Source organism: Parasteatoda tepidariorum, chromosome 6 (assembly GCF_982258835.1).
Source record: "Parasteatoda tepidariorum strain Cologne lab strain chromosome 6, Ptep-v5.0, whole genome shotgun sequence".
NCBI lineage: Eukaryota > Metazoa > Arthropoda > Arachnida > Araneae > Theridiidae > Parasteatoda > Parasteatoda tepidariorum.
Window position 1 is genome coordinate 18,724,214 of NC_141760.1, and position 140,684 is coordinate 18,864,897.

The following is a 140,684-nucleotide window of genomic DNA, read 5'->3' on the forward strand; positions in this document are numbered from 1 at the left end:
TATCAGCTCGAGTGTTACCTAAGCTCTTGAAAAGGAATGGTTAGCGATTTGCTTATTTTAGCAAGTAATATGATAATTTCTTCTACGTATGACCAAAAATTCCCTTTATCGAAAAAGGAAATTAAAACTTGAATTTGATTTGGAATTTATTCGATTGTACTAGTTCGAATGTTACCTAAGCTCCTGAGGAGAAATGATATGAGGTTACTAATTTCAGCAAGTAATTTGCTTATCTTTTTCAGGTATAAAAAAAAATTCTCTTTATCGGAAAAAGAAATTAAAACTGGGGGAGGGGATTACATATTAAATGGAAAAAAATACGTTAGGAAACGGTTAGTAGCGTGTTAATTTTTACTCAAAAAAGTGGACCCAAAATTAATTAAAATATGTTTAAATATCTGTAAAGCATATTTTTTCAAAACAAATTTATGCTAAAAATTGTTCCTTCTTCTTGGAGATGTCAGTTACGAAAATTTAGAAAGTTTAAACTATTGTTTGCAAGTTCGATAGCCGTACAAAATAATAAGAACTCGTAAAGTTAATGTTATGCCATAAACAACAACGGTCCATCATACTTACCACTCACACGAAATTAGCTGGATAATTGCTTCCCACCTATTTTACGTCAACAAATTTTTAAAAAACATAAGTTTTGAGTAACAAATTTTAGAAGGTACATATTTCGATTGTGTAGGAATTAAGAAATTACATTTTAGTGCCGAAGATATTAAAAACGAAATAATTATGTAACCTTTCAATGTAAGCAGTCTTTTATAAATAAATCGTAGAACACTTTTCTGATCGGATATCATGGTTACACAACAACAAACTTCTCAGAAGACATTATGTTGATTACATACCATTGCATCGTTCTTTTAGTATCGCCATCACCCCCAATTAATACCAAAACAACGTTTTCTTCGCCTAAGTATATCTCTCAAATGTTATGTTGAAATAGTGTTTTAATTGTTTTGGAAATGGTTGGAAAGCTGATGCTAAGTTTCGTTTTGTCTGAAACCGTTTTATTTATGCCATGAATAGAGTAATTAAGTTCTTAGAATCTTAAGAATCTTAGACTCAGTTCCAAGAACATAAAAGTTATGACAAAATTATAAAAGGCATTAAGCTGACATTGAAACTTAAGACAAGCTCACGGAACCACGAATAATTTAAGAACGTAGGAATAGAGTTAGGAGGGGGGGGGGGGGCACGCGCCCAGTCAATAATTTTTTAAACTTCTTAGTTTTTTTAAAAAGGCACTAAAACTATTCTTAATTTAATTAAACTATTTTTAAGTAAAAGTTAATTATTTAGATAATTTATCAAGAATTTAACAAAGTAATTCTATCGTAATCACTTTTATGTAAATGGTATCTTAAAAATCATTTAATTATTTTTTTAAAAATATTTCGATTATTACTCAATAATGTCAGCATTAGTTTATGATAGTGGTTTCTAGTTATTTAGTTTAATTTATGATCTGTATAATTTTTTAAACATATTCTATTAACATTACATATTCTATTCTATTAAACAAATTCTATAAACATATTCTATTAACAAAGTCTAATAATTTTTAAACATACTATTTACTTTTTGTAACTGTAGAAAGTTTTTGGTATCATTTTAACTTATTTAAATTTTTAGAAAATAAAACGTCGAAATTTAGGTATGCGAATATATTACAGAATACAGCATGAAAGTTTTTAAGTAATGCCAAAAATCTCTTTCACTCTACGTTTATGCTTTCAAACCCTTAATCGTTTTGCTATAACTTTTGTCTCTTGGTTTTCTACCACCGCCGGACCTAGGATGGGCTACGGTGAAGAAATATTTAGTTCTGTATATAATTGTAACAGTTTATAATAACAAGAAGTGTATTGTATTATTGTTTACTTATAGTAATGGCATAAGTTCTTGTATTTCGTTCTTTTTCTAAAATAAATTAATATTTGTTCTGTAAATTTAATTGTTTTTTTTAAAAAACTTTTAATAAAAAATTTTCAAATTTCTAGTCAATCTGTTTTATAACAATTTTAAAGTTAAAAAGTTTAATAATATTTGATCTAAGCATAATTTTAAATCATTGAAATTACGTTTTGATATACGAGAGAAAACGGCTAAACAATTTTTTTTTTTTTTTTTTTTTTTTCATATTTTAAGCGGAAAGTGAAGTTCACCATTTTGCTTCCAGATGGCAATCGAAGTAACACAACATTATTTTTCCGACTAGTTCTTGCTTCTGCCCCTAGATGGCAGAGCGTACGCATCGAATTGAATGAGAAAGCGGGAAACGGTTGATTGAGATGAAATCTACGCAGATCATTTTATCCCTCTCCCAAGGTAAGAAGGGAATGAGAGCGGAAGATGTCGTCCATCCACTTCCCATATGCTCTCCTTGTGATCTTATTTGCTTCCTGCTCTTCCGCCAGGTGTCAAGGTAAGTGGTTTTTCTATTTCACATTACGAGGTGACAATTTAAATTATTTAAACTTAGGAATTTTTTGTTGCTTCTTGTGATCATTTGGTTGGTTTTATTTTCTTCAAAATCTTTTTTAAAAGAATCACATTCTTATTTTTCTTTAGTTTGATAAATCCATCTTATTTTTTAATCAAAGAAAACAAAAATCAATCTCATAATGTCGAAACGTAAGATAATATGCGTCGTATTTTATTCAAAAATAATTATTTAAAGTGAGAAAAAGTACAAATTTTCTGCAATAAGTACAACATTTGAGGCAGAATTTTAATATTGTTTTTTTAATTTAAGCTTCCAGTTCAATCTTTTTTTTAGCACATTATTATTATTCATAAAGTTTTGCTCTTTTGAGTGATTTTTTGAGGAAAAGAATTATTTAACAGCGAAATTCGAACTCAAATTCTTCATATTTCTTTAAAATAACAAATCGTTATACATACATAATACTGTTGTTGCCGAATGTTTCAAGTTCAGGCATTATAAATTTCTATTTTTTGTAGTTTGGAACTTGTTATCAAATTTTAAGACCATGAAAAATTATTTATACAGAATCATTTTTTTTTTTTTTTTTTTTTTTTTAATGAGCTGTTTTATTTAACAGATAAAATTGAAAATAAGAAAAAGAATACGAAAATGCTTCATTTGTTAAATCGTTTTCTCAAAAAAATAATTGTTACTGTTTTTTTCTTCAAAATAAAGCATTTCAAAACTTTTTGTTAGGTGATATATTATTGTGCAACAATAGTTTACACAAATACTCTTGTCAATTAATTGTTTACACAATTTTTTAATTTAAAATGCAAATAAATATCTGCAAAACTCAGCGCGCAAATTAATATAAACAGATTTGTGAAAAACGTAAAGTAAAAAGAATAAAAATTTTGGAAAAAAATAAGCGTATTATTTTTTGAACGAAGAATTGTAAAAATAAAAATTCAAATAAAAACAATAAGTTGCCCTTCTTTGCTACATAAGTGTAAATATTTCATAGATTCTTCTTATATTTTTATGGCTCTAAAACTTGAAGTGTAGATACGTATAATTTATTTACAGTTGACAAGTATAATATAGAAATTCGAATGAAAAATTCATTCCGTTCTCTTTTATTAGTTTATTTATATTTTTAAAATTCTTTGAAAGCATGAAAATAATCTGCAATGTATGTATACACAACAGGTTATAGTTTAAGAATTAACATGTTATACTTAATTAAATCGATTAAAATTTTACACTATCGAAAGATTTGTTTTGTTATTAATCAGGCTGGAAAACTTTAAATTTATTCCAAATGAAAATAATTTTACATTGTCGGTAAAAAAAAGTTGTAAGTTTTTCTTTATAAAAATCATTTTTTAGGAAAAAATTTAAATCAATTTTACAACAGCTTTTAAGATTTTTATTTGAATCAACTAATAATTCGTTTTTGGCATTCATAATGTAAGCTTGTAAAATTTTAATCTTCCCGTGTGTGAAAGCAATATCGTCGATAGAATTATCAATGTCATTTAAGAAATACATATATTTGTCGAATTTTCTCAAACCATTAATTATCTGACTTGCCTTTTTTCCCTTTAAACAATTATCATTTTAATAATACTTGCAAACATGTTTCAAATCTAACTTCTTGTTTGCTTAAGACTATTTAGCATAACTTTTATTATTAACGATATATTTTCAATCCAAAAAAGATGCATTTTATAATTGATTTAGAAAAGTCAAAATCAATTTAGGTTTTGCATAAGAAAACATTTCTCATTTATGATTGTAAATTCTGTAATTGAAATAGAATTTTAATTATTATATTTCTATGATAAATAAATTTTTAGCGTTTATTTATGTAAAAAATTATTGTTTGGAAGGGGAAACTTTCAAATTTATTTAATTGTCTTTTAAAAGTCTGATCAAATTTTGCCAGAATTGCGCATTTTCACTTAATATATTTATTATAAAGTATTGTTATACTTAACGTAAATTTTAGAATGTTTTCCTTTTTAATTATCTCAAAAGTGTATAAATAGCTGTAATTACATTTATAAAGTTTTAAATTTTTGATGTTGAAACATCAAATAATTATATCTTCACTATGCATCAGTTAATTTGTATTTAAATACACAACTTAGAAATGCTTTTTTGTTACCTAAAATCTAAAAATTAATACTAAAACAAAGATCCCTTTGTACACCAAAAATTTAATACTCTTGATATAATTTTTCTCCTCTTTATCCAAGAGTTGAATGTACTGAAAGCATAGAAACGTTCGAAAAGCAGACGAGAGAAAACGGCCGTAAGAGCGCATGTTTTGTTATCGATCAGAAAAGTGTGCTCGCGCAACTAAGAGAGATTCTTACAATTGAGAGAGAACATTTATCACGTGGTACGAAGAAATAATGAAAAAAAAAAAATCCTAGCACTTTGTCTTCCACGCATGTAGTTTGATCAAACAAGATAAAAATAATTCAAAAAATTTATTCAATTTTATCTTTTATTTATTTATTTATTTCTACTTTGTATTTTATAAAGAGTGACATGTTTGATTATTCTTATTCACTCAGTGCATCATTTACTCAAGTTGCTTGCTTCATTCAAAACGATTTTATTGATTTTTAATGTTTTCTTATCATTTTTATTGCGAGAATTCTCTCGTCTGCTTTTTATTTTTTAAAAAAGTCGTCTGAGTAAATCGATGAAAATAAAGCCTGTCAAGTCAATATACTGTAATTTTTATTGTCTAAAAAGAGTTCAATGCGTCTCAATTTTCTTGCTGCACAAGAAGACAACAGTTAATTGAAAAAAGATTTTTTTTTTGAAGATATTTTCTTTTATACTTTTAAGCTTTCTAAAATGCCTCTATGATTGTTTGTTTGAACCAAACGAAATTATTTTGGCTTCAAATAATTAGAATGAAAAAAGTCAAATGTGGTGAAAAATATCGATTTAGAAAAGATCACCTAACTCAAATGTTATTTTTTATTTCTTATTTTAAAAAGTATTTTTTAACATTATGATTATAAATGTTATGACTATTTTTGATGTATTTCTAGTAAATGTTTTCTAGTAAAGCATTAATTGATAGTTTCTATACGAAAAAAAATCAGCTGATGGAAAAGATGTTTAAAAAATTACTCTTGTTAGAAAAAAAAACTTTTATCGGATACACATTTTAGAGCTTGTTACGGTGAGTTTTGAAACAAATTTAACGAGATGTTATATTATATCGTATTTGTGAAAATTATAACTTTTTAAAAACACTAATTAAAGAACCAGTTCATAATAGATTTTATGAAAAACAATATCATTCTTTAAAACTTCATAGTATTTAAATATATTTAAATAGTATTTAAAAATTATTTGAAAAGCATTTAAATTAAATTCTATAAGGAAGTTTAAATTAAAATCTTTATTATTTTGACTTTATTCCCTTTTTTCATGGTGTTTCACAGTTTTTTGCTAATTAAATTTATCATTATGACTAACACTCATTTTCTTACCCAATATTTAATTTCGAACAATAACATCTCAAACTCAATTAAAAATTAACGGATTACCTGAAAGGAATCATTTTTGTGATGAAACAGTAAAAAAAATTATTCAAATATTCTTTTATTTTTTGTTTTAACTTAATATTTCAACTCCTAATGAAAAATAAAATGTGATGATATTTTTTTATGTTGTTAGCAGGGCAATGTAAAGATAATATTATTTATCAAAACAGTTGTTACAAAAAATAAATAAATAATAGTAAATTATGATTCGTTAATAAAGAAGAAAAAAAAAATAATTTTAAAAATTGAGGAAAAAATAACACTATTTTCAACAAAATACGAAGAAATGCTTATTGCTAAATTGGCTAAAAAATTTATTGTAAAGTGATAATATGAGTTTAATTAGCTCAAAAATTAGAAAAGATTGAAAAAATAATAAAAAATGATGTTTTATTTCAACTTAGTTTAAAAAATTTGGTTGTGTACAGTCAGCCTTAAATAAAAGTTTGAAGACATGAACTTGAAAACAAGTTTAAAAAAACAAAGCAAAATTAACACGCTTAAGATTCTCTTGTTTTCCCTTCAATTTAAATTTGTTTGAAAACCAAACATAATAGTATGCTTTCAAGTTATTAGTTTAAAAAAATTTTGCAATCTTAATTAAATGTTAAAAGGATGCTTTTTTTCTTTGAAATTGAAACTTAAAATAACGAAACAAGCATTAAAAAGATTTGTTTGCAAAGCAAAAGGGTTAAACTTAAGATATGATCAAGATTGCAGCCAATTTGCATGATAATAGAGTTCAAAGAAAATTATTATTTTTCAATAATTATTGCTCAAAATAAGCATAAATTTATTTTAAATATGAAACGAATTACTTTTATTTAAATTGATGTAATGTATATTTTATACAAAGTACGCAGAGTATTTAACATAAATGAAAACTAAATATATTTTAAATTTTATATGCTTCAAATTAATTTATATTAAATCACATTTTAAAAAATATCATTGTTTATTCATAATTAATCATTCTTATTTGCTAAATAAGTTTATTTTTAAACTATTTAAAGAAAAATTCATTTATAAGATAATGTATATCATAAAAAATGTATTTATTATACAAAATTTATGAAACTGAAAATATTTTTAATGGTTCAGATAAATATCAGGAATTCAATTATTTTAAAATAACTATTAAAAAAAATAACATATTTAAAGAAACAATTGAAACCTAGAAAAGGTTTCTTAGGGGTGCAATTTTTAATCTTAGAATATGCAAAAATATCGCATTGATGTTTTTATATTAAAAAAAGAATAAATATCGGCTTCAAAATTCTTCAATATTAATAAAATATTGCTGAAAAATAGTTTTTTTAAAGAGAAGGTTTGATAAGCCTTACATAATCCGAAAAACAAAAGCTTAAAATAAACGTTTTGAAGAACTTTTTAAAATTCTTTTATTTTTTAAAGTCACTTCAAAGAAATATCATTTTTTCTCATTTGGGTGAATAAAATGAGTAATTATTTATCTACTTAAATTTCGGGTAACAAATATTATTCCAGAAATAATTCATTTAATTCTGAAATAATATTTTTTCAAACGAAACAAAGATATATCTCTATCATAATTATATGGATTCACACTATAAAAATGTCCCCAGAAGTATGTGGGAAAATAAAGAAGGCAAAATTTATTATCAAAAGCCCATCTTTTATGAAACCATTTTTTGGTAAGCTCTTTCTCACGATCTGTAACAACTTAACATGTTTTCAGAGAAAGGGAGTTGGAGATTACCGCGTTAAGCTGAATCCGAAAAATATTATCTCTCCCATTACACGTTTTGTAAAACCACTTTTCTTCGATGATCTTAGAACAAAGAAAATAAAAAAATGCACTACTTGAGTTCCTTTAACTCGAATTGAAGCTTTCATTCCATACAACCTGCATCATTTTGCCTGAAAATAATTGTTTGGACTTCAAAAGGAAACAAATGCTTTAAATATTAAAAAGAACGAAATATTGTACTTTTTAAAAAGTCGCCAATTCATCAAGATCTTTTGATGAAAATCATTAAATTCATTAAAAAATTCTCAATTTTTGGATATTTTTCTGCTCCTAAACAATGTAGAAACCCAAAATCAGATGACAGAAAGCTAAAATCTTACACTCCCTCACTGTAAAAAAAATATTCTGTTTTATAACGAAACATTTCTGACAGCAAACTGGGTAGAAATTGTCCCTATGCTACAGGAAAAACACGTTTACAGAAATTTCCTGTATCAAAACATGACAGAAAATATCTGTCCGCATCAGATATTTTCCGTTGGTCAGGGTACGGCAGAGAAATATGACATGGTTTGCACTGGAGTCCAGATTTTTTAAAATTTTGTTTATTTCCTTAATTATTCTATTTTTTGTGTGACCTTTCGTGACATTTGAGTATTCAAAAATTATAACGATTGTAAAAATTATTGAATAATTTTTTTTCTCCATCATTCCAACGTCCCTGGTAGGCCACCAGCTCCTTGACCACAATAAGGGCCAATCAGCACCTGTTTCTATGCATTAAATTAATTGTAGACCGCTTTGATACTTCAGTTTTTCATATTCGAAACTGAGAAAATTTGTACTCAACAGATGCAATCTGTCTCAATAGTTACAGATTTTATTTATTAACAGAAAAAAATATCTCCTTTGGCAGATAACGATGTAGTTAAACAATAAATTTATGTAATTTTAGAGAACAGAAATTGTCAGTGGGAAAGTTAATTATTCTGTTTTTTAATGCAAATGTTTACAGTGTATATAAGGCCTACAGTATATAATATCTATATAATAGACTAGAGGATGTAAAGCTGCAGCCCGCAAATCTCAAATTTATGGGCTGCGGCTAACAGAGGAGAGTAGAGAACAAGACAGGGGGCCTTCTTTGCCACTGGGCATGAAAAGAGATGATGAACATGCTGATAACACAATGTAGCATTCAAGTAATGAATAATCAGGGCACAAACTGACGATTTCCTCAATATTGAAATTTCGCGCCATTTCTATATTTAGCATAGAGGGTGTTGGCTACAAATTGACAAAATTTAGCCAACAGTCAAGTATAACTGTTACAAAATGGCAACAGTAATAAAAATAGCATATTATTAAAAAATGAAGGCATTTCTTAAGGCGACACAGCCTTCATAAAGAAAAAAGATAAATTACGCAGAACTAGAGGAGTTATTTTAGGCTGTAATTTTATGCATACAGTATAATGAATGATTTCAGAAAATATAATTTTCATAGTTTCAAGAATATCATTTTCAATACTTAAGCATTGGCTATATTTTCGAATACAGTTGCCAAGCGCAAACCTTTTAAGGAATAATTTTTTTTAAAAAAACCCTTCCATTTCAGACCTTAACTTTCCTAGAAACCTCTCATTCATAGTACCAAGACTCCGAACACTATATATTGTGATTCTCCCCATTTTCAAAACAAGCGTAGGCAGCGCTGGCTTTAGATGGGCCAAACTTGTCTAAACAGCCATGAGTAACTGTTATGAAAATAGCATATTATTCACAAAAAAAGTATAATTTCATAAAACGGCGGAGCCTTCGAAAAGCGACCTTAAAAGTTTCAAATAATTTTATTTTCTAGTTTAAATTACTTTTCTAAAACCATCCATTCTTTCTGAAGAGGTAGATTATTAGAGAAGAAGTAATGGTGCTCTTAGACATCTTTTATCTACATCCGTCTGTTGAGAATTCATAGGTGTAGGGCTGGCACAGAAAGAAAAAAAATATTCGAATGCAGAAGAACTCGGTCTTTGTCATTCTGATGAGATTCGCTGTCATTTATTTTCTCCGGTGAGGGATGAAGGCTGTCCAACCAGAACGCAGAGTCATGGTCGAGTTAGCCATTGTTTCTCAATTCTTATGTAGAGATGATGTCTACTCGACACTCAGGGGTCAAGTTCGTGGTCAGTTTTGTCGAGGTGAAGAGCCGCTTAACTGTGCTCTGCAGAAAAGTGTTTATTTTATTTCTCGTTTGGCGCTTGGCGGTGCTTGGGAAGAATTCTAAGGAAACATATCCATTTCATTGAAAGTGAATTTATTACACTTAGTTTTTCCCCGCTTTGATTGTGTAAGAGATTTTGTTTTTTTCTGATGATAATTAAGTTTGGAATTCTTGCTTGCAATTTAATGATGAATGAAAAAACTTTTTTTTTCTTTAATTTGAATTTTAAAGAGAATAAAGTCAAAACAATAAGGAGCTACTCCTGTTTATAACTCTCAATAACTCCCCTTCATAGCTAATGAAAATATTTTTCTTTATTTGACCTAATATCCAGATTTTTAATTTTTAAAAAGTTATTATTTAATGTAATATTTGTAATAATAAATTTTGCTTCCAAACATTCTGGCAATTTTACCAGAATTTTTTCTTCGCGATGACATATGTGTTAGTTTTAATAACCATTTTTGAAAAACTTTGAGGCACTTAAGAAATTCTTAAGAAATTCTATTCTTCATTAAGAAATTCTATTAATTCTTAAAAACAATTAATCATGTCCAACAGGGTTAAATCGCATGATTTGTGAGGTCAGTTGTGATCACCAAATTGACAGTTTACTCGACTAGGAAGTGATTAATGTTCGAAATTTTACTAAACAATGAAGACGCATTGTTCTTTCACGTAACATTCCATGTTTAATGAGCTTTGACGATTATTGGTTGTTTCTCTGTCCTCTTTTTTTTGTTAATACATTATACCATAAATGGTTAAGCATCTTTAGTTAATGCATTAATAATTAAAATGTATTTTGTCTAGCTTATGTGTGCACAAAAAATGAAAGACACTTTAACTGCATTCAATTTTTTATGAATTTATTCATTATTAGTTCTTAAGCTCTATTCCCAATCCATTTTTTAAACACTTTTTTAGATACTTAAAAACTAGCACTCAAAAACACTACTGTAAGAGAGCAAATTCAGTTCCTTTAGATGTATGTTTAAATTTTTTAAATGTCGTGGCTCACTGTTATCAGTATAATTTTAAGGAATTTTTTAAAAACGAGAAATAAATATTAAAATAAAAATACATGCTGTACCTGAAAAACTTTTTTTTTGCTCAAATAGTTAAGTTGAAAGCTGAGTACTTACAATTCGAAAAGAAAATATCAGTTATTTTTATATCATATATTCTGTAGGCTGTTGGTCTGCAAGTATAATTGTTGTGCGTTGAGGTTTCGAGTGCATAAATTTGTAAAATATAATGGGTAATAGACCAAGAGCAAATAATATGAAATAGTTTTTAATTTCTTTAAAAAAAAATTCGCATGCCAACTATTTGAAGTCCTAAGTAAGCTTATAGAAGTTTCAAATCAATAAAGTTTTAATCGCGTTTCTACAAAATGCAAGTTAACTTCATGGTGGTATAATTGCCTTCTGTCTCCGTAACCATAGCAACTTCGGAATGAAAATTCTGGGATGATCTATTCGTTTCGATGCGCAGAAGAATGGTTTCGCGTCCAAAGAAAATTCCCTTAAAAAATAAATAAATATTAAAGAAATCAAAGACTTTAATTCTAGCTGAAAACATTTTGAACAATAAATTTCGAAACCCCCAATTCCCATATTTGTCTAAAACAAACTAGTTTTCTCATTATTTTTTGATTTTTTTTTCTTTCTGTGAAAGTAAAATTTATTTTTCGATTTCTCTCCAATTGTATTAGGAAAAATGGCAGTAATTTAATTTAAATAATATTTTTGTTTTATTTACTTCAGTAAGTTTCGTGTTGAACAAAATGTTAGTGAAGAGACAATTACCCATAAACATTCTTTTAATTAAAGAGCGGTGCGACATTTGTTAATTAAAGGTTAACGTAAGGTTAAAATTAATTGAGCGTGTTGGTTGTCTGTTTCTATAATCGAATATTTATAATGTTATATTAGATGTTTATAATCGGATGTCGGATATTCATAATATATATATTGTATATGTTGTTGAAAAGTGACATTTGTTTACTATCAACTGTTCTCTCCATTCTATTTCGAATGAGCCAAGCAATTCAAGCATCAATTTTTTAAGTGATATATTCTACATTCTTACACAAAGATTATTTCACAAAGATTTCAATTCTTTCTCTATATTTTTCCTATGCATCGAAGTTGACAGGTGCACAAAACAGAAATATATCACGGTTACCATAAAATGCATAAACAAATAATTAATAAATACTTAACTAAATAACTAATTATAAAAACTAAATTAAGTAAAAGATATAGAAGATAAAGAATTATATTTCAGCAAATTCGATTTGCGATACGACGCTATATTTATTTGACTTTGCGTTAATTAACATTCTAACTGATGAGGAGAAACTTAGCTCAACTTTAAGACGCTATTTTGCTTTTAAACGATTGACTGACACTGACGTCATATGTCTCATGTGTGGGTATCCGTGATCTTCTTCTTGAAGTACAAGTACCTAATTCAAGAGTTAAACGCATTTTTTTTTTCAAAAATAATTAGAACTTATTGACTTCTTCTCAAATTTTTAAAGAAGTTCCTGAAATAAATTTGACACAATAAAAATATTATTTTTAATAAAACATTTTCATCTTAAAATTTTTGCAGTTTAGTGAATGTTTATTTTACCTGATGGAGAAATAAATATAAATAGAAGCTCGATTTCATTTTAATAAGTTTTGTTATTCTCTATTAGTTTTTTTCAATAAATGCTACTTATAATAACGTCATTACTTATTATTACTTGTTATTACAATTATGTTGGTTATTCTTATATTTTTATTGCTTACCTTTTACCTCTAAACCAAAAGTTTTTTCTACCTAACCAAAACTCATTTAACAATGATACTTAAAAAACAAATACCTAGTGGAATGCTTTTGTTAATGATTTAATGCATAAGAATTTAATTTTATTAACATTCGTGTAAATGAAACATTTTAAGCGCATTTCCCTAAAAAGTTTAAAATTTTTACTAAATCATTAAAATTGAAACACTTGGAGTAATAAGCCACATTTTCAAATTGACCAGAAGAACACTTTTTTGTGAAAAACATCATGATTTTCATCACGATGTTTTTGTGGCAATGACAAAAATATCAAGATATTTTCGGTATCTGGCTGTAATCTAGATAGATAGTCTTATTATTATTTTTTCATCTAATTGATATTCTAGTGGCTTGTAAAACATATATCTAAAAACAATACAAAGGAACAGTTTGATGAATTAACTGCCATTTGTGGGGAAAGAAATGTGGTCTATCACAAAAAATTTGATTTCTAATAGCACTGATAATAATGCATTGAAACATTGAAAGAAGATTTCATTCTATAGTTGAAATGATAATTATATGAATAAAAAAAATAAATGATTACGTTTGCAAACAATAAATTAAAGCGTATTTTAATCCGGATGGAGAAGAAATAACAATCCGTATCACAACATAAAATCCAAGGGATGAGATAGAACGGATGCAGTATTCGAAACAGTGGCATCGTTCAGTGACAGAACTAGTAACCTTGATTTGCGTGACAGATAATCGGATTTGAGAGATATTCAGAATACACGCACGCATATTGATACATGCATAAATGAGAGTTTAAAGTATTATGGATGCTATTCTCCACGCTTTTAAATAATCGTGAGTTCTCTAGTGAACCATTTTTACTTTTTAAACTACTTATACCTTTACTCGATAAAGAATGCAGTTTTTAAGTGTTTCTAAACTGTTAAGATGGGAATTTTTCGCACTTTTAACTGAATGCACGCTTACTATTCAATCAGATCTTTTGTGCTTGGAAACTCAGTTTAATTAAACATATGTGCTTTTTATAAAGAGAAGTATGCATTCAATTATTTTTATATATTTGTATAAAACTATTAATTAAGTTAGTAGTATTAAATAAAATCCACTGATGTCATTAAGAAAAGGCAAGAAAAAACTGAAATAAAGGAAAAAACACTGATAGAAGTACAAAATATTTCCATGCATTATAGTTCTACATTCGTGAGAAAAAAAAATGTATCTTCACAAGCAAAATAAAAAAGCTTTTTTAATTGTTTTTTGTAAAAAAAATTAAATTCGATTTTTTTAAAAAAACTGTCTTGCAAATATGGCTCATAAATTATTTCATCAAGAAAATATTTGAATCGAATATTAAAAAATTGAAATCATTGTTTAATTTGAAGAAAAGAAAGTTAATTTTATCTTAAATTTTACATTTGTTACAAACATTAAACCTTGAATGTTCTTTATGACATATGCAGTCTTCAATGACTTTTTCAAAATGACTTTTTCAGAAGCGGTAACTCACTTAACAACGTTTTAATATTTACTATAAAACGTGAAACTATAAAACGTGATTCAACAGGGGAAAAAATTCTTATGAAAAAATCTTACATTAAAAAATATTAGACGGGGAAAAAAATTATTTTTTTAAAATTATTAATGAGCAACATATAGTTTGCTAAATTATTAACTCAATGAAATTTTTATAAACCATAAGTATGAAGAAAACAAGTCATTTATATATTGGATAAATCGTAAAAAGAAAGAAAATATTAAAAAAAAAATTGCTATTCAAAATAGTGGTTCAAAAAATATATATAGATAAATTTACGAAATTAATGATGTATGAAAAATATTTACCTTATGATAAGACAAGGGTAATATATACACTATAATTACAGACATAATAAAAACTGAATAGCTATTTTAAAAATAAATATTATAATCAATAATCCATTTATTATTATGTCTACTCGTAAAAAATTATTTTGAAACTTTCGCTCAGTTCAAATACTAAACAAATTATTTAAAATAATAACTTGTTTCATTTTTTTCTAGTTTAACAGATTTAAATTCTCATTGAAGTGTGATACAGACTAGTTCCGTGAATACAGATTTATTACACTGAGGGAAAAAAAGCGTGGTCAAAACTGTCGGAATATGGTAAAATTTACCGTGTTTCTGGATCTATGAGACCACCAAAAAGGAATGTGGTTTGATAATAATTATGGTAAAATTAACAATAAAATATTGTTTTATAATACGCATTAAAATTTGGTAAATGTGATAAAATTTGATAGTTTTATCCTGATAGCTTTGAGCTTGTCATAAAAGTCCATTTATTTGGTTGAATTTACTTTTCAGTTTTGTACTTTTTACAAAGGGTGAGATAATAAGAAATATAATTTTGAAAACCAGAATTTCCCGGAAACCGTTATAATATGAACGGAAACCATTATCAAATAAGTGATTTAAATACCGTATATTTTGAGTTTCTTAACCACAATTATGGTTTTTTTTTTAGAAATGTCATACAGTACGTTAGTTTTAGCAGAAACTTTTCTGCTTGTGTAGATTAATAATTTAAATAAATCTTAATATATGTCACAAGAACGTTTTTTAACATGAAAATTGTTTGCATTTTTATCTTTAAAATTTAGGGAAACATCTGGAGATAAAAAAATTATTTTGAATATCGTTTTCATTGAGTGGCGAATCATGAGTTAATATCGTTTTCACTTTTTATCTAAAAAAAAGTATAATAAATTTTATTCTTATGATTATTTAATTACGTTACTATTACATAGAATAAATTTCTTCCATCTATAAAATCTACTTTAGTAAACTCCTATAGCATTTGAATCCCTCTTTTACTTAAAAGATTTATTTAGTTGCACATTAATATGAAATAATTATGATTGCAATACCATTATGAAAAATAATGAAGTTTCGCTTCAGGAAAATTCTTAATTTTGAATTGCTATAACGTTGCTCCATTATTGAGTAGGGATAAATGTGTATTTTTATTGAATAATACTGAAGACATATCAGTTAAAAGGGAATAATTAAGATATTTCACTATTAGCCTTGGTGGCTCAGGAGATGGAGCGTTCGCCTTCTAATGAGGTGAAACGAGTTCGAATCTCAGCGATGGCTGGTCGATAAGAATTCCGCGTCCGGCTTGCACCGACCACAGTGCTGACGTAAAATATCCTCAGTGGTAGACGGATCATGTGTTAGAGTCCCCTTACCGTCAGGCTAACTGGGAGAGCTTCTGTGTTTTCCTTTCCATGTAATGCAAATGCGAGTTAGTTCCATCAAAAAGTCCTCCACGAAGGCAAATTTCTCCCAATACCTGATCCAGAAGTTCCCTTGTCTTCTGGATTGGGTTCAAAATTACGAGGCAATAAGGTTGTACATCGGTAGCCGTAAACTGAAAATTCAGTCCACTGTTCTACGACGGTTATATATTTATATATATTAGACGAACTCGGAAATATATTTTAAAATAAATTAAACTGGTTTTAAATAATTTGCAGTTTCAAGTCACATCTCATTTAAAATTTAAAACAACGCGACGTTAAATAAGTTAAAGTAATTTAAAATCAGTTACACATACGCAAGGATATTGAAGAAGAAAAAAGAAGTAGGTTGCGAACCTAGGGAAATACCTTATTCATATTCAAGTGTCAAACTTACCTACTTTTTGGAGTGTTTTGCTCTTTTTCTAACTTAGACATACAAAAATCACTTAAGCTTTTCGGAAGAATTACATCTATCATCTTAAGAGCACTTACGTTGGACAGGTTAAGTAAAATGCGAGTCTACCTGTCAATTTTATAAATATGCGTTTTTTAGTATTATTGGACAATCACCATAAAAAAGTGTGTTTACATTACTCATGTGATCGATTTTATAGGCACAGTGGCCTTTTCAAAATTTTTCCAACTTTATCGTGAGAAAATTTTTGCCTTAAATTTCTATTTTATAAACAAAAATAAATTCTCAAGAAGTTAGTGGACGAATAAATTACTCAAATATAAACAGGTGAATTTAGTTTATTTTTTTAATGTCTGAAATCATTTTTACCATATTGAATTAATATTTGATATTATAAAGAGCACAATTAAGTTTATAAGCAATTAGCATTTATGTGATTGAAACAATTATAAGAGATCGGGTGGAATGAACAGAATATTGAAGATTTGTAAAATGTTCTCAGAAATATTTAGAATGGTGGCACTTTGCAACAATCAACTTAAACTGTAATTGCTGTAAAAGTTACAATTTTTCTCAAGTAATGTTCCTAATGTGATTTGTTTAACAGGATAATTCCAGACGATATTCTGAAAATCTTAGATATTTTTAATTATTATCATTTTAATTATTAACGATTTACAACAATATTTCGAAGAATGTTCCATTTAATTTAATATATCATCTTTTGTTGGATAAATAGAAACTAAAATAAAATGTAAAGAAAACGCTTCATTATATTTTCGTTTCCTAATCTCATGAAGAAAATAAATCTGTGATGCATTTTTTTTTGTTTAACTGACCTTTCTAGCCTAGCGGCCTGATTTCAGATTCGTTGTAATAACAGTAATTGGATAAAATCAGCTTTTATCCTGTTTTCAAAGCCACTTAAACTTAGGCAACATAGTAATTTAAAAATTATTAAGTTAATATTTCTTTAGCATTTATATGAGTTATAGTACTACTAAGTTGTCACTATGAGTTACTATGTCACTATGAGCATCCATGTGAGTTATAGTACTACTAAGTTGTCACTATGTCACTATGAGCATCCATATGAGTTATAGTACTACTAAGTTGTCATCATCACTAAGTTGTTCACAACGCGTACCTTTTTTAACGCAATTTTAATATTCATCAAAATAATTAACGTTATTTAATTATTTTAAATATGAATAACATAATATGTAATATTATTACATTATTATAAATATAAATGACATAAGAATAACATTATCATTAGCATAATATTATTTGAATGTATATATTTTGATAATAAATAAAAATTTTAATATCACTTAATTATTCATCAAAAAAAGTTCTTTCTCGACCTGGATTTTAAAAATCAACAAAAAAAATCAATGAAGTAAAATCTATGATCCTGCAGTACTATGATTCTAATATATTGGGCGAGTGGTGTCGTCTTTCATTGATTTGAATTTTTCAAGTGAAAACAATAATAGCACAATTATCCAAGTTTGATTTTTTTTACAAGAAAACTATTTTCCTATTATGAAAAAGCAAATTGGAAAAAAAAATGTTTCAGATAGAAAAAGAAAGAAATTTTAAACAGAAATTCTTTTGGCGATAAGATTAGTGTTTTTTTTTAAGTGAAAGCGATAAAAATAATAGAGCTTAATATTTTTTTTTAATTATAAAGCTTTCAAGACAAAATGTTTTCCTGTTTTTCAAAAAAAATCTATGCAACTTTGTGTAAATTTGGAACAGTTATTAAATGATATAATTTCAGAAAGATATAATCGTAACCTTCAAAAATATCCTAACTAACTATTTTGAATTACAGTATGAGAAAGAGAAATAAGTTACATAAAACGGTACTCATATCTTCTGCTACTGATTCTATTCCATCTATGATAGATATTGTGGTTTGAAAAGTAGAAGTCTCTCCTTATCAGAAGTCTTGTTGTTTCTAAATTTGAAGTAGTAATGTAAGGATTAGTTAACGATTAAAATAAAATTTGTAAGAATCTATAGTTTTTTATGTCTCTGCTTATTAAAGATTTTTTGAACGGTAATAAAAATTTACCGAAGCGATCACTGTAGAATAGTTAGATTAAGAACAATGAAAAATGTTTAACATTCTAAAGTTCTTTTGCAACCTGTGCTTTGAATCTTAATTGCAATTCGGCAGACGATAAAAATCTTTTTAAAAAAAACAATAGGAGCGGAAGATTAAAAAGTTCTCCAATCTGCATGGAAGAGAAACTGTGTTACTAATGTCTCGCAATTTCACGGTTCGTTGCATTAAACAATGTCAAGGTTAAAAATGTTTTCTGTATTTTAATCTAGATTACATGCTTTTTTAACCTCATATATGTACATATATTTGACATTAATTACATTAAACAAAACAAAGCAAGTATTGTAAAGTCGTATAGCAGTGTACTACTTCTTGTGTGATGACGAATCAGTGCACAATAACCAGCAATAAGATATTGAAGAAGCCTCTTAAAACTTTGGGGAATAACAACTGCTCTTAAGTATCCCATGATATCCCATCAAAAGATATATGATATCAAAGGAACTAGTTTAATTCAGATACTGAATTTAAATTGATTTCTTAATTGACGTTTAAATCAGAGCACATTAATATTAAATACTGGTTTATTTCCTGCAGTATATTCGTTCGAAATATTTTATGTACAGTAAACTTTTTTTCAGTACTCTTGCACATTTTTTTTCTCTGTGTAAATATACTATTCACTTATGATCATATTCATATTTTCTTAGATTTATCGTATTTTTATTAGTCTATTATTTTATTCATTATTCTATGATATATTTAAAAAAATCAAATTTACATTTGTTTCCAAGCTACTAAAAATTAAACATTGTTCTACAGAACTTTCTTTTCCATAAAGAACCTGAAATAAACTCCCCCACCCATCTCTGAAGCACCATTTTAACAGCCAACCCTTTTCATTCATCAGATAAGTCGAACATAAAAATAATAAAACAGAAACGGAAATAAAAATGCCAGAGTAAAAAAAAATAAAAAATATCTGCACTGAAATGACTATCTTTAGTGCACTATACAAGGATGCTCGAACATTCTGACTCAATATTATCTTCTCGAACATCGTAGCGGTTCCGAAGAGTTTTGTTTGATTTTTTTTTTTTTGTGAATTTTAGCGAGGTTCTTCGTTTTTTTTTCCTATTGTATAAAGGTGAGTCCAGGTATAAAGGGCTGTTTCTAACAGAAAGGGGCTTTCCTGCCGGGAAATGTTCTGTTGTATTCAACCGTGTGAAAGGAAGAGGGTAACGCACGAGCGGAAGCATTTTATATTTGAGGGAACACTCACAAAATATATACAATATATTTGGTTCATTTAAAATACAGCATTAATTATAAATTTTATTATGGGGTCAGCTATGACATATTTCATTAGTTGCGTTTGTTCAGTATTAAATTTATTATTTTTTATAATGCTTCCGCAGTTAAAATTAGATTTTAACAATTGTTTTATACACAAGATTTAATTATAAATAATTTATTCCCAGCTAAATTATAAATTTTGCTAATTCCCTTGCAGGATTCTAATTTCCTTCATTATGCTTTACTTACTATTAAAACATTAAACATAACCAAAACATTTATACTCACGTTTTACTATTAAAGCTTAATTACTTTATACCTAATGCTTTATTCACAATTTTGATTTTATTCAAAACACTTTGACTCTTTTTAGAATTTTAATTTCACTCTTTTTTGCAGTTAAATTTCAAATTTCAATCATAACACTTTATTCGCTTATATAATAGAACATTAGTTTAGCTGTTATGCTTTTTACACTATTTTTTTAAAAAATTGTGTTCTTTATACTTACGAACAAAATTGTAAAAAACATAAACTCGGAATTATTTATAATGTACTGATGAAGGCGTATCTATGAGATATCGAAACTTCTTTAGCTTTTTAATAAATTTTACTATTTGTGGTTTTAAACGTTGTTTTTAATTAATTTAAATTTTATCACAAAGGAATAATATCATTTTGGAGAAAAAGCTACGTCGCATAAAATCGTTGTTCGCAAATAATTTAAAAAAAATTCGAATTCTAATCAACAGATATTTTAAAACTAACATTTAATCATTTTTATACTTTTGAATGCCTCAAAATTCTGAAAAAGGGCATAATTATAAAATTTGAAGATATCACATAATTATAAAACTCAAAAAAAATATTTTATAAATATTATCATTTCATTCATATAGTTAAATTACAGGCGCAATTTATGTTCACATTTTCAAAACCAAATCTGCTTAATTTTGCATTAAAATTTTGCGTATTTTATAAAATACCATTACACAGCTGTTTACAGCTAAAAAAATGTTCTATTTTATCTCATTTTATTCAAAAAGAAATTTTAAAAGAAAAAAAAAACATTAATATTGAACTCCCTAACTGAAGTTCACAGATATATTTCATACTAAGCCATTTCAGATAAAATATAATTTGAACGATACAATTTCCATATCATATATGTATTGTATTAAGGCACAGGTATATACATTTGATCATTACATATGTTTAAATAACTGAAACATCTGTGACTTAATATCTATTGTACATATATTTAATTTTATACAATATATAATAATATGCATTGCTTGTTAATATTTATTGTTAATATATGCAATATACATAACATAATAATTAAAATTAAAATAAATTCAATGTAGTATCACAAGTCATATTATAAAACATAAATCCCAACGGAGATCAAATTAAACATTAATCTTCTTATATATTATCGTTAAGTATCAGATACATTTAAATACATTTTTTTGTAAGCATATTTATTGCTAGTTGCTTTTAGAAAAAAAAAAAAACACTTTAAATTAAATCTGGTTCCTGAAAATGACACATTTCTATTGCTAATTGCTCTAAAGAACAACCCCTCACAACAAAGTGCACGCGCCTGTATGATATTTTTAAAAAAGAATAGGGAGATCAATGCTATATTTTTCACTTCGCGAACCCACCTTTCCTCTTCTTTCAACCGACAATCGGAAGTGTATAGTAAAAAAGAAAAAAAAAAGAAGGAAAAGAAAGAAGAAGAGTACGAAAAAAAAAGCATTTATTTTCCTGCCTACCTGGTTGATATGCTCTTGAAATTGGGAGTGCCTCGAGGCATGAGCATTAACTTTTCTTATTTATTTTTTTTCTCTCGTTTCAGTCCATTCTTTATGTGGACATTCCTCCCTTTTAATAATTTGTTCTGCAGAAAGGATCCTTTGAATCTAGAATTTTTCATTTAGCATTTATAGTTTTGAAAAGGGTACTTAGCTTAATTTTTATACTCCTAATATCTTTTATATCAAAAATCGCTTATCCTTCTACATGTAATCTGATTACTACATGATTCATATTTTTTTATATATGAGTATTAATTTTTTTAAAAATTACAAATACAAGCAAGCATATTTATTTTTATTTATTTATTAAAATATAGGTTCACAGACATCGATGGCATTAATTTCAGCTCAAAAATAAGCTGTACAAACAGTCAGCCTTTAATGACTTGCTTGGTGGTTTATTAATTTATTAATAATTATTTATTACTAATTATTTATTAATCATTCATTCTCTTTCTTTGCTTACATTATAAACTTTCTATTAATCAATGAAAGATAATTTATCTATCTTAAACTATGTTGTATTGAATAAATGAAATATTTGTTGACAAAACTAACGGCCATTTCAGATATATGTTTCCAAATATGACTACCTTATTTCCACTATGTACCTATTTTTAAAATTGTTACAAATTGTAAAAAATGATACAAAATAATTTTTGGCAAAAACTTATATATTAAAATGTAATGTAATGCATAATAAGAGAATGTCATTTAAAATTACATCAAAAAACAAATATTTTTTATTATTTTCTTCAGTTAAAATCCAACAAAATAACTGTTTCGAAAACTAATATTAATATTCTTCTTATACCATAATTATTATACATTATCTTTCATTGAATTAATAAGCTATATATTTTTTGAAAAAAATTATCATTTAATTTTACATTTTTCAAAGACTATCATTTACTATCATACATCAGTTGCTAAACGTAAAAACTTTAAATAAATATATATAGCAATACTCTTTATTCCATCTTCTAACATATCATATCATTAGCTTTCCAGAAATAATTTTCTGTCCATTTCATTAAAATAAAACTTTTGTACTTAAATGACATTAGTTCTTTAAAGTAAGACTTAAGCTATACTAACATATAGTTAAGTTTTGTTATTTAAGGTAAAACTTTAATTGCATTTGTAATATAGCTGTGTAGTTTAATTTAGTTATTAAAACTAAGACTTAAGTTGCGCTGATAATACATAAGTTTTGTACTTTAAAATAAGTTATATTATAAAATAGTTATATATTTAAAATAGTTATATTCACAAACACATTTCAATTGCTAGAATAGCTAATGTTGATGAAACATTAACAATGGCAGTTTTGTATTAAGCTTTGGCACTTCTATAATTTGATTTAGTAAATATTTGATTCCAGTGACAATTTTTTGTCCACTACAAATTTTAAATTTTGAGAAAAAAAATTAGGTAAGCATAAAGTTTAGTCGAAAGATCTTTTTAACTTGGTACTTTTCTGGATGAATATGTTTGCATAGTAAAGGACAGTGCTCTTTTACTAGCTACTGCCGAGACTAACACAATATTGAAAGAAAAAAACTTGTTTCCAACTGTGAATATTTTTGTGGTTTGTTTTCGTATACTTACACACACTTTGAAGCATAAAATCCATTAACAAATTGAAGAACCCTAAAGCTCAGAGAAAAGAGTGTCGCCTTGAATTTTTAATGAACAAATTCCTTGCATGATTCAGCTCAGTTTTCAATCTTCCGAATCTGGTTTTAATGCGGGAGAAAAAGTTTATGACAGTAATATTAACTCTATGTGAGGTTCATTAAGTCATTTTTTATCTGAATGCTCTCTAAGTATACTTCAAAATTTTAAACTTTATTTACTGTCTGAAATATTTGCTTCAAATAATTAATTTTAGCTTTAATGATAATATAACAACTTAAGTATTCTATAATAATATCAATACTAATGTACACCGAAGAGCCATTACATTATGACCACCCTCCATCTATAACAAAGGGCTCGCCCTGGTTTTCATGGTTTCTCGCCCAAAAACAATGTTTTCATGGGGCACATTTGGACCCATAATCCTCATAGAACAATCTCTTACAATTTTCTTTACCTCTCTTTGTGTTTAAAAAATTTATTATCTTCTATTTAAGGGAATCTGGCAATGATGGTGTGTAAGAAAATGACTAGCAAACAATCACAGTTTATTGTTAAAAAAAATTTCACATTAAATAATTTATAACTAGATAAAACTATTGAGAAATTGTAGGGTTCTTATAGCATGAATTCCCTACTATATTACAGTAATGAATCTACTTAGTGCAGAATATTACTTATTAAATGGTTCATTATCAGATTAAAAGAATCACTAAAGTTTCCACGAAAAGAATATAAAAAAATCAATCACAAACTTAGTTTAAGACATTTCATTTATTTAAGAAATAAATTTATTGCTGATTAATAAAAAATTGGCATATAATTAATAACAAAATAACAATTAAAAACCAGTTGACTACCAAAAAAGTCATTTTTTGTGTAAATTATCCATAACATTTCTATTTTATACTTTAAAATCAATTTACTTCAGTATTTACTTTAAATGCAATAAATTAAATTTATCACGCTTACCATAATATCCTATTGGGGTTATTATCATTAAAGATAATATTAGCAATATCATTGTAATCGTCGCCTAACGATGTCGATAAAAATTATGATATTATCGTAATTATTTCCATACATTATGCAATAGTATAATTTTTATTAGACCTATCTATAAAACCTATACGTCTACCTATAAAACTATTGAAATCTATGTATTCGATATTTTTATTGCCGATAATTATCGATTATAATTCGATAAATATCGTACAAAATAGCAGTCATGACTTATAGCAGCTTTTTGTTTAAAAATATCATTAACACGATGTTTTGAAATATTGATATTTTGAGATATATCGACAGGCTCAATTCTTCAATAATAGTAATAATAATAGAATAAGAGGAAAATTGCCTTTAGTTATCAATATACCGACAATATACCAGACATAATTTTTTTTTCATTTACCGATATCAATTACTTTGTCAATTTACACTAATAACTATTCCCGCTAAATATATTTACCATTAGTTACTTTTAATTACACAAATCGTATGAAGTACCTTAAATGGAAACATCAATCTAATTTAATTGTTACCAATTTCACCGGTAGCACGAGCCAACGTTCGGCTTCACGCCAAACCACTCTTCTTGTTTGTAATTATTATCTTTAAGGACTTCACCAACTTTCATGACTCTTATCGCCAAAAGCGATCTTTTCAGTCATTGTTACAAAGAGGAAGAAAAAAAAATTAAAATGAACAAGAAATATAGCATTCGTTTTTGCTATCCGAAAGCTATCTCTGAGTTCTGGATGACAGAAAATCCGGTTGCCGCCTACATCCCCTGTGATGGGCGAATTAGTTTCGGAGATCTGAAAGAAGTGTTTGTGAAGCCGAATTAATAATATTGGCAGGCATATTTTGGAAATGAAGGTTACTCCGAATAAGATATCTGCTGATTTACATATAAAAGTTTATTTATTTACTTTTTATTTTTCTTTACGCTTGGAATTATTCACGGAGGAAAAAAATTCTGGTAAAATTAACGTACTGTATAGTAATCACATTTCTGGTAAAAAAAAAAAAAAATTAAAAAAAGCCTGATTCTGGATAATGAAACCAAAAAATACGGTATTTAAATCATTCGTTTGGGAGTTTTTCTATTCATATGATTCCAATTTTCAAAATTATAATTCATGTAACCACACATTTAATAAAAAATACAAAACTGGAAAGTAAATGTAACCGAATTCTAATCCATGCTCTAAGATATAATGATAAAATTACCGAATTTCAACACATTTACGAAATTCTAACGCATATTATAAAATAATATTTTATTGCTAATTTTACTAAAATCATTACCAAAGCGCTTCGGTCAAAATAACCAACTTTTTCAGTGTTCCCATAGAACCAGAAAAGCTGTAAATGTTACTATATTCTAGTAGTTTTGATCATACCTTTTTTTCTCAGTGTAGGAGACGTTTTCCTTTATTTTCTTTTTTTTCCTGTCTAAAAGTGAATTGGTATTTGAAAAGTAAGGAAAACTTTTTGTAATGTATATTTTACTTTCTCTCAGTGACAATGTTATTATACAGTAAATCAATCTTAAAAAAAAACTTCCACTCAGCTAAAAAATCAGAGGGAAAAAAAGCAATTTTGTCATTTCGTATTTTTTACCCAATTACAGCTGACATACCAAAAAAAAGTAGCAGAATTAAACAAAAATATTAAAATTTCAGATAAATATAAATTATAAGAGCAGGTAAAATTATAAGATAGCAATAATTAGTGCAAAAACAATTTTTTCAGTACATCTGTATTGGTAGATCTGTATTGAAAGATCTGTATTGGTTAAAATGCTCCCAAAATGGCGTATTAATGTCCTATCATTTGTGCACTATAATGAGATTAAGAAAATAATAATAAAATAAAATGAAATAAAAACTAGCAATCAACCGTCAAATGTATTCGTCTATTACTTATTTTATATTATATTTGAAACTTGATCATGGAAATTAACCGAATATACTATGTATAGTTTTTATAAATATCTTTTCAATACTTTATGATTTTTTCTTGAATATTTTACATAATCATGCAGAATTGTATGGGATTCATGAATCACTAAAAAACATTTACACTGTAAAAAATTCCGGATCGAATTTTGGTGAAATGTTCAAACTGTCAGGATGCCAATACTTTTTACCGTAAAATCCATTTTTACTTTACAGTTTTATGGAACAAAAAATCTGATAAGCCGTAATTTTTACAGTAAAATGTTTTGTAAAATCACTGAAATGAAATAAATATTACTTTTTATGCTGTAATATTTACTATAAAATAGCTGTAATTAAATAAATATTACTGTAAAAATTATGGCATAAAATTTTGCTTTAGAAAAGGAATCTATGGATGCTACACTCATGGTGCCAGTAGAAGCTTTTAACAGTAATTTGATCCGGAATTTCTTGCAGTACAGTGCATCTAATTCTGTATTATTTAGTTGTCATAGTTTCTTCAAAATCTGATGCTGTTTCATGGTTGATGCTATTTATTCCCTGTTTAAATTTATATTTCGATAAAATGTTAGAAAAATAAAAACACTTTTTTTTAATTAATTGTCTTGCGATTAATGTTTAAAAAATAGCTTTTAATGGAAGACAATTTGTTTCGTACCCTAATACATTCTTCTTTAATATCGCAGATCAAATATCGTCCAATTGTTTTTAAACATTCAGCCTCGCGAAGTAATCAAATGATGGAAACGGATCTGATTAATTTTAATCAATGGACCATTAACTCTATTATCCCTATACATCATAAATCAAATTGAGTCAAGTTTAGGCTCGCAGATCGTAGACAATGGTACAGATATCCCAATGGAGACTGATTTTTAATTTTGATAAATACAAAAAGTGCATGTATCACGCGGCCACTCAAAGAAGAGTGAGTTAGTTAATTTTTTTTTCTTCATAGTGCAGTGGGGCTCAGCATGGAGGGAGAATTATTTGGGATTCATCAAAGTTGAGTTGTGCACAGACGGACAGACTCACGCTTACTCCGTATCACAGCAGGTGTCTATTGCATGACGTTTTGTTCTGTCAGCTGAAGGAAAATTAACTGTTATTCTTTTTTAGAATAAACGTTTGTGATGTTTGTAAACACCAAGGCCGCTATGTTTTTCTTCTTCTTACTAATGTGACGTTAGGGAATAGTTAAAAATAAATTGACTCAAAACTTCAAATTATGTAATTTTCTTGTAAATTTTAAATTAGAAATTTGAGTACTACAACGTTATCATTGAATATTCGTATAGTGTTTAGCTTACTTTAAATTATTAAATTATCGACTGAAGAAAATTTTAATGCTAACGTAATTTCACGTAAGACTTAAGCAAATTTTTTAATGAAGAGTGTAATCAAAGTTAGTGGTTCAGAGGTGTAGTGCTAAAAAGTTTTTCCTGTATGGAAAAAACTGCACCGTGGTAGGAAGGAAAGCTAAAATTATCAAAGAAAATTTTTGATATATATATATATATATATATATATATATATATATATATATATATATATATATATATATATATATATATATATATATATATATATATATATATATATATATATATATATATATATATATATATATATATATATATATATATATATATATATATATATATATATATATATATATATATATATATATATATATATATATATATATATATATATATATATATATATATATGTATATATATATATATATATATATGTATATATATATATATATATATATGAAATGAAGTTGTTGCGATTTTGATTATTGGGAAATTCTGATTAATTTTTGTCTTTTTAGTAATTATCTTTACAATGGAAGGGATATTTTTCTTCAAATTAATGGAATACCACAAGGATCTAATTATTCATCTCTCTTAGCTAACATATTTTTGCATTATTATGAAAAAAATTATACTCTTAGTATTAAATTTGTTTTTAGATATATTGATGACTTAATTATCTTTAATCTCCAAGATTATACTATTTTATTGAGTGATATATACCCTGAGGAATTAATCTTACTTCGTAATCATGATGGTTGGTTGGTGTCGTATCCTCTATAGAATCATATTTCATGGTGTGCTTGAATAGTTTTTGTTATTTCTATGGCATTAAAAGAATACAAATCCTCTTCTGTGGGGTAGTTTAAAAGGTGAAGGCCTGCAGCGACTGCAGGGCAGTTAAAAACATGATATGGTGTCAGTTCCACATTAAGACAGTTGCCACAGTTTTGATATTTTCTAGTCTTATCTGTAGAAATTTTCATGTTTTTATGATGTTTTGTTCTTAGTCTGATGAGAGTAGTGGCTGTCTTCCTATCGATGTCAAGATTAGTTATTTGATCTTGGGCTTTGATTTTTAAAGGGGTGAATAGTGTAATCATGATGATAATATTAATTTCAATTTTTCGGATTTGGGTATTATGAAAGTTGAAAAATATCTGCTATGTTGATTTATACGATAAAAGAAATGATTTTAATTTTAATATTAATAAACTAGTTACTTGGAACTCTAATGTTTCTAGGTGCATCTATTTAAATACCACTTTTAATGAAATGAACAGAATTAAAAGAATTTGTAGTAATATTTATTTATCCAAAAAACAAATCGATAAACTCTTTCAAAATTTGATAAAAAAACAATGGATACTCAACTGAAGTAATAAAATTTTATATAAAATCATTGAATTAATAGTATATTATTGTGGATATATTTACTAAACATTTTTTTTTGTTGATTTTTATGATTTTTCCATGTGCAAATCCTTTTCAGGTAAATCCATTGCCAAAATTATTTACTAAATAATTTCTTTGTTAATTTGTATAATTTTTCCATGTGCAAATCCATTGCGGGCAAATCCGTGGTTAGAATTATTTACTAAAAATTCCTTTACTAAATTATTTCCTTTGTTAATCTATACAGTTTTTCCATGTGCAAATCCATTTCGGGCAAATACGTGGGTAATATTGTTTGCTAAAAATTTATTTATTAATTTATACAATTTTTCCATGTGCAAATCCATTTCGGGCTAATCCGTGGCTAATATTATCTACTAAAATTTTTTTCTTTGTTAATTTTTCCGTGTGCAAATCCATTTCGGGCAAATCCGTGTTAAAATTATATATTAAAAATTTTTTTCCTTGATAATTTAAATAATTTTTCTATGTGCTAATCCATATCGTGCAAATCCGCGGCTAAAATTATTTGCAAAACAGGCACTTTATGTTTCTCTTTTCTATTTTATATTTTTTCTTAAATAAACATTTATCTTCTAAAACTATTTATGATCAATTTTTAAAATTATCCAGTATAATATTACCTTGCGCGCATCCATTTCGGGCCCATCCTTGGTAACTAACAAATCAAATCTCAGAATAACAAATCACTTCAGCTGTGCAGTAAGAACGACACTTTAAAACCCTCTTGTTGCACTCAATCTGCGCTTTTGTTTTCATCTTTTGTTTTCATATTTTGTAATCTGGCAATCTTTCTGCGAAAACATTTTTAAATCATTCTTGAAAAATATTTCGACCATGTAAGTTGATCTGATTTTGCTACTCGCTTTATGGCCCCCTTTTTAATGTTTTTCCTTTTATTTCATTTTATTTTCTGTTTTTACATGTTATTTTTACTTTTTGTGATCTATTTTACTTATTGTTATTTTTATAAAAAATTTTTTGAGTGTTCCTCACACTATTGGATTAATATATTTTGCTTTGGCTTTATTGATACAATATCAGAAAGCACTCTGTTTTGCGGATATAATCGTGTGAGCTGAAGAAAAGATTATATCTCTTTTTTTTCCGGTTTTTTTTAATAAATTTCATTCTTTTTTTTTTCTTTTTTTTTCTTTTTTTTATTATATATTTATATAAACTATTGTTTGTTATTTTTTTACTTATTATTCCCCCCCCTTTCTTTTTATATGTCTATAATTTTTCTTTGTTTTATTCTTCATTTTGAACTTATCTAATGAGTTCTGTTTACTTGCAGCTTAAGCGCAATAAATGAAACTCATTGTTTTTCTTAACTTTCTTCCTGTTTTCTTGTATTTACTTATGTAGTATATATATATATATATATATATTAAACATTTAAATGGATAAAGGTTTAATAAAAAAGAACGTTTTTAAGTTATATATCTTTCCTAAATGTGAGCTTGATATGATATTCAATTATTTATTTTCTTATTATCGTATTTTTTCGGGGGGGGGGAGGAATGCGTGAACAAACACCATCCTACAAAAAGAAAACGATTTACATAAATCTTACACTGCAGGCTGCGAAAAATAGGCGATAGCAAAAGTAAAAATAGAAAACTGAAGTCATTTGTAAAGTAATCATAAGAACAGCCTCAGGAAGCCTTACAATCAAACGAAAACAAGCTTTTCTCAGTTGGAAAAAAGAAATGTTTAACGTGCACACTCCAGAAAGAAAAAAAAGAACAGCTTTTATGTCGATACCTAAAATAGCTTTTTGGTGCTTCTTTGTCCGATTTATCATTTAATGAGCCAAACCACTCTCCACATCTTAATTTAGAAAACTTCTATTTGCTTTTCTGATGATAAATTCATTATTCTTACTTAGTTATAATTCATGTTTTTAATGTTTAAAATAACCACACAAAAATCAAAACCAAAGTTAATAGAGGAAGAAAAATTACTCAAACCATTAATATGAAATAACAATACAACTTCGCATTAAGAAAAAAATCTGGTAAAATTACAGTACAGTATGGTGAGGACATTTCTGGTTAAAAAAGGAACAATAATTCTGGTAATAAAACCAAAATATATAGTATTTAAACCATTCATTTGGAAATTTTCCGGTTCAAGTGACTAACAGTTTATGGGAAGTTCCAATTATCTCATGTATAGTTCTTATTACCACACATTTAGTAAGAAATATAGAACTGAAAAATAAACTTTAACCGAATGAATGATTTTTAAGCCATGCTCTGTAATAAATTGAAATTTATTATAAGTTTTTTTTTGTAATACTTTTAAAGATAGATTATTTGTCTGTAGATGGCACCACTACGGTAAAGTTTAAATTCAATCATAATGATATTTTCTTTAGAAATTTCTAATTAGTCTTTTAAAAAGGGATTTTTTTGGGTAAAATCTATGTAACTAAATTTATTAATATTTATTGAAGATGGTATTATAACTTGTATAGGGTATTAGTGGATTCATGACGGTTTTTCTCAGGGATCTTTTTTTTTGGTTCTGACGTCCGCCGGATGCGGGATGACTCTGGACGTGGTAAACAGGTCAGTCTAGATTCTTTCGCCTTGTTGACGGGAGGATAAAAGAGAAGCGATGAATGTGGCTAGGAGGAGTTGCAGTACCAGTAGTAAGCAGTTAATCAGAGCAGTATCCTGGGGATACGGAGTTTGTCCGCTGAAGGAGTGGTTCGTGACAGTATCTCGGAGATGGTGGATCGTAACCTTAGGGAAAGCTAAACTGAAGTCTCTAGCGGGAAGGACTACCGGGATTAGCCAAAAGCCGATATCTTTGAGACGATGGGCCAAGTCCGAAGGAATCTATGCTGGACGTCCGGTGTCCCCCTTCTACATGCCCAAGTCGCTTGAAATTAAAATAGCTGGAGAAATTTCGAGATCCTAGCCAAGGAGTTTGTCCATGAGTTCATCTACCTTTCCGGTGGGCGGTTCCAGAGTGAAAGCAGTAAATTCCGTAGGGTACTTATAAAACTTTAAATTTTATTTCGTTAATAGTTTAGAGGAATCATTTACCGAAAATTCTGAACTGTTATGTTGTGTTTTTTTTTTGTGTAGGAGAACAATCAGCATTTAAGTGTAATTTATAGATATCATAAACCAAGTCTGGGTTTTTAGAAATGTTAAATGAAGTTTTTATTTTATAAATGTCTTTTTTTGAACTGTAGAAATTGAAGGTTATGCTTGAGTGTTTTAAGGTTGCATTTTTGTTTTAATTAATGTATAAATGTTTATTCCCATGTTGGCATTTGGAAATGTGTGAAATTATGTTTTTGAAGATTTAGAGGTGCAATAAAAATGAGTTTTAAATGTTGAAAGTTTTCTGTAATTCATTAGATATTTGTCTACTAAATAACCTGGGTAACCGTTACTAAATTTAAATTTTGAGATCACAGCCAAAGGGGTAACGGTACAAATTGGTGCCGTGACCAGGATAGGCAAATTTAATAGAGAGGGCCTAAATTGGTGCTGCAATCTTTTGCATTTCCAGATGCTAACATTTGACTTTTTATGTGTTTTAAAGTTGTATCATATTTGAGTGTATTCATGTATTCCCAGTTTTTGAAATAGACGTAAACAAGTTCGGGTATATTCAATTAATAGTGTATTTGTGATATTTGAGTTATAATCGAATATGTGTCTTAAAGATAAGCCTTCGCCACAGGATGGTCAAACGGGTGTGTTTATACCTGGCCATTTTTCTCTTTTGGCGTTGCAAGTACTCCGGCACTGTTAACATATGGTAGGGAATTAACTTTACAGCTGGAATTTCGTAGGAACCATGAACCTTTCTCTTACGCGAGTGCTGAAGACTGTGCCAAAGATTTACTTGGTAAATTGCATAGTACTTAGGCATTAGCGAGGGAACATCTAGAATATTCTGCGGAAAATAGAAAAAGCTCGTAGAGACCAAAACATCAAACAATATAATTTCCAAACAGGGGATGAAGTATACTGGTTCAATCCTGTGTTAAAGAAAAACCAGTGCAAGAAATTTGCTAAATTTAATGAGGGCCCTTTCAGGGTGGTTGAAGTCTTATCTCCGGTCACTTTGAAAATCCAACATACAAAAAATTTTGGCTATACTAGGGTTGTTCATGTGGAGAATGTGGCAAAGGCGGAGCAAAGATTGGAAGTTTTGCGATCCAGAGATAGTGGGTTCGGTGACCAAATCAGTGGCAGTATAGATAGGGAAAGAGTAGAAACACCTGCTCCAGAAAATCTACTGTATGAGACAGGTAAATTCGTGCCTTTTCCGCAACCTCGTTATAACTTAAGACAACGAGTAAATGGACGGGTCATAAGAAATTAGAATTTGTAAGAAAAGTGTAACTAAATTTTTCTTGTTTTAAATTGGGTTATAAGTGTTTTGGGGTGGAATGTCAAATGTTCTCCAAATATGGAGGAGGAGTTTATATCTGGCGGTGCATATTTTGGTTACATAAGCCGGAATGTAGTAGGTCGGTGGAGACTGTTTTTTGTTTTCAGGTGGACCACGGTCCTTTTATGTACATAAGTGTGAAGTGTAGGTCTCCACCGGCAATTGTAATGATGTATGTAATCAGTCAAAACTGGGTTTGTCCCATTTTTGTTTTTTTAATGTTATTTTGAAAATGCAGATTATGAATGTTTCGATGCTTAAAAGTTGAAAGCTGAAGATTGATAACGTTGCTGTACAATCTTTTCCTGACCCCCTATGGGCCGCTGGAAAAGGTATTGCTAAGTGTAAATCTGAGTTATAATGTTTTTTAAAGTTAAGTGTAGTTTAAACTACTTTGGCGCATATTTGATTCCTCTTTTCTGTTTCCTTGCAAGGTGCACATTGTTAGGGTCAGATTTGATTTTAGTGATAAAGATCTAAAAGTAGGTTTAATGCCGCGTGGTGCTTTTAGAGATTTTGAACTTTAAGTAGGAATTATTTATGAACAGCTTAGAGAAAAGGAAAAGACGGAATTTTTTATGTGAAACCAATAATTTAGTTTTCTTGATTTCTTGATAGTGTTCCAGGTCATTTTAACGTAGTGCTATAGTGTTTCAAAAAATTAAAAGTATTGTAATTTTTTTCGGTGAGGCGATGGTATTGTAATAAATTGAAATTTATTATAAGTTTTTTTTTGTAATACTTTTAAAGATAGATTATTTGTCTGTAGATGGCACCACTACGGTAAAGTTTAAATTCAATCATAATGATATTTTCTTTAGAAATTTCTAATTAGTCTTTTAAAAAGGGATTTTTTTGGGTAAAATCTATGTAACTAAATTTATTAATATTTATTGAAGATGGTATTATAACTTGTATAGGGTATTAGTGGATTCATGACGGTTTTTCTCAGGGATCTTTTTTTTTTGGTTCTGACGTCCGCCGGATGCGGGATGACTCTGGACGTGGTAAACAGGTCAGTCTAGATTCTTTCGCCTTGTTGACGGGAGGATAAAAGAGAAGCGATGAATGTGGCTAGGAGGAGTTGCAGTACCAGTAGTAAGCAGTTAATCAGAGCAGTATCCTGGGGATACGGAGTTTGTCCGCTGAAGGAGTGGTTCGTGACAGTATCTCGGAGATGGTGGATCGTAACCTTAGGGAAAGCTAAACTGAAGTCTCTAGCGGGAAGGACTACCGGGATTAGCCAAAAGCCGATATCTTTGAGACGATGGGCCAAGTCCGAAGGAATCTATGCTGGACGTCCGGTGTCCCCCTTCTACATGCCCAAGTCGCTTGAAATTAAAATAGCTGGAGAAATTTCGAGATCCTAGCCAAGGAGTTTGTCCATGAGTTCATCTACCTTTCCGGTGGGCGGTTCCAGAGTGAAAGCAGTAAATTCCGTAGGGTACTTATAAAACTTTAAATTTTATTTCGTTAATAGTTTAGAGGAATCATTTACCGAAAATTCTGAACTGTTATGTTGTGTTTTTTTTTTTGTGTAGGAGAACAATCAGCATTTAAGTGTAATTTATAGATATCATAAACCAAGTCTGGGTTTTTAGAAATGTTAAATGAAGTTTTTATTTTATAAATGTCTTTTTTTGAACTGTAGAAATTGAAGGTTATGCTTGAGTGTTTTAAGGTTGCATTTTTGTTTTAATTAATGTATAAATGTTTATTCCCATGTTGGCATTTGGAAATGTGTGAAATTATGTTTTTGAAGATTTAGAGGTGCAATAAAAATGAGTTTTAAATGTTGAAAGTTTTCTGTAATTCATTAGATATTTGTCTACTAAATAACCTGGGTAACCGTTACTAAATTTAAATTTTGAGATCACAGCCAAAGGGGTAACGGTACAGCTCTAAGGTATCATGATAAAATTATTAAATTTTACCACATTTAACTTTTAAAATTATAAAATCGTATTTTATTGTAGATATTACCAAAGTCATTAACAAAACACTTTGTTAAAAATCGCCGAGCTTTCAGTTGTTCCCATAGAACCAAAAACAAGGTGAATTTTATCGTATTTTGGTGGTTTCGATCATACTTTTTTCATAAGTTAAGAAGAAAAAAAAACGCAATATTATTCAGTTCGTAACAATTGCTGTAAACCTTGGCGATATTAAAGCAACCTGTTTTCATTTATCATTCAATTATTTATAGATTTTTAACATCAACTAAGCTGAGAGAGCATCTAAAAAATATTTCTAAAAAATATTATTTTTTTGGGGGGGGGGGGGAAATAAGTTTTTCTGTCGTACTTACAAGGATAGATAAATGATCGTTATTTAAAACAAACTCCGAGGGAAAAATTCGAAGAAAAAAAAGGACTTTTAAATGTTTATTGAAAAGGTGCAAGTGTGGGGTGAAATAAGGCTAAAAATCGCATGAATAAGAAAAAATGCATTTGTAATCGATGCAAATACCGGTAAAACATAACTGAAATTCATGTAAATAAGAAAAATGCGAAATGTACTTTTTGAATCCATATAAATATCGGCTAAGCTGTATTAAAAAGCGTAAAAATAGGAAAGAATATTTTTTGTCTATACTGGTAAAACATAGTTTAAATTCGTGTAAATAATAAACATATAGAACTATTTTTCCATGCAAGTATGGGAAAAGCATACTTTTTTAGTCGATGCTAATTTGGATCCAGCAAGAATGAAACTCGTATAAATTAGAATGCTTTTTGATCAAAACAAGTGGGTAAAATAAAGTTTCACAAAATTTTCATAATAGTATTTTTAATTCATTTTTGAGCAGTTTTTTTCTTTTCACTCTTTCCTGTGAAATAATAATGCTCTCCCATGTGTACTGGTGTTTCTTTAAATGCTTAAAATATGTGGTTTTTCTTAAATACTGCGAAACTTGTAAAAATACAACAAAAATTTTAATTACACTTTGCTTTTCCTAATTCTAATTATTTCATTTTAGATTTTATCCGTAGAAGGTTTTGTTGGAATCAAGATTTCAGATTGGATTGCAGTTGGAATAGTGTTCTAGCAATCCACGAAGCTTATTTTACGAACAATGAAACTGAAGTGAATAGAACTTCATGTTTCAATAATAGAGACGGAAGACTGCCATGTACGGAAGATCTCCGAATACCTCTGAATCGAAGGTAAGACCATGTAATAAAACTTGAAAATCAACTAATTTTTTAAAAAATATTTGTCATAAATTCTGTACTTACACTATAAAAAATGAATACTCACATATCACGAAACAAAGACAAAACCGTTTCCTGGTATATGCTCCGTTGAATATTTTGTCAAAGTGACAAAATAACTATCTTTACTTTTTTTGAGGATACGAACTCGTCAAAAGTCAATAAATACTTCGTCATTCTATTTTTTCCCAGAAAAAAAACTTGTAGTGTCTAATGTATCTACTTTTCTAATAATCACGTAATTGTGGGCACCATATAGGTGGCGCAACACAACAAGGACAGATAGAACAGTGCGATAATTTACACTCATGTCCGAAGGAAGGTTCGAACCCTGGATCTTCCTGGTTACCAGGCCAACTCCTTGACTACTATGCAGCTGTTCAGCTGAATTCGTCACGTTATTTTCGATTGTCTAGTCTTAATTCTAGTTTCGTCATTCTAGTTAATCTTCCACGATGCACTACGTTGAGGTTTCTAGTTGAGGAAACAGTTTCGTCATATATTTAAGAGTTCGCGTTTCGTCTCAAATCGAGCGGTTTCGTGACGAAATGATTCTCAAAATTAACGAAATACTGTTAAAGGATTGCAGAATCGTCAAAGGGGAGAATTTTATTTCTGAGAGTGTAAGCGTAAAATAATAAATTTCTCGAAATATGAATGGTAAATTTTATCTAACGCTAGTAAATTTTTGAAAAAAATGTCTTTAACCTTGTAAAAGGAAAAATATTATGCAGCATTGATTTGAGTGACTTTTCACAACGACAGTAGTTACAAATTATTGCTTTAAACAGTTTGGCAATTTCTTGAATGATTTATGAGTTCTTATTGCATTTTTATTCTTTTAATTTAGTGTGCGGGTAGGTATGATGATGTAATCAAAATTTCGACCACTTTTCCATGAACTAGAGCTATTAAATCCCAACTGGAACTCCCTGCATCATGACAATGCTAGTTTCAATTGTCTACTTTAGATATAAGCAGAATTGTTAATATTGTTAAATTCTTGGACAATTTCAAATGTCTCTAACTTGTCTCTAACAAAGCTTCTCTTTGTTTGTAAAGTGAGCCCAGTAAGATAGCATAGCAATTTTTTGGGTAGGTGATCTTTCGCGAGTTGTAAGTGAAGTCTATTAAAATCATAGATTAAGTGTGTACTTTAAATTTTTATTACCACTGCGTTTTTCTTCTCTTTTGTGTTTTGGCTATTTAAAATCAAAGCCATCTCAAGCATTTCTTATGGTTTTTTATTTAATTAAATTCTGTAAACTCTACGTACTAAATTTGTGTACTAAATTTAGTAATATATTTTTAAATTTGAACAAACTGGATAAACATTTTAAATTAAATTTAAACATTACGTGAAATTTCAACAATAGGTGTTAATTTTTTCGTGAAAATTCAAGTGAGAGAAACTAGTGTGAAAAAAAAAATAACTATGGAAAAAGTGAATAAGCAATTTAATTGCAAGTTGCTTGAACTTTCAAGTTTTGGTTATTTTTCTTAACGCATCAAGTGAGAAAAACTAAAACTAGTGTGAAAGTTTTTTTTAGATAAATATAAAGGAAGAGCAAATAACTGAAGATATGTTAAATAGTAAAGTAATAAAAGATCTATGGATCTTGGTTTTCAAGGTCAAAAATATAATTTAACAATGACCTGTATTGGATAAATTTAAAAATTTATCCATTCAAAGAATAAAATAAACATTTTAATAGAATTAGAAAGTTACTTGAACTTTCAATAATAAGCTTAGAATGTTTTTCTTAACGCATCAGATGAGTAAAACCAATGAGAAAGTTTTTTTCAGATAAACAACAAAGAGAAGGTAACTTATGATCTGCTAAATAATTAAATTTTAAAAGGTTTCCAAATTTCGGCTGTCAAAGTCAAAAGCATAATTTAACGAAAACCTGTATTGTAGAACAAAACAACTATTTGACACTTTAAATAGAAAAATTTATCCATTCGAAGAATTGAATAAACGATTTAATTGAATTTGAAAATGCTTGACCTTTGAATAATAGGATTTGGATTTTTTCCTTACGCATCAGATGAGTAAAACTTATGTGAAAGTTTTTTTTCTCCAGAAAACATAAAGAAAAAATAACCGAAGATCTGCTAAACATATAAAGTTATAGAAGATCTCCAAATTTCAGTTGTCAAGGTCAAAAGCATAATTTAATAATGACTTCTATTGTAGAACTCAACAGCTTTTTGACTTTTAAATGAAATTCAATCTATACGTAATGCTACCGTGAATGACCTAAATCAAGAGAATGTCGACTTTCACTGTAGAATGTCACCAATCATTCGTTGATATAATTATATTTATGCGATATTTAATTTTCTGCAGAGGATAGATAAGGAGAAACATCAGTGTTCGGAGTATCATTAAATCCATAATTTTTTTTTTTTTATTGCAAAAGCTCTTGACTTTACATCATTGGCCCCCATGCATCGAAGAAGCATGAGATTGGAGCATATAAAACAAAAACGGAACCATTGAACAATACAAGAACAATATAATTTTTTTTTTCCAATGGCAGGCACTGAATTTGAATCTTTGCCTATACTATGCCAGAATTGTTGCTCATTTCGCGTTACCCAGTGGGCACCTGTGAACCAAAGTCACGGAGGCGAACAACATTGCCCACGCCACACTGCCACAAACCCGTTTTTAGGGTGGGCCACATTCACACATCATGCACGCACACAACAGAGGACAGCACAAAGAGAGAGAGAGAGAGAAACATCCATGCCCAGAGCGGGATTCGAACCCGCAGCCTATGGCTTCGCAGTCAGGCACGCTAACCGTTCGGCCACCTGGCCGGCAGAACAATATAATAACAAGAACAATAAATACTTGCAAAACGTGAACCACTTAAACATGAACGAGAATCTGTCGCTGGATACCAATTGCATCAACTCCCTAGCTCGCCAATATCGACTGAATAAATCTTCTTCATTTAATGAAGAACAACTGAGCAAATGATCTTTGTCCATCTCAAAGTTCTGGTTGCACATAGGACTGCCAAATATTCTAATTCTGTATAGATGTTTAGCAAGGCAGTCATGTCCAGTCTCCAGACGGAACGCCGCCACTGCAGTGGATCTAGGGGAGTTTGGAATTTTATTAATTGAATACCTCCATTTCTTATTCTTGATTTCTTCTACTAAATTAGTATCATAGCTTTTCTTCACATTATTTTTTATAATTCTTTTAATTGATGAAAATGGTACTTTGGCATTATCTGCCTGCAAAATCTCTATTAAATGCATACTAGGCAGTTGCACTTGACCTTAAAAAAAACATTGATGTAGGCATACCAGGCAAATGTATACTAGGTAGTGGCACTGAACCTTAAAAAACATCAGTGTAGGGTATACCGGGCAGTGGCACTTAACTAGACCTAATATATATTTCGAACATTTACAAAAGCGATATGTGATTGTCAACATTCACCGGTGGAAGTCAACAACCAGCAATTTTGGTCATGCGCAGTAACATAAGTAAATAATTAAACGTAACAATATTCAGATTGAAAATCTAACTTGAGGTGTAAAAAGAATTCATCGTGGATCCATACATAGTTGTCACACATTTTCCAAAAACTTTCTGAAAAACGAACTACGATTCACTATTCGATGCCAAAAGAAAAAGTTTTGTTAAGAACAAAAACACTTTGTATTGGTTGCGCATCGCTAACAAATACCGTCGGTTCTTTTGAGAGGCATGGAAGAAAAGATGCGCACCAACTCCACTCAAAAGAAAGCAGCGGCAACGAGTGTATTTAAACGCATGTATTAAATAAAAGAAAGCAAATAGAAGTTTTGTTCCATTATTCTACAAAAAAGAACGATTGTTTGAAAAAGACAAGTAATGGCGGTATTTACTGTGTTTATTACTCTTTTTTTACTGTTATTATGTAATGACATTGGATTTATACTTCAGGAAAAGTATAAATTTAAGAAAAATTTCGGGTCATTCACTTACCTTTATAGGATTATCTGGAATGTTTTGTTCTTTGTGCACTCAGGCTAATGAGGTTTTGACATAAGAACGGAACTTTCAAATGTTCTTTTCTTCTACATTTTTTAATATTCCGAAATTACGGATACTATAAATTAATATTTTGAGCTATACTTTTACAAACAATATTTCAATTCATTCTTCTTTGTAAGTTCACGTTATAGATTTTTTTATTATTCAGTTTTGTGGCATTTTTTAATCATCCTGTTTAAAATAATGTAACAATGGTTATAAAATACTCCTTAGAAGTTTATTTTATTTGACTATTATTTTGTTGTTACCTGTAGTGTTCTGTTTCCGTGCTATTCCATTCATATTTCAAAGTCTAATTATGTTGAAAAAATAAACATTTGTTATGCTTCCTGAAAGTCGTTTTTCAAGCCTGAAATTAGCTTTTAATGAGCCTTAGTGGCTTACGAAAGAAATTTTTTTCTTCATATTCCTTGAAAATATTTCGCAAATTTCATTTTGTACAATTAAGCAAAATTTGTTAAAAAGGACACAGGCATTGTGGGGGATCATCCCCTATAAAAGAACGTTTTCTTTCCCCATACCATAACAGTTTGGTGTCTGGGCGATTATTATAAGGTATCATTCGGTATTAAATTTTGTCTTATGGCTCAAAATGAAATTTTCAGAAATACTTTGAACTTTTTCAAAGAAGTACAAGAACTACTTAGAAAACTTGCTCGAAACTCTTTAAATTTTGTAAGATATTCAAATAAGATTTTCTTTCGTTAGTTGACAAATACGAATGCCTACAAAATTAAAAAAAAAATAATTTTGTTTAACTTTTTTCCGCGCATGCGCAGTATAAAAGAACTACTTTAAATAGTCACATCTTGCGCAGTTTTTTACGAATTTTTTTTTTTTCAAATTTTAAATTTTGTTTAATATTAATGAATATTTTAAAGTTAAAGCAAAACAATGTAAGACTATAAAATTATTTTTTTATAATTAGATTAGATTTAAATTAGATTTAGGAAATTTTCTGCAGTGATCGCAAGTAACAACCAAAGTAATCGATACAAATTACAAGTTTATTCCTTGATTTTCTACCAAAGGTTGTTCAAAAATACTTGTTTTCTTTCGGAATTTAATATTGGTCCTTGAAACCTCTGAAAGCTTAAAATTTTATTGCTAAGTATGAAAAATTGCTTGAACCAATTACCTCTAAAATTACAAAATAATCTAAGTATTTCTTGAGAAATCTCAAAAATTGTTAAGAACTTGAAGTGTCTCTTCCATTATTGTAGGGGGGTATTATTATTATTATTATTATTATTTATTATTATTATTATTATTATATATATATATATATATATATATATATATATATATATATATATATATATATATATATATATATACATATAATATATATAATATATATATATATATATATATATATATATAATATATATATATATATATATATATATATATATTTATATATATATATATATATATTATATATATATATATATATATATATATATATATATATATATATATATATATATATATATATATATATATATATATATATATGTATATATATATATATATATATATATATATATATATATATATATATATATAGTATATATATATACATATATATATATATATATATATATATATATATATATATATATAATATATTATAATATATATATATATATATATATATATATATATTATATATATATATATATATATATAATATATATATATATTATATATATATATATATATATATATATATATATATATTCTTGGAGAACCCAATTTAATTTTATTACAGTCAAACAGTCAATATTAAGCAATTTTATAAATCTTTACAGATAATAACTTTAAATATACCATTTTCATAATGCAGTTTACTTATGAAATCAATTATTCCTTTATGCTCAATTAGAAATGTAAAAAAATCAGAGTTGTCTACAATGAATGTAAGTAAACTAGAGAAATTCTAAATACTATTGACAATATCTGAAAAAAAAGTAAAACAGCAATGGATAAATGCAAGTGACGTCATCGGAGGTAAATCATGACATTTGTTGATTCAGAAGCCAATGAGGTTTGAAACACGCGCATGACGTCGCTTACAGGTAATCAACTAAATCTGATTTAATTCACATGGTTAGGCATGATCACTTTTCCTAGAGTTGTAAGCATTGCAAGTACCCGAGTGCCACGTAAAAAAAAAAAGTAGAAAGTTATAGATCAAGAGAAAGGGAAACTGTATTTCATTGCTGAACAATATTTGTCTGAAAAAAGCAAAACATTCCAGGCAAGAATGAAACTTCTACATAATCCATTCGAATTCTTATTAATATTCCATTTCAATTCTATCTCATGTAAATGAGCAGTGCCCATCAGCGTGAAAGTTAATAGCTCTCAGCGTGGGTGTAACTGCCCTCACGATTATCTTTAAAAGCGTGGGAGATCAGAGCATTCACATCTTATAAACCAAAAGAAAAAAACCCATCCATATCGTTCCACACCATTCAATTAAAATAACAATCAATATGGATCACAATAAATTTTCAATCATTCATCAAAAAGTGGTGCCTTTTAGATAACAAAGCACGAGCTTCGTAAAGCATTACGACATCGGGAGCATTTAATGGCCATATCTCTTAATTTTAAAGAATCGTTAAGATTCTCTGAAGTTGAGAGAACTCGTAAAGCATGAAATAAAGTCTTTCTTTCCTGTCTCGTAAAGCTATTTGAAGCGAAAACATCTTATTATTCCAGTCTTTGATCTCTTGAAAGATTTTAATTGTTTCTTAAAAAAATCGTTACGCTAGAGTTACGATCGGAACTAAGTAAAATTAGTGGTTATAAACAACACAGAATTTTATAATAAAAGGGATTGAAATGTTTTACCTTTACTGGAATAATTAAATTAAAATTAAAATGTTTTTGTTTTTATAATTTCAACATTATTTACACACAGTTTTGTTTTTATTTCGCACTGTTAATAAAGTAGCAAATTCATGGAATGGATTTGATTTCCTTGACATAAGAGTTCATCTTTATACTCAGGAACCAGTTTATCACTTTCAGAATGGTTATAAATATTTTTGGAGCCCCCTTAACTTAGTACGATAAACAAAATACCAAGACTTGGAAAATCTCAAACTTTTTACACGTCAGAATGAAACTTTTATTTGCCCAAACATCTTTTTCGGATACATATTAATAAATTCACTTATCTAAATAACATGATTAGGTATATTTAGGAAAAATAATCATGATCAAAACTACCAGAATACGGTAAAGTTTATCGTTCCTCTGCTTTTATGGGAACACTAAAGATCTCAGTAATTTTTACCAAAGCATTTTGGCAAAGATTTTGGTTAAATAAACAATAAAATATGGCATTATAATATGTAATAAAATTTGGTAACTAATCCTTAATACCTTGCAGCGTGTAATAAAAACAATTTATTCGGTTAAATTTACTTTTTAGTTTTACTAAATGTGTGGTAATACGAACTATAATTTTGAAAATCAGAATTTCCGGTGCACGGTTACCATATGAACAGAAATATTACCAAATTAATGATTTGAATATTTTATATTTTGGTTTCACAATCCAGAATTATGGGTTTTTTAGCATAAATATACCAGATACCTTACACTAAGATAACTTTACCAGAATTTTTTTCTCCGTGTATTATTAAGAGAGGAATATTAAGTAGTATGTATAAGCATTAATGGAGCAAAGACAGAGTATTGTTTTGAAAGCATTGCAACAGCATTATTTTATTTAGAAAACAGAATTATTAAGTATTATGGGCATGCCCTTCAACAAATCACTTAAAAGCAGTGTTATAAAGACAATGTGTGTATAAAAACAATGTTATAAAAACAATGTGCACGCGTTTTCTTCCACACTGCTATTTAAACCTCTATATGATCTATGCTCTCATACGCAGCGAGCATGACTAAGATAGTTAACTTTGTCTTAAAATTCTTATTTATGTAAATATTTTCTATAACGTTTGAGTATTATCAAATATAATCGATTTTCCTTTTTTCTCAACCTTTGGTGACATTTATCCGCCCTATCTGGCTACCGGCATCTTGATAATTTTCGTCAAAATTTGAAGACCCCTTACTCTATACATTTAGGCATTTCTAATTACGTATTTACATTTTCGGCTGGGCATATAGGAGTTAAAAATGCATGTCTAATTGCAACTTTGACATACCCGGGTATGTCAAGCAATATATTTTTCGAGACCTGAAGGATACGATATACTAAAATGTTATATAACAGAATTTTTTAACCGAAGAGGTCAAAAGTTCTGCAACAGTAATTAATTTTAAAAGGACATTATGTTCAATAGCAAATATAAATGTACACCTGGTCTTGTCTTAACGTAAAAAACAAATCCTTCAAGTCCTAAGAACACACTTTTAGAGGCCACTGAGCTTTGTTATCCAGTTTAGGGTTGAAGAAAGCGAATCATCACAGTGCTTCGAATCTTTCGAGTATTGAAAGATTCGAATCAGTGATTCTAATAAGTTTGAAACATCGATGCTTCAAATTCGTTTATTCAGCAAGTGCACATAAACCCTAATTACTCTATTACCTTTAAAGCAAATAATAAAAAAAATATTTATTTAAGTTTCTCTCTTTCGCTTGATCTCTGTTAAGATGATAATGATTACACAGTCTAAAGAAAGTTTTTAACTTTATATTGCGTGGAATCAATTTGAAAAGGTAGCTCGAATTTATGTCTAATACAATTGATAAAGTCATTTCTAAAATGTAGCAGGTAAGATAGGCAGTGATTTGAATCTGTTCAGATAAAAAAAACAGCGTTTTCATCCAATTATTGAATCAAATTAATTCCATAATTGTGATTTGGTTTATTGAATCAATTCAATGATTCAAATCATATTCGTATCCCAAAATGAATACCCAACTTTTATCTGAGTTTGAGAATACAGAATTGTTTTTTGAGCTCAATATCATTTAGCACATGTTTTACAATAAGTAAGGAGCAAAATTCCTGGTCACCACTCCATTCAGAAACCAACAGATAAAAATAATTATTCGTTAAACAAATGTCTGTAATAACATCTTCTTACCAAAAAAAATTTTATGCATAAAAGAAAAACTATTTTTTAAAGCTAAAAAAAAATCTTAGGTCTATGGGTTCGTTTCCAGCCCATTAAACACGCAGATAAAACATTTACAGAAATAATATAGTGAAAGTAGCAAGAGGTAGGGTTGACTGAAATTATATGAAAAAATATGATCTTTTGTTTAACATACCTATTTTCTTACCTACACGGAAAAAAAATTCTGATAAAATTACCGTACCGTATGATAATAACATTTCTGGTAAAAAGTACAACATAATTCTGCATAAATATTAGTTAAATTAAAGTCGAAATATACGGCATTTAAATCATTCATTTGGTGATTTTTCCGTTCATATGGTAACAATTTACTGGAAATTTTGGTTTTCAAAATTAGAGTAATCCCACGTTTAGTAAAATAACACAAAACGGAATAGTTAATTTAACCAAATAAGTAGTTTTTATGCCATGCTCTCAGGTATCACGATAAATTGCCAAATTTTACTGTCTTTACTACATTTTATCCCATAATATAAAACCAAATTTTATTGTTAGTTTTACCAAAATCATTGCCAAAGTGCTTCGGTAAAAATTACCAAGCTCTCTGGTGTTCCCTTTGAGTTAAAAATACGGTAAATTCCATCATATTCTGGTAGCTTTCACCATACTTATTTTCACAGCATAACAAATAACAGATAATTTCTTTTCTTTTTTTAAAGTAAATAAAAAAAAGAGAAACAAATGTTTTATTTTTTGTGAGATTTTCAAGCTGAAGTTAGAATTTATAACCATGTTTCTTCCTGCAAACAAAACCATTTTTGTTATCCCTTTTTTTAGCATCTTCTGTATTTGTTTCCCGTTGCAATCAATAAAATAAAAGCAAAATTTTGTTGATTTGAAAAAAATAATTGTTTTTTATTTTTTGAATGTTTTTTTTTAATTAAGTCGAAGGTAATTACTTTAAAATTACTGTTTACAGTTTGAAATTGTTTAATTACTGTTTAAAACTTTTCATTTCATTGGCTGTTTTATACTTTTTTTTTTAAATTCGAAAGTGAAATATTGAGATATATCCTATTCTAATAGTTAAAAATGTGCGTAGTTTTCTAATGTTAAAAATTAAAATTTTGAATATATACAAAATACTTTTTTGCATTATTTAATGCAGTTTTTTATTTTGAAAATGCCCCTTTAGAGATGGGGTTAGTAATTTTTTTAAAACGTTAAAATTAAATGTTTAAAACTAAATATTTATTACAAGCAAAATACTTGTGCGCATATCTTAATACAGCTTTTTATTTTGAAACAGAACTGCCCTTTTATTAATAGGGTTCATAATTTTTAAAATGTTAGAATTAAATGTTAAATACTTGTAGCATTGCATAGCATTGTATATACAGCTTTTTATTTTGAAATAAAAACGCCCCTTTAGAGACAAGGTGCCCTTTTTTTAATGTTAAAATTAAATGTTCAAAACTAAATTTTAAAATTTTAACAAAATACTTACGTGCTTAGTTTTGTTATGAACTTGTAACTCTCCCTTTGGAGACTGGGTGCGTTTTGTAAATGTCAAAAATTCGATGAACTAAATTTTTAAACTTAAATAAAATACTTATGTTACAGTTTTTTAATTTTCAGCTGGAAATGTTCCGTTTTTGATCCCACATCCAAAGTAACAAATAAGTTTCATACAGATTAAGTTATACCAGTTCTCTAACCTTAAGCCTAATTTTCCCCCCATCTTCATTTAGATACATTAATGTATCCATTTGCATAGCTGCAAGTTAGCAAATATTAACTAAAAAAACTTTTGGCATATTCACGCCACACCTGATTTTTAATCTTACTCTTCAAGTCAAACAAGAAAATTGTACACATCCATAAAAACTCTTACATCTTTTAATCCTACAAAAGTTCTTTTTTTATCGTCTGAAAAAACTAAACTAAGCAGACTATTAGCATAAAAAAAGAAGGTATCTTCACCTTCACTTCTTTCAAATTTGACACCTTCTTCCTATCATCAGATACGGCCGGATACTTAAGAGGAAATCTCTTTAAGAAGTACCGAGAGAAAAGAAAAAAATGGCTACCAATGGTTTTCAATTCTTTTTAATGGAACATCTAAGGATAAGTTCGTTTACCGTTTCGCCTCTGATCTTTTATCCGAGGGCGTCTCTTTCACACTAGCAAGGCAAAGTACCTTATCTTGTGGAAAATAAAGTTTCAAATGAGATAGAGTCTTCTTCGTTTCTTTCACACCGATTTATTATGTTCACCCGAGCATGTCCTCTTCCATGTATTCAAAATTGTGGAATTTTCAGCTCAAACGAGTTCTTGGACGACTTCGTTGTGCCTGCGACCTCAGTGTGCGTACCGTACGTCTATTAATTAAAAACTATTTTCAAATTAGTATTTTTTTTCAATTGAATTTAGTTGAAAATGATGAATTATGTTCAAATGAATAATCCAAAAATGATAACTGTTATAAGAAAATTGAAGTCTTTACAAAATGAGATTGTTAACAGGACCCTACCAAACATGCAAATAAGGCATTGCGTGAAAAGTATGTCTATAAAAAAATGACTGTTTAGTAATGAAATAAATATGCGGAATTGAAAAAAGAAATTTATAAGTTAACTGTTTAAAAGCAAACATTGAGTTATCAACTTCATAAATTCAATTTAAGGTTGCAAGTAACTCAATCAATAGTATTAAAAATTATTGCAACCCGCTTTTATAAAACAACAACATGACTATAATTGTAGAGTAACTTTGCAATTGTTGTTTTAGTGCTAATTACAGTTTGTAAAATGTAAACATGTCAGTCCAGAGTTTACATTTTTCTGCACTGAGAAAAAAGTATGATTAAAGCTACCAGAATATGATAAAATTTACCATATTTCTGGATCTATTGAAAACCCAAAAAATCTCGATGATTTTTACCGACGCACTTTGTTAATGATTTATGTAAAATTTACTATAAATTATTTTTTTATAATGTGTGATAAAATTTGGTAAATGTGGTGAAATTTGGTAATTATATCAAGATACCTTTGAGTATGGCATAAAAACCATTTATTAGGTTAAGTTCACATTTTGTACAAAATGTGTAACAATAAGAACTACAGTTTTGAAAAAACAGAACCTGACAACATATAAAGAACAACACATGACAACATATGAAAGGAAAAATTACCAAGTGACTGGTTTAAACACAGTATATTTTGGTTTTTTCAACCAAAATTATGGGTCGTTTTCTTTTTTTACCAGAAATGTCATTACCATAGAGTACAGTAACTTATCCAGAATTTTTTCTCCCCGTGCTGTCACTGTCTACTAAACTGCTTGTTGAGCTTTTCGTGTTGGCACTAATTAAGGTCAATCCTTAGTTAATGGTAATAATATCCCTTCCTGTTACTTAAAGTTTTGTCCAATAATTAAAACCAGTGAGAACTAGATGAAAATAAGAGCTAATAAAATGATCGATAACTGAAGAACATTCGAGGCATTCTAAATTAATGGAATTCTTCCACTTTAGTAGACTCTTATGAATTAATATAAGAATAAGACAATGGATCTCATATCATTCTAAGCTGCCACCGCTAGTACTGTTTACAATTTATAAAATGAAACCATTTCAATCCAACAGTTTAAATATTACGTGAACTTACTTCTTTATTTGTTATGCTTTGTATCTATTTGGATCGCACCTCTTTTTGCTCTCTGAAAAGTTCAACAACATATAAAGAAAGTACTGCTTGAGCTTTTCATGCTAGTGATAATTGAAGTCAATTAATAATTGATGATGATAATATCCCCTGTCATTGTTAAAGATATCTCCATCAATTAAATACGTGTACTCACGGAAAGCAAAAATTAATAACGGAGAAAAGAAAATATGCGAGACATTCTAAATTACGCTTAATTCATTCTTTTTGTTAGGGTCTCAAGAGCTCTAAATATGGGAATTTAACCTAATTATAACACTTAGACAAAGTATTTTATCTGAAGAAAGTACTACTGAAAATTAATTTTATATATTTAATTTAAAGTGTACGATAAAATTTATTTTTAAATAATAACAATCTCTAATTTTATGCAATTTATTTGCAATTATATCTTCGATCTATATCATAATACATTGTTTTATTTATCTCATAGCTATTATAAACAATGGTCGAATGTTTTTAGATAACACTCATCTATCATATTATAATAACGCACTTTTATCAGGAGTTCTTATTTTGATGCTTGTGATACTTCAATCAAGGAATTGTTCTGAGTTTCTTATAGCGGTACGTTATTAGTCTATCAAATAACTTTAAAACCCATTCCCGTAACGTAATAAGTTTGATGGATTTATATCTTGAAGCTAAACTGGAGTCTTAACAGTTTTAATAACATACTCGGGCAGTAACTGTACAAAAAAATAATTTTTACCAATATCTGTTTAAAAAAAAAACAGCAAACTTTATAATTTCTTTTAATTTACAGTAACAGAGGCAATGGTGTATTAAGAACTCATCTTAAAGTGAGAACATCAAATGTAAATTTATAGTATTGTCGGGATAAAAGCAGCTTGAACACAATGAATTTTGTTTGCTGACAATGTCATCAAAAATTTTAGGACTGTTACTTAGTTGCAACTTTTAGAAATAACGTGTTACTTTTGGAAAGATCTCTCTCTGTAACAGATAAAAAACGTCTGTCTTAAAAAGTTTTATCTATTTTTACTTCCGTTTTTAATCAAAACGTGTAAGCTTTACATATTAGAACCTGTTTAGCTTTTCATGTTAGCTCTGATTAAGGCAATCATTAGTTAATGATAATAATATCCCTTGTTGTTACTTAAAAGTTCGTCCAATGATTAAAACCTGTGAGAACTAGACGAAACTAAAAATTAATAAAATTATAGAAAACTGAAGAATATGCGAAATATTCTAAATTATGCTATACCTTTAAGAGCCTATATAAGACATATAATAATAAAATGAAACTGTAACAGATTTTAGAAAAACCATCGGTTACACGAATTATTATTTATTAGTTATTATTTAATATTATTATTTATTATTATTATTTATTAATTATTATTTATTGTTATTATTTATTTTTATTATTTATGAATTATTTATTAATTATTATTTATTTATCATTATTACGTATTATTACTTATTTGTACTCAAAAGTTTAACACATAAGTTTAATATAACCGAAAGAGCCTATACAAACCTTTTAAGAACAAAATGTCTAGAAAATATACATCAAAAAATCTTTGTTACAAGAAATATATTTTTACTTTCGTTTCGATTTTAACATTTAAGACTAACATAATATATCTAAAAAAAAGCTATATAAGACATTATAAGAACAAAATAAACCTATAACAGACAAAAAAAAAATGATTTATTTTATCTTTCGTTTGGATAAGAAACCTATAAGTTAGAATCAATATGTTCGTGCATCCCCCCACTCAATATCGAGGGAGGTTAATGGCAGCTGCGTTTGACTGAGTGAGGAGGATAAACCTTCTTTAGAACGAAATTGCAGGGTGTCCTCAGAAAATTCGAAACAAGATAGCGTGGCAGATCGAAGAATGTTTCTAAAGTCAATGTTATTCTGAATGAACTCTATTGATTTCCATGTTTCGAAGTTTATTGCTAAGCGAAGACTTCACTTGAGGAAGAAAATTCCGAATTGAATTGTGTTCTTTTACTTATCGTTTTCGATTGATTTCGGGGATAAAGTAACTTAGGGGGGGGGAGGCACGTTTTTAAATAAACTCTTCCTACATCAATAGAACTGTCTTTGAATGACGTATTTTAAGCTCTTTTAAAGAAAGGAACGTCAAGGTTATCTGAAAGTTTGAGTGGAAGAAGGTTCTAAGAAAGATTTTTTTTTAAAAATTGAAATTTCTCAAGGAACGATTTCGTGTCTGTTCAACATAGATTCATTTGGTCAAGTCAATAAATTTGAAAAATCTGAATGGATAAAGGTAGAAACAGACTATTCTGAGTGTTTTCGAAAAGGAACAAGGTTCCTAGTATATTTGGCCACAAAAAGTAAACAGATAACATTAAAAAAAACTAGCATGCTTTTAATGACGTATTAAAACGCCAATAATTCAAACTCAATAACGTGAACCATTTTAATCAATATTGGAGATTTATACAGGGTGTTTGAAAAGAAATGGTCAAGTATCTTGGAAAATACGCAACGGATCTAAAAATATACTTGTTGGATGTCTCAAAAGATTTTCTCAATGATAAACTCGACCTTCTTCCAACCTAGCCTAATTTTCTTCAAGGGGGTGGGAGAGTTAACTTCACAATCTTAAATAGGAAACTTTATTTCTTATTGCAAATTTGGAATCGCCAGAAAAAGAAGTTCCCAAATTCCGCAATTGTTTTCGCATTTTAGTTCACGGAATTCAAATCTACAGTACATAAATTGGGATTCCTATTTAAGATTTCGTTGTTAAGTTGTTTCGTTCCGTTAAGTTGTCTCGAGGGATAAAATTGAGAGGTCAAGTTTGATATCCTTAAATAGAGCTTTTGCAAGAATCTCGAACGTAAAATTTTGGAATTTTGATCCCACGCTTATTTCACGAGACATTGCACCATTTTTATAATTTTGGAGCATCTTGTAGATTTCGCCAATTAGAAACTTGCTGGCGATAAGTAAAAGATAATACGATATATTTATTTATTAATAAATAAGAAGGAAGAAACGTGTAAACTTTAAAGCTATTTACTCCAGTTCACTTAGCTATCACTTATAAACCTCCCAGCTTTACATTTATCTTGCATGAGTTATTATAAAAAATAAAATACTTATTTTCGTTAATTTCTGTAAAATTTTTATTCCTTTCCCTTCCAAAATGTTTTTAATTTAAAAGTATTTTGAAACATAATGCGATCTCATAAAATTACCTTGTTTTGCATGTTTTTCTTGAATACAATCTTATTTGGTATGTGTCACTCTCAGAAATAAAACTCTCCCTTTTGACGAGTCAGCAATCCTTAATTTTGCGAATCATTTTGTCGCGAAATCACGTGATTTACACGATGGAAATTAGAATGCCAACAAGATGCATGGTGGTCAAGAAATTAGTTTCATGCCAGGCTGATTCCGGGTTCGAGTCCTTGTTCGGGCATGGATGTAATTTATCTATATGTTCTATCCATCCTTCTTGTTTTATTTTGGTGATGTTGATCCACCTATCTGGTACCCACGAAAAAGTGAGCAACAATATGCCACCCGTTAGTTATCATGAGGCACTAGAAGTGCCTCAAAGGTACCTTTTTTTTTTTTTTTTGAAAAGTAAAATAGAGTGATGAAAGATATTTTTACTTTTGACGAAATCCATTTCCTTGAAAAAGTTGTGATAGTTGTTTCGTCACTTTGACAAAATGTTCTCTCGAAGCTAGGTAATGGTTTCGTCAAAAACAAAGAAAGTTTCATGAGATTTGAGTATCTATGTTTTACTGCGTATGTTTGATGTAATCTGTTAGGAGGAAAACAACACTCTGGTAAATCATATCAGTATGAAAGCAGTTACATAAAATGCATATTATTCAATTTTTACATAATTCTGACATAACACAATATAAATTTAAATCACCGGTAGTGTGAGCCAATTTTATTCCAAAAATAGTTTTGAAAACCATACTTGTTCATTTGTTTATTTATATATTCTTACATACATTCCTCATTTTACTTTTCTTTCTTTATTCGTTTCCTAATTTCTTTCAAATATCCAAATCTAATTTGGTCGGCTGTTCAGTGAAGGTTATAAAATAAAATAAGCCTGATGAGCATTATAACTTAAATTCCCCTTTTTAAATACGCTGATGTTCATGATAGTTGAAAACATTGAAAGAATTGCACTAAAAGCTAGAAGAAATTCGGTGAAAAAATACAAAAAAAACTCGAAGTATTTGTACGAGGATATATTAAAAACTCGAAGGAATCGTCTGAGGAAATACTAAAAATTCAAAGACGTTGAGTAAATACTAAAATCTCTGAGGAATTGTACTAGAAACTGCTAAAACCTCAGGAGATAATTACAATAAAATAAAAAAAAATATTTGAAAAATAATTACGGAAAATACTAAAATCTCACGGGAATTGCTTGAAGAAATATGGTTCGCCACGGTCGTAAATAGAAAGAAAGATGCAATTTCATAAAGTAAAAATAGAAGGAAAAAATCTCTACTAAACTAATTTCATTCCTCTCATTAATTAAAAGGCAAAGCACATTTCGCTGCTAAACTGTCACCATCAAACTAATTTCGAAATAAATTCTTAACACATTAACTTCTATTAAAATAGAGATAAATAGAATGATTTCTCTTGCAAATATTAATTAAGCACACGTTCGAATTTGCGCACGATTTTCGCCAAAATTAGCCACACTTTCCCTCTTCTCCCATAGACGGAAGGGCGTTTCCTTTAGCCACGAAATGGGATCAATCCACTCCATCCCCTTTATTCCACCGATTTCATCCCCTGTCCATCATACTAGTACAATTCACCCCATTGATCGCCGAGCGTGATGTACGCCGCCCTGGTCCGAAAATCATTCACGCAATCTATAGAACTTACAATCCATAAATACTACGATTTGTGAGGCTCGCGTAAGAGTGGGGGGGATATTTATAGCGGGAATGTTCTTCAACTTATTCTTCAATATCGATAAGAAGCGGAAGATGACATAATGATTGTGAATGAAAAATTGAGTTTGCGAACACAGTAATTGCTTTCTTTTCATAGCCTGACTTCACCGTTTATGTTCGACAAAGAAAGGAGTATAATTTATAGACGTAAAATGTAAACCAAATCGGATATAAATAAATAGAAAATTGCGCGCATTGAGTGAGTTATATTAATTTTCGATGATATTTTTCAAAGGTATCTAAGCATTTAAGTAAGTTACTATATAGGGAACAAAATCTAGCATAAATTACATAATCCATCAAACTTTTATTTGCTACTTTTTGTTCTTTTAGCCAATATTAAAATCTTGACAAGGAGATGATAAATAAAAATGAAATATTTACTGATTCAGATTATTAAAAAAAAAGGATAAATAGTTGTTGTAACGCAAGACCTGAGACATTATGATTGTGAATCGAGCAATGTATTTTTGACGTATTCTAGATCTAAATGCTTAAGATGGAACTGTTATTTTATGAATCTAAAATAAGTAAATCGAAAGAGGGGATCAATTTTATGATCCTAAAATTTTTAAAATGGAAAATTTCTGTACTGAAAATTTAAGTGTTATGCTAATTGATCTAAAAGATGAAATGTTAGATAAAATGATGCAAATGGATCGAAGCATTCAAATAACAATTAAATATAACAGTCCAAAAAAAAGTTAAAGTGACACAAATAGATATAAGAACCAAATAACAATAAAAATGGATCTAAAAATTCAAAGACAAATAAAAATGGAACCAATTATGAATTCAAAAAGAAATTCAAATGGTGCCAGTTATGAATTATTTAAAAAAAATTAAAATTTTTCGAAACATTAATTCAAAAAGAAATTAAAATAGAGTGAGCAAATCTAAGAGATCAAATCGTTCATTAAAAAGCAATGAACCATAGAACGAGATTAGCAGTGACGAGCATATCTAAGAAGGAAATCGCAATTAAAATAACGCGAATCTATATAAGAACTCAAATAGAAATTAAAATGGTGCTGATGGTTCTAGGAATTCCAATAACAGTTAAATCTAGAGACTGGAATACTTATTAAAACAATTAATAGCAATGATTCAAAAAAATTCTAAAATCAATTAAAATGGCTCTATCGAATCTAAAAATTAAATACCAATTTTAAAAGTACGAATGGATCTAAGAACTCATATAGCAACTAAAATGGTGCAAATAGATCCTAAGAACACGAATGGCAATGATTTATTTTGACAAGGCAACAAAACGTTGATTAAATAATGAAGTTCCGTCACGTTTACTAACTATCAAGACATGGCATACTTTCATCGGTTAACTAAATTACATTTTCCCCTACGATTTTTGATGTTTGCCGATTTGAAGGTACATTTTTTTGATGTTTCCCAAAATAGTTGGGATGCATATTTTTTTTTTTAAATTGAAGCAAATAAATAAAATAGTATGCATTGAAAGAAAATGTGAATGTTGCAATTAAAGTTTTCGATTTTTATTTAGTAATCTTTGGTTATGTAAATGCAAAAAGGTATAAAGGTCCATTCTAACATACAAAGTAAGAAGACGTTCACATTGTGAGCAAAAAACTCGTTTTATGTATTTAAAAAAAAACTCGTTTGAGGTATACTATGCATTTTAGAGCTAAATAAGACATGTTAATACTGAAATCGAAGTGTTTTTATGACAGATGAGCCATATGGAATAGAACATCTGCCTATTCCAAGCGTATAGTTACGATATTGATTGTGCCTCTTTAGAAAAGGAGCCAGGGTGTATTTTAATACCCACTGTGCCTCTAGTTAACTTTTGCAGCTGCCTTGAAATATATACCAGGGAAATTTCTTTTTTTTTTTTTAATCTCAGCATAAGCTTGCAAGATTATCTTGCATCGACGTAAATTTCTCAGTCTTTACTCCATCAGTAAAAATCCGTAACAATAGGTTTCTAAAATTCAATTATTAAAGCATTTTCGTTTAAAGAAAAATTTTAACGTTATTGTTTTTCCTATATTTTTGTAATTTATAATTAATATTAGAATTGTATTTCGAGGCAAATGTATTACTTAGTGTTTTTTTTTAATGTTAATCATATGAAAATTATTATATTGGCGTGGATTTATTTTAAATTTCATTCCTTTCGTACTACTGTTTTTAGTAAGCTCTCAAATGACTACTAGTTATATGAAAATATAGTAATAATATTTAACGTAAAATTACTGAATCAGTCTATTTAAATATATATATTTTTGCAAAAATTGCGGAATAATATTTTACGGTGAAAATAGATTTTGCAGTAAAATGGATTTTAAGGATGATGTACCAAAAGTGCCGATGTGTTTCAAAGCATTCTTTTTTTTTCTTTTTCTTTTTGAAAAAAAAATCCTGGTTTGAAATAACTAAACTCCGTTGCAAGCTAAGAAAAGACCATTGCGGTATAGAATTTAAGTAATCATCCGCCTCTGTATATAGTTCCGGTTTATTTCGTAATAAGATTACATAAATATGCTTTCAAAACATTATAAAAGCTTTTAAAAGTTAAACATGTCAATCAGAAATTTAATTCGTGCTATCTGTTACGATATATATCATAAAATTATTGAAAAAAAGGGCTTATAGTTTCATAGTCTTTTTCTGAAATCCTAAACTTGAAGACATATTTTGATAACAGAGCATTCGTTCTTAAAAAAGAAACAACTATATGACGTTGCAAGAGCATTGGATTTGATTGGACTGCTGGACTTTGATTGGACTTTCGCCCTAGAAGAAAATCGTCTGCAAGAAACAATATTTATTATTCTTTTTCATCAGTTTCTTTAAATGTGAATAGCAAGATGTATATTTGTTACGAGTTTTAGATATATTATTTTATTAATTCTTATTACTTGTTAATTGATTATTGCTGTTAATAAGGAAGCAAGCAAAAAGGAGTCTGCGCAACGTCGTTTCGTTTCAAGAGTTGGCGATGTTGATATACGCTTGTGCTCGGAGCTTGGCATCCATTTGGCATGCACTTCATAAGCCAACAGGCTCTCTCCATAGGGATAATGGTTTTTTTCTTAGCTTGCAACAGAGTATAGTTGTCAAAAAGTATACACATCAGAAACCGCAAATGAGTAAATAAACGCAGAAAGCACAAAAACGTTATTGAAATATAATGAATGACTGCAAAGAAAGGCAAAACTGTAAATATCAAAAGCATTTTGATTGCCAAAGCTTGCAAAGGAAAGCTTGCAAAGCTTGCTTAGAAACACTACATAAAACAATAGAAATGATTTTAATGCTTTACATTACAAATTCAGAAATAACTGACTGATTTCGATAACTGACTGACTCGACTGATTTCGATAGTGCTTTTATTTCTTCTCGCTTAAATATTTACATGCCACCTTTGATGTGTATATTTATTTGTTTTAATAACTGACAAAAACTTGAAACTTGAACACAATTTTAGATTTTGGTAGTTTTTTACATTTCTCCTTATGTCTATAACATTTTAAATTTTGAAAAAAAGAAGAAGAAAAAAGAAAATCAGCTTGGTTATTTCAGTTTTGGTAGTTCTATTTTACAAGAACAAAATAACTAATTATTAAAGAATTCGCTTCTTGGGCACTGTGTGACAAATCAAAATATTTCTCCTTCTTTTTAATACCGAGATCTTAAATAAAGTTTTAAAAACAATGTTTGGTTTATCCTTTCTTTTTTTATTCGTACAGGTGTTCCGGAACGTCTCATTGTAGTTTTAACTTGACAGAAGATCATCCTGACAGAGAATGTTTTTGTAAAGGAGTCATTATTCTTGTCTATTCCTGTGTTAAAGGTAATTTTTATACCGAATTCAAATTACAAAATTGAATTCGATGTCTAAAAAATTTGTATACATGTTGAATTTTTGCAGGGAACATAGAAATAATTTATTAGCCTTTTTGACTAACAGCACCTTGCATGCATATTATGTCGTAATCTGCCTCGATGTGGCTTACTGTGAGAAAATTTCTTTCAAAATTTTGTTATTACCAAAAATATATTTAAATGACTGAAAAGGTATATTTAAATGATATTTAAATGACTGAAATTTAATTTAACTAACTTTCAACAATTCACTTAAGAAAAATAAAGTAAAATTAAAATTTTTATATACTATTCCCCTTATTTATTGTCATTTTTTTGAATTCAAATTTTTCTTTGATAAAAATTTTTTCATATTTCAAACAATTTCTACATTGTATTTTTCTACCAAATTTTTTTTCTAGCTTTATGCATTTTAAAGGTATTTTCCTCGGATAAATATTTTGAATAGCTCCTTAAAAGTGTGTTTCATGTTTTTATCAATGCAGTAAAAAAATAAAATGTTTTTTTAAGTAAATTACATTTAAAAAAATTAAAAAAATGAAGAAAATAGCGAGATTTTGACAGAGGTAAATGTGTTATTACCTATGTATAGTGTACTATCAACAGCGACCTTTGGCTTTGTTTACTTAAAACGTGTGCAACTAAAGCAAACATATTTTATGATTTGCATTAGAAAGGTATTATCGCGTGTCAGTAAGTTTGCGAGGAAAACTACTCCAAATCTCATAATTCCGTCGTTTTACATTACTACACTAAGATAAACATTCTAGTAAAAATACCGTACTGTTTGGCAATAACATTTCTGATAAATAAAAAAAAACAATTTTTATTAATAAATTGCAGGATTAATACAGGATTTAAATGATTTATTTCGTAATTTTCTCCGTTCGATTTACAGGAAATTCTACTCTACAAAATTATAGTTCTTATTACCACTCATTTAGTAAAAAATACAAAACTGAAAAGTAAATTTAACCGAATAAATGGTTTTTATGCCTTGTTCTAAGGTATCATGATAAAATTACCGAATGTTACCACATTTACCAAATTTTGTCGCATTTTGTAAAAATGTATTTTATTGTTTATTTCACACCCAAAGCTCTTCGGTAAAAATTACCGAGCTTTATAATGTTTCCGTACAGATAGAAACACAGTAAATTTTATCATATTCTGGTAGTTTTGACCATAATTTTCTTCACAGTGTATACTTAAGTAAAAAATCTTTTGCCCTCTATTGATGTATTTTTAGTTTTGAATCAAGCAATGTTTTCTTTTACGGTTGACTTACCGGTTTTGTTGACAATAATTTTCCTCGCGTGATATACCTATTAGAGTAACACTTATCTATAATAATATACTCCTCAATGGAAAAAATTCATTAGCTTAAAAAATTATGGTGAAAAGTAATCGCCATGTTTCGGGAGCTCGAAATAAGGCGCAAATGATCAAAATCACCAATACGTGAAACTATTTTGTATATTTTGGTAGTATATTAGTAATATTTTTTTTCATTTTGTAATAATGTATCAATAATATTTCGTTTAATTGTGTAGTAATATATTAATACTACATAGTTCACCTGTTTGTGGGTCAGGATAATGAGCACCTTGTTTTGAGTGCTCGAAACAAATCGACGTTTTCCGACTTGATATTTGAAGATAATGAAATTTCAAAAATTAAAGTGGTATATCTTTCCACCTAAGTTTCTTTGCAATGTTCATTTCACAGAATACATAATATTTAATTATTGCATTTTGTTTACTTTCTCTATTAAAGAAGATTAGGCCGTTGTAACGCAAATTTTCTATTTTTGAGACTTAGAAGTCTGTTTAATGACCAAGTGTAAAATGTTCAGTGATTAGCTGCGTAACAGGTATATTATAACACAAAAATAGAAATTTACCACATTTACATATGTATAATATGTGGCAACATTCTGACTCAAATTTTCTTCACCAACTCAGAGAATACGCTTTTTAGAATTAAATATTATATATATAAATAAATAAATAAATTTTATATATATATATATATATATATATATATATATATATATATATATATATATATATATATATATATATATATATATATATATATATATATATATATATATAATAAATAGACACAAGAAAACACGAAGAAAGTTAAGAAAAACAATAAGTTTTTCTTATCACTCTTTTCTTATCAGAAAGCACTCTGTTTTGCGGATATAATCGTGTGGGGTGATGAAAAGATTATATCTTTTTTTTCCGGCTTTTTAAATAAAATTTCTTCCTTTTTTTTTTCTTTTCTTTTTTTTTTAAACTGTTGTTTGTTATTTTTTTACTTATTATTTCACCCCCGCCCTTTTTTTTCATATGTCTATAATTTTTCTTTGTTTTATTCTACATTTTGAACTTTTATATATATATATAAACAATATTTTGAATCATTCTTGAAAATTTTCCCATTCATGTATGTTCATTTGAATTCACTACTCGCTTTATGTTTTTTTCTGTTTTTTCTTTACATTTTATTTTTTGTTTTTTTTTGCGTGATATTTATTACTTAATATGTTCTATTCTATTTTGTTTCAAACATTTTTTTGTGCGCTCCTTTCACTATTGTATTGATAAATTTTGCTTTGGCTAAATTGATACAATATTAAAAATCACTCATTTTTGCGGATCTAATCATGTGAACTAATGAAGAGATTATATCCATTTTTTCCGGATTTTTATTAATTTTTTCTTCTTTTTTTTTTGAACAATTTCCTTCTTTTCATTTTTCATTATTCTGTAATTTTTTCCATGTTTTCTCTACATTTTGAACTTACATATAAATATTTCTGAAATCATGGAAAGAAAAAAATAATGGTTTGAATGTAAAATTTGATGCATTGATATTGAATGAATTAGATAGATTTGGATTGTATGCCACTTAACTTATGCTATCCATAGTATGATGCATTTAAAAGAAAGAAGTTCCGCGTCATTGTGTAACGCTGGCATAAGCTAATGCAGGAAATTATCTAAACGATTGTGACAAGTAATTTATCAATTTCATGATGATGCTGATAATTGTAACAATACTTATTATTTTCTACCACTTTAAATTCACATCAATTTACCCATCGAATACATAGCCTTGCGTGGAACAATTCTAACCTCCAAATAAACGCGTGCTCTGATTTTAGAACAATCGAAGAGTTCTTCACCTTGAAGTGTGGGTCACTAACCGTTAACCATGAGTGGAATATATCGTTCACATATCGTCAGATGGTCGCTCACGTAATAGTTCGACCTTCGAGGGGGGTCGGACGCTTCGCACTTCACTGTAACGCAAACGAATTTTCAATAGGTGTGACGCAACGTCACGCCCTGGTACGCCATGGGAGCTCGAAATGAATTTTGTGCGCCCCTCTCTCTAGGGCAGGAAAAACATAAAGCTGTTATGAGTTTTTCCCCCCCCCCCAAAATCTGTAACAGATGGGTGGTCTGTTTGACATTTATCTTGCTTTTGACTTTTTTTTATTATTATTTATTTAACTAGTTGCCACTTCGCTGGTGATACAATAAAATAATAAGATCGAAAGAATAATAATGTTTTCGCACACAATAAAAAAAATGGATACTAAAAATTCTGGAAATTTTCATTCTTTTTGACAAAATTTTTTTTTAGAAAATGTCCCGAGAATTATGTTTCGTCAAATTAAGTTTAAAGCAGCGGATTGATCTTAATTAATGCAGCCTTAGATATCTAAATTAAATCCTGAAAGCTACCTATATTAGTAGCACCTACATTAGTCAACCCATATAGACTTAGCAACCCATATTAGTCCCTGAATGCAACCTATCTAATTCAGTGTGATGCAACATATTTAATTAGGTTTAAAGCAACATTTATCTAATCTATTTCAACAAATCTAATAAGGCTAAATGCAACACACCTAGCTTAGTTAATGCAACGCATCTAAAAAATTTCGATCCTAACTAAGCTTAATGGAACAAATCGGTTTCGGCAATTGATTAATAAGTTTTGCATAAAATGAAAGGATTATAGGTAAATGAGTTCTCAGTCATCGTCGTGAATCAAACCGGAGAAACTTAACAAGTAAGAGCACTGAACCCTATACCATCCTGTTACACACTATACGGTTTTATAATCAAATAAAAAAAAAATGAGAGAACTTCTAAAATGCATAGAGATGGTGCACGAGTGCGGAAACTTCGCCAAATATTCAAGTGTTCACTTTTCGCTAAAAATTTCGTGATTACGCGAAATGATTTTCAAAAATAACGAAATACAGCTCAAAAATATGTGTCTAAAATTGCAGATAGTAATGCTTGAAACGTAATCGTATAGCACCAAAAATTAAGACTACACCGTTTAATAACTTCTTGAGAGAATGCTTTCTTGATTCCCTGCGAGAATAGCCCTCCAGATAAAATAAATACATAAAAAGGTAATGGGTTTAATTCCATCCATTAGTGATGGTGGTGCCAAGCCCTTGCCCGAACTCCCACGAAATATAACATGGGGCACTTTTTCAAAATTAGTTTGCCATCCACGAACATATTATGGTCTCTATACTTATTCTCAGTCTTTCTTTACGTGGTTCTCCACTATCGTTATTATTCTATATCTAAACACTGAGGAATGCTCTAGCTTGTGATTCCTAAACTATGGTATTGTTTTTGTGCCATTATTTGTGCTTAATTCACGCTTCATTTAATGTGTAGCCCAAAGAGTAGCCTATCTTTTGTAGCACAACCAGCATTACTTTAACAAATCTGCTACTGCTGCCAGCTATATTCTTTTACTAGATTTTGCGATATAACGCATACTGTACAAACCTAATGCTTTATCTAGACTAATTTGTAACAATACAATGGGAGGCTATTTTAAAAAAAGGAATTGAAATATTTCTGTAAAATTAAATAACTATTATATTCTCAATTGGATGATTGCAACTCGAGAGGAAGTGAAGTGATTATAAGCTTAGCCACTTGATTTAAATTCTATATTTTAATTTCATGTCTGTAAGCTACGTCACGCGTGTGTATCAAGCCTAATTGGCTTCTGAGTAGACAAATGCCATGACAGACAATGCCAGACAATGCCACTTGCAGGTATAAAATTGTCCTTAGGATTAAAAAGATTATTAAAAGTTAATTTGTCTTACGTAAAAGTATATTTTTCTTTAACAATATTCTTTTTTATTCATTTTTTAATTTAAATAAATTCTTAACGGAATATTTATTTTAACGATGAAACATAATATCAGCATACTTTGACCACAATATAGTGCAAATTTGTTTGCAAATTATGCTAAATTTAATCATATATCTGTTAAAAATAAACCATAGTATCGCATAATAAAATTCAATCGAACGCCTATTAAGGTTATGTATGGTTGATTGAATATAAACAATAACAAGCTTCCTGAAACCGAAAGAAATTTAGGAAACTTCCGGTGTATCCCTCCGCTTATGTTACGCTAACGATGGCGATGTGTGAACAGGCTTAATAGTCTAGGAAGTTTAATTATTGTGATTTATGTTTAAATTTGCGGTACAATTTACCATTCATAAGAATTTTCAGTAATCTATAAATTCTAACTGCTTGTGAGCGTAATACTAATTTATGAAAATTAATATCATAACATTAATGAAGAGTAAGGTTTGCCATGTTTTGAATGTTATCCCTCATTTGGCTATATTTGTGTAAAATATCACCGTTAGTTATTTTTTGGGTTGCATCTTGCAGGGCATAGCATGTTTACAGAGTTTTTCAAATTCTTATGTTGTTTGTTTCGTTGAAATTTAAATTTAAAATACGCATATAATTGGAAACACTATAAGTGTAATAATATTTGATGGTGCCCTTTTTCAAGCATAGGTGTAAAAATCAATCGAGAGTAGTAACCCGAAAGTCTTACGACGAATTTCAACCCCTAATGCTATCTATACTTATAGCCTGGTTGGTAGGGCACTGGGTCCATGTCCAAGAGGTCGTGGGTTCGATCTCCTCCGGCCGTGAAGACTCTCCGTGTAGTTTGTAAATGGTGACTGATGCACGTTAAATCTGTCGAATCACAAAGTCTTGCGTGTTACCATAACAAATCAGACCTCTGGGGGTACTGACCCAGGAGTTTCCATGTATTCTGGATTGGTTCAAAATTACAAGGCTACAGAGTTGAACATTAGTAGTCGTAAGCCCAAAATTGGGTCGGTTGTTCAACGACGGATATAAAATATGATAATCATCCATAGCAAATTGCCCAATATCGTAGTTGTAGAGAGCAGAAAATTAACAGAAGAGAAAATTAATTCTTTTATAATACTCTTATACTAAATAGTGAGCCAAATATTTAATAAGTTACATTGAACCACACCACCAGAATAGAAATAAATTGACTTAGTCTATTACAGTTGTTGTTGATCCCTCAAACAATACACTTTTTCCACTAGTCACTTTCATTTAATTACAGAAATAGGGATGTAAATTAATACCGAGTACTAACGTCACTTCTTTCTTTTCTGAGAATAGAATAAATAGATCGATGATTTTCACCAGCATTCCTTATGGGTACCCCAATCGAGAAAAAGCTAATATTCTCTTACCAACCGATAACATAATAGAAGGATTATATTTTTTGAGACAATTAAGTTTCGGGAACCAAGAGAAACGCTTCATCCCAGAAGGGTTTATTCTTTTCATCTTTTGTTTCTATTTGCGTTCTTGTTATATTTAATTTTTCTGTGAGGTCATTGTTATTAAAGGTTGCTGTATAAGCAAAAGTTTTACACTTATTTATTCTTTTCAAGAGAACCGCATTTGCTCAGTATAGGCACGGAAATTTCATTTTTATTTTACATTTTATATCCGTCGTTGAACAGCAGACCCAATTCTGGGTTTACGACTGCCAATGTTCAACTCCGTATCCTTGTAATTTTGGTCCAAATCCGGAAGACAAGAGATCTCCGGCATCAGTACCTCCAGAGGTATTGATTTGCTATGGGAACATGGAGGACTTCGTGACCCCGATAGATTTAGCGTGCATCAGTCACCATTTACTGCACGGAGAGTCTTCGGTCGGCGGGGATCGAACCCACAACTTCTTGGACATGGATCCGGTGCCCTACCAACCAGGCTAACCCGGCACCCATAGAACTGTCATTGTGAAGAACATCGATCCCCAGTGGTAACTTGAAGCCCACGCAGCTTCAAATCGATAGATATAAGCTTGTATAGGAAATAAAAGCGGCCTGCGCACAGTCCTGACCATATTGCTACAATCACAAAATCATGAAGCCATAACCTCCATGGCACTTGGCCTACATCAGGCTGTTGCAGGAATGCTTTACTTTTATTGTGTAATGAAGGATAAAATAAGTTTTCGAATTTAATTATAAATTACTAACAGTCCAAAAGAATTTATTTTGTAACCTTATTCTGTTGTATTTTATATTATTAGAAAGCTATAAAAAGGTTAATTTCAAGGGAAAAAATCTTACAAATCATACCAAGGCCAAATCCTCGGCATTGCAATTAATTTTCATAATGGCAGACTATGTTATGAGCGCATAAGGTGATGACGAATGTGAGAACTTATGTGCTACTTAAACACATTAACCAACCATAATACGTTTAAGTAGCTCTTTTTTTTTCTTCTTATACAGGCCGTGATCAGCACATCATTTTACTAAAGGAAGGCCCTCATTTCGAAAGAAAGAACCTCAATTATTATTTTACATTTTAATTTTTTTGCATTTTCATTTATAATAAAATTTAAAAATCCGATTTTCTTTATTATACTCGTGAATAAAATGTGCTTAAGCCTACATGCTAAACGAGCGCCATCTGTGCTTCTCTGTGACAACTCCTTTCTTTATACGCTCAAAGAAAGATAATCGAACGCATAAAGCTAAGAGTAGATTTAATCAGTAGAATAGAGTTTGATACAGTTCCTGACAGCAGAACTCGTTTTTACTACAATTGAAATAATTTTTTTTATTACCATCATTGAATAACTGGGGACTCCCCAAACCATTGGAGCATTATTTTACCCCACTTGGGGTTTTGTTGAACAAGTTTTATATACGAGTATAATAATCACTTCAGCGCCCCTTAAGAGTTAAGGGTAGCCGCTCTCAAATTTATAAAATACACACATCTGCTTTGTAGCTCCCCGACGCTATGGTTAAACACCCCGATTATGGCTCGCGATTCTTCCCCATTCTACCTAAAATCAAATTGAAGCCATGTGGCTCTTTTCCAGCTATTTAATGTCGCCAAAAAAAATAAAAGAAACTCCCCTCCTCAATTAGGCACCTTTTTTTATTTTCATAACTTTGCAGTTAACGAGGCATGATATACACTTGTGGTTATTTAAAATTAACTGGCACGTGCTGGGGTTTTTTGTGCCCGATTTCTAATTAAGATTTGAAAGAAAAAACTCATTGTGTTTGCTTTAATTAGTTAAAAAGGACAAGGAACATTTAGCATCAGAGACAGAACGCTTTTTTTTATAGACGACTGCTTTCTTAAATTAATAAATCAAATTAATAGATTTTTTTCTTAATATATTAGACAGTAAGTTCATAAATTGGTAAAATATATATATATATATATATATATATATGTATATTGATACTGTCATCAGTGGGTGTGGATTGCGTAGCTGATTCCAATGATGAAACTGAAATTTTAAAGAAAAAATCGTAAATTATATATTTTAATGATAAAAATCATTTAACACTTAACATACCATCACTTTACTTATGATTTTTGAAAGCTGCCATCGTACACAGAAGTGGCCTTCCACTAACCTTTTGCTCACTTGGCTCTTTTATCAATATTAACCACTAAAAATGCAAAATTTTTACTATTTAATATTCGTAGGACATAATTCAATCTATTTTACTTAAAATGCACTATCATCACAAATAATTCCGATAGCATTATCTAAAATGTTCATCAAAACTGCTCTTCCAATAAAGGGTTAAATACGCCCTCTTAAAAGGGTTTAGGTTAGTAGAACATAACACCACGAGTGAGTTTTAGAGTTGCTTATTTATTTATTTATTTTTCATCATGCCATTCAAATAAACTAGCAGTTTAATCTTTTTCATAAGCTCTTAAGAACCCAATTTGGAAAGAAAACGAATGTTTCTGCTTACATGTTAACCTACTACGTATTATTATAGGTCCGGAATTTCTTTATTTGCTCTGCAATTAGTTGAAATTTTTGAATAATTTTTCTTTCATTTTAGTCATTGAATATGTGTTCTATTGAAATTGTGTACTATTGAAATTTTGTTCAGTTGAAGTTAACCGAACAAAATTGGTAATTATTTTTTTCTCGCTTTGTAATGAACCGAATTTTAAAATTCAAGGTTACAAGTACTTTTCAAACTTGAACTTTAAAAAATCAAACTTTGGAAAAGTTGTAAAAATACTTACTTAAAATTATAAATTCTCTAATTACTAAGTTCAATAGAACGTATTTCAATGAATACACGGAGAAAATAATTCTGATAAAATTACCACACTGTGTGGCAATGATATTTTTTTAGGGGGGAAAACCATAATTCTGATTAATTAAATCAAATATGCCATATTTGAACCACTCATTTAGTAGTTTTTCTGTTCTTATAGCAACGGTTTACCGGAAATTCTGTTTTTTTAAATTTATAGTTCTTGTTACCACACATTTAGCAAAAATACAAAGTTGAAAACTAAATTAAACTAATAAACATATTCTAAAGTATCATGTTCAAGTTATCAAATTTTATTCTACATTATTAAACTATATTTTATTGTTAATTTTAACAAAATTATTACCAAAGCACTGCGGTAAAAATTACATAGCTTTTTGGTGTTCCCATAGAACCAGAAACACTGTAAATTTAACCTTATTCTGGTAGATTTGACCATAAATTTTTTTTCTTTATCAGTGTAAAATGAATAAAAAATTATTCAAAAATATGAATTAGTTATTGAATAAATAAGGAAACTCCGCAGGTTAGCATGGAGCAGTCAAAATTTTTTCCTCCGTGAGGAGGACCTTTAAGCTGTCTTTAAGATAAAGTTTTAAATTCGTCGAATATCATTAAGTGTCAAATTAATTTGCTATTCATCGAATTTCAATATATAAATAATCTCCTCCTAAATATGTCTTAGTAATCGAACAGTTTATATTACACTGACAAATATGTTGAAACTTGTTATTATTAAAATATTCTATTTCCAGAAAACGATTTTCATTTATCCTTTCCCGCCACTTTTAGAAATGTTCTTTTTCCCCACTAGAAACATCATCGAGAAAATAATCAATAAGGCGACATGTTTACAAAATAAACTGTGAACATACGCAGTGAAAGTAGAAACAGGGATGGAAATACAAAAAACGTCTATACAGGGGAGCAGACGAGAACCTAAGAGGATGCTTGATTCTGCCTCTTCCTGTTCTGCAAGGACCGATGGAGGACGGGGTTTCATTGTTCTGTCCCTTCACCACCTGTTTGTCTGGCTAAGCTTGCACGCGCCTGGCACGAGTTTTGTCATCTGCCTCGATGACACAGTCTTGCATTCTAGTGAAATATGATAAGACCCAGTCACGAGTTAGAAACCCGCGCCATTTTATAACGGTTTCAAATTATACTTTTAATGCGTACTTTTAGAAGAATTTACCTATCAATTACCTACGTCTTTTTTACCTTCAGTTTCACCCTTATTTAGTGTTAAATATATATTTAACTATTTAGTTGAAAGATTTGAGAAACTTGGCGAAATCTGAATATCATATTCCTGGGAAATTGTTGTTCGAGGAGAAAACAAAGCCGTTTTATAGATCACGTTCTAGTTCAAATTCTCGCCATGCTGATTTTCTTTTTAATCATAATATCAACGGGAAAATTAGAAACAAAAACTGAACAGTTATAAATTAAGAATGAAATGAAAATAAAAAATAAACGGAAAATTTTGTTTTGTTCACAAGATCTGCATCTAAAAAAAATTTTTTTCTCATATTTTTTGTGAGTATAATTTAGCTTTCTATATTTAACTCTTTCTACATTCTTTATTTCTTTCTAAATTATTCTTTGATTTATCTTTCTATATAATTTTTCATATTTATGGGATATTATTGATTTAATAAAGTATAAAGCTTTCTTATCGATATCGTTCAAAATCAATTATCAATATTGATCTTCTAATTTTCATTTATATACTTAATATCATCGGTAAATTTAGAAACATAAACTGGGCGATTCCACGAAAAGTGGACCTGAGTGACTAAATTTTCAAAATTATCGTAAAATCAAAAATGACACAATTTTGGAATCTAGAAGATGTACATTTTTTAATAGTTAAGATAGTTTTTTGAATTACAAAAAATATTTATGTGAATTCTAACAAAAGGTGGAACACTATGAATTTTAACAGGAGTTCTCTTCTTTGTTATGTTATATTCCAATGGAGTTCTTAAAATATTAAAGAGCAATAAAATAGTTTTTAGTAATAAATATAACTATTTTACTCTTTTATCATTGTTTAATGTATTTTTTTAATTTGACCTAAATTTTTTTGCTTGTTTGAAAGTCGATTAATCAAGATAGTCTAATTTCCCAGTAACACACGTAACATAATTTTGCATTTTTTTCTGTAAAAACTTTAGTAAAAAAGAAAATTTAAAAATTTTTTGTTTTATAAATTAAGAAGGCAAGATATGCAACGGAAAAAATTCTTGAATTAAAACTGCCAATAGTTAAAATTTTATAATTAATTTTATTCAAGGTAACACACGTAACGAAAAGTTACGCGCGTTACTGTTATGTGTGTAAGAGGTACTTATACACTTTATTTATTTTCAATAAAAAATTTAAATAATGTTCGGACATTTTTTATAACCGCCGCACAACTTCAATGCCACAAATACGGAATTGTAAGATTGTGGTTTTTTGTAAAATCAGGTCGGTATAAGCATTAATAAAAAAACAGCATAATAAGACGATAATTTTGAAACTTTTGGAAATTGTTTTCCCAAACTTCTATTTGTTATACGTTTATGTTTAAGTAGAATATTTCGACTGCATTTGCTAGATTATTATGAAATAGATAAGCTTAAAATAGTGTCCTTATCTGGATTTAAAAGAATGAGAAGATGAAGAAAAAAAGAAAAGAGCATAAGATTCTGCACTTCAAAGGAAGGAAAATAAGGAAATAATGAAAGTTAGACTTGAACTTTCAAAACAGATTGATAATGATGTAAAAGATTCACCACTAAGTATTTCAGATGAACTTAATTATTAAATGGATTTTCTTCAAAAGTTAGATTGTTTATACTATGCTTGAATTGAAACAAGAGCTGGTTCTCTGGATTATTACGGGGAAAAACGGGCAATAAAACGAAAGAACTATCCAACAATGTTTCTAAGAGAGGCTTATACTGATTTTTGTCAGTTGCATCCTAAACATTGTTTAATATTCCATATTTAGTGCTTTATGACTAAAAACAAATATCATGAAATTTTTATTCTTTAATTGGAAGGCTAAAATTAAGTTTATGACAATACATGGTGATGGTAGAAGTATTTATGTATATAAAGTAAAAGAAATTTTGGATCTAATTGTTGGAAGGGGGCTTCTGATACTTACAAAAATTTCTCATTGCTTGTTATAGGTTTCTAACCATCATTTATTGTAGTTTGGTAACGATGAGAAAAAGATGATAATAGCTCACAATAAAAAATATATAATGGCAAATGTGCAAGAAGAATGTTTTGAAATAACTCTTGAAAATTGGACTAACTTTCAATAATACGTAAGAGTTAAAAGAATCCGAGGTGATACTTTCCAAACAAACATATCTAGCATTAAAACCAGGGGAATTCAAGTTGACTTTGCAGAGACATATTCTTTTGAATATCAAAACGAATTTCAATCAGCATTATGCTATCCAGCCACAGTTCCGTTATTCACAGCAGCTGTTGTCTTAGACGATACTCTCCTAAAGAGTTTAAAATAGAGTCCTTTACAATATTTTCCTAAGGCAAACACAAAGGTGAAACAATGTCTGCACTTTTATTTTAAGACTGTTTAAAAACGATTCTACTTCAGAAGATGAGCTAACAGAAACCTTCTATAGTATTAAGTCAAGTTAAGAATTTAAAAATAAATATATGGTTGAATTATTTCATATTTTGTCAATCAAAATATAAAAAAAAAGAAATTAATTTGGAAATATTTTACGATATCACATGCAGAAATTCCTTCTATGGGATAGGTGTGTAGTACAAAATCTTGAAAGCGAAGCAAAAAGCAAAGTTATTTCTATCATTGTGTTGTTATACAAAAAAATTTATTTGCTATTCAGTGTTGTTTGCAAAGCTAACCAATCAACTCATGCCTAATACAACAGTATTATATATTAGCCAAAAGGAAATAAAGATATTAATTGAAAAGATCAATACATGGCAACGGTAATACAAAGCATAAAATCTTTGCATAAGTATCGTTAGATACTTGAATAAGATGCATAGATGCACATTGTGGCACACAAATAGTCAGTAGGTCAATTTCTGTTCCCTCCTGATCAGAAGTGCGCCTATAATTGAAATTAAAACGACATATGCTCTATCTCGGGAACATTATTGACACAAATGCACATGCTTGTAAACTTAAAATGCAATATTTGCATAAAATAATTGGAAAATATGCATATTTTTGTTTCCAAACAGAAATGATTTTGAAGGAATAGATGTGCCTAAGATTTGCTATGTTTTACTCTCTAAACCAGTATAAAGAAGGGCTACAACCATCTTTCCAGACCATTAACTATTTTATTTGCTAAAATAAATTGTTTTTCTTCCGCTAAATTAAAATAAATAAATGTTTTAGTGCAACATTTATGACTTCTAAGTTGAAATATTCACAGAGGGTAACACACGTAACGTTCAGTTAACACACGTAACGCACCAATTTCACCAAAATAAAGAAGTTTTTACTGTTGCAAGAAATTTTTAAAAATCACTAAACACAGCTTCGATATTGTATCTCTCTATAAAAGAAAATATCTTAATTTTTTGCCTTTATACTTCACAGAATTAAATGAATATATTCAAAGTTTCAAATATCTAGCATTATAAAGGGTAACACACGTAACAAAATTTCAGAAATTTTTTTTTTCAACATCAAATTAATTTGCGCCTTCAATATTCGTTTTGTAAACTTACAACACATATAGATTTAACAACAAATTAAGAAAAACGTAAAAAATATCTTACAAGTTTATTATAATAAGTGTTAAAGTTGAAATATGTCGTGTAAAAGTAACACACGTAACGAAAGAATCGCCCAACTGCGCAGTTCTAAATTAAGGTCAATATTAGAAACAAAGACTTTTTTTACTGTTAAATAATTAGTAGATAATAATAATTTCTTCTCGAATTTTTTGTGTGAGAAGTATTTTGCTACATTTAACACTTTTTATTCTTTAGATCTCCTTCTTTCTTAATTTATTTAGTATATTTTAAATATTTATTTTGTCCTAAGATTTCAAAATATAGTTATATTTTAGGAAAAACATTATTCTAGTAAACTATAAAAAAAATATTGGATATCGCATTCTAATTCAATCAATCTATACCTTAAAATTATTCGCTTTGAACATAATTTTTATTCTATATATCTTTGAGTAAAACAAGAGGGGAAAACATCACATTTATTTACATTTGAATATAAGGATTTTGTTTTACTATTGCATGATTTAGAAGAAGGTTACTATAGTTGGGCCGGATCTTTCTCCATTGTTCTGTAGCTATTGATAGAGGGACTACGCTTTAATTGAATGCTTTATGAAGTTGAAAAACCACCCTCTCGACGTGTGTTAATTTACGCTGTACTTAAAGATTGAATATTTGTACTTTTTCTAACTTTTCTACGTAGGAAAGTTATGGAAATTAGTGGGAATTTTATAATCAGTGTTAATTATCAAGTCAGCATGTGCATTACATGTTACATGCCAACATCTAGTTGCCTTCAATAAACCAGCCAAGCTTGAAGAAAATGTTGCCAAGACATGGAAATTATATCGCGGCTAAGATTTATAAAACTATAGTTGGGGATGTTGTTGTATCTGTTTCTATTAAGCATATCGGGAGTAATTAAATCCATAATTAGAAACTGATCCAGTTTATTCCTTCTAGATAGAAAAGGGCACTTGATTTTAATTTTTCCAAAATTTATGTAACATCTCATAACTGAATCGTGGTGGCTCAACAGATAGAGCGTTCGCGTTCACCTCTCAATGAGGTAAACTAGATTCAAATCCCAGCGGCGGCTGGTGGATACGAATTCTGCTCCTGGTTCAAACCGACCACAGTGCTGACATAAAGTATTCTCAGTGGTAGCCGGATCATGGCTTAGAATCTCCTTGGTCTGGCTATCCGTGGAAGTTTATCATGGTATGCATGCTCCATGTAACGCAAATGTGTGTTAGTGCCATTAAAAACTCATCCGCGTAGTTTAAACCACCAGTTTGTCCCAATGCTTGATCCAGGAGTTCCCTTGTCTTCTGGATTAGGTTCAAAATTGGCTGTTCAACGCCGGTTATAAAATTAAATAAAATTATAGGGTCTATGTCTAGGCAAGTACAGTGGAAAATAAACGTGTATAAAATTTTAATGTTATCTTAGTAATCGGGATTCGACAAAATATTCTCTCGTGGCAGCTTCAAAGATACTATTTTATTGAAAACGATGAAAATTTTATAAACTTTGAGCATTTTTTACAGTATTTTTTTAATCGACCGAATTTTTGTTTCTTATGAATATTTTCAATATATTACTTTTCACGTGTTATAATCAAACGGTTATATCGGTTCGGAAAATACGGAAGCTAAGATAATCAAAGTTCGTATTAGCGGGATTTAACTGTATTTGAAATTTTTAAGAACTAAAAACTAAACTTAAGTTTGGTTTTCTTTTAATAAAACATATACAGTGCGTAATATTATACAATTTCTCCTCGTATAATGTTTTAAAAAACTTTTTCTCATTTTATTATTTTCTGAACTTTAATTTCATGTCTTTCAGCTTGTTTATGCCGTAAAAGGATCAATAGTTCAATTTAAATTCTACTTTTAACGTAAACTATATAAACACACAATCCCAGAAGCAGAATATTTTCAAATGTTCTGCAACAGGACTTATTAATATATACAAACGTTCTGCAAGGATTTCACAGCGAAAAAAAGTTAGCTTTACATTAAAATACCGTATTTTTCGGTGAAAGCGGCGCTTCGTCAGAAGCGCCGCACCTCGATAAAAATGAATTTTTTTAAAAAAAAGTTATAGTAAGCGCCGCAATGGCGCTGAACCGCGTATATCAGCATCCTTTCAGAAGAGACCTTTAAATTACCATTTAGAATATCTGTATAATAAAAAATTACATTTTTTTATGCATTTCACAAAATAAAGTTTTAATTTCTAAATTATAATAAAAAATTTCTTTTTCAGCAAAAAAAAAGCAACAAAAAAAGTTTTCTCTTTCAGCAAAAAAAAAGAAAAGAAAACAACAAAACTATATAAAATAAAGTTGTTCTTACTAGTTGGCACCGCGCCAAAAAACAGAAGAACAGCAAAAAAATATTTATATGTTCAGTAGCTGAATTAAGGCTGAACTGATTACAGGAATCCGTAAAACAATGCAATAAGAAAAATAAAATAAAAATTTATTAAAAGAAAGATTTTAAAATAAAAAGATTTTAAAATTTATTACCGTTAACAATTTGAGGAAAAACTAATACATAATAACGAAACAGCTAATAATAACGAAATAACTAATAATAACAAGAATAAGAAATAACTAAGCAGGCCCCAAAAAAATTCTGAAGAAATTAGCGACCGGGAAATAAGTTTCACTTTCACAATCTTTGAGGGTGGAATTTTAGTGGGTAGAATGCCCTCTCCTTCAATGGAAATAACCCAATGTGACTCAATATTTAAAAGGGGTTGGGGAAAAGAACAGGGTATGGGACCCCTAATCCAGCATTCCAAAATTTGGCACTTAATCTGATCTAATCCTTTTTTTTTAATTTTTTTTTTAAGAAATTTATATTGATAAGACAAAAAAAAATCAGCTATATTCTTTTTATTTGGAATTTTATTCTGTTGAAGTAACTTACTTTATTTTATCTTTTAAAAATAAAAAAGCTTGAAAAAAAAATTATAAATCTGTGTCAAAAGAAACATCTGTTTCTTAAGCAGTTTAAAATAAAGTGAGAAGTAAAAACACTTGCATTTCCAATGAACAAAATAAAGAAATGGAAGTTGGAAAAAACTGATCAATCAATCTTGACAGCTGTGCTTGTGCTTTACCCCCAAATTTCCCTCTTCTGTTTGACCATAAATTGGCCACACCCAGTTGACATTGAAACTACCACGTGGACAACAAAATGAATTCTATCCTTTTTGCGGTTTTTTATTCGATTCATAAATTTTTTTTTTATTTTGCCGCTTTTTATTTTTTCTTGTTAATTGTTGCTTGCTTGTTTTTTTTTATCGTTATTAGTTTTTAGCTTGTTTTTAGTTGTTATTCATTGTTAGTTTCTTAGCATTAATTGTTAAAAAAAAAATTTTTTTTTTTGTAGTTCCCTGTTAGCTTTTTTTTTTCTTCTTGCGAGGTAAGCGTCTTTTGTTAAAACAAAATGTTATCTAAAAGAAAAAACGAGAACTATGATCTCGCTCCAAAGAAGAAACGATTATTTCTTCTTCATAGGATTCTGATTATTTCTTCTTGATTATATTATATAGATTATTATTTTGATTAGTAAAATTTCTCTTAAGATGGGCCAGTTTTAAATTCACCCCATCATAATCTACGATCGAAACTTGACTAAATTTATTGGTTTTTCTGAAATTAACAGTGGAATTGAATTATAGTAAAATTTGGGGGCCATATTGGAATTTCCGAAAGAGATCCGAAGTTCGGCATTTTGTCAGTCCCGTGAGTGTTGGATTTAGGGTCCTATACTTCCTTTTCTGTTCGCTCAAATTACAATTGCCAAGGCGCTAAATAGATTTCTAGCTTGCGATTTTTCCTTAAGCTGGGGGTGGATACAAGATGCATACCTTTTAAATTTTCTCCTTATGCGATGTTTTTTTAAAATTATTATTTCGTTTATTTATTTTCTTACAGGCTGCTGCCAAAAAGTTTGCTAAGAATTGGCGATGTTCTGCAGCAGATCGCGATATGGGCGAATATTTCGTCGACTTCGTTATTAATTTTTTTAAATAGTCTTTCTCTCAGAAAATTATTCCATCTTAAATAACTTTCCTTGACAAATTTTTTTGCTACTAAAAAATATTTCGTCGGAAGCGCCGCATGTAGGAAAAAAAAACAACTTTTTTTTCGATAGCGCCGCGGCTCTTCCGCCGAAAAATACATATTTTCATTTATTAAAATACAGGATCATACACAGATACTGTACATTATTTTTAAACCAAGGCAAACATTCTTGATTTGTTACTTTTTCAATCACTTTTGAGGTGAAAAATTTTGTTAATGACGATGAATTATTAATAAATTATTATCGCAGGAATATGCTGTCGCTTATTCAAGATTTCAAGATACAAATTGTTCTGCAGGACCTCGTTTGTTCTGCGACGTACGTCGCAGTTTTAGGCACTTTCTGCTTCTGGGCACACAATTATATAGACACGAAACATTTGCTTAATAAAATGCATTGATATTAATATAAAATAATTTTTATGATTATTTTAGTGTTTAGATAATGAAAGCAATCATTTCATTTAATGTTTATATATTACATTCAATGCAGATGTAGTGTTTCGTGCTCCTGAATAAATAATAACTGAAGTGAAATAAAATGAGGAATGATTACAGCTTAAAAAACGAGGTAAACGACACCTAAGAGATAATATTCAGACATATACTTCTGACACCTGCAGGAAAAACAACATTGAAGGAAACTATATCGTCTGGTTTTTTTTTTCTTTCAGAACATGAACACCTCTCTGAAAATCAAATCAAATTTATAAAATACACCTGAAATGGGAAATGCATGCGATTCAGACAATAATATATATATATATATATATATATATATATATATATATATATATATATATATATATATATATATATATATATATATATATATATATATATATATATATATATATATATATATATATATATATATATATCACATAAGACCTTATTGTTAAAATTATGAATAGGAATCGCGACATTATCTCGCGCATATGCGGCTTTTAAAATATTTATCAGATTTGTAATAGAAAAATAGTGTAATTATTCCCCGCAATACAACACGATTGAACCATGGTGGCTCAGGGGATAGAGAGTTCGCTTTCCAATGAGGTGAACCGGGTTCGAATCCCAGCGATGGCTGGTCGATACGAATTCTACCCCCGGCTTGCAACGACCACAGTGCGAACGTAAAATGTTCTCAGCGATAGACGGATCATGGGTTAGAGTACCCTAGCCGCCAAGCTAACCGTGGCAGGTTTTCGTGGTTTTCCTCTCCGTGTAACGCTAAAGTAGTTTAGTTCCATCAAAAAATCCTCCACGAAGGCAAATTTCGGCCAATGCTAGATCCAGGAGTTCCCTTTTCTTTTGGATTGAGTTCAGAATTTAAAGGCTACGGTGTTCTACGAAGTCGTAAACCAAACAATTGGGTCAGGTGTTGAACGACGGATATAAAATAAAATTTAATATAACACGATTGAAAAACTACTCTCAAATTTATTTGAATCGATCGGAATTTCGGATCATCCTAATTTTTCTATAATCCGAACGATCGTTTAATCATCCTAATTTGTTCGAATTTAAAAAATTTAACTATATTTGTACTCACTAATTCAGCATTTCCTTCAGAAGGTAAGAAATGCTTTTATAAAAGCATCCGATCGTTCTTAGCTTTATCTTAAGTGACTGTTGGGCTTAAGTGTTTCTCTTTTCTATTTAAGGTTTCACAAAGAAGTCGGCACTTATACAAGTTTATAGGTGGAACTGCAGATGAAAAGTATTTTTAAAATACACTGTATAATGTATAATGATAATGGAAAATGTATAAGGTTAACACTTATGCAAGAAAAGAAAAGAAGAGTTTTATTATGCGTATTATTTTAAAGCAATTCGTGTTAAGTTCAAAAAACTATTTTTTTGGCATAATTTTCTTTTATTTTAGTGAAGAAAAAAAAACAGCATTAAATCATACATATCTATGAATCTTTCTTTTCTTATATTATTTTTCCCCCTAAATAAATATGAAATCCCGGGGGAAACTTCTCACCAAGTACTCTTGCCTATTATAATTGTTCTTGTAACACACGTGATGGGGATTGCTTCTAAGATTTTCCCTGTCAAATCTCAAGGGTAAAAGACGACGCGCGTCTTTTTTTTAGTACTAGTGGGCTGCGCCCCCTGCTCGCTAACGCTCGCCGACCCCCGAAAATTGCTACGCAATCTTATATGGTTTGCTTCACAAACCAAGCTCGTTTCGCTCGCTACTAACTTAGGTACATTGCAAATGCACAAAATTCTAAGAAATCAAAACAATCATTCAAATCCATATAAAAACTTTTTTTTTAAAAAAATACATATTTTTAGTAAATACTAAGTCATTAAAATAAATTTGAATTCAAATAAATGACAAGTAATTCGTTAAACCTATTAGAAATGTACTATAGTATAAAATCTTAAAGCGTAACAGCACGACTGAGACTCATTTTTCAACGAATAACTAGTAACAATAATAAAACAAATAAATTCGAGACGTAAATCAAAAATCGTCAAATAAATTCGTAATATATAAATTCGTGAAAAAAAGCGCTTTCGACAAAAAGCTAAAATAGAGATCTATCGACAAAGATTACTCACTTCTGTCTAGCTTAGTGGTATGAGATTGCCGCAGCTCATAGGGTGAATTACGGTGAGAATGCTCAGTTTTCGTTTTTAAAAGCGCTATATGTTGAGCCACCTCAGATAGATTTGGCATGTGACATTTTTAGTGGCAATCATTGGTCGATTTTCTAGCTTTGCCATTCGGAGAGTTGTAATGATGCTTTTTTTTGTCGCCGTGTAAGAGAAATATATATATAGATGATTTGGATTCTTGCTCTCCATATTATGAATTCTAAATAAAAACTGTTTTGTATTTTTACCCACATGCTTGCATTATTTCAATGCTCGGTAATACTGCCATAACACACACGATTTTCAGAAAAACTGTGCCGCATTTTTGGTAAAAAAGAATTAAATTTCTAAGTTTAAATAAAAATATGATGATTTTTATGAAACTTTTATTAGTTCTGGTATCTAAGTACCATGTTGTATTTTCGGTAGAGAAGAAATAAAATAGGGTTCTAAACTGATTCAAAACAAATGATAGAAGGGGCGAGTATAAAGCCTGGGGGGGTCTGATCTGACTGGGATCAATGATTGTCCAGTCAACACTCGATGAGTCATGCATTACAGAGGATAAACCGAATGTTTCTGAAAGATATAGTGCCCCCCTAAAAAGATTCTTTTTAAATCTCCTCAAAGCATTTTATTTGTTAAGACCCAGAAGTCCGCTTAGATACAAATCGCATAAGAAACATATGCATTGTATTAAAGTATTAGAGAAAGGTATGATTTTTTAGCAATCAACGTTCTCTAAATATCTTCCAAATCTTAATTTTAAATTCTTATAATATTTATTGCTAATTCTTAGTAATTTTGGAATAGATTTTTTTTCCAATTTATTAAAGCGCTAATTGCAAGTATTAAATCGACCTATTTTAATATGTAAATTGAATTTATCTGCAAATTGCAATGATTCAGAATATATTATTGTTGCAACACAAATTTTGAAAGCAAGACTAGACTTCTTCATAAAATTATCTTATAATTCGTTTTCTGTAGGATTTTGGAAAAGCAATCAAATTTTAACTCTCTCTTAACTGAAAACTGCAATATTTATAAAATATTGTTTTTACATTTTGATAATAGAGCGAAATAATTGTGTTTTCTTAATAATTATAATTAATATTAGTTAATAAATAGTTTTAATTTTAAATAATTAAAACTAGTTTAAGAATTTAGTGATTCTGATCCGAATAAGAATTTATTTTTTGTACTTTCCAATTAACTCCACTCTGAGGCATAAAACTCTCTTATTTTACTTTCACTTAATCCTTGAACTGTATTTCGTAATTTTAGAAAGTAATTTCGTAGTAAAATCACGTGATTTTGGCATGCGAATTCTCAAATATTTGAAAAAACAACTGACTTACTCGTGTGACTTCTCAGCGAATTTTAGTATTTCTCTAAACTTTTTAGCGTATAAAACCATTTATACAGAAGGACGGGATGGTGCAGGGTTTAGTGCTTTTGCATACCAAGCATGTTACCCAGGTTAAAGTTCTTCACAAATGCTATAAATGACTATTCGATCCCTTATACTCATTTTAATTGACGTTGTATTTCCTACCATTTGTGTAATTGTTGTGTGGCATTAATCCTAATGCATTATACGAAATTTGTATCCTAAAACCAGTAAAGATAGTAATTTCTTCGATTTGATTATTTTTTCGATCCCTGAAAACATTTAGCAACAAAAAAAAAATGGTTTCGAAACAGTAGAAGAAATTTTTGTAAATTTTGAGTTCATTTTATACATTATACCCTCTCAGAAAATAATACAACGTTTAACCGTAATATTGGTGTAAAAGTTAGTATAACTTCAATATGTGTTTGCTGAACCATGATTCTTTTCAAACTGACGCATAGTCTCGTGTTTTAAGGTAATATGTATATTCATCTTAGAACCTTCTATGACTGTAGCAAATTTGCACGATACTGCGTTTTAAAGCACTGCAAAATTTCTAACTGTGTACGAGTCTTATTATTTTGTATTTCATTTTATTACTTATAATCATAAAATGTTTTTTACTTCTTCTTACAGATCTCTTTTATTAAAGTGATTTCTTACAACAACAAAAATTACTTGTGTGCAATGTTATAAAAGGTTAAAATGTAACTGGACTCATTGGTCCAAATCCCACACCTAAAGCATTGAACCATAAAACTTTTATTTTTTATTTAGAATCTTTATTTCTATTTACTATTTCCCAGTGAGAATCGGCATTAAAATCTAGCGTTATTTATGACCATGTGTAATGAAAACGCTGCCTGATAAAAAAAGACTTTAAATGAGAATAACAGGAATGATACCGTTAACTGTTACATTATAAAAATAAATTTTTATGTGTGTGTTAAACAAGTAAATTAGAAATATTTATAATTCCTCTTTATACCGCAATCATAATTTTTTTCCACCCTTTCAGAATCAGACATCAATAAGTTCTGCAACAGTAAAATAACAAGCACAAGCGGCTATATATCTTCTCCTGGATACCCAAGATACTACACTAAAGTGTCCAACTGCACGTGGACCATTGAGTCTTCAATTATGCAAGAGATGAAACTAACAATCCTAGATCTCAACATGAGGACTGGCATACAAGCAAGGGGTAGAGAAATTTGCCCCGATAGTTTGATGGTTCTAGAAAATGGACATAAAATCCGGTACACATGTGGCCACTTGAAAAAAGAAACTATGATACCTCTGACCACTAGGGGTGGCTTAGTAAAAGTTCGCTTCCAAAGCAACGAGTTCTTGCCGTCCAGAGGATTTTTATTATACTACAAATGTAAGTCAGTTTGTCGATATATTTATAAAAAATTATACGATATTTATTTATTGAATCTTGGAAAGGCAATATGGCATGCTCTTACAAAAAAAGGGTGTTTCTGAGGTTTACAGATGTAAAAAAAACCTCACCTGAAGTCAAAAATGGTATTATGATTTGCCCCAAAAATAACCTCAGACACACCTCATAAAATCAACCACTTATATAGCACAGCGATACTTTTAGTTGAGATCGGATGAAATTATTCGCACCTCAAAGCTCTTAAGTAGATTTCCTTCAACCTCAAAGCAAACTGAAGAGTAAATAAAACAATTTCCTGCAGCTTCGGTGGTTGATCTTGTAAGGATGCCTTTTAAAATTAAGTCAACTTCAAATAAGCCTTAAATCAAACTTAACACCTCAAAACAACATCAAATAATCCTCAAAATCACCTCAAATTTTCGTAGGGGATTTTCTGAGGCATCTATTCAAAAACTAAGTAACTGACTCCCAATGAAAAGAAATGAAATATGTGAAGATTTCTGAAAAAAGACACAGCAATATTTTAACTACTTGAACTACTTTTGAAATACCTTTATCTTCGTTAATAGTGTGTTGTCTGTTGTTATTTATGTTTTCATTGCTCGAAATTCTTTACTAAAGTCATTTTAAATTCTCTTTATTCTTTTCCAACTCATTTTCTCCCTTTAGGCATGTGAAAAGCACTTTTTTTTCGTCAGCGGATACATTCACATCCACATTAGATATGTCTGCATGATAGAAACTAATTTATACTAGTGATGAATATTCATTTTAACTTAACACTTTTTATTACTAATTCGTTTACTCATTTATGTTGTGAAAGTAACAAGGTTTGTTAAAAGAAAATCATGCGCTAGTTAAATATTTAGCGCAAGTTTAAAATTATCTACTAAAAATGTCAACTTAAACAGTCAACTTAATGAATAATTCAGCCCTAACACTTATTATTTAATAATGATTTGCTTTCTTCATTCATGTTAAAAGTCTGCATCTAATACAATTACTATATATTTGGTGATAGGAACCAGCTATATAATTAGAATCAATCCTATATAATTTCGTGGAAAAATTTAAAAGCAATTAAAATTAATGAATAGCTTAGACAGGACAATTTTTTTTAAGAAAAGCTCGTCTGATTCATTCCCGTCAAAATGTAACTGAAATATGATTATTTCTTTCAGTTAATGGATGCCGTCAACTGCCCCCACCGCGACTAGGCTACCTCGTATACAGTAATAACCGATCAGCCCTTTACATGTGTTGCAAAGGACACGTCTTCAATGATTCACTATCCAACTCTCTGTTACTTCAATGCATTGATGGTACATACTGGAATGGTACCGTCTCGACTTGCATGAGTAAGTTCCACCACCCTTAGCTCAGAATGTCAGTTAATGTCACTGTTGATTTGTGTATCGACAATTTATGTAACCAGGAATATTAGTTTCTCGTATTAATTCGTTACTTAGATTTACAGGGGTCTGTCCAAGTCAAATTTACAACCGTTTACCGGTATCTTCACGAATTCAACTTAAGGAAAAACGGTAGTTTCACAAAATACTTTTTCTTAAAATTTTACTTTTGTATCTCGTAAGAAACGTATTTCTACCACATTTTTGTGCTGGTTTTTTAATATAAGTTTTAATTTTCACAAATTATGTCTAAATTTTCACAAAATATTTACCTTTCAGAAAAACCTAGACAGACTCCTGAGATATCGGTATCATATTGCAGGTTATAAGATACTGGACGAAATAAGGAATAGCAAGATAAAACTTGGATGCGCACTATAATTTTAATACCTATTAAAATATCCCAACCAAACTCTCAAATAAGCATGAAGAAATTGCTACATGTAACAAATTTATCAATTTTCTGCTACGAGAAAACTCGACAGCTAATTTAATTTTGATCAATTCCTGGTGAATTGATATATTCCAATATGTTTAGGACTGACAAAATCTTATGAGTTGCAAATCTAATCCCACGGCTAACTTTCTGCCCGACAAGGAACTTGGCGTCGATTTCAAATCTTGTTTCACCATATCTTTCTTCCACTATCCATCTATCCTTTATTCTGTGGGTATATGAATGCAACCCATCCTATAAACAACTGTAAGATCGATTGAATGGCAATGATTGCGCTACTTTTGTGATTCTAATTCAAAAGTATTCCTTTTATAGTACTTTTGGACAATTGTATTTCAACAAGAACCAACTGGTTGGGCATAACTGCTACTGGCTCAATACCGAATAATTTATTTCTCAAAGAAAGTGAATGGAGCTGGAGTCATATTTTATATAAATTATGAATGGTTTTGAATGAAAATGTGACCCTCATAAAACGGATAAATATGTGTAGCACAGAAATGGCAAATTTTCTGGCTTCTAGCCGGAAATTTTTCCCACTCTTTTAAAGTGGCAGTGAAATTTCTGTCTTAACATTAGATTTTAAATGATTTTGTTTACCAGAATATATAAATAATTAAAACACATGTATAAATGTCGGAAAAGCAAGCACACAAAGGAAAAAAAATCTATTAAAATAGCCGCACTGTATGGTAACGACATTTCTGTTAAAATAAAAATTTTAGTATTAAAAACCAAAATATACGGGAACCATTTTGTTAGTTATTTCGCTCATATGGTAATAGTTTACCGGCTATTCTGGTTTTCAAAATTATACCGTAAACCGGGGCGAGTCTACCCATCCAGGGGCGAGTCTACCCATTTTAGTTTTATTTAATTTTCACTATTTTAAATTGCAAATAAAAAAAATTTTACCGACGGAGGACTTAGTTCAGAGTCTAAGGAAGATGGCGCTGTAGTAGTTTGATCCGTTTTTATTTATCTGGTGTCTTTTTAACCGACCTGTTCAAACGTCTTTTGAGAGATTTGTATTGAAAATCAGCAAACTTTTAGTTGGTGCTCCGTAAGTATATTATTATTATTACTATTTTCACTTTGGTTAAGTGATAAACTTATCTAAGACTAAGATTACATTAATTTTATATGAAAAAAACCAAAAAGAATGTAAGTTTTGCTGTTGTAAACAAAAAGCCAGAATTCGCGGGGCGAGTCTACCCATTCGTATTTAGTTTTAATAAAGCATAATAAAATAATTTAGAACTTTGTTTATATTAAAATTAAGTCATTTTAAATGAATTTGAGTATATTATTTTAATTCTGCATTGATAAATTTATCATTAATAAGAAAATTTATAGGTTAAATATAAATGTAAATATAAAATATGTTTATTTTACCTATTTTTTCAATTTTTATATTGCAAAATTAACTTTTTTTATTTAATGCAAGTTAAATAAATTATTATTTATAAATTATTATTACCTCCCAAAAGAATGGGAAAAGGATTTTTCATGATTCCCAATGTTTGAATTTCGATTTTGTTAATAATCTATAATTATTATTATTTATTAATTACTTAATTGTAAATTTATATTAATTTTAATTTATTTTTATCAACAATAATCAGAAAAAAATGTTATTTTATAATGTTAATGAGTATAAAAACAAAACTGTGATCAAAATGTGATAATCGATCAAGTACTCAATTTGTGTTATTTTATGAATAGAAAAATGGAATATATAATAAAGTTATGAATTTTACTTCATAAATATCCTATATAGTAACTAAAATAACAATTTAATAGTAAAATTTGATCATTTACAATGTTAACATTCATTTTAGTAGAATGGGTAGACTCGCCCCATACGAGAGATTTGTCAGCAGTTCTATAAAAATATAAAGTAACAGCGTAACTGTTAATATTTTCTAAAATCGATTTCACAGCTTTAAAGAGTGATAAATAGCGATTCCGAAACACCTATTAAAAGCCTTTTTTCTTTAATATTTACAAAAGTTTGACCACTTGAAAGTTGACAAACTGAAAAAATGAGTAGACTCGCCCCGGTTTACGGTAGTACTTATTACCACACATTTAGTGAAAAATACAAAACTGAAAGGTATACGTGGGGGAGGGGAGTAGATATCGACAATGTCAACGACAATCAATCTATGAAAAATTACCCCAACATAGAATCGAGGTAACATTTCTTATATACTAGGGAATTGGAATTTTGTAGTGGTAGATACTCTACAGCACTCCCCCACCAGAATTTTATCTATGATCCTCGATGCTGTCTTACCAGAATCTGCGATGATTGGGGTACCACTAGTTGATTCATTGCTGCTTTGTGATAAGCCGGGAGAGCTGTATTAAGATCACCGTACTTTTTGAGTCCTGATTATACGAGCTGAATTAAGTTCACGGTCGTGGTCGCTCCTGTGTTACCTTTAGCAGTCGAGTGTATACTTGTGTGTGATCGAGACTGAGAGGCAACAACGTGAGGAGGACTATGTCGCAGTTACAAGTAGCAAGTAAAAAAAAATCCAAATTTGTACAAAATTGATCGTATAGTTTACTTAAATAAATTCGCATTTTTTTTTTTTTTTAACAATAAAACTTTAAATGAATTCGCATTCTTTAATTTTCTCTTAAAAAACTTCTTAAAAAGCGTGATAAAGAAAAAAAAAGAATAGGAGAATATGATCACACTTTTTTAAATTGTTAGTACACAATTGGGTACTTACAACTCGAGAAGAAGACAATTACTGATACACAGACACGTGACCTATGTCGTCAGCGCCAGCTGATAAACAAGATGGCGAGTCAGTGTCGAACTAAGTTTCTCTACTTGGGTTAGAAAGTTATATAAAGTGAAATTATTTAAATTCAAAGCCATGTCACACATCGGATTTGTTAAAATACAATTCTTTCTTGTCTACATCTTTCACTTAACTTAGATTCAGTATTTTTTTATTTTTTTTTTTTTTTATTTTTTTTTTTTTACTGTAACTGTGATATATTTTTGTTTTGTGAAACTGGCAACATGGATACATAATTAGTTTATTTTCGACATGACTTTGCGCCTTTCTTTGCGTTAAGTAACAAATATATAGTGAAAGAATTGAAATCATTGTGATGGAAAATAGAAAATATCAATCAAGAGAATTGATACTTAACGGGCATGGCTTACTCCAAATAGAATAGAAAGAACAGTTGATAACTTAAACAAAAGCCACGCTTCAATAACCAATCAGGATCGAGATACCCCCACTACGTCACTTGCAGGTATTTTAAGAAATGTGGTTATTCATTTATAAATAAAAAGCATAAATATCCAAGTAAAATATAGATTCAATAAATATGCTATTTAAAAACCAATTTTTTTATGTTCTAATTTGATTTTAGGTATGGAAGAAGCCATTCGTCTCAGAAGCAACGATACGAATTTTGCAACAACGCCAAATGTTGATATAGTCGAAGTGTACCTAAGGAAGCACAATTATGTTGAAGGTAATTTTTAAAACAACTTTGAACTCCCAGGCAATTAGAAAATTTAGCTTAACATTAAATTCATAGTTGCAAGTATGCGGGGGGAAAAAGAAAGAAGTTACAGGAATTTAGTTTTGTAGGAAAAAATTCTATGAGCTTAAACATCGCTCTGAAATATTAAACTTTACGTCACGTTTTAATTTTTTAAATCTGGATAATTTTCAAGAAAATCTGATTTTTGTAATCCTAGTAACAAACATTTTTATTTCAATTTTCAATTATTTCATGACATAAATCACCATCTTTAAATGTCACCTTGTCGAAACTGAAGTGAAAAACTATTCACTTTTGCGATCGTAAATTAATAGAAAACTGGAGGAAAAAATAACGCTTTTAAAATCTGACGAATCACCTGTTAGGAAGGAGGGATTAATAAGATCAAATACTGTTTGATAGGCATTATTCGAAACATTTTCTATTTTCAACCAACATTCTGGCAGGTTTTTAATGCTTTTGCATCCACTTTGCACTAAAAGTTAAATTTTCAATTTTTTTTCTTCCTTAACAAACTTTTGATAACGAATAGATAATTTTGATAATAGATCCTTCAAAAATGGTTCCAAAAGAAGCGTATCCTTTTAAAATAAGAAAAAATTTTCGAAGTACTAAATTACTTTTAGAACTTCAATGAATTTTTTCTTGAAAATATAAAGCAATAAAATTATAGTTAGTATTTTTGGTTAGGCAATAAATTTAATTCTGCACATTTACCTATTACTATAATTTACAAATTAGCATATATTTTTCTTTAAGCTGATGAAAACCTATTTCGGTGATTCTGAAAAATTAACGAACAAAAAATACACAAAAAGAAGTATGTTTATCAAAAATCTAAAAACAAACAAATATATAATAATAAACTACAACATTTAGAAGTTCTAAAAAAATTTTCTTCAAAATATAAAGCAATAAAATTATGCAATTAGCATATTTCGATAAGCAATTAATTTAATCTTGTATATTTGCCTATTATTTAAATTTATAAAATTGCAATTTGCTATTCGTTAAACTGATGAAAACCAATTTGAGTGATTCTGAAAAAGTTTCGAACAAAAATTAAACAAAACCATTTATCAAATTTCTATAAAAAAATGTATAATACTAAATTGCATTTCAAAAAATACTGATTGCAGAATTTTTTCGGTATAATTGTTTTTACAAAAAATAATAGAGAATCTAGAAACTGAGCTATATTATTTAAATTTTTATTGGGTGACAATTTTGAGTATTTCATATTTCAGATAAATATATCAGTTTATCAGATATATCTGTTTATTTGTAAAAATTAAAGAAGGAGGATTAATATTTACTTCTTATTTAGAATTTGCCCCTTCCGTTATCACCTCTTTAATTTATAGCGAAATTTCAATTGTTATTTATTTGCGAAAATTAAAGAAAGAAAATTAATATATACATCTTATTTAGAAGTTTCCTCCTCCGTTTTCATAGTTTTAATTTATTGTGAAATTTCAATTATTGTTTATTTGTGAAAATTAAAGGAAGATGATTAATATCTACATCTTATTTACAATTTCCGTTTTCATCCTTTTAACAGTTAAGTCAGTTCGGAAGAAGAAAAAAAGCTTTCTTATACATTAATTTGTGACAATTGTATACTTCATTTTTAATGAGGATTCTAAAATTACATATGAAGAGCGGTTATTGCGAGACACCCTAAATAACATATTTAGTGTAATTACAATAAAATAATTAATCTTGTTGATTATAGGATGTTTTAGAAATCAGTTTTTCTGACATTGACTTTAATAGAGGACGGGAACTGAATTTATTTTTTTAACTCAGTAATGACGAAATTACATATTTCGTTATTTTGAATGTTACAGTTTACATTTAATGTGACTGAAATTGTGATTTACACTTATTTAGAATTTGCTTTACAAGATTAAAATTGTGAATTTCTAAATTTTTTTATTTGAGTTTTGAAACTTAAACTTCCTAGAACGTACACTGTTGAAAATTCCTGATCAAATTGCGGTAAAAAGTATAGATGCCAGTTCTTTTTACCATAAAATCCATTTTAACCGTAAAATTTTACAGAAAAAATCCGATGTACAGTAATCTTTACAATTATATTTACTGTAAAATCACTAAAATTAAATAAATTTTACTGTAAAAATTGCGGTATAAAACTTTACAGTAAAATTGATTGTTCGGGAAATTGGATTTTACAAGTGCTACACTCGCAGTGCCAGTTGTTTTTTTACCTTAATTTGATTCAGAATTTTTACAGTATATATTTTTATACCTCCAGTTTCAATTTTAAAATCATCACGATGATTAGTGCCGCATCGTAATATTCTCATACAATAAAAATATTGATTTCTGTAATATATTTAACAATATTTGCATATTTTTAATTATTATTATTTGAATCAATAGCATATTATCGTTTCATTCTAGAACTATACGCGCTGTGAGTACATTCTATACGCACTACAAAAGTCGTGTATTTAAATAATAAAATTGTAATAATGTTACTGTATTTCAATAATCATTCATTAACTATAATTTTTTTTCCACAGAGATCCTTATTCCAATGGCCTGTGTTGTTGGTCTCGTTTTTGGAAATGTGGCTATAATACTGCTTATACAAAAGATTAGAAAGTAAGAAAATTTCCTAACTTTTTGAAAAAAATTAGTAAATGTCAAAATTTTTTTAGTCATAGATCATACTGTTTTGAGATTAATTAAAAATTAATAATAATTTTAGGATTTTAAAAAAGCAAATTTATTAAAACAGAAGAGTTATTTTTGATGAATACTTTTTCATGCATATTGGGCAAAAAAAAAACACTCTTAATCTACAGATTGAATTTTTCATGCTTAAAGATTCAACCTTAATAATTCGAGCGCCTAACATTAAATATGCTAATTAATTAGAGCAGACAATATTTAAGTTTCGAAATCAGACACAAAACGTACTTTAATTTTGTTAGCGAATAGTAGAATTCTTGCTCTTATTTATAAGATTCGTTCATCCAAACATCAATGTACTAAAATAATTTTAACGTAATAAATTTAATTTTGTTTTAATAACAGTTGAAAAGCTTTGAATTATAAAGGACACAAATTTTTACATCATTTTAAAATATGTAATTTTAATTGACGAAATACAAAATTCGAACGAATAGTCGAATAAATTTTAAGAATAAATTTTAGAATAAATTTTAAATGTTCAATTTTTTAAAACTATTCGATAAATTTCATTCAAATATTTTTATATCGATTTAAAATGATATTCTTTATAATGACGTAACAAATTTTATACCTTACAATCCAAATTTTTTCGGCAGTTAATAAATAAAATAATAAGTAATATATAAAAATTATTTTTTACGCAGAATTAATTAATAAAAATATTTTTTTACACAGAATTACCTTTGGATAAACAAATTTTTTAACTGTGTGGATAAAAAATTTTCGATGCTCTTAAAAATTTCAGGTGATACGCAAAAAATTAAATTAACAAAAAGGGGAACAACAATAAGGCGACTGCTCTTTTACTTAAACTATTGGCAACACATTTTCCAGATTGCCACTATCCCAATATTTTGAGGATGTTATGTGTATTCAGAGAAAGTACGTTTTTGTGCGTATTTTCGTAACTTAAAATATCGTCTGCACTAATTAATTATCATATTTAAAGTTAGGCAGTCAAACCATTAAAATTTAGACGTGGTACGTGAAAGTAAGATCATTAGACCAAGTTATTCAGGGTGCACATTTTTTCTGCACACTAGAGTGTAGCGTTCTGCACACTTAAGATAGATCTTAAATTTGTGGTAAATTTTAGAGCTACATAAAAAAATAATGGCATTAATAAACACCAGTTTTATTACTTCATATTTTTAACTCTATTTTGTGACTGTTTATCTCACTATCAATTTTTCGACCACACTTTGGTTACCTAGCTATTTGCTTATTTTTCAGACGCTGAAATTACTACCAAATAGAATTTAACGCAATAAAATTTCAACCATTTCAATTTGAACTATCACGCAACAAAAATTCAAAAATAATAATATTAATAAAAGAAAAATCGTTTAAAAAAAGCTTATATTATTACCTAAAATTTCTTTACGTTTTAAAAACTTCTTCATTATATCATCATAATTGATGACACGACAACCCTGGGTGGGCCCTGGTCTTCTTATGAAGATTTTTCCAGTTCACTCTTTTGCAATGTTCGTCAGTGCAATAAAAATAAAATTTTATTTTAAGACGACTTTTCCATTGGAATACATACTCATAAAAATATTATGAAATATGTAGGCATAAAAAATAATCTTCTGAATGTCTAATAAACTCTCATACAGAAATTGTAACGTTGGCTCAAAATAAAAATATTGGTTTTTCTTAGTATCTCTGGAATTAATGCACGGATCTTATGTTTAATTTGTTTATACAATTTTTTTTTTTAAATTTAGATTAATTAATTTTTAAAAATTATGTGTTGCTTCTTAGTATAAAAAAATTTAAACCATAAAGCCTATTTTTTGCTGATGCAGAAGTTTTTCAAACCTGACCTATTTTAAGATATTCATTAACTACCAGCATAAATTCTAATTTATTTTTTTTTAATTGATCAAAACTGAACATTTTATAATCATCACTCAAATGTGATGATCAGTTTCACTAAAAAAAAATTTCACCACAAACTCACTTATGAAATAAAGCTGATTTGAGCTCGGAAATTACATAATTTATTGCTTTTATTAAAAACGAAATTATCTGTTTGAAAACATCATCTCGCAGAATTAGCTGTAGTAAGCAGCAGTATACTTTCTAACCAGAAGTAGAGCAGGTCAAGAGCACGAGATAGTTGTTGTCTACATTTAAATTGAAAACATCCTCCATATCTTATATTACAACGTCACTAATGTTTATTTATTTTATTTTTTTTAGAAAGAGAAAGACAAGCGCATCTAATCATAATGGCCGCTCAACCAGTGAAATGAAGAAATCTACTTCAAAGCCACAAACTCTACAAGTACCAGTCAATATACCAATAGACTCAACAATTCCCCCAATAACGAATCTACCAGGATCACCAAGAACAGTTAGTATAGTGCCTGCATCTCGACCCATTCCAACAATCAAGCAAGCACCAAGAGTACTTATGACTGACTTATAGTCCGTAATTCCACTTTATTTATTTTAAAAATTTAGCCAATTAATGCTAGGAGCTGAAAAGCATACTTTTGGCTTCTTTTTAGTGTTTAATTCTGTGCTTCAAATGAAATTAAACAAAATATTTGACATGTACTTAAAGAAGAGAAAAATATTTCTATGAAAGCCACAGAAAATATGAAAAATCATGTATATTTTAGATGCCATGCATTTTTTAACATAATTTTCAAAACTGAAGACAATATATATATTTCATAAGTTAAAATACAACGAAAACATCGAAGACAATAACTTAAAATTCAGGAAAACAAAATAAGGGAGAGATATAATCTTGTCATCAGCTCACACGATCATATCCACAAAAAAGAGTGCTTTCTGATATCGTATTAATACAGCCAAAGCAAAAAATTTCCTTAAAAAAAATTTTTTCTTCTTCTTGTTTTCTTTATATTTTTAACTTATTTTTGGGGTTCTATGTACTTGCAGCTTATGCACAGTAAACAAAACGATATATATAAAAGAAAATCTATAGATAGTAAAAACTATCGATAGTAAAGTAAAATTGTATAAATTATTATTTACAACGCGCTTAGATTTTTTTTCAGTAGAAAAAATAATAATAAACTGGTGCATAGAATCTAAAAACATCTGGTGCTAAGCCATGCTCTAATTTGGCGTAAAAAAAAGATTCATACGAATTAGTACAAAATGAAAAATGTTGAAAATCATCCTTTTTTCCAGAAATGTCAGACAAATGATAAAAAGAGACGTTCTCTTAAGAAAAACACAAAATAGGAAATATAAGCTATTGTAAATAATAAATTATGAAAAATATTTACTTCATCAACTATATTTTCTGTGATTTAACGATGAATTTGTATTTGTGAATCTAGTCACGATTGCTTCATATTAGAGAATATTTTTTTAGTTTATTTCGAATATTTTTATATAGCTAATATTTATTATACTGTGCAACATTTTTACTCGAAGTATATAAAATTTTGCTTTATTAACACATAACAATGTTATTTAAAATATTTTGCTGAAATATTTACCATTATATAGATACAGGTACATAAAATTTTATAAGTCACGATTGCTTCATATTAGAGAACATTTTTTTAGTTTATTTCGAATACTTTTATATAGCTAATATTTATTATACTGTGCAACATTTTTACTTGAAGTACATAAAACATTACTTTATTAACATAACAATGTTATTTAAAATATTTTACCTAAATATTTACCATTATATAGATACAGGTACATAAAATTTTATAAGAATTAAATAATATCTTAATCTAGTTTCAAAACCAGATAGATTACTTGACATAGGGGACCCTCATGACAAAGGGGTGTGGACCCCAAATAGGGTAGAGTTAAACATGTTTTTAACCATATTTTATTTTCATGAAAAAAAAAAGAAAATATGGCAATTGACATTAACCCTGATACGAAAATCATCCACACGAGAAAAATACGAAAGATATAGCACCAGGGCTTTATCTTTTTTAATTACTAGTTTGAGTTTTGAAAATACATAAGGAACTCAGATCTTAACTAATAAAAGTATTTGTTGCATTTATTTATTTTAACTATTCGTTATTATTTGGTGGATGATTTTTGGTTTGAATTTGCATACTGTAAATGAAGTTCAATTTCTTTATCTCAATTATCTGTTTTGAGAGGTCATTCTCGCTTAATGACTTATAAAGAAAATTATTTTTATAAATCCTACGTCACAAACTTATATTAATGCAATTTAGAAATATGCATTGCCAGCCACAAGACTAATTCGATATACATATTTTTAGCTTTTTAAAAAAGTCATGACTTCTATGTAATTTGCGTTTAGAAAAATAGAGGCAGCAGCATCTAAACCCGTTTAAACAGGAAAAAAAATGAAAAAGTAACAATCGATGTATAAACGAGTTTTCTTTTCTTGGTATTTAAAACAAAAAATAAATCTATTGGTTTTGAAACTGGACATCAGATATTCATAATGTTCATCTTTTAACCTTGTTCTAATATTTTTATAAGGTTGAGTGCGTTTGCTAAACCATTTACAATACATCTTCCACAAGAAATATCCAGCCATATTTATATATTATTTGTAATTTTGTAAACAGCCTGCCAAATAGTATTCTTTTAATAAATGTACACTAACTGCATATTTAGCTTAATTTGTATAGACACTTTTGTTTACTAACTTTGTACTACTGTAAATAATATTTATATTAAGAGACTGATATTGTATTATAGACATCATTTTACCGAAAAAGTATGCAAATTGTTTTGCACTCAAATATGTGATATTCCAACGGCAACTATCATTTGTATAAACTTTTCACACGTCATTTTGTAAACACATTATTTTTTTTTCATGTTAAGTTGGTGAAAATGTATTTCCAGTCCTTTCCTTGAAGGTTCAAAATAATCCGTGTTAAATTTTATTACACGATACTATGGTCAAACTTGAGCGAAAATATATTTCATTTTATTACCTTATTAAAGGAAGTGGAAAATTAGCACGAAATTATGGTTCAGATATGGTGCAGTGCACTCTCCTTATGATACATTTCTTCTCTATTGTTTCAATCAAAAATGAAAGACTTTTTCACCAACCTAACAATTTTCATCAACCCATGAATTGTATTATAAGATAAAGTTTTCAAATAAAAGTTATTATGAACTTTTTAGTGTTTTTCATTTTTTATCCAAAGCATGTTACACTTATGGTATCACAATTATTTCCCCATATTTTAATTTTAGAACAATCTGAGTGTAATAATTTAATCTTCTGACAGTGATGCAGCATACGGAAAATAAAAAACGAACCAACCTGAATAGCTTTTGATCTAATAATCGAATCTTCACGTTCTAGAACTTCATCTTAAGGTCCGAGGGGTGACTTCAAATAAGCTAACTAATTGGTGCCGATGATGTTTTAAGTTACGAAATCGGACACAAAAAAGTACTTTTTCTGAATAAAGGTACCTTTTTTTTCCGACGGATTTGGGTTTCTTACCCTTTGAATATAGTTCGCCAATCTGTAAAATATATAGTAAATTTGTCCTTTTTTTTTTCAGTTCGATTTCGCAGGAACTATTCGACCGATTTCACTCCAATTTGAATTTTGTCATACAAAATTACATTCTTTAAAATTATGTAAAAAATTTATACCAATTTAAAAAATTTTCGACTTAAATTTATAACATAAAATAATGAAAGATGATAAATAATTACTGAAAGTTAAATTTTGAACGTAATTAAAATGCAACTTTAAAAAAATATTTATTACCTTTGGATAAACAAATTTTATAAGTGGGCAAAATTTTTTTCATTCGCTTAAAAAGTTCTAAAGATTTGCTAAAATAGGCAAAAAGTAAAATTAACATTTAGGGGTTTAAATTTTTAACCACTCTCCTAAACAAACAATCGGGAATATGTTTTGTGGGTCAGAAATTCGTCGCAAAAAAGGTATGTTTATTCAGAAAAGAACGTCTCTGTGTATTATTTCGTAACTTAAAATATTGTCTAAGCTAATTATTAGCATATTTAAGGTTACCCCCTCAAACTATTATGATTGAGTCCTAGAATGTGAAAATCCGATCATATATAAGCAAGAAATTATTTTAGAAAGAAAAAAAGGATGATTGAGGAAGAAAGGAAAGGATGGCTTTTTGCAGTACAAAAATATTAAAAACAGCATTTTCCATGCAATAAATTCACTTTTCTATTTTTCATTTTTTAAAGAATAATTTGCAAAGGGATAAGTAATATTAAAAGCAGTATTTTTCTGTGTAATAAGCTCGCTTTTGCAGTTCTCCGATTTTTAGCGACTATCTTCTAAGAGCTAATTATTAAAAGCAGTATTTTCCATGTAATAAACTCCCATTTTCAGTTTTCATATTTTTGGGGACAATTCACTAAGAGAAAAATATTAAAAGAGGTATTTTACATCTAAGAAATTTGCTTTTTCAGTTCTCATATTTTTAGGGACGATTTTCAAAGAGAGAAAAATATAGGACAAATTTTACAGTAGATTTGCAACCAGGATTTTTAGAAAAAAACTCATGTCCTAGCAGGCATATTAGTACATAAAGTACATGCCCAAATGAGACTGTTGCAACCCAAAACATCTTTTTCGAATGCATATAAATAAAAACATGTAAATGTGCTCATTATTGCCAGCCCCCTCGTGTTAATAAAATTATATCTGCATCAAAATTTAAGTATAAAACTGATGTATTAAATTTTATTTACAAAAAAAATAGTAAGTATTATTACAAATAAGCATTACAAACGGATCAAATACAGAGCATTATTGTAAACCAAGTATTATTATCAGAAGTATTAAAATTGTTAGAAAGAGCATGACTGTCAACACAACTAATTCCTTTTATGTCAAAATAATCAACGTTCAATTGCAGCTGACATATTTTAAGTTGAAAGTTGCAAAGAAATAGGGGTAATTTTTTTTTAAAATAAAAATAGGCATGATTAGAGGATTCAAAAAGAAAAAATTAATATTGCTTTATAAACTATTATTTGCATGATTCATTCAATTCAAAGCAAATTGAGCAGCATTTAGGTTTTATCAAATAATATCAATTTTCTTTTCTTAAATATACTACAGTTTATACCATCCAGCATGTTGTTGATTAATGACCTTGAGCGAAAGGGCAAAAAATGTGTGTCAAATAAATAAAAAATTAAATGTGGGACAATATACACTCATGAACAAAAAAATTTGCGCACTATGAAGGAAAAATCAAAAAAATGAAATCAAAATGAATGTCGTCAAAATGAAACAAAATTTTACATACGTAATGACTACTTTGATATAAGTAAATGATTAGAAAATCAAAGAAAACGAATAATTTATTTCAGAGAAAAAGGCAAAAGAACGGAGGAGTTAATATCCCGTTGGACCCCCTCTAGCGCGAATGTACGATGCGATAGGGTCGGGCACTGAGGCATACAAGTTCTGTATGATGTCTTGAGACATTTCGTTCCATATTTGCTGTAACCTTGCCTCTAGTTTGTTCAAACTCGTGGGATGCCCAATTCGCCGCACCAAATGATTCCAGATATGCTCGATTGGAGACAAATTTGGGGATCGGGCAGGCCAAGGAAGGGAAGTAACAGTACGGAGACAGTCTTGCCGTATGAGGCCGAGCATTGTCTTATTGAAAAATGGCTCCTGGGAGTCGTTGCATGAGTGGCAACACATGTGGTTGCAGGATTACATCGACATACCGCTGGGCTGTCATGGTGCCACGGAACAATATTAAGGGTGTATTGTAGGCAATGGCACCCCATGCCATCACACCAGCTGTGGGAGCGGTGTGTCGCTGTACAGCAAAGGCAGGATTGAGGCGTTCACCACGGTGTCTCAACACACGATTGTCATCACTGCTGAGATTGAATCTGGATTTGTCGCTAAAGACGACCTGGTCCAGCAGTCCAGTTACCTCGAGCGCTGCAAACCTACAAATGGAGGCGTCGATGGGTGTGCGCAATTGCAATTTATTTCTTGGTGCGCTCATTTTTTTGTCCATGAGTGTAGTTTTTGATAATATTGGCTACAGTATTCAAAAGAAAAACACATAAATAATTAAACTGAAACTAATTCTAAATTTTATTAAGGATTCAATTTTATAGATAAAAAATATATTATTTAATCAGCTTCAGATGACGAGACACATATTATTGCTTCTTAGCACTATTGTGCTGATTATTCAGAGCTATTAAGGTAAGAACCCTGAGAAAAATTAAACAATTCAATATCATAACAAGGAATAGATATTTTCATGCAATTTAACATTATATTATCATACAATATACTAATACATTTGATATAATTTGTTCCATCTTTTTTAATATACCATTGTAGAAAATAGTAAGTAGAAATGGCTACATTTAAACATGGAAAAAAAATTAATAAATGTTTTAGGTTTGTATGAAATATTTAATTATTTGACATATAATTCATGATTTTGGCAAAAAGAAAAATTCCAATAGATCCACTACTAAATATTGCAGATGCAAGAGATAAAATAACTCTAAAATTAAGTAGATAAAACAAAAATTATGACATCTCTTAAGTTATGGGTGCATTTATAAAACATCACAGTTAACAAATTGAAATTCTGATAAATGTTGGAACTACCTACAGACATATTTATAAAATTTGAATATAGCACTTTCTCAGATGAAAAATAACTTAAAAAGTTGTTTACTATGATAAATTTATGTTAGTCAAGATCAGAAGAATAAAAACAATTGATACAGTACAGTTTTGAAAATTAAATGTGCATAGAACAAAGACTATGTGTATTTTCTAAAAACTAGGAGATTAATGTATTAGAAATAAAGTCGAACTTCATTAAAGCAAGGTCAAAGAGTAGCAAAACTCTTTTCATATTAAAAAATAAAAAAGGAAAAGGCATTTTGGATAGTATTAAAAATCAAATCATTTAATCAAAGATATTGAAGAATTTAAATTAAGTTCATAACAAAATATTTTATAAATAGCACTTTCTCAGATGAAAAATAACTTAAAAAGTTGTTTACTATGATAAATTTATGTTAGTCAGGATCAGAAGAACAAAAATAATTGATACAGTAGAGTTTTGAAAATTAAATGTGCATAGAACAAAGACTGCGTGTATTTTCTAAAAACTAGGAGATTAATGAATCAGAAATAAAGTCAAACTTCATTAAAGCAAGGTCAAAGGGTAGCAAAACTCTTTTCATATTAAAAAATAAAAAAGCAAAAGGCATTTTGGATAGTTTTAAAAATCAAATCATTAAATCAAAGATATTAACAAATTTAAGTTATGTCTCCATAACGAACTATTTTATCATCATTTTAAATTACTAAGTATTTTCATGTAAAAAGGTACATTTCTAACATCACCCAACAAGCATCTTTATCCATAATCACACAGATTCCCATATGACAATAGTATATCTACTGTAATATTCTTATAAAAAAATAAACTATAGATGAGAAATAAATTATATATTTACTCCTTTGAGTTTAATTAAAAATTGTTGAATAAAAATTGTCCTCTGTTAAGTTCAAAACAAAAATTGACTTAAGTTTGAAATCAACCATTCTACATTTGATAAAAAAATCCATTTGTTTCAAATTTTACAAAGCACAATTGGCATTTTATAGCTGAATTACCTAACAGTTTTTAAAGCAACAATAGCTGCTCTATATCACCAACATCACATAAAATCTGCTTAATTTCCAAACCAATACAATTAGAACCAATAAACATCCAAATGAAATTCTCAAAAAGGTATTGAAGAAAAGAATCAAAAAAGAATATCACATAAGATTGGAATGAACTATCAGTGAGTCCGTGCCTCAGTTCCTATAACAAAAGCATTACCCTCATATTTCCCACATCAGAGAAAAAAAAGCAAAATTATTTCAAACAGGTAGGTTGCGTCAAAACTCACAGGAGAAAATCTGTTCTCATTATGTGCAATATTTACTTTGTCTTACATGGGAGAAGTTTGTTTATAAATTCATATTGAAGTTATTGCTTTCGAAATAATTTTTGGAAAATTGTTTACCTTCATTTTCAAGGAATAAATAATACTATATATATTGATATATATATATATATATATTGAAGTGGGAGAAGAAGAAGCACCTAATCATAATGCATAAAAAAATTTAAATATTTAAAAAAAAATATTAACTTAGCCAAAAAACTTTTAGTGTAGATTTTTTATACTAATTCTTTAGAGAAAAACGTCTTATGTCACTATTTTTAACATCCAATGTCACTCTACATCTTGAACGTTTGAATATTAAGAATCATATCAAGTTTCAATTCTGACCAATTCTACCAAATCTTTCTTTCAATTACAGTATATTAATAAAAATAAATGTTTTAGCCAAATTCAAATGAAGAAAAAAAACCTTATGCCATAATGCTTGTTTTATTTTTCTAATACAAATAGTCTTCCTATAGTATTTTCAGCATTAACTGCTTCTATCAAAGCACAAGAATTAGGCACTAATTAAAATATAACCAAAATGGTTTTTATAAATTCTGACAAGTTTTTTAATACCAAACTTAAAACTGTGGTGGTGAACCCTAAACGACATTTTTTATCAAACTATTTTCTAGCTTTTAAGATTATGTGAAGCAACCAAAAAAACTGTAAAGCTCCTACTCCAAAATTTGATTGTTATCACTTATTATTAAAGCTAAAAAGATATGACTCTTATTATTGCCTTTTTAAGTATGAAATTTTTTTAAAAGTAATAAAAATGAGTTGTATATTTTCAGAAATATGAATGGAATGGAATGAAATTGTTGAGTAAAATTCTTATAAAAGAAAAGAAAACAAATAGACTTTTTCCCCTTGAGCCAAATGAATTGCAAAAATAAAAAATTTCATCACTTTGGACTAAACGAGTATAATAACTAAACGAGAATAACTTGGAATAACTATAAATATATTCCTAAAATTCCACTGTATAATAATTTTGACTAACAATGTTAAGAAAACAACATTACATCTTACTACAACTATAAATTCCATTATAGTTTCATAATAATTTATATCACATGAGTAATCACTCTCAATCTACCTAAAAAAAATTGTCAGATCAATTGTAATTAATGATTATGAAAATTTATTATTAGATTATTTTTTAATTATATGCATTGTTTTTAAACAAATGAATAAATTAGAGTTTCATTTATCAAAGAAATAATTACCACTTGAGATACAATAACTTTCAATAATTATTCACTAAATTTACTCACCATAAAATAAAACTCTGTGTAATTTTCTCAACATTGGAATCCTTTGATACATAAAATTTGAAAACAAACAACTGTCACATAAAATTTAAATTTGGAAGTATAAAAAAACAAGCAAATCTAATTAAAAACAAAACACATGTAAAAATAGGAATGTATATGTATAAATAAATGTATAACATTTCTTTTTCCAGAGTAATGTAAAATAACATTTAGAAAGATAAAACCATTTAAATTTAAAGCTACAAGTAAAACAAATTTAGAATTTAACAAATAGCAGTCAAAACAGTTACAATAGCTCAATAATTAAACAACAACAAACAACAATAATGGTAAAAAACACCAATAAAATTATAGAATCAGCATTTTTAAAACATAAATATTAGATCACAGTTTCTTTAAAACAAGGTGAAACACGTACGTACAAGGTAAAACACGTGCGAGGCAGTGATTATAACGGATAATTTATAACACTTCACCTACATTATGACTTAGCTAGTAAAATAAAATTTAAATAAAACATTAACACATTACAAAAAAAGGAATGATTAAAAATCTAGAATAAAACACAACTAGGCATTTGTGCTTGCATCCCTCAACAAATAAAATGCATATTGTGCCACTAATTCCATATTTAAAATAAATATGGATGAATTAATAGGATCATTAGTACAATGCACACTTATAAATAATTGATAATTCTAAAAATAGTAAATACATACAGGAAATGCACTAAAATCCTTATCCACTTTCTTAACTTTCGAACGGCTGAAGCTCATTATAAGAAAGTAATGTCTTAAAAAAGTAATGCAATTAAGTGGTTCTAACAAGTCAGTGGCGTAACTAGCGGGAAACAGAAGAAGTGAAGCACTAGTGGGAAGTGAACAGCGTAATGAACTAACTGATTCTCCCCCTCAGTTTGAAGAACAAATGCACTATCCTCACAGTCTAGATCAGAAAGAGTGATTAACTTATTTTTGAGAGGTACATTTAAGCAAAACTCACAGCAGGAAACGAAGTGAAGAGATATAAATAATTAAGTGGACAGAAATTCAAAAATTCGACCACTTACAGCAGTACTGTTAAGTCGATGTTTCTATCTCGAAAATGGTACAAGATATGAAAACAAATAGCTACAAGATTTAGAACTGTTTAATAAAAACAGACATTTTATGGACTTCTAAAGCAAAACCTTCAAATAACATAATGAATGTTTTGTCGAATCAAAGGGTAGGAAAATCAAACTAAACTAATGCACATTATAACCTTTTTTTCCAAAGCATTGATGTCCACACAATGGTCTACAACTGTGTATTTATCCATTTTTCTGTATCTCATACCATTTTAGAGATAGCAGCACTAACTTGGCAGTTTTTCACCGGGAGATTCTGTGGGTTTCTCCTACTCTAGTTCAACTGTTTTTTTTTTAATTATAAGTCTAGGACTGTGGCTGCAGCCAATGTAAAGGTAAGAGAGGGGTGATAAGTGATTTTAGTTAACATTCTGTACAGTGTATCAAAAAAAAGGACCACCGTGATCGCATTATAACGTTCCAGGACTCAATCTGAATGGCTTTAGAGGTGACCGTAAATAAGCTAATTAATTAGTGATTAATTTATTAATTAATTAGACGATATTTTTAATTATAAAATTAAAAACAATAAACATAATTTCGCTGAAAAAATCTCTTAAATATAATTTTTTTTTTAATTCAATTAAAAAAACTTTTTTAAAATTCAATTTTTCAGGATATGATAAACAAATTTTGTATAAATTTTGTATTCTTCCAAGTAAAATTACATACTTTTAAATGATATAAGAATTTGTATACCTTACAATTAAAAATTTTCAACTATTATTATAGAAAATAATATATATTTACTAAAACTATTTTTTCGCCTGGACTTATCTTTGGATAAGCTAATTTTATATTTGTGTGCAAAAAATTTTCTATTAGCTTAAAAAGTTCTTGAAATATGGTAAAATACACTAAGTTTTGTATTCTTCCAAGTAAAATTACCTACTTTAAAACGATGTAAAAATTTGTATACCTTACAATTCAAATTTTTTTACTATTATTAAATTAAATAAAAAAATTTTACTAAAATTTATTTTTTGCATGAATTTATCTTTGGATAAGCTAGTTTTATAATTGTGTGCAAAAATATTTCCTTTAGCTTAAAAAATTCTTGAGATGTGGTAAAATACATAAAAAGTAAAATTAACATTATGAGGTGTAAACTTCAGAACACTCTCCGGACCAAACTATGGAGGACAATATTTCATAGATTGCAGCTACTCTTTATATTTTAAAGGTCAAAAATCCGAATTAGATGGGAAAAAAAGAAATTTTTATTTAGAGAAAGTGCGTTTTTGTGTGTCTGATTTTGTAACTTAAAATATCATCTGCACTATTTAATAAGCATATTTGAGGTCACCCCCTCAAACCATTTAATAGAGTCCTATAACGTGATTATCTTACAGTTAGATCAAAAGTTATTCAGGGTAGTCCTTTTTTGAAACACTGTACATTTAAAGTAAACAAATTTTAGATTTGATAGACTCTTCAAAATAGCTATCATTTTTTATGACTAAAGAAATACAGCATTAATACTCTTGTTTTACAATTTAGGCATGCACGTGAGTTTAAAGACACAAAGACCAGAAACGGCAACATTTCACCACCTGTGAATGTAAATAGATAGACAGATCAAATGGTACAATAAATTAAATTTTAAAAAAATGCAAAATATATTGTGATGTCTGGAAAATTGTTTAAAATACGTCAACCAATTTCATTTAAAAAAAAATGCATATTATCATAAAAGAATGCATAATTTTTCTGCAACAATGCTCCATGTTAAAATTTCAAATTTAAAGAAAAGATATATTTCTGACATTGTATCAACTTTCAACATCACAGAAAAAGAAAAATACACTAACCTAAAATACTTCGAGAACATAAAAATAAATAAATACGAACATTTTTTTTTTTTAAAAAAATGCAATATTCTCAGAGCATAAGAAAATTTTCTATCAATGGTCTGAAATAGGGGTCAGCGATGTTTCTGAAATTAAAAGTCATTTTTTCCTATTAGAATAAATTATTATTATTTTTTCTTGCAGATCTAAATGTAAATACATACATCAGAATATTCTAAACAATATAACGATTATCTGCTGTGAAATATGTATTTATGAAGAAAACTAAACAATTTATTTAAAATAGTAAGAGAACATATAACTGCACTTATTAAAGAAAACCGGTATATGTGTTTTTTTAAAAAACTAATTAAAAAAAATTATTTTTTTTTGAGCTACAAGAGCAACAAGTCGCCAACCCTTGTCTAAAAGAAAGACATAATAAAAATGCAAGAGACTCGAAGCATAATTAAATCATAATTGATAAAATCATATTGATGATTATGATTTCACCAGTATCTCATGAATATAATATTGATAAAAAAATTAAATTAAGATTTTTGCCACGAATGAAATTAAATTAAATTAAGATTTTGCCACGAAATGAAATTATGTGCATAAAAAATTACATTTTAATTTAAAAATTTTTTATTGACTTGGTTAAATGATGAGGTAGATAATTAGTCAATAAAAATTAGCAAAATAATACTAAATTAAAATACTAAAACACACAGTAAAAACTAAAACACAAATAATACCAAAATTAGCAAACAAAAATCAAGAAAATGGATAGAATGAGAAATGGTGATTGAGTTCAATATTTTAAATTGTCACAAATATAAAGAGACGAAAATGAAAAGAAGAAGTACAGTACAGTATAAAAACAATTGTGCAAATGTAAGTATAATAAGAATAAAAGATTATGCCAACACACATGATAGTTACAGTAAAATAGTGTGTAACAAATCAAAGTGGAAGTCTATTAATGATTTTGATTGTAAACAAATTAAATCAATTGAAACTGCAAAAGATAAAGTAAAAGATAAGTTGAAAAAGTACCCAAGAAAATTTATTGAGTTAAAAGTGGTCATGAGCAAAAGAAAGACAGAGATTTTAAAACCTACAACATATCTATAGTAATTTAGAATAAAAGTTTAAAAAAGAATCAGCTAGAAGCTAAATACAAAAGTGTACAATAAATCACAAGACTATTGATGATTTTTATTGCAGACAAATTAAATGATTAGAGACTATAAAAGATTTAAGATATCGCCTGCTAAAATATCTTTATGCTAAAGGTGTAAATAAGTTTTTTTTTAAAAAAAACTAAAATTATAAAACCTACAGCAATAAAATAATAAAATTAGAAAAAAATCATCTGACCTAAATAACGTATAACAAATAACAAGCCTATTAATGAATTTAGAGTAGATGTAAACAAATTTTTTAAAAAAAGCCTGCCAACGATTTAAGATATCACATGCTAAAAGCACCTATAAAAGATTATGAATCTGAAAATAATTATAAGCAAAAGAAAGACTAAAATTCTTAAAAAATCATCACAAAACTAATTATTGCAAATAAAAATAAGAAAAATTTAGCTGATCTACATAAAGGCACTAATGAAAGAAAAAAAATTACAGAATATCGGTAAAAATTTTAAATTTCAATCTGATTAATATTTAGGAATAAATATGCATCTTAAAGAGCAATTTTTATATAAAAAGTCAAGTATATTACTCAAGAAATTGAGCATGGCACTATCTTTGTAGAAATAGATAAGAGAAAAATGCAAGCAAATGGAATTATCTTTATGTGAGCATCATATAAATTACAATATCTACAAATTTCAATTATCGACTTCTACAAAGAATTATTTACAGAGACATTTTTAATGATAAGTTTTGATTGTGAGTGCCTACTTTTACTTTTATAATACACAACACATCTAACATTCTTACTTTCGAATTCTAACAGCCTTTACTACAGATCATTCACTAATTAAAATCTCAGCTAATACTACAAATATTACACGAATGCATTAAGTAGTAAGAATGTTTGTTCCAAGTTTCTAATAAAATAAATATTCAGATTTAAAAGAGAATTTAAATGGTTTCAGTTTCCTACGACTAGACTTTCTTCAGACTAGCAATCTGCTTTCCAAAAAAAGTAATAATTAATATTTCAACGCTATAAGCAAACAAGTCAACATACAGATCGGATACCCAGCCAGAAATATCCGAACATTGTTCCAAAGGCCCAAGTTTTCCAGTAAATGGATCGTCCATAAGAGGTGAAAACAAAGGGAACACTTATGCTCATAAGAAACAGTAGACATCCTAAATTTGATAAATGCCTAGGTGGGGATATGAATCCGTTAGACAAAGGAAACATTTTGGACATGGACGGAGAGTGCTTCCCATTGTAATATGCATCAAGCATCCTATGGAGAGAAGAAAGTATTAAGATATTACAATAAGGTTACGATTGAAACTACAATAAACAAATAATAGACAATGATTAAAATTATGATATTTTTACTAATTTGATCTCTATTAAAAATAAAAATCATTGATCTGAATGATTAAATTAAAAAAATAACAAATAAATAACAAATAAATAACAATTATTCAGATTATTTGTCATGCCCAAATGAAGGAAAACAGACATACTAGTTTCAATTAAATTAAATAATCAAGAGTCTTCCTTGGTGTTGACACACAAATGGGAGAAGTAAAAAGGGGAGGAGCAAAAATATTACAAACAAGATTCAACAAGAAAAAAAATTGTTTTACCAAAAGAGGATGAGATGCCTCCTAGTAGGCAAAATAAAATTACAAAACATTTTTCAAAAAAATCAGAAAATTTTTTGGAACATTACTTAGACTATTTTTCTTTTCTTTTTTTTTTTTTTTAAAAAAAAAAGGCAAACAACAAACTTAAAAAAGTATAATTTGGCTAACATCCCAACTCTTAATATTAACAACAGGGTCATTAAAGTTGGTAAAATTTAATTTGCTCACGGGTAAAAAAAACACTTTTAACTCCAATTTATTTAAAATTTTAGCGATTTGGGGTTTAATACTGGGATATTAAAGTAAAACAAACAAATTTAAGTTCAAATCTGAGGATTTACCGAAATGTAAGACTAATTTGTAGATAGTCAATAATACTAGAAGGAAATCCACGGTCAACAGAGAGAGAGACTTCTTTTTTATGTTGCTTACTCAAGGTGCGCAGCCAGATTTAAAAAAAAAAGACCTTTTGACAAGGTGCGCACCTTTTAAGTACTTTTTAAGCACTTTTCAAAAAGAAAATCATTATTAGGATCTGTGCAGTAATAAAAAAAATTTTCCATTGTTTAAAGTTCTGAATTTATAAACATAAAATAAATGAAATTCAAAAATATTTTCAAAACCTTTACATAATCATGATAAAATAACTAGTTTCTGATAAATATTGCAAAGAAAATTATTAAAATCATTAATTTTTCGTAATTTAGAACAACAATCGATACAGAAAAGAAAAAATCTCTTCTTAAAAAATAAAAAATTGAGCACTTCTACAAACCCCAAATAAAAAAGCACCTTTAAGGGCTTTTAAAAAACACAAATAAAAAATAAGCACCTTCAAGCACTTTTAAAAACGCTACACACCATGTTACTACATGGTTTTAATTTATTCATTTATCTTAAAGCTATAGATCAATAGTCCGAAAAACGTTTGTTGGCAATAACCAACAACTTTTTAAAAATGTGGTTAACTACAAAGACTTTTTTTAAAATGCGGTTAATACTTTACTTATTTTAGGAGACGAACTTTGTAGGAGAACTTATTTTCCACCAGGTTCAAAATGGTTTTGAATAAGACAAATTGCTTATTTAATTAAGCACAAAGAATAATTAACAATTATTTATTCTTGTTTACATGAGTCAGTTAGTTCTTCTAAATCATTTTTTACTATTTTGTTCTTTTAATCTTTAACTTTTTTATGCATTTCTCAACAGTGCATATTTTAGAAATGCCAGGAAATTAGCAAATATTTGCAAGTTTGTTAAGAGTTTAAAGCTCTTTTATTTCCTGTAAGAAATAAATTACATAAAAAATTACAAAGAAAATATGCCCCCTTTCATTTTAATAACATGCACACATTCTTTCAGAATTTCCTGAGTGTTCATTCATATTTAAATGTATGGCCGAAATGATAAATTAGCTTTTATTCGTAACATAGTTGTAGCCTAAGGTGGGGGGCACACTTTTTGTTTTTTCAAAAACTGCTCATTTATTTTAAGTTTTATGCATACATTTATATAAAAATAGACATACAGAGAAAAATAAATGTGCATATATACATAAAACTTAAAATACTTCCTACACTACTTTATTTAAAAAGTTGTGCACTACATTACAAAATATGAAAAACAATAGTGACTACAGTAGTTTTACTTATTGTAGTTTACCTCTTCCAATCATTGTATAGTGAACAGTTATAAAGCAGAATGGCAGTTTTTGGACAAAATTAATCATTTTCGCAATCACCGAAATTATTAAAATTTTAATTTATACAGAGTATTATTTCAACAAAACTACGAGTCAAACAGTCAGACAGATAAAACGTTAAAAATTAGCATGATTTAAGTTTCAAAAATTTAATATTAACTGTTTAAATAAATAAAAAATATTCTGTTTTATAATTGAAACTGTCAATCTATTATACATGGAATACCTAATCCATGCATCAAATCAGTATTTTTCAGACTTAAATGACTCTCACTGGCATAACTATTTGGACCTAGCCTGACATGAATGTCACAGGAATTGTCAGAATTCTATGAGAATTCTTTTGATTTGAAAGAGGACTATTTTTACACCAAGCAAACGCTTTTTATTCTTTTCAAAAATCAAGTAAAAACTAACAGAAGAAAATATTTATTTAGTTGAAAAAAATAATAACTTTTTTAATAGGAGAGTTTTTTGCATCACGGCACATAAAAAAAATTCACTCTTTAATGGTTTAAAACAATTAAAGTAAAATAGGCATTAAAAATGTAATGCAGTATTGAACAATGGCATTTGTCATTATTGCTAAATATTTTAACTGATAAAGCAAAAAATGATTTCTTTTATAGCAATCAAAAAATAAATATGAATTAAATGGGCATCTCTAATCATGAAGATATAAAATCATAATATTCAGATATCTTTTTTTTCTTTATTCAATACTGAAAATACAACTAAGAAAGCTATGCATGAAAGGTAAAAAAGTGTCCAATAAATTCCTAGCGTATGAACTTCAACACAATTTTAAAAAATTGACAACATTTTTTTACTCTAGAGGGAGAAGGAAGTGTCATTTAGTATAATTAAGATGAACTACAACACAATAACAAAATATAATATTGTATCATGCAAAGTCATGTATTTTGCTAAATCTTAAGTCTACCATCTAGGATTATACAAAACTACGTGAAATATTAGGGCAATTCCATAATACGAAGGACAACTTAGTAAAAAAATAAACATTTAATAAAATCGATCCATTAACAAATTTCTTAGTTTATTTTATTTGAGATATAAAATAAAAAGTAGTAGTTTTTAAACATTTTGTAATAATAAATAAAAAATATTTATCAAAATTTTAATATGGTTGGCATCTATAACATCATTTACAAAAAAATTGCAACATCAGTCACAAGAGCTTTTTCTTTATGTGGCACTTTTTATATGTCATTTCTTGTACTTTCAATGTTTTCTTTTAATTTGAAGCTTTTTTCTTTTTTAAAGATATTTTTTTAAAAATAATTCTACTATTGTTAATAGAAGAAAAAGAAGACCAAAATAAAAATGTGGTGAAACTCTATGTCCTTTCTAGATAAAGTCAGTCACATTTCATTTATTTTTTTCTTAATGTAACATTTATAATTTAATAGATACATAATATTAGGCAATTAAAAAGCTTCAAATGTAACTATTTTTAAAAATTATTAAATATATATCAACGAAAAAGAATTAAAAATAAGAAAACCTATCAAAATGTAATGTCAGTCAACATGGAATTGTCCATTTGAGAATTTATAAAAAACAAAACATACTTGTCTTTTTCTTCAAATATTTTGTGCAACCAAGATCTCAAATCACTTTCATTCGCAGGTATACTGCACATATCGATGCGATTAATGTGAATATATACAGCATCACAGCAACCAGTCACAAACTCTGAAATAAAAAATGGGTAAGATTAAAACGAAATTTATCATATTTATACTATTGAATTAGATTTTTTAGATATTCACAAAAATAATTTGCAACATTATTTCATTTTACGTAGTTTAACATATTTAAAAATAGCTTATAGTACAATTTATCAAGAAATTTAATAATTTTTACGAATGCATTCTAACTTTTGTATTTGTAATAATTTGTAGACATAAACTAGCAGAAAAATATTTTTCATTAAGTCATAAAAATTATATAATATTTATTTACTTATTATTTCTTTAATTCCATACTAAATTTGATGATTTATCTGGACATAAACCCAAAAATGCAGAATTAAGCACAATCTGTGTAGAAAATCAATTAATCACATGAATACTATACAACTAAAATAGTTATTATTGATATGAAAAAATAATAAAACAATTAATATTATCGATAGTTCAATAATTGTATGTGAAGTTTGATTAATCATTAGTCACATCATAAGTAGATTTAATTTTTTAATTAAATTTTAATAAAAAATATATCTAACATTAGAAATAGGCAAAAAATATCATGACAAGAACAATATTTTTCAAATTGCAAACCTTTAACAAAATGCCCAAATTTTTGAAAAAATTAATTTTTATTAACTTTAAAGAAGTAAAAAAATTAATGACTTCTTTCGTTGAATATTTTTAATATAAGGTAGTATTCTCACAACCGTATTCTGAACTTATTTTGGAACCACGATCAGGGATTCAAAACCGATTAAACTTGGTTTGAATCTAAATTTTGCATCCATAACTCTTTGAACCGCAATTATAATATGAAACACAGTCAAAGTATCTCGTAAATTTCAAACCACTAATATCCGTGGTTCAACACACTTAATCTCAAAGTTCGGATAAAAGAATCAATGTATGTATATCTCTTAATTTCTCGAAAAGTCGTAAATAAAAGTAAAAATAATCTTTTCAAAAAGATAATTGAATTTATAAAATAGATTTCATTTCCCTTTTAAGTATTAAATATGATTATAAATAACATAATTTTTAATTAAACAATAGTAAATAAATATGCACCAAAAATTTTTAAAAAAAGGTTGATTTTTTCATTTGGTTAAGAATTGTTCTTGAGACTATATGCACTTTTTTTAATCCATTGGTTACATTAGTTTGTTACTAATATGCGTTAAAATAGAAAAATACAATTATGTATCACATAATTATTATATATATAGATATATCTTATACTATAATACGAGGAATGGTTGCCAAGTCGAAAATCGCCCCAGAATTAAGAAACTCCGGTAAACTTGGGGGTCTGGGGTTTTTGGCCATGAGGAATCGATTGGCGCCGGTTTTGAAGCGCTACGGTCGAGCAGTTCGGAGTTACAGATAGGATATTTTCAAACTTTATTAGTTCGCCATAATGGCTATAGATACTTTTCTCCACTCTTATAAATGTATGCTAATGCGAACCTTACAATTGAAATATTAATTTTCGACAATTTAAACCAATAATATACGAAGGAATTAATAATTTAATTGTAAGGTTCGCATTAGTTTACATTTATCAAAGTGGAGAAAAGTTTAACTTTTGTGTTAAAATCACCGTCAACAAAGTCCGACATTTCAACATTCATCAGATTTCAAGCTACATTTTCAACATGCAGAACGCACCTCTACATGAAATTCTTCAAGGAGCCGGAATTTTGGAACAACAAGCGATCAACTCAATTCTACCCGCAAATGGACAACTAGAAGTTACCGTCATTGTCAGAATGCTTCTCCATTACGCCGAACAAGCTTACCCGACCGTCAAAGTTGCCATACTTAACCCTGAATTTGTCGCACGCTTCTGAGTTTGTCGCACGTTACAACAGTGGATGGCGCTTATGAAGGAATGGCTCTTCTCAACGATATCAGCGACCAGAACAAGGCTTCCAACTATCTATACGGCGTTCAACAAGGATTCGACGTGCTACTCATTCCCATTCACAAGAGAGCTCAAATGGATAGAGGCGAGCACTGGATGCTAGGAATTTACGAAGCAAGCTATGGAGAACGTCAACTATTAGTCTGCGATCCAGTCGACAACCCGCTGCCCATCGATGCTGTTTTGAGAAAAATACTGCGACACATTTTGAATACCGTTGTTACGAATGAAAGGCTGAGAGGATGCATCGTGAAACCTCGCAACGCTTACAACCACCAAGATGACGCGTCTTCCTGCGGAGTTTACATCGTCTTTTATGCTCGACAATACCTCTCTCATCGACGCCTTTTCCTGGACAAGAATTTTCAAGAAGCGGATGAACGGAAGCAAATTTACGAATTCGTTGTGAACAGTGACCAATTGAACATGTCGGAACCATCTGAAGCCGCATCTTTCACATCTTCGACCAATATGCACGCTTTGAATATCCAAGACCCGATGATAACGCCGTTGCGCCCGACAAGAGCAGTCAAGCAGCATAGCAAGGAACGAATCTCGGATATATTGATGGAACTTAATGCATCTCAACGAGAAAAATACCGCGATTATGAAAGACGCAGACGAAAAAACGAAACAATGAGAGGCCGCAACATTCGCCTAGAGGAACAACGCCGCCATAATGAAAGACTCCGTAGAGCTGATAATACGAGGAACACTGAACATGCGCGTTGATCCCGAAGAAGAAGAATTCGCGAAATACCTGCTAAAGCTCGGCGACGGGGAACTCGAAGTGAATGAACTCGGCGAAATAGAAGTCCCAGAAGAAATTCGCTCTGGTGGTAACCTCATCGATGAAATCTTCGGACCATGCCTCAGAAGTGGGAACTACGAAGCAATGAAGAATCGCGCTATTCTTGCACCATTGAACGACGATAAGGACAAGATCAACGAGCAGATTATCGCTATGCTTCCAGGCAAAGAGAAGACATACACAAGTTTCGACTCGGTAAAGGATCAACATGAAGGGGGAATTCAATTCGCGCCTGAATTCCTGAACTCGATCAACATCGCCGACTTGCCTCCACACAATTTGAAGCTCAAGAAGAACGCCATCATCATGCTTCTCCGAAACTTGGATGTCTCTGAAGGAATGTGCAGCGGAACACGATTGATTGTCACCGAACTTTGCAACAACATCATCAAGGCTAAGATCATCACCGGAGAACACGCAGGCCGACAAGTACACCTTCCAAGGATCAGGCTCGATTCCAGCAAATCACAGCTTGGCGCAACTATGCAACGGCACCAATTCCCAGTTACTCCAGCATTCGCCATTACGATACACAAGTCACAAGGCCAAACATTCGAATTCGTCGGCGTGCTTCTCCTCACGACGGTCTTCGTGCACGGAATGCTCTACGTCGCGTTTTCAAGAGTCAAGCGTCAAAGTGCGTTGAAGGTCCTGCTGCCTCCTGAGAATCCAACCCACACCCGAAACATCGTATGGAAGGAAGTCCTGAACAAGAGAAACTCACCAGCCGCACCTGCCTCTCCGACAAGAAACTACCTGGACAACATGGAAGACTTCGCAATCGATGATTAATGTTTATTATGTTTATGCTGTTATAGGTTTATAATATGTTTCTTATGTATGTATACATGTTTGGTTTTTCTAAATAAATTTGTCAAAAATATTGAACTTCAACACACTTCAATATTTACACTGCTCACTTTGTACCATTTCTTTAATTGTATAATTTTTTGTTATCAATTACATTTTATTTCCTATGACTTTTCAAACTTTACCTTTGTATAGAATAGTTCCCTTTCCTTTGTTTAGATAGTTTACAATGGTGCACTTTAACCGGTTATCTTTTCACCAATGGTTTCACAAATTTTCTTATGGCATGTATTGTTTTGATAAATCACAAATCAATTAAACTATATTAAATCATATTAAACTATATTTTGAATAAAATAAAATGTGCAGTCTTTATCATGCAAAAAATTTTGAAAAACACTTAAAGAAATACAACTATAAATAAGAAAAAGTAAATCAAACTAAGCCCAAAAACTCTGAATAACATAATAACTTAAAACAATAAATGCAAATGAAACAATTTATTTATTAAGCAACTTACGAAATTAGTAAAAATTGTGGCCAGCGTTCACTACACATTACAGAAAAGAAACAACATAAGCAAACGTCTTTTTGATGCAGGAAAACCAATCAGAATCTTGTTTGAGATCTAGGTTGAAACTCTAGTTGGAAAAAACCTAGTTGGAAGAGCTACTGTTCCAAAATACAGATCCCTGAAGTCTATCTTCATTTGAAAAATATAGGTTCGCTCAAACTCAGATCCGAGCTGGAGATTATGAAGAGATTCAAAATACGGTTGTTGATGTTACAGTACTAGGTTGAAACTCTAGTTGGAAAAAACCTAGTTGGAAGAGCTACTGTTCCAAAATACAGATCCCTGAAGTCTATCTTCATTTGAAAAATATAGGTTCGCTCAAACTCAGATCCGAGCTGGAGATTATGAAGAGATTCAAAATACTGTTGTTGTTGTTACAGTTTCAAATATTTTAGAAAAAATGTGAACATTTTTTTCTTTCTGTTTGGGAGGAGGGAAGATCTTTATAAAAAAGCCCTTAATTTATAAAATTATAAAGAAATTTGTCTGAAAGTCTTATTTGATATGTGGAACCAATATTTAGCTTTACTTTTATAGATTTTGATAGGCATACCTTAAAATTGATATTTCCTTAGTTTGAAATGTTAGACCTTAAATTTGTAATGTTAGAAATTGAGGGGCAATGTGCAAAAGAAAAATGGAGCACCCTGAATAACTTTTGATCTAATAATTGGATCTTCATGTTAAAGGAATCAATTTTAATGTTTCGAAAAGGCAACCTCAAATATGCTGACTAATTAGTGCAGACAATATTTTAGTACATTTTAGTATAATAGTTTGCTCAGTAGTGTGGTCCAAAGTTTGGAACCCTTTTAAGTTAATTCTTATTTTTAACATATTTCACCATATCTCAAGAACTTTTTAAGCGAATTGAACAATTTTGTATACATTTATGAAATATGTTTATCCAAAAATAATGCCATGTAAAAAATAATTATTAATAATTATTTATTATTTCATTAAATGATAGTCAAAAAAAATTTTTTTGTAAGATAAACAATTTTTTACATCATTTTAAAAAAATTTAATTTTACATAGCAAAATAGAAAAGTTAAACTTAATCAGTAGAATAGTTACTAAGTAATCAAATTTCCAAAAAGTCTTATATTTGAAATTTAAGTTTAGCAATAACTAGGAAATTATCAGAATCATAACATGCGCCTCAGTAAGCTCTAACATCTTGAATATCTAAAGAATGTCTGGCATTGACAAGTACACAATTGATCGGATTTTGCATCTTCCCATCAGGTGAGAGCCGTGAAATTTTATGACTTGGTTTATGATTGAAATAGGTTCTAGATGTGGTCATGCATGGTTCAGCAGTAAAATAGATTAATCTTTGTTTATTGTAGTTTGTATTATGATGTAAACTGTATCTTCCAATTATTAGGCTAAATTCGTCCTCTTTTCCTATTTTTGCATTTTTATCTCACAAAATGATTTTTAATGTCATGCATTGGACAGGTTCTGTATACCACATCTAATTTTTCATAAAAAAGTCTTTTTCTTTTATACCTTCTGTAAGTGGGTGGGCATTAATAATGTAACTGATAGACATATTTGTACGGAGTTTAAAATAACTTCAGTTTCCCTGATTAAAATTGATGTAATAATATGAAGTCATAATACAGAAAGGACCCAAAAATATAAATATTTACTCTATGCTAAAAACACTAGAGACTAATTTTGAGAAAGTGATGTTTTAATTTTTAAAAAAATAGACAGGTGAGTAACTCAATTGATTTTCGATAAATAACACAAATCAAGGTAACCAACTGATTGTTTTTCCTAATTAAATAATTTAAAGCAACATAACAAAATTTCAAGTGTTAAATAAATCAATATCTGCAAAATTTCCAGTGTTAAATAAACCTAAGTTAGAGGAATTTTTACATACTTTTTATTTATTTATCTATTGAGCATTTTGATTATGACAAGATTGAATAAAAGTATTCATAAAAAAAAATGGTACATATTTCAAAACTTTATAAAAAACATGAAAATAATTTTTACCAAACATAGTGGGGGCTTTTGTTCGTATTGTTCTTTTACCACCTTTTGTACAAGAGTAAATCACAGTTGCATCATAGACGGCATCAAGGTTATTTTTCAAATTTTCTAGTGTTAGATGGAAACCTCTATATTTAGGCGTGAGCACATGCTTCAAAGGCACTAAACCTACAAGAAGATAATTATTGCTGTCAGCGAAAGTGCATAAAATGCTTGAACACTTTTAGCCAATGCAAAAAATTCAACGACAAAAAAAATTGTTGAAACCTAACATTAAATGTTAGGAATATTTTAAAGTTAAGTACATGTTTTCACGTTTCTGATTGACAAAATAGCAATTTTAAAAGATAATGTGAAATTTCTTTAAAAATTGCTATTATTGCCAAAGTGCATAAAATGCTTGAACACTTTCAGCCAATGCAAAAAATTCAACGACAAAAAAAATTGTTGAAACCTAACATTAAATGTTAGGAATATTTTAAAGTTAAGTACATGTTTTCACGTTTCTGATTGACAAAATAGCAATTTTAAAAGATTATGTGAAATTTCAAAAAAAGGTTAATTAGGTATATTTTAAATACAAATCGAAATAAATATTGTAACCTCGTTCTCTTGCAAAGGCTTGACTTTTCTCAATTACATTTGGCATTTCTGGGTTATAACGAGTTCCTTCTGGAAATATCACCATCCAAGTCTAAAACAAAATACAAACATCATAAAATAAACTCTAATTTTTTAGATGTAAATAAAAAAGAACAATAAAAGTTTAAAGAAAAACTAACCAGAAGACCTTTACTGATGGAGAATAATTCCTAACATTGTACATGAAAGAAACTTTCAATACTTAAATGAATAAACTATTATTGCATCACTTCAGATGTTGACTTTGAATCCAGTACAGAATAAAATTTATATGTTTCTTCACAATAAAATCTAATTTCTAATTATTTTTTAATTGCAGAAAAAAAGTACTAAGAAAGGATCAAAAAAATTATTATAATATTTCCAGAAATACTATTAAAGAAAATATTTGTATTGTTAGCATTGCAAAAAAAAAAAAAAAAAATTCTTTTACCAAGATCAAAAGTTTAGTTGATCAAATCTTCCTTTCTCTAGCAAAAACTGAGTTTTAAATCATTTTAATCTTTTATAAAGCAGAATCTGCATATAATTCTATTTAAATAAGTTCTAAATATATTTAAAACTATCTTTTTCACTTGAAAAAAAAATACTATTGCAAATAAAATACATAGTTTTAAAACAGAATCTGCATTAAACTTGAAAATGTTTTAGAACTACAAATTTCACTTTTGAAAAAATATATATAATACACAATTTACAATAAATGAGAGATAATTTATTGTAAATTGTAATTAAAAAATGGTATTGATAAAATGGTGATGAAAAATTTTAAGAATTAATTGATAATAGCAAATAGTAATCATTAAGAAATACTAAGAACATAGCAATTCAAATGTTAATGACAGAACTATTCATAAAAAAAAAATTTGTTCAAATGAAAAAATAACATGAAACTTACGGGAATTCTTTTATCTTGCAGGCTATGAAGAGAAGATATCATCTTATTCGAATCAAAATAATGTCTTTTCACATAAACACACCCATGCTAAAATGTCAAAATAAAAAATATCTTAAAATTCAATTTGATAAAATACGAGTTAGGCACTTGCAAGAACTGTGAGAATGTCACATAAAAGAAGCTTACATTGTATAGAATATTCGGAAATTGATCAATGAAAAAGTAAACATTTTAGAGAATTATGCATAATAGATAATGAATATACTTTAAAGTAAAAATTACTTAATTTATCATTCTTATCATGTAAATAACAATAATATGAAATACACCATACAATAATAAATACCACAAGAATAAATTTAAACTAACAATAGAAAAAATCAATCGGGCACCGAAAAAACTTTTACTATGAAGCAAAAAAGTAAGACTTTAGATAAATTTCATCTGGTGTGGTTACCAATTTTTCAATCTTTTTTTCATAACTCCCCAATTTCAAACAATTTTGAAGCTGCTTATTTTATTTTATTTTATATCCGCCGTTGAACAGCTGACCTAATTTTTGGGCTTACAAATACTAATGTTCAATTCTGTAGCCTTGTAATTTTGAACCAATCCAGAAAAAAAGGAAACTCCTGGATCAGTACCCCCAGAGGTATTGATTTGTTATGGGAACATGGAGGACTTTGAAACTCGACAGATTTAATGTGTATCAGTCCCCATTTACTACACGAGGAGTCTTCGGCAGGCAAGGTTCGAACTCACTAACTGTTGGACAATGGCCCAGTGTTCTACCAAACAGGCTATCCCGGCCTTTGAAGATGCTTATTTTATTTCGTTTTATAACCGTCGTTGCAAAGCCGACTCAATTTTTGAGTTTGCGACTACTAATGTTCAACTCCATAGTAGCCTTGTAATTTTGAACCCAATACAGAAGACAAGGGAACTCCTGGATCAAGTATTGGGAGAAATTTGCCTTCGTGGAGGACTTTTTGATGGAACTAACCCGCACATGGAGAGGAAGACCACGAAAACCTCCCATGGTTAGCCTGATGTCAAAGCAATTCTAACCCATGATTCGTCTACCACTGAGGATATTTCAGGTCAGCACTGTGGTCGGTGCAAGCCGGATGCGGAATTTGTATCGACCAGCCATTGCCGGGATCGAACCCCAGTTCACCTTATTGGATGGGGAATGCTCTATACCCTAAGCCAGTGTTTCCCAAAGTGTGGTATGCGTACCCCCAGGGGTACGCGTTCTTATGCGAAATATCTTGCAACATATGAAAATTTTATTTAAAAACAAAACTAGCCAAGAAAATTTACGATTACATGTTTTTCTATTGGCTATTTTTGGCAGAATTAACAGTTACTAATTCGTGTTGTCAACAGCCAGTTGTGATTTTTAACTTTTATGCATTTTTTACAGTAAAAAAAACAGTCATTTTTTTATTAGGGGTACACAGCGTTACGAAAAATTTAGAAAGGGTACTCAAAATTCATAAATTTGGGAAACACTGTCCTAAGCCATCTGAAGATGCTTATTGTAACTACTTATGGTACTTTACAGCTACTTGAACCACAGTGTTTATTTAAATGTTGTTAGAGAGAATAACATCTCGCCCACTCAAAATGTGATCTTTTTGACCAAATATATGGATTGGCATCTTCCCAGTTTTCTTCGATAGCAGCCATTCCATGTCATAAATTCTCAGGATAAACCTACAAAATCTTCCACATATATTTAATAAGTGTACAAGCAGTTACCATTTGCTTTTCTTGCTATTTAATATTCTGATTTTCTACTTTTTGATACTGTACTTAACTTCATGGAGTTTAGAAATGTATTTTTATTGTTAAATGCTTTTAGATTTCAGTTTAGTTGTGTTAACAATAATTAAATAAATTATACTAATCATTTAACTTCTGCCTTATGCTGCTTCTGTCGTACGCTCTAGAATCATGGCTTTTTGAATCATGCATAGGTATCATGCTCTAGAATCATGCATACGCTCGCTAGTCGTACGCTCTCGTATAGTCGTATAGTCGTACGCTCTAGAATCATGCATAGGTATACACAGGGAACCATATTTTATATACCATGTAACAAAATAGTTAAGACATAGCCAAGAGTCTGACACTAGCCACAACTCGACAGCAAACACTGAATTTTTATTCAAGTATTATTACAGATATTAAATTTCAATAATGATATAATCTACAACTCATTTATCTAATTAGTTAAATAAATTTTTACAGGTAAGAGACATAGTGCTAGATCTTCAGTGAAATGAAAGTTCACGAATATATGAAATCACAACAATCAACACACAAAGAAAAGTCACACAGTTAGCACACAAATTATGATCTTAATTTTACATTACGATGCTGAATTCCTTTAATAAGATTTCTGGTAAACCGATTTTCAACATGAATTATCAAAAATAATGCAATTTTTTTTTAAATACACAGATTCATTTTACACATACTTAATTAACACATACCTCATAAAAATAAAACCCATACAAAGGAACAAGCTGTAAAGAATCCTTCATGACGTATCTTACATGGCCAATGGACTTTTGTCGATCTGCAAGCATGTGGACAATTACCCAATCCACTGTAAAAATAACAAAACAGAAGTATTAAATTTTGTCAGCTTAATTAAATAAAAATCACAGCATTTCAATTCCTTCGACAGATATTTTTGCAAGAACTGTTACAAGCCTACAAAGATAATCAAAAAATCACAATACTTGTGAATTTTCAGATAGCATAAAAAAACATGTAACACAAATATATAATTGATTTAAGTTTTAATACAATAAAATAGAAAAGGATTCTGGGAATTCTGCTTTGATAGTAATTTCTTTTCCTAACCTTTTTCATATAAAAAAAAGATGGAATAAATAATTATTGGCCTAATGTTCTTAGAATAGTAAGCTTAAAGTAGTAATAAGCTTAGAGTTCTTTTCCTACCATTAGAATGTCTTTATTAAAAAAAATTTATAACTTCCAACAAATCTTTTCTTATCATATAGTGATCTATATTTAAAATTATATTTATGTAGTAAAAAGATTTCTTCAAGAATTTTTTTTCAATTAATGCTAAAATTGTATAAGAAAAGTAGAATTTCATTTTGGACCTAAAACACTACCAGTAATGTGTCATTTAAAATATGAATAATGATGCTTATATCCATAGATAAATTAATTTCTTTTAGATTTTACACAGTTTTTGATGCAGCTTCCTAATATACTGGAATTTTAAAGTGAAAATTTTATCTCCTGGTTTCATGTTTAGAATCATTCTAAACTGACAAATGTAGGGTTCACACTGACAATGGAAATTTAGTGGTCCAATATAACAACCTAGGTATTCATTTAATGGTCCAAAAATATGGTAAACAAACTTGAGAAGAAAAAGAAAGTCAAAATTTACAATTGTATGATTTATGTTATGGTACACATTAAAGTTATTAATTGCTATCTACTACACCCTAAAACTAATTAGGTTTATCAGCCCATAATGATTAAAGATTAGAATTTATTAAAATTAAGTGGAAAAAAAAGCTAAAATAAAGTTAGTAAATCGATTCAACATAGAGATTAAAATGCTGAAACCAAATAAGTAAATGAGGAAAACAGAGAAAGCAAGAACTAACAAAATATTATACTAAAATTTATCTAAAAATTCTAAATACAGTTAACTTTAAAAGAGCAAAATATCATGTTTTATTAATGAATAATTACATCGTCAGTACATGCAGAAATACCAGAGTTTATGGTACCACATAAGAGAAATTTGTATACAAGTTATAATTGTTTTTCTTACATCTATCAATAAGTGACATAATAAAAGTTTAAAAAGCAGTTATTCCATTTGAAAAAACTTAAAACTAAAACCAAACGTATTCCTAGAATAAAATTAACACAATTTTTTTAAATGCATGTATTTCAATGCAAAAGAAAAACTATTTTTCATTACTATTTTGTAATTTTCGAATATAATTCAAGACGACAATATTGTTTCCCACGCATGACTTAAGCGACATTCATAGAACATTTGGCGACATGGTGGCATGAATCCTTAACATATGTGAAAATTTGTTAACTTACATCAGATGTCATTAAATCAGACTTCAATGGGTACCAATAATTTAAATAAACTAATTATAATTAAATTCATCATATTATAATTCATTATATACTGTGTATTCATTATATACATAAATTTTAAGTAGAATACTTGGAAATAAAAAAAAATTACAATTAATTTTAAAAACAAAACTCAGTATTAATGAAATACTATATTAAAGATTGCATTAATTAATTAATGTAACACTAATTTTTTACAATAAATATTAAATTATATAAACAGTTGTTTTTTATTAAAAATTTATCAAAAAGAAAAAGAAAATGTTCCTCATTCTGGTGTATGGTTATGTTTGCTATAAAAAAAATTACTGTTTTTGGATGAACAGTTTTAATTAAACAAAGGAAAGTCAAAGCAATCTTTATGTCAACTACAACCTCAGTTATAGACAATCTTGTTAAGATCATAAAGTTGGTCACCTGGTGATTTGATAGTACACTGTGTTGATCGTATATGCCCACTGGTCATATACTAAAACAAAGTTTTAAAAAATTTAAAACTATTGTAAATAAAATCCTATATAATTATACCAGTGCTTTGATGATTGCTCATATAGATAACTCTTTCTGGTTTTGATGTAACTTCTTCCACGTTTCCATAGAGAAATACCTGCAAATATTTTTAAATTAATAAAAAATTGCAAAAATAAATTATTAATGATCTTAAGATAACAATATAAAAATATAACAATAAAAGTATAGATAAAGTAAAGATGAAGATAAAAGTATAACAATATAAAATCTTATTCTCAAGCTAATTTTATTCTAACTGTAGTTTTTTTTAATATGAAAGATTAGTTATCATTCCAGGTAGTGATTGCGATGACTACGAGCAATATTGCGATGCGAAAAATATGACAATATATATTTTGGCACCGATTGTTCCTGACGACCAACTTTGTCAAATCATTTTGATATCTTCCAAGCTTATTTTTACATAGTAATTGATCATAAAGAAATAGACAAAATACAGATACAGTGAAACCTCACATTACAGACACTCTAACAAAATGGATGCCTCTCATTACAGACATATTTTAAATTCCCAGTGAATCTTCTATGAATAAACCATTATGTACCTTCTCCACAAAACGGACACTCCCCTAACTAGACACAAACAGTGATTTATGACCTGAAACATTACTTTCCATCTCTTCAAACTGGATGACTAATTTTTCTAAATTTGAAAAAATATATATATTTCTGCTTAAAATTCTATAAAAAAAATATGCAAGCTTCCACCATTTTTAAAGCATACAATTTTTTTTTCCTTATCCAAAACAAAAAATATTGTAAAGCTATTTCACTACTAAAGAATTGATCATTTTCCAGTCACCTTTCTTAATCTTTCCAAAGAAGGGAGAGAAAATGATAATCCTCATGTGAAATATTTCAGACAGTGGCATCTTTTGATCTTTTCAGCTGGAGGATACTAGTTATGAGACCCCACGAGCTAATATTATGCCTTAAATGCTCTCCATTCCTCTCCCCGACAAAAAATTCCTTTCAATTTAGATACAGTATTTAACACAGCAGGGTTTAAAAAAAATTTAAACGGCCAAATTTAGTGATTTAAATGTTTATATAAATACAACATTTAGTTAGACATTTCACAGATGCTCAACTGTGAATATAACAATGCCATAGGGCCTTGAGCCTTACAGGTATGCATTGCTACTTACCTACTTTTTTCTGCGCATTGTGAAAAATTTATCTTCTAGGAGGCATTACCACGTTACCTATCAAATGATGGGGAGGTGTTCGCGGTGCAAACCTAATAATTAAACCCTCTGAGGAAATGAGGTAGGACTAAAAGCACCCATTTGGTATCATATGACTAACTTAAATGTATGCGTAAATGGGAAAAATATACCGATTTCTCTGTAGATACATCTAGAATTATTTATATATATAAACTTTTTGTATCAAAAACAATATTTTTAAAGTTTAAATAAATATCATTGTAAATAGTTAATTGTAAAAATTATTTCTATATCATTGCAATTACTTCAAAAATAATTTACAGCGTTAAACTTCAATATTAGAGTATCCATCCCATAAACGGACAACTTTCGTAAGAGGATAATTTTTTTGGTTCAAAGATTGACTGTTTAACAGAAGTTTCCCTGTATAACTTACTGCCAGCAAAAAATTAAACAATATTTAAATTTAAACCACAACCCAATTTATTATCAGATTCGGCAAAAATGGTTGACAGGTCAATACATAAATACCTATATTTTTAAGCATTGGATAATGTACATTTGAGCTGTTTTCCATTACTATGCAAAATTAAACAGATACTGATTATATTTTTTAAAATATTTAACTATTATAGAATGTTACTTAATTACGATATTCTTAATATTTTATTTCACTGAAGTCAGAAGAGAAACATAAAATAACCAGTGTTTAATTCAGAAATGAGACAAAAAAAAAAAGCATTATTAGTGCAAACAAGTATTACATGTTTGCTATTTATTTATCTTTATAGAAGTAATAAAATTGGACTAAAATAAGAATATGCAAGAACAGAGAAAGGGTTTTTCATTACCGATGCTTACCTTAAACTTTGATTCTAACTCTGATATTGTAAAGTATTTAACATTTTTATTTATATGTTTTGAAAAACTATACTTCAAAAAATAAACAATAAATTCAAAACCATCTTAGTCAGTTTCCTTTAATATTAACTAAGCAAAAATCAAAGTGAGTTTTACTTTATGAACACAAAACCTTATAACTGAAATAATATAATCCTACAATTCTTACCCAAGTTGTATGGTTGGTTAACCATATAAAGCTAAACCCAGTAGTGTTAGCTTCAAAAAAATAAGACAGCTTCTAGGCTACTTATTTTTTATTGATTTTTAAGCCAAAACCTTGAGTTTGAATTTTAAAATTATTAAGAGTTGTATTTATCTGCAACAAGTTATTCCATCAGACTATTATTTTTAACTTTTTTAATAATTAGAATACTATGAAGTGGAAAAATAAATTATGTCGTAAAAAGACAATTCAATGTAAAATAAAATTGTACATTTTCTACAGTCCATTTCAATCTTAGAAGTTAGTTACTATTTGCACTGGGTTAACCATAAAAATAATGTTAGTTACCTTACCATTATAAAAAAATAAAAGAAAAGAAAAATTAACAAATGAATCACGAAAGTTTATTCTTGACTTTGAAATATTAGAAAAAAGTAAAAATTGATGAAATATTTTTAGAAGACTACAAAAATTACACTCTAAATATTACTTATGTTTTAGAAAATCTGGTATACTACATAAAACCAAATATCTATTTACTATTTATAAGCATACAATTCTCTCACATAATATATATTTATTATTTATACTTTTTATTAAAATAATAGATAAATTTAGAAAAACTCAAATCTTATCAATTTACTTATAACTTGATAACAAACAATGAAAAACAAAACAATTTTAATATTTGTGATAACATGTATAAGTTCTTTTACTCTTTAAATCACAACAGCTAGTTAGCAAGCAATTATAATAACAATTGTTACTTCATAAAATTTATTTGCTTAAACATTTCATATTTACTTTATAAGCACCCTATAGGGACTAGATATAGCTTTAAATAACAGTAACATTTGTGCACTAAAAACAATAAATATTACTTTCAAATAGAAGTTACAACAGGAACTGCATTCATTTTTATATATTTTTTTCAGTTTTTATACATTGTACATTTAAAAATAGTCACATGGGATTTTTTTTCTCATATCATATCACAAATTTTAAAAAATTACTATAACTAACGGACAACAATGATTGCAATGCAATAAATAGTAAGAAGTAATTGCAAACTTAAAAAGAAATTTGATCCAACTCAAAATGTGTAAAATTACTACATATCTAAGTATTCAATTAAAACAAGTAAGTAGTTAATAAAAATACAATAATATAGAAAAATTAAAACATTGATAATTTGAAGACTTAAATGGAATAACATCACACTTTATCAATCAAGTAAAAAATTTTAATAAACAAAGTTATAACAATATATTTTTAACTATTACAAATCTAAGTGTAATATAGCGATTAGAATGACATCGTTTAAGTACTAAAACATCTTAATAAATAATATAGTTTTTAGATTAAAAATATAATTATACTACATTTAGGTTATTACATAAATAATTAAAAAAATTTTAGCATTGACATTCGGATACGATACTCACTTTTGTACCAGCTACTTGTTCAAAAAAGAAGAGAACGAACTTTTGATACACAGAATAATACATATCATCTCCATACTGATAAATCCAATTAGGTAAAACACATGTTAAACACCTCCACATAACCCAAACAATAAAATATTGAGGAACAACTCCAAACATGACGATTGTCGGCACTACCATTTTTACGTGTTTTAAACTGAAACAGAAAACGATAATTGTTAGAACATAAAAAACGTCATTCATGATAATCTAATAAATAGCAGAAATGTATAGCAAAGATATTAAATAAAGAGTTATACTTCATTTTAAAAGCCGGCACTCGGATCAACGTGCAACACATAGCTAAACCGAAACTAACAAAAAATTTCTTTGCCGGTCATTGGTGTCACCATTCCACCAGTGTTGAATTTTGTTCTATCATAATTTAAATTTAAAAACTGATTTTAGACAATCCTAAATTTAGACAACAGGATCAAATGTTAGGAAAAATTATATTTTGTCTCGTGAAATAGCTTTAAAATCAAAAGTATATTCAGAAAATGCTTTTTGTTACCGGCTGGTTATCCCATTGCGCAATTTTCACATCGCTATCGATTTACATTCGTGTCTAGCGGGAAAGTTACATTGTAAATACTGTTTGTACGTATAAAATGAGAATACTTACCATGTTTTAGCGGTAAATGTATTTTGAAGCTCTAACATTTTGATAAATAAACAAACACCACAAGATAGAGAATGCATTATGAAAACATTGGGCTCACTCTAGCATTGTATCATTTCCCTGTTTTGGGGGCTAAATCCATAAAATGTAGATGCACGCAGGTAAATTTTTGGACGGTCGCCAGTGGTAAAATACAGATTAACAAAATGTACGGCATGCAAATACAAATTCTTTACAATGATGAAGCGCGAAAAAGTCGAAATAATTTTCTGTAATGACTCCGGTTACAATTTCATATTTTATTTTAGCCAACGTCGCTAGAGAAAATCAATGAAAATGCAATTAACACTGCCTTATATAAGATTTCGCCAGACGATGAGAAAAATAAAGGTGTTGTTTCATTTATCTCTCTTTTTCTCTCTTCAATCTTTTCTCTTTTTTCCTCGTATTTTATCTGGCACTATGGCCCACTTATAAATCTCAAAAAAAAAAAAAAAAAAAAAGGAAGAAAAATAAAATCGAGTCTCCTTCAAAAGTTAAGAAGTAAGAAAGGAATAAAGAAATAGCTATTTCGATAATTTGAAATATATATTAGAAATTTAATGAAGTAATTATAAAATATAATAGCAGATTACTTTTAGCTTAATCATTTTCGCGTTAAAATTTCATTGAATCAACGAATTTTAAACATTTTAACGCGCGACTTTTTTAAAAAGGAAATCCATTTATTATACTGTAACTTATTCACTACCTATTAGGCTTAATATAGATACTTCATTACTTTCATACTAACAAATATAAATAGTAGAAAAGTATTCTTCTTTTTTATACATACTAACAAACATACTAACAAATATAAACTTCACCCCCCCCCCCCCTCTATAAAAAATTTATAATCTAAAAATCTTTCTTTTGCACCTGCTGTTAATTTAAATATCTTAAAATTTTTATCTTATATATCTTATCTTTTAAAAACTAATCCTGTCTGCCTGCCGCATTTTGAAAGAGGGGATCTAAATTTCCCAGATGAAATTCACTTTCAGATCGCATAACTGCATTACTTTAAACCGAATATCTATAGAGTTTATTTTGTGTAGCAGTATCACGTTTGGTATAAGAAGAATTTTCCCTTTAAAAAATGTCTATTTAAAAAAAAAAAAAAAGAAGATTTTTTTTTTTTGTTTTTTCTTTAATTTTTTAAAGTATGATTTTTGTTATTATTGTTGAATTCGAAAAAGAAATATATGTATATTTCTTCTCCGGTCCAGCAATATTGCTGGACCAGAGATTTTTTACACCACGTTTAATATTTCCAAATATTTTACTTATTTTATTCTAAATAGGTCAAGCTAAAAAAAAAAAAAAAAAAAAAAAGAAGGAAGGAAGGAATAACAAAAGTTAATGTATGCATACTTATCTATTTAATGATTTATACAACAAATTATGTGCCATTGTAGTCACTATTTCTCACGATACTTGTGCAATATGTTAAAAAACTATTTGTTCATAAATTTTGGATATAATGAAACTTCATATATAGTGAACTAATCGCTGAGTCTACTGATCGCCATAATGGGGTTATATATATATATATATATATATATATATATATATATATATATATATATATATATATATATATATATATATATATATATATATATATATATATATATATATATATATATATATACTAGCAAATGATCACTATTTCTCAGCATCATATAATGTTGCTCAGTTTTTTTATTTTTATTTTATGTAGCCTGCTAGATTTAAATATTAATATTATATTTTCCTATTTCTTAAATTTTCTTAACTGTCCATCATAAAGCGCATTTTTGAAAATACGTTTTATTTTCTTTACAGTGCTAACTGAATTAAATGAACGTATTTTATTTTATTTTTTGCAAATCTAATTTTCACAATTGTACAGCATCATGTATATTCTTGAATAGGAAGCCTTTTTTTTTTTTCACTGCATCATTTGTTTTAATTATTTACCTTTTATTTTCCCATTTTCATATCTCCGCCACTATGCAGCATCGTGTGTTTATTCGAAAAGATACTTTTTGACAGTGCCAATGAATTTAATTATTCTTGTTCTACTTCCACCTTCGCAAATTCTAAAGATTTTTTAGCATTATGGCATTCTAAATAAATGTAGCTTTCACAGTGTTAACTGATTTTTGTTTCATATACTACTGCACACTTCGCAATTTTCACTATTTTTTTTAGCATCATATGTATTTTTCAAAAAACTTTATTTTAACAGAAGCAATAATAGGTGTAACATTTTATTTTTATAGTTGAAAATTTTCGCACCTGTTCTGCTTCATGTTTAACAGCAAAAAAGGTTTTTCACAGTGCCACCAGATCTAAACACATTTTCTCGTTGCATTTTCGCTTTTGTTGCAAATAAATTTTTTGTAATGCATATTTGCTCTGTTTATTCTTGACCGACTTGGTATTTTAGTTCTTTATTTTAGTATTACTTTCTCCTTTTATTACATTTTTAGTTTGAATTATTCGGATTTAATGAACCAGGATTGTTATTCCGTAAAAATAAGTATAGATATTGCAAATGAGACAGATTTGAAACTAAAAGTCGTTACTTTATAATTATCTAAGTAATCATCGCTAAAACAATATTTTACAAATTTTATGTAAATTAATTTTTTATTTATGTCTCCATTTAATTTAAGTTTCCATTCAACACAGACAATAAATTTAATAACGCACAACTTATTCAGATTAAATTAATCCTGAGGGAATCGGATTTGGGGAGGATGTTGGTGATCATAGCGAGTTGTTTTATAATAATTTTTAGAAAAAAATTATCATAATACAAATTTTTCGTAACTTATCACAAAATAGTTTTTATCTTTCAAAGGAACAGCCTACATTCCGAAAAGAATAATTTTTTTTGTTAATATATCTTGCATGAAATTTCGATAGCTATTTAAAAATGACGGAAAAATATTTACTTTAAAAAAATTAATGTTTTCTTCAACTTTTAACTACTGCAATATGCCCATAATTACCATTGTATTATTTACTATGCCTATTTAACCTTTAATTCCATTTTTGATATTAAATTTTTTTTCCATCAGTGATAAAATAAGAGTTTTTGCGCTTGTTCTTAGCCCCCTATTTTGTCACCATAGGTAAATATAATAAATATGTCGTAACTGCACATTTGTTGTGAATTAAGTTGTTGTACTGTTTGCAATTCACATATACACTTGCAAATTGTATATTCTTGCTCAACTTTATAGTTTTGTTATTTATTTTACTTCTATTTTTTCCTTTTTATGTTTTTTGTTTTGATTATCCAGAAGTAAAAGATCAGGATCATTATAAATAAAGGTTTTGTGCTTGTAATTAGAGCATGTTTTTAATTGCATGCTTTGCCCTCAAAAATGGCATATTTTATAACATTACAGAGTTATTTTTTGAATTATTGATTTATTATTTATTTTGTATTAGTATGAAAGTTCTGACATATGTTTACAAACTTAAATGTACTATAAATAAGTTTACATTCCATTGCGTAAACAAGAAATGTCTCAAAAATTAGTTCGAAAATACTTTTTGTTTTTAAATTTGGACCCCCAAAATTACACCCTAGTGGCCATTTTTGCCTGAAATATATGCCAAAATATAATTATAAAATTTTAAAAAATCTCAGAAGAACATAATTTTTAAGAAAGTGGCAACTTATAAAGTCATAATATAGAATAATAAAAACTGATATTAATGTAATAAAAAGTTATAAAAATAAAAAATCGATAATTAATTATAAAACATTTTTTTAAAAAAAAATCGAACATTTGTTAAGACGCATCAAAGAAAAACTTTGTTTTGACGTATCTCTTTCAATCTTACATTCACTAACCGGATAGTTTTTAATTTCTGTAAATAATGATAGTAATTTCTCGAAAAATTGTATTATTTATTTCTATGGCTTTGTAATTTTACTAAAGTTTATGTTTTGTAGTTGTCTGAGAATTTTTCTCGTTTCATTATTAATAGTTTAACACATAGACGCATAAGTGAACATCCGTGTGTGTGTTAAAGCAAAGAAGAAGAAAAAAAAAACATTTTAACACAAAAATAATTTTACGTTTTTCTCTGCTTTATGCATTTTAATCACTATTTGAATTATTAAAATTTATATTTGAGTATCATTTATTTTTGTATTTTAGTATTATTTATTTTAGTATTATTATTTTTAATTATTTACTCTTTCAGGGTGAGTTCTCAAGACATGTTCCATATTATTTTAGCTTTATAAAAATTGAATTCAGATAAAACGTAGCGTGTTAATTGATGAATTGCTGACTAATTTCGCTCATTTTTTCTTTCTTTTTTATCTTGCTATTCTACCCTATCAAAATTTTAAAATTTTGTTTTGGAACTCATGTTGAATTATTTACTTTAATTTTGATTGCGTTTCTATAAACACACAGCAGTATTTACACAAACATAAAAGAGTAGAGAGACACCATATTTCAAACAAAAAATGGCAACTAGTGTGTAAATTTGGGGGTCTAAATTTAAAAACAAAAAATGTTCTCGAATTACTTTTTTGATATATTTCTTATTCACGTAATGGAATGTTAACTTATTTATTTACAACAAAGTTAAATTTGTAGACATATGTCGGAACTTTCACTCTCACACAAAATAAATAATAAATCAATAATAGAAAAAAATAATTTGTAATATTACGAAAAATTCCCTTTTTGGGGGCAAAGCATGCAATTAAAAACATGATCTAATTACAAGCACAAAACCTTTATTTAAAATGATCCTGATCTTTTACTTCTGGATAATCAAGACAAAAAACACAAAAAGAAGATAATAAAAATAAAATAAATAACAAAAATACAAGCAAGAATAACTAATTTACATGTAGGGTAAACTAACCAGTGAAGGAACACTTAAGCTTCGCTTGCCTTTTAAAAAATCATATTAATTTCAAAATTCGTAATTTCAGTTAAATGACAGTGTCAACATATTTGTCACTAATTGCAAACTATGCAAAAAAAAATTTCGAGAACTTACATAATATTGTTTTAAAGTTTTGGAGGTTCAAATAACAAGTAGTAAGAAGACCCAGTGAAGGAACAGCTCTTACCAGTGAAGGAACACAAAATTGCCCAGTGAAGGAACACTTAATTTTGGTTATTTTTTAATGCTCTTCATGAATTTTTAGCTATACAAATACAGTCGGACATCTATTTAACGAACTTCCATTCTACGAATTTCCCTATTTTACGAATTTTTTCGAGGAACCAAGAGCATTTTGGAAATTTTTTTGTAAAATAACTTCCATATAGCGAAGTAAATTTTCTATTTAACGAACTTTTCGTTGAGATCCACTTTCCCTATTTTCCAAAATATTTCTTAACATTTTAAACTTGTTAAAGCAATTTATGGGGGAAATGACCTTGAATTAATTTTCGAAGCCACTGCTTTATGAAATGTATTACTGTTTTGTCTAAAAATTATCTTAGTGAAAGCAGTAAATTCCCTTTCCCTTTTTGTTTGCACTTCAAACGAAAAACTCACTTCAAATTAACGGATTTCATCCGTAGCAATTTAACTTAACGCAAGTGGTAATGTATGTTTAAAATTACTTTTATAATAAATGCAACTATATTTTTATACATAAATTTAGACTTTTTTTAGTTGAAAATGTATATAGCATGATAGTGTAACACTGGATAATGTTTTGCTCTATTCTTGTTTTCCATGCAGATTTCTTTTATGGTTAAGATTTATATGATAAATAGTAGATACTAGTTTACAAGATTAAAGTGTATCAATTGCTATTTTAATTATGTCTAGAGTTTAAGAATTTAAAACCTGTTTTGTGCTGTTTAAGTATTTTAAGAGGTGATTTTCTATTTAACGAATTTTCCATATAACGAGCTTATTATTGGTATTAAGTGATTTCGTTAAATAGAGGTCCGACTAAAAACAAGACTATTTGTGTCTATTAAAATTTTTATGATTATATTTAATTAGTTTTCGATTTGTAAACATAGTTTATTAAGTTGCCTAACATTTGATTTAACTACACACCCCGTTAATAAATATAAATTATAATTTTTTCATAAATTAAGCTATTAAATTAACATTTTGAACTGAAATTATTTCAGGAATTATTCATACAATTCTTAACAAAATTTCGGTTGTCCTCTATATAGCAGAATTACTTATCCTAGAGTCATGTAAAATCATATATCACACATTACTGTTCATTCACTGGAAGTATTCCCAGTGTAGGAATATGCCTGTTTCTTCACTGGTTAGAAGCTGTTTTTTGTCTTTTAAACAGAATTTTGATGTATAATATGACTAAAAGTACAAGAAAATTACAACATTTCTTTTGTTTTCATTAACTGAGAAATGAACCCAGTAAAGAAACACTTGTTCCTTCACTGGTTTTTCATCGTTTGGTGATCCAGTGAAGGAACATGCCTGTTCCTTCACTGGTTGGAAGTTGTTTTTTGTCTTTTAAACAGAATTTTGATGTATAATATGACTAAAAGTACAAGAAAATTAACAAATTTCTTTTATTTTCATTAACTGGGAGAAAAACCCAGTAAAGGAACACTTGTTCCTTCACTGGTTTTTCATCGTTTGGTGATCCAGTGAATAAACACCCCCTTATCTCAGTACTTGATTATGCTATGGTGCTTTAAAAAAAATAAAACGTAACTTCAATAACTATATTTTGAATTCTCTTTTTCACAGTGAGAAAAATAAGACTACCACATGCAATTAATTCCACTTCAAACATATAAGTACAAACACTCACCTTATAATTTTTTCAACGAAACAAGGTGTTGCAGAGATAATAACAAATTCAAAAAATTTTTCAGAGAAATCTATTTGACCAGGTAATCCAAAATATTGCTAGATGACTTCCTATTGTTTGGCAGTAAGCTATTGTTACCAATCAATCTAAAGAAAAACTTTCAAATTCTTATTTTTAATCAATATATATGAAATGTTCCTTCACTGGGTAGTGTTCCTTCACTGGTTGGTTTACCCTATACGTGCATTGCAAACAGTACAACAACTTATTTCCCAACAAATGTGTTGTTGCAACATATTTATTACATTTACATATGGTGACAAAATAGAGAAATGGGGGGGCTAAAAACAAAACGCTGATTTTATCACTGATGGAAGAAAAAGTAATATCAAAAAGGGAATTAAAGGTTAAATAGGCATAGTAAATAATATAATGGTAATTATGGGCATTTTATCGTAGTTAAAAGTTGAAGATAACATTTATTTTCTTAAAGTAAATATTTTCCGTCATTTTTAAATAGTTATCAAAATTTTATGCAAGATATTAAAAAAAAAAAAAAATCTCATCTCAACGTAGGCAGTTTGAATGAAGCAGTTTGTCAAGACTGTTCCTAAAGATGACAATTGTTTCAAATACCTGTGAAAAAAGTTTCCAGATTTATCCTAAGTCAAGTTATAAGAGGGAATCTTTGTTGGCCCAGATATCTGCAAACTCATATAAAGATTTTTGAGACTAACTTGACAAGAACGGAAAAAAAAGTTTGGGTTGCCTTCAAAGATGTCGTCAGTAAATTTCTGGGTAACTAGAAGGATCCTGAATATGAAGCAATTGAAATGAAATTGCAGGACAAATTTAAAACTTTGGTTTGCTGAGTATCACAATGCATTTCCTTCACTCACATGTGAAATCCCCCCCCCCCCCCCGAAAATGTAGGGCAGTCAGCGAAGAACAAGGTGAAAGGTTCCATCAAGATATCAGGGATATGGAACGTAAATATCAAGAAATTTGGACAAGAGCATGCTTGCCGACTATTGTTGGATGTTAACTGGAAATAGGCCTGAGATTAAGCATAAAAGAAGATCATCAAAAACAAGTTTCAGTAGAAAACGAGAATGTACTTAAATAGAAACTTTTTTCTTTCGTTTTATTTTTGCTTGTTTGTTTTTTGTTTCAAACTTTCTTGTACACATACGCAATGTTTGTTATTTTTGGTCAATCGTCAATTTTAGGTAAGTTACCTAAAAAAAAAAAAAAAAAAAAAATTAAAATAGTATGTTGGTGATTTTTCTAGAAACTTGTGTAAAAAGTTTTTCACTCGTTTTAACATATAAAAAATTAGCCGATTTCTCAAAAATCAATTTACCCTCACAGGAGTCAATTTTACATAGATCAAAACGAATAAAGATGGCAGTTGTCAGATAGTGCATGCAAAATTGTTTGAGAAAATTCCTTTGCTAAAAGGATTTTAGTAAAAACATCGATATCGATTTTACAAAAACTCCTGACGTGATGTGGGAAAATGAAAGTCATTTTCGAAATCAGCACATCAAATAACATACATAAATAAAAAATAATCGATTTCGCTGACTTGTGTGATTAAATTTATTGACACTGTCAAAAAGTATCTTTTCGAGTAAACACATGATGTTGAATTGTGTCGGAGATTTCAAAATGGAAAATAAAACATGAATAATTAAAACAAATGATACAGTGAAAAAAAGTTTTCCCCGCTATAATGAATCGTCGGTAGACCCAGCGATAAGTTCATTATATATAGTGATTCATTATATTCAAAATTTATGAACAAATATTTTTTTAGCATATTGCACAGGTATTGTGGAAAAAGCGACTGCAATGGCACATAATTTGCGGTATAAATCAATAACTAGATAAGCATACAAACTTCGCTACAATAGTTTCCTTGCAACGAATATTCAGCTTTTCGGCCAAATCATTATTCGTTACACCTCCAAATGCAGTGATATATTAATGTGGAGAACTGGAAAACTTTTTTAAATGTGCTTTTGTATCACTGTAAGTATTTTGGAACCATGGTGGCGCAGGGGATGGAGCGGAGCGTTCGTCTTCTAATGAGGTGAACCGGGTTCGAATCCCAGGGATGACTTGTCGATGCAAATTCTGCACCCGGCTCACACCGATCACAGTGCTAACGTGAAATATCCTCAGTCGTAGACGGATCAGGCAAACAGTCAGAGGTTTTCGGGGTTTTTCTCGCCATATAACGCAAATGCGGGTTAATCCCATCAAAAAGTCCTGCACGAAGACAAATTTCTCACAGTACTGGATCCAGGAGTTCCCTTGTCTTCTGGATTGGGTTGAAAATTACAAGGCTACGGAGTTGAACAGTAGTAGAACAAAAATTCAAAATCTGAGACGGCTGTTCAGCGACAGTTATAAAATATCACTATCGCGATACAGGGATCGGAGAGAATAATGGAAACATTTCTATACTAACACATTTTTTGGTCTTTCTCAAACAAATACTTAGAGAATCATTTTGTAAATTTAGAAGTTATAGGTTATGTGATTTATCATACTTATCAATGAAATTTAAAACTTTTAGAGGTTTGAGAGACTGACAATAAATTACAAATGGAAAATAATGTTTTTAGTCTTCATATGCCTTGAAATTTAGCAATAAATTTGTAACAATTATTTTAGTTATTATATGAAATAAGTGCACAAAATTTCGTAAATCTAGCTTAAGTATTTATGGACAAATAAACATTTTCATTTAAAAAAATTGTCTCGCGTTTTGTTTTTTGTTATAACTTTTAAAATATTCAATAAAACTAAAGTTCTTGGAGCAATTTAAAATACATAAAAAAATTTTTACTTTAAATTTTGGGGAAAAAAATCGCTTAAAACTGCGCAAGATATGAATAATTGAAGTAGTTCTTTGGGGCCGTTCAAAAAGTACGTACATCCCGAAGGGGGGGGGGAGGGGATTTGCTATTATGTACGGTTTTGTACGATGGGGAGGGGGGGAGGTATTATACAAAGTACGTACTTTATAAACATACACCAAATTTAAATTTGACTTTATCCTACACACTCCTTAAGTAAATATTTAATTTTATTTAAAACATAATTATTTTAATTTTTATGAAAAAGGGGGGTAGACTAATAAAATGTACGTACTCTAAGGGGGGGGAGTAAGACCTTATGTACGGTAATGTACGAAGGGGGGGGGAGGGGTTTAAAATTTCTCCATTTTTGTGTACGTACTTTTTGAACGGCCCCTTTTCTACTGCGCTTGCGCGATATAAAAGAACTACTTTACTTTTTATTTTTTAGTGAATCGTATTTGTTAACTAATGAAAAAAGTCCTATTTGAATATCTTAATAATTTAAAAAGTTTCAGGTAAGTTTCTAAGTAGTTTTCGTACTTTTTAAAAGAAAGCTCAAAATGACAAAGGGTTTACCCCAAAATTATTTTTATGCTATTAAACAAGACTTACTAAAAATGACACCGACATTGTTGGAAATCTTCCCCCATAAAAGTGTCTTCACTTTCGTTTTCTTTCTTTATACAATCATATTTCGGTGTATGAACGTTTATTGTAAGGTATTATCATTTGTTATTTGATTTTATCTTATGATACAAGATAATATTTATAGAAAACCCCTTATTATCTTTTAAATTTTTAAGATATTCAAATCAGACTTTTTCATTAGTTGCCAAATACGATTCATTACAAAATTAAGAAGAAAACAAAAACGTAAATTTTTCCAGCCCATGCTCAGTATAAAAGAACTATTTTAATTACACATATCTTGCGCAGTTATAAAAAAAAATCAAATTAATAGCAAAAATTCTGTAATTTATTTTAAATTGCTTTTAAAATTTTGTTTAATTTAATTGAATATTTTTAAGTTATAGAGAAAAAAATGTAAGACAAAATTTTTTTTTAATAAAATATTTATATTTCCATGAATATTTAAGCTAAGCTTATGAAATTTTTTGCAATTATTGCATATATTAACCAAAATAATTGTTACATCTTACAAATTTATTGCTACATTTTTCAGCTTTGGTTATTCAAAAACATTGTTTTGCGTTTGCAATTTATTGTCGGTCCCTCAAACCTTTAAACTTCATTGATATATATATGAGAAATCGCATGATCTAAAAATTTTTGAAGTCATAAAATGATAAAAAATGTGTTAATGAGAAATATTAAAAAATGTGTTAGGGCCCGATTAACCCGCTGAAAATAGGGGGAACATAATAGGATTTTGGGGCCCCCTAACTTGAGCAAAAGAAACTTTTAATATTTTTCGCCCATAAACAATACATTTTAAAGAGACAAGAACCATGTGAAAACTATTAGAACCTTAGAAAGGAATACAGAGATCTTATGCAATCATGTCGGACCCTTCTTTACTTATTTCTTTTGCAAAAAATAAGAAATTGGGCCCTTAATTTCAGTCATTTGGGGCCCCACCTAGAATTTTACTGGGGAAGGACTTGTTTCTTGTGCCTTTTCGGTAATCAGGCCCTGGTTAGAAGAGAAGTGTTTCCTTTATTTTGCCCACCCCCTGTAAGTATGAGTGAAGTATGTATACATTTTTTCTTTTTGTGTTCAATCGTACGACCCCGAAATTAACTAATAAATAAAACTAATAGTTCAAAGGTTATAAGTAAATACAAAGTAGTTTGGTTAAGTCTTTTATATAATTAAATACTTAGCTAGATGAACGAGGATTTCGTATGCTATTTATTTCACGCATGTATGTATTTGTATTTGTATGTCAGTATATTATTCCATACAAATACAAATTGTTCATACAAATGCATAATTATTTCATACAAATGCACTCATGTATTCGTATGTATATTACACTCTATAACAAAAAAATCGACGCACCAAGAACGTACTAAGACGCTCAAAATCGACGCTCGATCAGGCTGGAATGATGCCGACTGGGGACGTATAGTCTTTAGAGACGAATCCCGCTTCCAACTGTGTCCTGACGATCATCGAAGACGTGTTTGGAGACGCACAGGGCAAAGGGGGGATCCTGCCTTCACTATTGCACGCCACACCGCCCTTCAACAAGGCATTATGGTCCTGGGTGCTATTTCCTTTGACAGCCGGACCCCTTTGGTCGTCATTCGAGGTACACTTACTGCGCAGCGGTACGTCGACGACATCCTAAGACCTGTTTTGCTACCGTTCCTTTTGCAGCGCCCTGGGTTGGTTTTTAAGCAGGACAATGCCAGACCACATACGGCACGTGTTGCTATGAACTGTCTGCAAGCTTATCAAACTCTTCCTTGGCCTGCCAGATCACCAGATCTCTCTCCCATCGAGCATGCCTGGGATATGAAGGGAAGTCGATTGCATCTGGCACGGAATGTTGATGACCTCGTTCGACAATTGGATCGAATTTGGCAGGAAATACCGCAGGAGACCATCCGGGAGCTTTATCGGTCTATGCCACGCCGTGTAGCAGCTTGTATCCAGGTTAGAGGCGGGTCAACACCTTATTGAACTTGTTACTGTAACTCTGCAATAAATTATTCAATTGTTCTGAAATTTTAATCATTTACTATTCTATACATTGTCTTCCTATCCACCAATTTTCGTTTCAATCGGACAACTCCTTCCTGGTGCGTCAATTTTTTTGTTATAGAGTGTATTTCACGCTGTAAATCAAAAAAAAAGTTGATAGGATAAATAGATAAAAAGTTATTATAGTTTTTATAAATAAAAAGTAAAATTGTGTACTAATAGTTACGTGAGTACTTATATCTACTTGTGTTATTTTACTATATGGTTCCTATAAAAGTTTTATGTATGAAATATGCTATTTTGTAGTCATATATCTGACATTGATATCTAGACAAGTAAAGTATTGTATCTTATGTATTTTTTCACTAAGTTTAATAAGATCAAAAGTTGATAACATGAATAGTTTTGAAATTAAAAGAGTTTTATATCCAGAAAAAAAGTATAAGTAAAAAATTGAAATATTAGTACTTTACACTCTCATAACTTCTAAACTTATCGATATATTTTCAAAATTATCTTTTTTTTTAATTCTACCACATTGACAGCAGAGAAAAATAGCAAGTTTCTTCACAAAAAAAAAACAGTAAGTTGTTATAATTACTGAATTAATTTATTTACCTCTAACCACATACTCTTTTATATAACACGAATGTTTATGTCGATTTTTCACTGACACGCAAAATACAAAAGTTCTCATTCTTATTTTTTTCTACGGTCACAAACTTTCCTTTTACTCTCTCTCTCTCTCTCTCATTTTATGTGTTCATTGTGTGTGAATGTAACATTAATATTTAATAGTCTGATTGTGAAAAGAATCGGCTGACATTATCGCCAAGGAATGAATAATAAAGAACGTTTCAGCCAACAGGAAAGGGAATTGCTGGAGATAAAATGGCAATAAATCAACTTTAACTTATTTCATGCATACTTTAGTACCTTATTAAAATTCTTTCATGCAGATCTACTGTTTTAAGAACTACCGTGAAAAGATTTTGTGACTATATT

The 140,684-nt window shown here is 28.7% G+C and overlaps 2 protein-coding genes across 4 annotated transcripts; one reads left to right on the forward strand and one right to left on the reverse strand.

Moving 5' to 3' along the window:
- The first annotated feature begins 2,301 nt into the window (after nucleotides 1-2,301).
- On the forward strand, nucleotides 2,302-95,372 carry LOC107454090 (uncharacterized). Of its 2 annotated transcripts, XM_016071146.4 has the most exons (8): nucleotides 2,302-2,440; nucleotides 36,439-36,625; nucleotides 58,219-58,322; nucleotides 81,718-82,083; nucleotides 83,286-83,462; nucleotides 87,379-87,483; nucleotides 90,066-90,147; nucleotides 92,449-95,372. In XM_016071146.4, the coding sequence occupies exons 1-8, from the start codon at nucleotides 2,368-2,370 to the stop codon at nucleotides 92,675-92,677; spliced, it is 1,323 nt and encodes a 440-aa protein (XP_015926632.2). In that variant the 5' UTR covers nucleotides 2,302-2,367; the 3' UTR covers nucleotides 92,678-95,372. The 2 variants fall into 2 exon arrangements, with proteins under 2 accessions (XP_015926632.2, XP_087021623.1); XM_087165497.1 differs by lacking the exon at nucleotides 83,286-83,462.
- An 8,277-nt stretch (nucleotides 95,373-103,649) lies between these two features.
- Nucleotides 103,650-127,657, reverse strand: LOC107454075 (1-acyl-sn-glycerol-3-phosphate acyltransferase epsilon). Of its 2 annotated transcripts, none has more exons than XM_043045607.3 (10): nucleotides 127,314-127,657; nucleotides 126,650-126,845; nucleotides 122,967-123,045; nucleotides 120,785-120,900; nucleotides 118,284-118,370; nucleotides 117,347-117,437; nucleotides 116,747-116,911; nucleotides 110,492-110,615; nucleotides 106,614-106,842; nucleotides 103,650-104,162 (listed from the first exon to the last, which is right to left on the reverse strand). In XM_043045607.3, exons 1-10 carry the CDS (start codon nucleotides 127,388-127,390, stop codon nucleotides 104,124-104,126), a joined length of 1,203 nt encoding a protein of 400 aa, XP_042901541.1. In that variant the 5' UTR covers nucleotides 127,391-127,657; the 3' UTR covers nucleotides 103,650-104,123. The 2 variants fall into 2 exon arrangements, with proteins under 2 accessions (XP_042901541.1, XP_042901542.1); XM_043045608.3 differs by lacking the exon at nucleotides 127,314-127,657 and adding an exon at nucleotides 126,949-127,261.
- Nucleotides 127,658-140,684: the final 13,027 nt, after the last annotated feature.

Excerpts from the sequence above, each read along its gene's own strand:
- LOC107454090 (XM_016071146.4), top strand. The coding sequence starts at position 2,368 with ATGTCGTCCATCCACTTCCCATATGCTCTCCTTGTGATCTTATTTGCT. Across the intron at positions 82,084-83,285 it reads ATTTTTATTATACTACAAAT|TTAATGGATGCCGTCAACTG; the intron begins GTAAGTCAGTTT and ends TATTTCTTTCAG. Across the intron at positions 90,148-92,448 it reads CTTATACAAAAGATTAGAAA|AAAGAGAAAGACAAGCGCAT; the intron begins GTAAGAAAATTT and ends TATTTTTTTTAG.
- LOC107454075 (XM_043045607.3), bottom strand. The coding sequence starts at position 127,390 with ATGCATTCTCTATCTTGTGGTGTTTGTTTATTTATCAAAATGTTAGAG. Across the intron at positions 116,912-117,346 it reads AGCCTTTGCAAGAGAACGAG|GTTTAGTGCCTTTGAAGCAT; the intron begins GTTACAATATTT and ends ATCTTCTTGTAG. Across the intron at positions 104,163-106,613 it reads TCTGGCTGGGTATCCGATCT|GTGGTGAAATGTTGCCGTTT; the intron begins GTATGTTGACTT and ends TTACATTCACAG.